Below are 144,179 nucleotides of genomic sequence, written 5' to 3' on the forward strand. Positions count from 1 at the left end.
TACCTCAATAAATCCATCTGGTCTAAGCTACCAAATATTTTGTAATGTAGAATATGAATGGTAAATCTTAATGGCACCAATTTTTCTATACACTCAACGACAGTAATCAGTACCACTGCCTGCTAATTTTTTAAAAATGTTACTTTCAATGAACAAGTTTTTCCTCTTTTTTCCTTGAGTTCATTGACCTCCCGAACCACAATTGTGGAAAGGTTTTTAAGAAATGATTACGTAGTTAGAGGTGAATAACATTAATAGCATAAAGAGTAACGATGCTTCAATTCAGCCAAGTTCCAAGTTAGACGGATCACCAACTTACAGAGTAATAAGAAATACTCGTGTTATAGAAGGATGCAGATTACATACGAATGAGGTCAAGTTATGCAGGTGGCTAATTCAACAGTTCTCATTCTATCTCCAAGTAGTATTTCTGATTATCCATATAACTAGGGAAACAAAAAGTTATGCATATTGAAAACGTAATAACAGTTCAACTCTCATAGTGACATAAATATTGCAAATGTTTGGATACAATCATATGCCGATTAGATTTGTCCCAAGAAGCATTAAATAAACAAATTTTAGTTGCTGAGGTTCTGTAACCTGCTGTTGTTCTTCGAAAATCCCTATACATGTGATCATTTTATTTTTTTCAATCTCATAATTCCAATGATACGCGGCCACATTACAGTGAACTAAGTAGGTTCTACTGTAACTGACACCACAGATACCAGAGAGTTTATAGATTACCAGATAATATAAATTCGTAACAATAGGACACGCAAAAAACACTTGCCTTCACACATTGCCTATAAGCCCTTCATGTCAAATATTCTAAACCAGGGACTCTCAATTTTTTGTAATGGCGTACCGCGGTAAGCCGTACGTACTACCCAGCAACGGATCGGACTTCACTAGCGGTACACGTACCACAGATTGAGACCCCCGCTCTAAAGATTTTTTTTGAAAAAGAGCCTAATGATTTTCACGGAATAAATTTCCTGTTTTGGAGAGGAGAGGGTCAATTTAGCCAAGTCTTGACTTCGGCAAAATTCATTTGGAAGACAGCTAACAACACGAAATGGGGTATCTCTTTTATTATATTATTACTATCGTTCTTACGTGTACGAAAGCGTTTTATCTGTCTTGACTTTGGAAAAACTCGTTTACGGGAGATTGTTTAGAACCATTCACGAAAATAATCCCATCCCCAAACGTCAGGATTTGAGAATGGAAACTTTTGATGATTTTCATAAAATAGTGTAAATCTATCCTTTTTTCAGGTGCGACTCAGTGATTCAGATTTACGAACGTCAGTTTCGTTGCTGAAGAAAGCCCAGTTCTCACATATTTTATCTATAATCTAAATCAATGCAATAAAAACAATATAACAAGTAAAACGATTTATTGATAATGCAAAAATAAAAAGAAATAAATCCTATAGCTTTTCGTGTACTATTCGCATATTTTGATATAATTATTATACAATATACACAAATATCTATAGTTTTGAACTATTAAGTATATATATATTTATATGTATCCATATATGTAATACAATTATATACTCTGGTTTATTTTGTACTCATATTTTTACTGAAAAATAATAAATATCTAGTTAGTGTAACAAAATTTCATAAGAAAGTAAATAAATCTTTTATTACTGTCAATTATGTCTAGTTTTCAACAAATTTATATTAATATAATATTTAATGTAAATACGTAACCAATAATAATACAAATATATGACAAGTCTACAGAAGGAAAGCGAAATGTCAATTTTTGATCGACTTTGGGTTGGAAAGAATATAAAATTTGACAAATAAATATGAAACATGTACTATCATGTTTAACAATACTTAAAACTAAATACGTACTGGAAGAAATTTGTGGGGTTAAACTTTAAAATGCTATTTCCTCAGATTTGAAAAATAAATATATAACAAAATAAAATAACTGACATTTCGTCTTTCTGCCTGAAGTCTCGACATAAAATAACGAACAATTTGAGGCATTTTCTGAGTGATTCATCTGTGTCTTTATATAAGTTTAAATCCATATACTGACTTCTCGTGAAACAATTACTGTTTTTATTGAACTGTTACAACTGTCTATCTGAAATGTCCGTTCCTCGTATGGGAAGAACATGTTTATGGAAAATATTTGAAAGAATATTTGAACCTATTTCTCCTTTTAGGATGCGTATTTGGATCGAAATGAAATTCTGAAAACCCACGTTGACACACATGCTATGTTCAAAAATTAATTTTAAATTGTGCAGCCGTTGATTTTTGCGAAAATTTTAAACCCTCCTCTTTTTCCCTGAGGATACACGTTTCAAACAACATGTAATAAAACCCAGGTCAAACCAAGCGCTAACTATGTAAAAAAAAAACCTCTTAAACGGCTCAACCGTTTCTCCATTTTCGCTAATTTATGAACACAAAATAGGACATTAAAATATTGTCGGAATTATCTCATACCACCTTAAAAGGGGAATTTTCGGGAACGTTGGAACACACGCCCGCTTATTTTTAATGAGAAGTTTATATGCAGAGTTCCATCTTCTTGACTTTGACGGTTCGTGAAGTGATATACTCTATTTTTGGCAGAAATTTTGAATCTCCCTCCCTTCCTCTTAGAATACGCAATTTAACCAAAGTGACATAATAAGAACCCAGTTAGAGGTAGGTTCTAACTATTTAAAAATTCTCCCCATGATTTCGCCGTTTGCCTGTGATCCGATCGCAAACAAGATCACTTTTATTTTTGTTTACAGAGAAAAATTGAAGTAATTGTTAGAACCAACAAAGATTTCTCAGAAAGTGTTAATATTCTACACTGTAATCTAACTGTATGGACTGCTCAGCGGAGCCCTTCCTGGAACATCAAAACAAGAGAGAGAGAGAGAGAGAGAGAGAGAAATGTAAAAATTAACAACTACAACGTAATTCTTAAAGCCGTACAGTTTTAACTTCTAAGACGATCTTCATTAGTGTCCACAATTGCAAAATTTAAATGTTTTAATCAGTTGTAACAGTTGAAATGTTGAAAACAGTCATTGTTTCTTGAGACACCAAAAAATATCTCTATTATTACACGTTTTCCTCCATGAAACTTTCAGAAAGTAAACACAAATTTACCTTCCCGTTTATGGTAGTTCATCATTATTGTACGAAGAAAACAGAATAAGTAAGAAAACAGAAAGTGATGAAAGAACTTTACCTGCAAGAAATATTGAATTTATCAAAAATTGGTTGTGTTGTTGACAGTTCATTATAGTTTTAAATGACATATTGCTATGAAAGAGTGAATCTGTTTTTATATACTCCCAATTTCTTACAGTTTTGTCTATATTATGGCGTATTTCATTACAATTACAGAATAAAGTCCACGAAAACAATTATTGCATAAAAGAACATTAGATAACAAGGACGTACGCAAGGGTGGATCTTGGGGATCCGAACACTCCCCGCAAATCCTAACTTTTCTGTAAATTTTTAGACTAATTTTAAGAATAATTTTACATTTTAGTATAATTTATCCTCATATGAAATTTGGACCCCCCATGAAATAAATTCCAGCGCACGTCCCTATTCGACAATAACCAAGATAAACAATTTTAATAAAAATCTGATCCTGTTACCAGCAAAAGTGTTACTAAATTTGTAACAAGCACAAACAGGAATACCTAAAAAGAAGAAATGTGATGTTCTCAAAATTGTTGCTGGGTTTATGAATTAATTACGACGAGACTGTTGATAACTGTATGACGTTGTTTGTAGATGAAAACCTGTAATCATAATTATATAGCAAAGTTTTAATTAAAATACTAATATGACTGAACTATACAGAATTCGTATCATTTGTAATAGGGTTGCAGTAGTATAGCTACGTTCAAGTTTAACACCTATAAATGTGTTACTTAAAGTCGCGGATATAAATCCCTGTTGATTGCACAAGTATATAATTGAATTAAAGTACATTGCAGGCACGTGCAAGTTGGGACACGTGGTGGACTAATCACAGAGGGCTTACTGACGTCGAGGGCCGTACGAGACAATGTTTAAAATTTTCACACAATGTTTAAAATTGAATAGCTATATTCAATGGAGACGCTTATTTCTCGTACAATAACATCACAGGAACGTAAAGCTGTCTTGTCGGTTACCAAAAATATTTACTTATTAAAGAAAGAAAAAAAAAATGAAAATCTTACTTATGACGAGTTTTGAAGCACAAAGTTGAGTGGGATGGGATGGTGCTGAAGAGAAACGCTAGCTTCTGGATTGTTTTCTCATCGTTGTAAGTCACACTGCGCGTTCAAGGATTGCAATTTCAATTCAGTTTAAAATATTAGTTAAGAAATAAAATTTAAACAATGGGTCAGATGGGCCGGATGAAAGGAATCAATGGGCTGGAGCCGACCCGAGGTTGCACATGGCTGTTATATTGTATTGCCTTCTTATGGCAGTAATATACTCTTAGTTGTTTTAGTTATCACTAATTATAATTATATAATGTCTCGTATATAGAGTTTGTTCAATTATTGTTTGCACAATGACCTATATCATATAAGGCTCATTCGCAAGCAAGATTTTTCTTTTTACATTGTTAAGTTTTGCTTATTATTAAAGATATATATGTATATACTTGTTAATAGTAGATCATGTAATTGTAATAATCAGATAATGTTGTTTTAGTTAGTAAGGTCTTAATAATTTTTACTTTTGTTTGCAGAAAACATGTTTCCTAGTCATCTCGACGCTTCATTTTCTTTCTTTCTTTTCTTTTCATTTTCTTTCTTTCTTTCTTTTTCTTTTTTTTGTTTGTTTTTCAGATATAAGTTTCTCTTGTTTTAAGTAATTCGTGATTATAAATGATAAAACCTCTCGATTATTACACTATCGTTACTTCATGATGCGATGCATTTTAATGAAATTAAACAAATAAATAATCTAAAAGCTAGGTAAAATTGTTAAAAAAAAATCACACAACACTAAACCCAAACAACCCCTGACGCCATCATGTCCACTGAGAATCATATATATAAACCCAATAAACTTGTTTAGAAGATGTTTGTGCTTGTTACTAATGTTGTTAACACTTTCCGCCCCTATTACTTCCATCCTTATTTTAATTTAAATTTCCTTCCTTCTCCCAAAGCCATAACATTATACAGTATATATATCATATGGCATTTCTTTCATGTATTCATTTATTGCTATTAAGCGACATCAATATTTTCCTTCTTTTTTTTATCCAAACCCATACTACCTATTTGTTTATACTAATTTTAAAAATAACAAGCTCGTCCAAAACACCTACAAAAACGTTATAAAATTTTTAAAAAAATATCTGTAAAAGAAAAATGAAAATAATACTCTTTATTATTTTAAGCAACATATAAGCTATACACGCTGGGGAGTTAGATTAACTTGATTTAACTGCCTCCTTTCAGCAATTTACACTGTACACTACACGCTCTACTTCACAGTTTATTTTTTTGTATTGTATAAAATTTATGGAGAATATATAATTTTTTTCGTTTTCGAATAGTCAGTGCACGAATCAACGAAATAGTGTGCCAAAAAGTAAGTTTCCTTAAAGTCTTCTTCTTGTATGCCATTCGTAGCAGCGTCTATCTTCAAGAATCTCATCATGTTTTGACTAGATAGTCCTTGTTATATTAAAAAAAAAAAAATACATATCCACTTACTTATATATAATTACTGAAATAAAATTACACGATAGAAACATCTTAAATAATCAAAGATGGAATACAGCATCCAGAATCCAGTGCTTATCATCTAGCTTGATTTTATATTATTTCCAATAATAATTACACAATATAGGTAACGGAGACTAAATGTTACTAAAAATCGAGCCCAGGGTCAGACTAATCTAAGACTTCCGTACTAGTCATTAATCTATTTGGAACCCAATACGAATTATATACTTTATAATTTACTTTGAATGGAGGTGAATGCAGATGTAGAAGACAAATGACAACCAATTACACGGTTAAGAATTTTCTCAACAGTAAATAAAAACTTTATGTCAACAAAACCGATGCTTTATTGTTGTTACGAGAGATGATTAACACTGTTACTAAACAAAATAATTTATCATGTCTACACCATAATCATCCTCCCCCCTCCAAAAAAAAAAAAAAAAAAGGTAGAATTAACTATAATATACTCTAGATCTCGAGAAACAATTACATATATTTTTAAAGAATAAGTCGTTCCATAAAACATATTAAAGCTACAAAAACAAATCTAAATTTCTTCCCATCTATAATCAAAAAACGAGTGCAGCCCTGTTATATATATATAAACACTGCAATTGCTCAAAAATAACTAACCTATGTGATTTATTTTATGGTCACGTAGAAGATACAAACTTAGGAACTACGAATCAGTCGTCAATTCATTCTTCAAACTTTCCATATTCTGAAATGAATGTTGTGTATACTTGGCATAACACAAAACAATCTTTCTGATATTGGTTAAATCATTATATAAATTAGAAATATTCTGTATACATAAACATTATGATTTGGTACAGAAATTCTGTTTATTTCAGTTATAAGAAGTCGCGAAAGAACCTAATAATTCCATTTTTTGCTTTTCATGTTTTTGATCTGAAATGTACTAGAATTACTGAAGTCTAGAAACCAGCAAAACACACACTTGAACAACAACCTGATGGCTTCCTGAATTTATTAATTAAAAAGTATAAAAAAAAAAAAAAAAAAATCTTGCGGCAGTAACCTGCAAGAGAGAATATCCCCTATAAAATTTCTGAAATAGCGATTACCAGATTTTCTTCCTCTGAACTTAATTTTATATACATTTAAAAATATTTAGTTATAAAAAAATTATACAAAAATGAAATGAAATAAATTTTCTCTTGAAAACTTTAATAAAAAAGTTTGTTATTTTGATTTAATCCGTAAAATCACAGAACTGGTATTTCATTCCAATTTAATAACAAAAAATAACAGTATTATTTATACAATTTACACACAAATCCACGAGGAAAATATGGATTAAAGTCATCACTGCCTCATTATATTACACAAACAATATTAATGATTGATTATATATTATGAATGATATTCTTTTATTTTTCCTTCATTGCACTTTAGTTTGCTATTTGTATTATAATTTTTGTTCCAGCTTATTTCTCTCCCTTTCTTATTAGTATTATATTTTCACCATTAATCATTGAATCTTATATTAGAACTGTGATCATAATCTTTATTAATGTTGAAATAATAACTAAAATAAATTTAAGAAATACAATTAGGGTAAAGTTATCCTTACTTATTCCATTTTGCAGTCAAAGGCATTTAAAGGGTTTTTTTAAAGGGAGAAGAAAGGATTGTTACGGAATTTCCATTTCTTTTTACAAATATGTATATGTAAATATCAATGTATAAACCATAGTTATGACAGAAAATTTTGAAAAACTGAAATACAACAGAGCGTACTATACACAGTACAATGTTGTCCAGCTTAATTATTCTAAATTTCCGTACGTATGAATATATACATATATCAGACAAACATTTGCTTTAATAACATAATATATTATATACATCTTGGGCTACATGTAATCAACAACGAATGTAACTACTTCTTCTAATGATCTGCGAGGAAAAAAAACTCCCCCATAGAGTTTTAAACATGCTTTGAGCACTGGAATGTCACTTGACGAGTCACACAAAACCACATAGTGGTGTAACAACTTTCCATTACAGATAGATATGGTTCATTAATACTACTATCTTCCTAATCTATCCATATCTTCTATCAAGCTAATAAGCCTCTGTCTTGTCTTTTTATTATTCTGACACGCACAGTTTACCAAAGCTGTCAGGTGTCGTGGCGAATACTCCTGAAAATAATAATAATAATAATAATAATAATAATAATAATAATAATAATAATAATAATAATAATAATAATAATAATAATAAAAATAAATAAATAAATAAATAAATAAAATAAGACTAAATTCACACTAATAAATCAAAACTTATCCCATAGCAAACTACTTATTCTTTATTAACAAAAATCTAATCTACATTAATAAAAATGAATGTAATCTTGTTTGTGATTGCCGAACGTCTGAACCGGCCGACATGAATTTTTAAACATAGTGAATACGAAGAGCATCCAGAAAGTAACTTTCCCACGCGTCCCATAGCTAGGAAACCGTATGTAGCACGAAGCGACTATGTGTACATGAGAGAGTAAGGTCCTAGCTAGGCGCATGCGCCAGTGGAATGACCCTAGTGCTCTCAGTAGCGTCGTGGCAGTAGTTGAAGATGGACGTTCCTATTCCAGCTCCCGCCTCGTGTGAAGTGCGAGCAGCGATAATGTTTTTGAATACACAGGGCATAGCGCCGATTGAAATCCATCGTCAGCTGTGCCAGGTTTATGGGCCTAACGTTATGAGCAAGCAGATGGTGCGTTGACCTCCCACGATATGTGATGACGGTTGGCCTCCCACTGCGCTCCTCATCATGCACATTTTGACGTCCTGCTGCAAATTGTCTACACCAGCAACGCACTATCTACTTTGCTCATGACGTTAAACCCATAGACCTGGCACAGCTGCCGATGGATTTCAATCGACGCTATGCCCTGTGTATTCAAAAACTTTATCACTGCTTGCACTTCACACGCGCTGGGAGTTGGAATAGGAACATCTATTTTCAACCACTGCCACGACGCTATTGAGAGCACTAGGGACATTTCGCTGGCGCATGCGCCATGCTAGAACCTTACTCTCTCATATGACGCAGTCGCTTCGCGCATACGGTTTCCTAGCTATGTGATGCTCGGGAAATTTACTTTCTGAATGCACCTCGTACCTACTTCGAACCGGATTCTTATCATGACACCTTCCTTAAAGTATGTGATTAGTGATATAATTAGTGATTCCGTGTATAATGAACTATTCCATGTATATATTATAGACAGTAGACTGCTGATTATAGCAACTAATATATTTTTTTGTATATTTTGATTAACAGGGAAACAAATTAAAGAGGGAAAATGCAATATATCAACATTTAAAAACTCCGAAATTATTGTAAATTACTAATATGTAAATTTTGTATCTTTATGTAAATAATTTGATTTGAGTACAAAACATCAACTATTTGGATTGAATCGATTAAGTCAGGGTTGTTTCCAGAATCTAATCCTGACTATTGAGACAAGTCCAAAACTTATTTTCTTCCATGAGACATACACGTGAAACTTCCAGAAAAGGAAATACGAAAGGCATGCGGATTGCATTCCGCCGTTTCATATAGAAGGATTCTCTACATTCAGTCAACGACACTTCAGTTCTAGAGTTGCCAATCGTTTATAATTATGCAAGTCAAGGAGAGGCTTATCCTTCGAGGTTGACTTAACTATTTCACGAACACAATGTAAGTGACTTCAAATATTAATCTTTTCTAAAAGTCTCAGCACAGTCTCAAGCACAGTCTTCGTATCTCAAGCACAGTCTTCATACACGTTATGACAACAGCTAATGCAATTAAAACCTCTTTGTCCCTTAATTATCAGTTTTCTGTTCTCTTTCAATTCATTTTGTTTCTATTCCTCGCAATATTCTGTGAAAAATCAGCCCAAGATTTAGATAGAACTAGAACCGATAATCAAGGCTTTGATTCTTAGTTGACACTGGTGTTTGGTATTCTTCACAGAATAACAATATATAAATTTGTATCATTGCATAGCGAAGCTGAAAAGTTGTAAAGATAAGATCTTATCTTGCTGTGTCTTGATTGTTAGCTTTCTTGTGTATGATTCTCATAATGTGGCTGAAGAGAGTATATCGTCGCTGTGCCTCGAAGAACCTCTGTGTGACAAAACCACAACTTTTCAGGGGAAGCAAAAAACATTCTACTCTTAAAATTAAAAGCAAAAAACATTCCACTCTTAAAATTCCGTGCCAAATATACACGGAAACACTTGAAAAATATAATAAAATTGGTTTTGCGTATATTATGCACTGGACATTGTTGTAGCTTGCTTCAACAGTATTATATTACACCTTTTGCGCCTTTATAAGCACATAGAGGATTTGCTACATTAATCAATGCATACGTGATGAGAACCAGAATCCTTTAATTTCAATTTATAATTTTCCATTGTTGTAGCGAAACAATTGAATATTAACTTATGACATTATAGGGGATGCTACCTGACAGCTTAGAGGTTTATTTGCACGGCATTACTCATTTTCGACAAAAATGTCACATAGCGATTCTTCGAGGTGCAGCGACGATATGACGTTTAATTCACATAATGAGCACTACTTCATAGTTTCTGCTTTCTTTCTCTCTTTATGACTCGCGCACAATTTAAAATGGAAAAATTAATAATGCATTGTGTGTATGTGTGCTTTTTTTTTTTAATCTGTAAGCTTAATCTTACAAATTTGAAGACGTTTGTGTTACTTTAAAGGTAACAAACATTAATATGTAAGATTTTCATTCTTTTACCTCACTTATTTGATATTTCGTCTTCAATCTGTTTGACAAAAATAAGAGGCATTGAAGATAATTTTGAATTACTTGTAAATCATTATTATCAGGATTTTCACTACTCTTTTAAATAAAAATAATTTTAAACCGGCTTAAAAAATTGAAATTTCGGTAATACTTACTGGGTGTTCCTTTAGCCATTTTTCTAAAGTGTCTTCTGGGTAATAATAGGCTTTTACATAGTTTTCCACATATTCTCTATTTGGAATTGGTCTTAGGTCCATTATTTTCTCTAATTTTGAAAGGAACTGGGTAAAATCCAACTGCATCAGCGCGCGTCCGCCATTTGAACATTTCTTGGCACTTGAAAATCTGAAAGAGAAAGGGAAATAATTTACATGGATCAGGAGACACAACAACTGGAATCATTAACAACAATGCAATAATAATTGGAATAAAAGTGGAAACAAGTCGGCCGGAATCTACAGGGTCAGCGTAAATGATTCATTCATTTTGAAAAGGAATATATTTTCAAAAGTATTACACGTGCACACATGAAAGATATATGAAAAGAAGTTTGCATTGTGTATTCCAGGTGGCAGCACGAGTCCATTACCTTCCGATCAAGTGCGGCAGTGTGGCAATACGAGGTCAGTACCCGTCGAAAATGGAGGGAAAGCATGGAAACAGACGTCGTCTGGACGTGTGTCTTGTCACCAAAGGGGCACATATTGAATATTTGTAGACGGTATATAAACTTGGTGAGTTCTGGTTCTTTTCATATACCTTTCATGTTTGTATGTATAATGCTTCTGAAAATATAACCTTTTCAAAATGAATAAATCATTTTTACTAACCCTGTATATTTAAAGTTATCAACCGACATCAATCTAGTGGAAATAAAAAATCAGTCTCAGTAGGATTCGGATTTGAAGCCGGCACCATCCGATTGGGAAGCAAGAACACTAATTGCAAGCCTACGCCAGCTCGATAATGTTACTCTGTAACAATACGAGGACGCCAATATAAGATTAGAAATATGCCTTAACAGGGTGTCTACTACAATTTCCAAATGAAATTTCGTGTCTTTTTCGTGACCCTTTCTTCCGTGACCCTTTTAAAATTTCGTAACATTCTCAAGAGAAAATTTAAGTGCGCATTAGGTCGAATTTACATGCATGCGGTAGTAGCGTGCTTAGCTTGCGATTTGGTAGCGTCTAAAGGCGACCATAGACATTTTTGGTGGTGAATTTTGACGTTTGATAGAACAAACTTTTCCAGTCTGTATTTATATTTGTACAGATAAAAAAATTTGTGACCCAAAAGCTAAATTTCTTGACTTTCATGACCGTTTTCTGATTTCGTTACTTTTTCATGACTTTCGTGATCGATAGACACCCTGTTACAGTTCTAGGCTCATTTCTTAGTCGTAATTTTTCTAAGTGTTCTATTCCAACGCAGGTTCTACACAATTTAGCTCATGTTACATGCCAAATTCACTGAGCTAATAGACTGGACGTGTGAATCCACTGAGTCAGTAAATTGGACGTGTGAATCCAGTGAGCTAATAAATTGGACGGGTGAATTCAGTGAGGTAGTAAATTGGACGGACGAATCCACTGAGCCAGTAGACTAGACAGGTGAATCCACTGCATAAATTGGGCGTAGAACAGGCGGTTCTATCGCCCTGTGATTTACAAGACAATAAAGAAAACACGAAATTATGAAGCTGGAGTAAAGGAATAGACTGAGAATTACAATTAGGGATACAATCTTCCAAGATCTGAAAAAATGTCGCTTCCTTATAGCAGATATGCGCTTTCATACATTAAATAATATTCCTCCTATTCTTCAGTTGACTTACTATTGATAAACCTTACTTGATTTTACTTCCTAGACTATGTCCTATAATTTATTGAAGACTAGATCCATCTGGAAATCAAATTCTAAATCATGCACATGAAAACTGGGCGTACTAACTAGCACTTTTCTATTCAGAGGCCCATCTTTACAACTAGCTGTCGTTAAGTATTCAATAAACTTGGTACGAATATATCCTATTTATAAATGGCGAACATCTCAGAGCAATACAGTAATTCCAAATAATAAAGTTACGCTAATAGATGTCGCTACCTGCACTAGTTTGTTGCCTGATGTTCATAGATATCGCTACTGTGCAAGCAATCTATCGAGTTAGACGGGTCAAATTGACAACCTCCTCCTTTTTTTGATATAGTATAAAAATACGACAAGTTTCGTTAATTTAGATTTGAGCATTAATATTCGTGTAACACATGTTGGTTGGTGGACAAACTCAAAGAAAGGGGAAATAAAAATCTGGCATATGTAAGCAATTAGAGCTTTTAATTAAATACGAATTTAACCAATAATGTACAGAGGGACGAAAGCTTCGGTGCAACAACTATTATGTAACGATAGCCACGCGCAAATAAAAATTAGGAAAAAAAGTTACAACTTTTACAAAACAATTTAGTGCATATTTCTTTGAGTCTTAGCGTATCCTTTATAGACTACTATCTATTTCTTATCACTCAACTTACATAGTATTATACTTACCCTTCAACAAAGGTTTGTGAAACAAGGTATATGACATGCTCCCACAATACATTGTGAACTTCTCGTGGTATTGGTACATGGCCGCTTACTTCCTCCATTCTCATACTAAATATCTGAAGCTCCTGTGCATTAAGAAGAAGAGAAGTATGAAATACAAAACTGAAATTTCACTTTAACTAAGTTAATAAACACATATAATAAAACTAAAACAACGTGGTACTTGGAAATCATGTTCTGGCAACACTGGCTAAATTGCCGATACAGTAGTGTGTGCCAATTTAGCATGGCTAGATACACACTTCAATAACAGAAATTATTCGAATTTACCACAATAAGTGTTCAGTTCGACAGACATTTCATGCATTGCGTAGAATGTACAGTCAACATAATCGACCTACAAAACGATCGATTTCCCGATTTGAGTAGATGAAAATCCACATGCAATTCACGAAATGTCCCTCCTTTTTTAGATGATCAATGTGTGGTGTAATTGTTTGGTCAATTGTGTTTAAGATTAACGTTGCAATTATATTGCTGTCAATAATAAGCGATACAGAAATATGGTGATATCTCAACTGGAAAATCGTGACACATATATTTTCAACAAGACAATGCAACTTGGCACACAGCTTATCAAATTCTTAATTTACTGCATAAAAACTTCCCCAGACGTAATCTGTCAAGAAATGGTAATGTGATCTGGTAGCCCAGATTATGTAATCTCTCCTCTTAGTTTGACGGAGTGCAAGCATATATTAAATAAATAAGTAAAAAGTTACGTTACTATGACTCAAGTAAACGATAGCCAATGTAGAACTGATTTCTTTTTAAACTGAGAGTAATCTACTTTATTTAACTATAATCAGAGATAGTCTAAACAGAAATTAGTGAGATATTAACTTGTAGAATAATCCAATCAGTTGTCACTTCAACTTATATAGCTATTTATTATTCCTTACTGAATGAGCTTCTTTGCTCCAAAACCTCCGATACCAGATACAGAACTAGAATCGCCGTATGTTGCCGATCTGATGCAGTTGTTAGTTTTTGTTCTGCTGGGACAGATTATTTATTTACTTGTGTACTGTTTAATAATATATATATATATATATATACACTGTTAATGTAGCAGAATGTATCTATTGTTGTTTAATTTCTCCTAATACTGACACACATCCTTCCAACAGTGACAGTCATACTACTTGAGAATAAGTAAACGAAATAAATGAAACTTTACCCTAAGAAGAATATCGACGTAGTGACTATGTTGGCTCATTACTTCACGCACTTCCCAATTCACCTTATTCACCATCAATGAATGGACATGCTTGTAATCCACAGCATGTGCTGCAACGCACATGTAGACAGGGCGGCGAAGTTCTACCGTTACCGACACAGTCTGCAATAAAAAAAAATTTAAAAAGTTTATTTCAAAATTTTGTTCGCATGAACGAAAAATTCAGCACTGTATATTTAATATTAAATAACTGTATGTTCAATTCATTAAGACTTCGTAGTATTATTATTCTTTTGTTTTTATTTTATTCGAATTCGAAATGACGCGTACACTAATGGTACTCATGATAAACCATTCAACTACTGAGAAACCTGATACGTATTCATGAAAACATATAACTGAAACCTGTCTATGCTCCAACATGGATTCCACTGAAAAGTGGTCAATTTAGACAAAATGCAAGGATTTCGAATCACAAACTATTACGAGTCGTAATGTAAGCACTTCTAATGCAACGACTAATTATTATGCACGTATTAGTTTGAATTTTATACTTACCAAGGTAAAACGTATTTCTGAAATATAAAAATATCGTGTCTTTTTAAAAATTATTTATATTATTATTTTCTACCTTCCATTTATGACGACACAGACAGATAAGAACTCAGTTCCGGGAAATACTAAAAACATCCATACTGTGTCACATCTCAAAGTAAAGATGTCTAAGTTGTGCATTTAAAAACAGCTATATATACATTCATCCTGTTGATGGATGATGACCAGCAGGCAGTAAAGCGAAATGAAAGACAAATGATGCTAGTCTTATTTAATTTTCTTTAACACAATATGAATTTCTATTTTCTTCTTTAAAGATTTCCTGCAAGCTCCCCAAAAGTAAAAAGATTCGAACACGTGACAAAAATAACGGGCATGTATGGCTTAATAAATCTGACTGGACTGGACTAACTCTTTATTCACTGCAATACAGAGATTAATGGTGCTGATCTGTTCATACATTCGCCGACAATATACATAAAAGCAATCCTCCTGTATTTCTGGAAAAATTACTTTCAATGGACAAGTTTTTCCGCAGAGTTTATTGACCTTCCGAAACACGAAGCACTAAAGGTTATCCCAGAAAAGGTTTCTAAGAAATGAAGATCACATAAGTGTTCAGTGTTCAACATACAGAGATAAATGTCATTAAAAGCACAGGAATAATGTCGTTTCAATAAAATCAACTTCTAAAATAAACAGGTGGTCAATTTTTTCGACATAAGTAGGAGTATCGTTTAAAGGAGTAATTTCCAAGTGGGCTATGAATTACGTAGGAACGCGGTCTTACGACCTGAGAAAAGCAGAGAAATGTAAAGAGGAAAGGAGGTAAGATAAGAGAGCGAGTATTGACAACATACTTTTGAGGATGTACGAGGTGTGTTCAAAAACTATCGAACCTTTGGTTGGCAAAAATACATTTACTGATTTGGGAAGCCGAAACACTAATTTCCTTCAAAGTAGTCTCCTTAATAATGCACCCACTTCTCCCAGTGCCCCCGGCATTGTTGGAAACACTTTTCGAGCACTGTTTTTGGAATGGTAAGCAACCGTGCCGTTGCACTGCGCAGCATGTCTTCTCTTGACTCAAATCGAGTCCCTTTTAGTGGCATTTTCAGCTTGAGAAATAACCAAAAGTCACACGGAGCCATGTCGGCTAAGTAGGAAGCCTGACGACACATAGGAATAATGAAAGCTTGAATCGAATTTCGCGGACACTCTCTTCATGCCCAAATTCTTGTTCAAAATTGAATGTACCGATTGACTGAATGGTTTCCGCTTGGGTATCGCATAGCTTTTGGAAAATTTGATGCAATATCGCTTTTTTTTTTTTTTTTTTTTTTTTTTTTTTGTCATTTTGCACACACACAAATCCGACGACTGCTCACTACACGTCTTCACTCGTTGGCCGACTGCTAGCGACTGACGCGCGGGAAAAAAATCACGACTGCGCATGAGTGGTGTCCTCTCTACATCTGCACTAAAGAAAGTCTCCCGTGCTTCATTGGTTTACACTGGAAAAAATAAGGTTCGATACTCTTTGAACACACCTCGTTCTACGAATAGTATGCCTGTAAAACCATAGACCACTTATGGTTGTTATTGTTTGCCTATCACCACTGGCTTTTATCAACGTCAGGTAGCTGCTTCCCTTCTAGGTGTGAAGGTAAGTAGCAAACTATGACGTCACAAAATATTCAGTTGGGAATGATAGTTTAAGATAGGTATTGTGAATTAAGTTTGATTCTTAGCGGTTAATAAACAACAGAAACATATGAAAATTGTAGAAGGTTGATAAGAAATTATTCCTTTAGTTTCGACATAGGCATGAAGCAACAGGGTATATCGCAATGCATAGTGAACACAGTGGATCTGTCATTATCATTATAATTTTCGAGGCCAGATTCACTACTTGTTACCTCAAGCAGCTCCCCAATCAAATCACACTGCTAATTGATCATTTTAAAATATATATGCTTTCTAGTGAAAAAAGAAACCCGAGATCACACAAAATGATAATGGACTTACGAAGCGTAATTCAATATATATATATATATATTTAAATGTTCATGGTTTGAGTGTTTTACGACCACGATACTCTTGTTCCCCTTCGTAAACAAATTTATCATTAAAAAGCTTTTGAGCATATGTTAATACCAGTACATTTATATTTTAAAAGCACAATGAATTAAAATTTCCTTAGTTTTATTTTCGTATTAACATAAGGAAATGCGTATTAAGGGTGTCTACTGAGTTTCATTTTCAAAATTCCAGTATATTTCCAGTATATCTGTCAGCAAAATTCATGTACCTAATACACTGATTTTTTTAAAGTTCTTTAGGAATAATTACACTCTTGATGATTTCAGATTTGTAATTGTTTTATCATAAAAAAAAGAATATTTTATTTTTATTATTATTTTATTTTAATAAATTTAGTTAGCTTTGATTTTTTGAAATAGAATGATTTTTTAACATTTTTGAAAGGGCTTCCCAACTTCCCTCACAGCCCTCCACTCCATTCATTCCTTTAAATGTCTAATTACAAAATGTATAAAACTCTTGATCTTGATCTTGATCACCTCCCAGGAGGTGTTTCATAGTGGCGCCTTTAGAAAAATTTACAATTTAAATGGATACAAAATTGTTTCTAAGACTATTAAAACAATTACAAAAAAGTATTGTTGACAAATTACCAGTTTCATGATTTTTCCAGTATGTGGATCAAAATTACAGTATATTTCCAGTATTAAAATTAAATTCCAGTATAATTCAAGTGTTTCCAGTATCAGAGACACCCTGGTATTAGTTTTAACAATTGAAGCCTACTAGGAATACTTTATAAAGTAGGTAAGATAATAAATTTCATAAAATGTAAGTCATGAGACAGAAAGAGAAAGACGATGGTTATTTGATTTTCAAACTCTGCTTGAAACTCTCAACTACTCCATGTGATAGGTAATTCGCTTGAATGTTATGTTTCTCTGTGTCATTTTAAGATTGATGTTCAAACTACGAGAACCACAGGAGGAAACCTCAAGGGTCACAGTTTATGAAGCACTGAATTAAACAGGAAATCAAAATGTAGTTTCCTAACAAGGAGAATACAGTTTTATCGCCAAGTATTAGACTCACGAAATCGTAATTTTATTTTAATCGTGAATATTTAATATTCCAATCTTGTACACTCAACTACCATTTATTTTTTTATTTTATTTATTTATTTATTTTTTTTTACTTACCTGAGTATAAAACTGTTGTAAGAATGGACGTTTTGCCTGAGGAATCAATTGTTCTAAATACGGATGTAAGAATTCGAACTGTTTCGATAGAAAAACGAGAGATTCAACAGCCACAATTCGTTCAGCGAGACCATGTAACGTCTCTTGTTGACTTAAATCTACGACGGGTGATATATGAGGTTGGGGTACCTGAAAAACAAAGCAAGTAAGCTATTACCAAGAATATAAAAGCAAAGTTCGAAAATTAAAAATATTAAAATCAAATGTCGAATTTAGTCAAATAAACAATTTATCCGGTTTCTTTTTGTTTATTTCCTCTTATCATTGCATTGGTGCATTATAGACACAAATAATATTAATTGACTGGTGCACAACGGTACAATGTATGCAATTTCACTGCAAACAAGGATAAAGAGTGTCTTCAGATCAACAATTAAAACATATGGAAGAAATTTTTGCATTACTTGTACAATAAAGACGGATTTTTAAAAATAAAATATCGAGAACTAATGATATTTTTTAGAGTGATAATCAATTTAGAAAGAATCCAATGACAACCAAGTTACAAGCTTATAAATTCTTTTAATTATAAGAACCAACACTTACTTACTACGTACGTACACTTTTTCACATTATTACGAGGCTAAATAAAAAGTTATCCGCAATGAATCCTAACTTTTTTTTTTTACATTGTTTATACTGACCTCTGTCCTCATTTATTTTATTGTTGTGCTGTTGTGGTCATGCTATGAAAGTTTGATCCTAATTCCTCCATTTGCCTTCCTTTTGTTGCAGATAGATCATGGCCGCTCCATTAGAAGTTTGCACTAAAGAGGGATAACGAGCAGTGATCCGGTTTTTGTGGTCGGAAGGTGTATCAGGGGCTCTAATCTATCAAAGACTTTCGGCATAATACGGAAACAGTATCTTGTTGCTACAGAGTGTTTACGAATGGATTGAAACAATTAAAAAGGGTCACACTAGTGTTACGCACAAGGAAGGATGGTCGTCCGGCTCCACATTTCTGCGGCAATTTTTGAACGTTTCAATCCATTCGTAGACACTCTGTTGTCGACCATAAAATTGAGATCACTGTTCGTTGTCTTTCTTTAGTACAAACTTCTAATGGAGCGGCCATGATCTATCTGCAACAAAAGGAAGATAAATGGAGGAATTTGGATCAAACTTTCATAGCATGACCACAAGAGCACAACAATAAAATACACGAAGACAGAGGTCAGTACGAACAATGTAAGAAAATTATAGCTACATTGTGAATTAAGTTTTGACTTACCCTCGTACTTACATTTTATGAACAATACGAAATGTGTGGTCTATGAAATATTATCGGTTACAGCTTTTGTCCACAGCAAAGAGAGGAAAAGAAATTAAATATTAACTGTTTCCAAATTTTAACAGACGTTTTCAGTTTCTTTGGCTGGCCCTATATTGACGAGTGGACGGGAGACCCGAACCGAGGTTCAGAACTGTAAGCAATGCAACAAAGCTTCGCACCGCATGCTCACTCGAGGGCTGAACGTCGTGACTGACAAGGAAATATTTGACATTGATAGCGGCATTTCCCCTATCAAACAGTTCATAATCGATACAGAGGTGGGAAAAAATAAGAAATCCGAATTTTTACGTGCTGATACGCAGAAAGACAGGAGATAAATACACGCTGTGATCGAAAACTATGGTGAATAATTTTATTAGGAACAAAGAAATAAGTTTACATGGAATTTGATTTAATTTCCTTCAAAGTGCTGTTCTTAGCTTACCCCAACGTTGAATTCATGACTGGAAGCATTTCTGGAATGCTTCTTTTGGAAGGATGTTCACCTGCTCTGTCGTGGTCTTCTCACTGTCAGGAATGGTGTCAAAACGTTTTCCTTTAAGCACGGTTTTAATTTTTGAGAAGAGCCAGAAGTATATCTGGAGAGCACAGCGAATGTAGACAGACAGGAATATTTTTTCGGTCAAAAACTCGAGAATCAAAAGAAAGGTGTGGTACGGTGCGTTTTCGTGGTGAAGAAGGAAGCCATTTGCCCATTTAATCCGCGGTTAAAATGCTTTTCACGGACTCACACGAGATGTTTAGTTCTTTGGAAAGCTCTCGAATAGTCATTCGCCTGTTTGAACAAGTCATTTGCGCTACTTTTTTCACCTTTTCACCTATTTTTGACGTCGAAAGACGTCTCGATCATTGCTTGTTTTCAACCGACTCCTTGCCGCTTTTGAATCGTTCATATCACTTGTAAACAGTCTTCAATGCCACCACTTCATGGCCATACACTGATTTTGACATTTCGTGAGCTAACATGATGTTGGCGCGCGACAGACACTCTTTAACACGCCCCCATTCTTCTAAATCTGGAAGCCAACTATCATGTCATAACTCGTTCAAACTCGACACTGACTGTTCTAAAGGGTTAGGCTACCGGGCTTGTTAGTTGAAATGGATACAACATAGATAGATGGCACTGAGAAACTACATTCACCGTATTTTTTTTTTATCACACTTGGTAGGAAAGAAGGATTAATAATCATGTGAAGAGAAAATAATGCAAAATATACATTTACACTGAAATATTTTCAAAATTCTTGAAGTAATTGAAAAGGAACTTTCAGAACAGTACAGTAAGCAAACACTGTATCTACAGACGTACTCAATGTCGTCATATATACAGCAATGTTGCCAGCTCAGCATAAAGAAAGTTGTGTTAAAGTGCATGAGGTACAAATTATACAGAAAATCTATTTTGCGATTACAAACTAATGCGTGAAATCCCGATGTACAGTGCTGCCAACTTTCAAAAATATATGAATTACAAAAGTGGTAATCTTCGGATTTATAAAAGTAACAACAGTACACTATTCTGATCCATTCACACCAAAATATGATGCACAAGCAAGAATATAATCACTGATAGGAGCACGACGAGAACAGACAAAGTACAGTTTCGATGTAGTGTTGCCAAAGTAGAAAATCAGAATAGTATCAAAACAAACTCATAAGCAGAAATTATCCATTCCCTTGGATGGCCAAGTGATTAGCAAGCTGCCTTGGTGCACATGATCCTCTGTTCAATTTCCGATTGAAACGTTTTGCAATGTAGTGGTTTGAATTCCACGTTAAGCTCCTTACATAGTTCGCTTAAGGCGTTAACAACGGTGGAAATGAGAAGAAACAATAAACAATATTGGGAAAAGATCAAAGAATGTATAACACTGCCAGGAACATTGCAGTATGAATACAATACTGATATCGAAAAAAAATGAAACCTTTGAGTTTTACGTCCCACGCTTATGCCGGTTAGGCTAAAGGAGACGGTGATGATGAGTAATGAATGAAATGGTGGAATGAAGAAAGTGGGAGGAAAACGGAAGAACCCCGAGGAAACCCACGCACACGGTGTTTGTCTACCACAAAGTTCATTTGGTGGGGGCTGGGATCGAACCCGGGACCCCAAGCACCAGAGGAGAACACAACCACTGAGCCACCGCGGTCCCAACAGTGATATCGAGACCCATCTGGTATGTAGTAATGGGTAAAGGTGAAAACGCTGTACGTAGCTGTCTTATACGATTTCTAAATGTATTATGTTGCTTGAGTACTTAAGTACTGAAACTATAAAATGTAAAATATATTGTTCATGCAAGTAGTCAGTTAAACATTGTGTGCAACATTGTATTGCCCGATACATGCGATTAGTATTTAACTTTTGTGATCTATTTCCATTTATTTGTGTGTTCCGCTGCTACATCAGCTGCGAGTTTAGAAAGGATCGAACTTACAGTTTAAGCTCTACAGAATACGCTACCCCTCCAATACCCTTATACAATTGTGGCGATTGAGTGTGAACACTGGAAGGGGAGGGGAATTTGTAATTGGTAAGGGAACATGTGATAAAATACCTGTAAGTGTAATTAATTACCGTAAATTATCTTGTATAAGGCGAAAAGTGGGGGAGGGAGCAATTGCCCTCTTATCGCCGTCACTGCGGTCCTAAATGTCATTACATACGTCCGTGGATAGAAAAGGAATATAATATTTTCCAAAATGCAAGTGTTGCAATCTGTAGCAATAAATATTAGTATTCTGTATCTCCCATTTCACTGTAAACATCTTATCCAATATACGTGCCTTTGGCGTAAGAGACCCGGGTTCGATTTCCGACGGGAGCTCATGTGGTTCGGATCCCACATTAAGCCGTAGGTCCACGACTCATATAGCCTTGCTGATGAAAGGGGCCTAAACTCAAAAATAAAAATAAAATAACATACGATCTTTCCATCCATGTCAAACATCCTGACGTATTCCAGTGAAAATAAGGACCTACCTATTCAAATGCGTTCAAACGTGGTCACACGGGATTGCATCCGAGAACACATGAAAAGAAGACATGAGTGATTGTAATCATTTATGGGGAAGGGAAGTCACTCGTGTAGTTGTTCCAGGATTGCTTGATGGTGGTCATTAAGTGGTTCAGTTGCACTCTAAAGGGCAAGATAAAATAGTGGAAAGAACAAACCGAGATCTAGCAAAGAAAAGAAGCAATATGAGGAAGACAAAGTGGCCATTGAGCAGTAAGCGGCAAGCAAGAAAGTTGTAACGTGGAAGTCGTGTGTGTTGGAGAATATCCTTGTGTGTTTAAAAATATAGGATATACTGCATCAAGCGACATTTGATAGACAAAACGTTCTGCGCTCCTATTTCTCTTCCCCGAGTGTTGAATATTTCATTAATGTGAATAAAAAGTGCGATACATTCGGTATGTAATGTTTGAGAAATAGAACTTTTGTTCAAATTTCTATGTTTGTATTATTTAGTGTGCATTGAATCTCTTGGGAATGACTTGGCAATAAGAAATCAATTGGGTTCTCATCTAATTGACCGTAAACTACACAGTTACAACCAGTGCACAGCAACACAATGGACTCAAGACGTGTTGTTGCTTATTTTAAAAAATGAATTTTGAATCAATGAAACGGCGCCTCTGCAGCTGATGATGTGTTTCGGCAAATTAAAAAGCAACTCAGAGGAACGACATCTATGTGGAAGAAATCAGCACACTTAACGTCCTTGATTTGTAATCTGATAATAGTGAAGTGAAAGATGTCGATAGACATAGAGAAGGCAGGAACAAGTTCGGAATCACAGAAGAAAACCCATACCTTACCACAATCACCGAAAAATACATTAGTTCCGATTATCATCCATTTGACAGAAAACGTACAGATCTGTCAAATGAACATATGGAGAAAGAGTACAAGTATTGGATAAGATAACCAATATATGAAAGTCACAAGGGCATTGATGGAACTTCCGACCGATTAAAATTCAAAACGGTTCAGAGAAGATTTAGACACCTGCACTATGAACACCGACTGTGCAGGTTCGGAAACAGCCTGAAAGGAATATCCACCGTTCAAAGTAAGTCTTGAAATTGTTCAAAGAAGTCCAAGCTAGGAACGCCATCGTCCATGATCGAACTATCCTTGTTAAGATTGCAAGTAAAACACCAATTTATATCCGAATCGACGTTCATTGGTCATACTGACATCTGCCATTTCACTGGTTTCGGACTTGGTTACACAATTTTAAGCAAAATTATAAATATAGAAATTCGAACAGCTACCCATTGAGTTGGAAGAGGTTATCACATGGATGAGAATAATATAAAGGAGAGTGCAGATCGTTTTATTTCTGATATAAGAACCTTAATAGAACTAAAGTACACTCCTGAACAGATGTTTAATATTGGGCAAAGTCAATTCGAAAAGGAGCTTTGTTTTACATGGATTAATATTAATTTTTGAGCTTTTCCATGGTTATCTTCGGTGCGGGAGACCCAGATTCGATTCCTGGCAGAGGTCATGTGGCTTGGATCCCACGTTATAACGAAAACGTGCTATCATTTGTGGCCGTAATGGCAACGTAAGAACTATGTACATAGTCGACCAATAGACGAGAAAATTTATTCGATTTTATAGTAGATAATTTACACGCACAAGTTTATCCATAAAATTAACACATCGTACATACCTTATCTTTAACTACATCGATCGGTACCTCATCCACTTGCGGGTCAACACGAAGTATTAGATTTTCAAATATTCTTTTTAAAGCTGCTTGAAGTTTGAAACTGTACAAGTAATCGTCACTCATCTCTGGCTGTAAGATAAAGAACAGTTGTATTTCTTAATGAATGTTTGTAATTTTTAACTTGAATACAATAATTATAACGATATTATATGCGTAAGGTCACTAAACCATACCCATAATTTGTTTCTGTATCCCCCTAAATTATCTTCCAAGACCAGAAAGATGGATTTCCTTCCATAAATAAAAATCATATTTCCCGTTCCAACAATCATACAACAGAATTCAATTTAATAATAATAAAGAAAAGCCTTGTTAGACTACATAAATATTCTCATAAAAATCTAACATTTTCATTTCAATAATCTGTAAAAACTTCATAGAAAGCATTAAAGCAGCAACAAATCGATTTCACTCACCAAATCTGCAGTGAAGAAAGTATATACTGCGTAGAGATAGTAATCAAACAACTGGCTCATACAATAGATCACATCAAATGCGATTGGCTTCAGTAGTCTCATCATTTGCAAATACTTTCCGCATAACCTTAACACAGTTAGAGTAGTATTAGTTAATATTGGAGCTGTTAGAAGATCTCTCTTCTTGTCTTTCTTTGAACTAACTTTGGAATGTCTGTAAAAGAAATTAAAGAAATATAAATCAAAATGCAATAGAATGTATCAATATAAGAACAATTATTAACGTGTTCCTTCGCTTGATTACTTACTAAAAAGATTTAACTGTAAAATGATTAAGGGATAGACGAACGATGTAAGTTCGCCTCTGTGTGAGAAGGAGACCTGATTCGATCCCGGACCACGTGCATCTATAGAGAAAAGTATCGTATTAGTAAATTTTCTGAGGTTCTTCCGTTTCTTCTGCTTTCTTTATTCCACCAGGTTTATATCTTTCCTTCTTGGAATTATAATCCAAATCCTTAAGACTAAAGCATGGTATGTAATGATTAAAGCTCTTCCTAGACTGAATTCTTCATTGACTTTCATTTTAAAATAACGATATTAGAACTAAACAGTCGATATATATATATATATTTTTTAAATCATATTCGTCTGGTACGTCCGATGAGAACTTCCAATAGAACTCGAATCCTATTCATAAAATTCAAGACTTTAACGATAACCATATTAGATTCTTAAAGTCAATCTCATTATCTTGTTGTAGAAAGGAAATTTATAACTTTTAATTGACAAGCACTGTAAATTCATTTAGAACAGTTAGTGTTACGAAATTGATATAGTGTTGCACCTACTAGATTCAGTAACAACGCAAGATTGACATAGCAGCAGGACCACCTGCTAAATAATCCTGATCGAATTTATAAGGCGTGGAGCAGGAAAGTTTAGTTTCTTCTTCACATCACAAGTGGGGACATTTTATCATACCTAGTCTAGAGATAGCCTGAAAATTTATATAAGTGTGGGATATCATTTTTATTTTGAGGCTAATTAAATTCACTAGTTCAAGTCCTGCAGGCTAAAGAAGACAGAGAAATGAAAATGAATTATGAAAAATAAAAGTTTATACAGTGGAGTTGCTCCGACAATATTTCGAGCACGCTCAGTCCATCTCGCACATGAGCTGGAATAATTGTAAACAGAAATCACAACCCTGCGCTTCAAACCTGAGCTCTCTATCACTCAACTCAAATCAAGTTGAAATCTATTTTCAAATATTGCAAATGTTTGCATACTTCCGTAAATGGACAAAATCTTTCAGTTTTATGTCCCATGGTTATGCCGGCTAAGCTAAAGGAGACGGTGATGATGAGAAATGAAGAAATGGTGGAATAAACAGAGTGTCTACTAAAATTCCAAAATGAAATTTCGTGACCTTTTCTTTACCAAATCATAAAATTTCCTAACATTTTCAAGAGCGAATTTGAGTGCGAATTAGGTCGAAATTTCATCCATGCGATAGAAACGTACTTTGCTTGAGATTTGTAGCATCTAAAACCGGCCATAGACATTTTTGATGGTGAATTTTGACGTTTTATAGAACAAAATTTTCCAATTTGTACTTACATTTGTACAGTTAAAAAAAAATCGTGACCCAAAAGCTAAATTTCGTGACTTTCATGACCGTTTTCTGATTTCGTGACTTTTTCGTGACTTTCGTGACCGATAGACACCCTGAATAAAGGAAGTGGGAGGAAATGGGAGAACCCCGAGAAAACCCACACATACGGTGTTTGTCCACTACAAGGCTCACTTGGTGCGAGCTGAGATCGAACCAAGGACTACATGCACCAGCAGTGAACGCTCTACCACTGAGCCGCCGCGGCCCCCTCGTGAATGGAGATGAAGAACAGAGAATGGATCAACATTCGCCATTTCGTCAGTAAAATTCCAGAAATCACCTGATGTGAATGAAGAAAAATACAGTATATCTATTTGTATCAAGATACGGACCTAGAACTTTCGCATTACTAGGTAAATATTGACACCTACTCAATTATCCATACGGAGTACTGCTTTATTGTTCACTGTAAAATCTTCATGACAAAAGTTTAAAATAAAATTCGTTCAAAACACATAGTACGTTCTATTCTGGATACTACCCAATTTCGCAACAATTAACATCCAAAGTGCCACAAATAAAATTTATTTCTAAGAAGTGCTACGTGTGCTACATGCTATGTAAACTGAATAATAATAAATATATTAATAAAACGTAATTCATGTATATTCTTATTTTTTAGCCGCTCAATCAAAGAATCATTGTACAGTTGGAGGAGAAGTGCACACCTACTCCCACAATAGATGTGGATCTGTTATATCCATGTCAACACTGTTTCCTTACTCAGCGCGTAATTCTTTGTGCGTTATCAAAATGATCGAAATTGGAAAATTCATTTTAAAATTATTGACAGAAAAGAAAAATCAAGGTGTTGAAAAGTATTTGGTCCCTGAGCAAAAGCTCGTAACTAATGCCATATATATTATTTTGTTAATAATGTCGGATTGATATAAACTAACTTGTTTCACTGATATAGGGGGAAAATTTCCCTGTAAGATATCGAAGACCGTACTCAAATTACTATTATCTTATCAAGTTCCAGACAAAGTTATATCTGGATTAAGTACGCGATGTCGTTATTCTGCTTTATGTGATTATATGAAATTCAATTTGACAATCAATAATTAGCGGCCCTTTACTCTACAAGTGAATAATATTCATGTTCCTTGTTAGAAGTAACACCATACACCGATTTTTGACTTCATATTGAACGACTTAAAAGAAACATGTAATAATACGGGAAAATCTTTTAACTCCCTTAAAGGTAAATTTCACAAATCTCGGTCTTTCTTACTTTTTAGTGTATACGGAAAAGATACCTAATTTCAGTCTTCTAATCTTAATGTTTCACGGAGATAGAGCGAGGGGCAAACTTGTAATATCCCATCCCCCACAGTCTTAAAGCTTGAATTACGCAAAACCTAATTTTATCCGAATTACTCAGCTCTACGAACATTTGAATAAATAAATAAATAAATAAAAAGTTTCAGAGACTTGGTGATATGATATTTAAATGATACCATCCATGTATTGTATTAACAAACAGAATTTTAGAAATGTGTACTAACTTGACAACAGTTTCTCCCGTGTTTTCATCCACGAAGTCACCTTTCAATTCTTCTGGAATGTCTTCATCACTCTCTTCACTGAAATATCCAGAAGGTTCATCCTTCAAATCAAAGAAAGGTATTTCTATATTATTTTTCAGATACAAAGTTTTATATCTACTTCATTCAAATACACTACTACAAAATCCTAGTTACAAATTTATAAGTCAACATTGGACTACATATTTTTGAGAAAATTACTTACACAGTAAATATTATATATATATATATATATATATATATATATATATATATATATATATATCGAAAGTGAAATTATTATGTAAAATGATAAAACATAGGAAAGAAAAATGGGAATAATTACTGTGCAAGGTGTAATAGTGAAAATGGGAATAGCATAAGCTTAACATGTCATACCAGCTTTCTAAGATTCTTCTTTTAGTAGTACAAATTTTCGATTTAGCACATGGATCATGCTATATTCAAACACAAAAAATTATAAATAAGGGTGATATTTAAAAATTATAGAAACAGAGAAATAATACAACTGGTATAAACCTCCATGTCCACAAATCAAATAAATGCAAAACAGCGTATATCTTCTATCTATCTTTCAGGAAATAAAGCACGTTATTTCAGAAAGATAGGCACCAGTTCTCTTAATAAAAAAATTTGAGTTTAAATTTTGTATTTATTTATTTTCTTTTATCCCAACGACTTTACCACCAATATACACAATATTAAGCACTTTACAACGCTAAAGCCTAAAAAATACACGAATCACTTGCCATGGGTTTGGATTATTGTACAAGTGTTGAAATGAGCTGACTAAACCTATAGAAGGTAATTTAGACAACCAGAAAAAGAAATACACATACAAGAGAGTAGCAAATGTTCAGTAGCTCATTTTACGAGGGAGGATCAAATGAAAACCTTAAAAGTGCAATCAAATGCCGTAAAGTTGGACGATTGTTTCGATACGTGGCAGTAATATGCCTTGCGCTGCACTTAATGACCGATACGTGGCAGAGTGTTGCTGGAAGAACGACGTACGCGGCAGCGGCAGTATCAAGATGGCCGCCCCACTGTCCACATGCACCGTGTTAGAACAGTGCAGTGATCCGGTTTTTGAGTAGTAAAGTACCAATTGAAATTCATTGCAGGATTGCAGCAAAGTATGGTGATTCGTATTTGTCCTTGCAGCATGTATACGAATAGCGTAGAACGTTTAAAAGTGGCACATCTGTGGAGGATGTTCCTTGACCGGGATAGGCTCACCGCGCAGTGACTGACGAAAACACTGCGTCAGCGGAACATCTTGTAAAGGAAAACAAGGTATTACGCTGAAAGAAATTGCCATAATCATGAATATTAGTTTTGGTTCAGCTCAACACATTGTGCATAATGTTCTGCATTTCAATAAGGTGACTGCAAAACTGACTTCACATCAGTTGACTGCTGTATTGAAAGATCGTCGCATCGATGTCTGTGAAGAACTTTTGCGTCGTTTCAACGCCAAGGATGATGTATTTCTGGACATGAATGTTACAGGCAATGAGACCTGTGTTCTCTATCATCAACCAGAAACCAAAAAATGGAGCAAGGAATGGCATCATAGCTCTTCGCTGAAACTAAAAAAATCCACACTCAACCATTAGCAGGAAAGGTTATGCTCACTCTCTTCTGGGATACAAAGGAAGTAATTTTGGAACAGTATATAGAAAAAGTATAACCAGTGCCTGGTATTCAAACCTGCAGAAAAATCAACTTCGCCTTGCAATCAGGCATAAACGACGAGAACTTCTGCCTCAGGTGTCCTTCCTCATGACAACGCCGACCGCATACTGTCCGTTTGATCGTTGAGACTATCAATGACATCAAATCTGAGTGTCTTATTCATCCACCCTATTCACCATACCTTACCTCCGATGACTTTCATGTGTTTGGATCACTCAAAGAAGCGATGTGAGGCAAGCATTTTAATAGTGATGAAGAGGTGAAAAATGCAGTGCACAAGTGGCTACAATCTCGGCCAAAAGAATTCTTCCAATGTGGTATTCATGCACTTCCGAAGCGGTGGAATACTTGCATTCAACGTCAGGGGGGACTACGTTGAAAAATAAGAGGAGAGGTTTCCTTTTCATTGTTACATTCTAAAATGTTTTGCACTTTTAAGGTTTGCATTTGATCCTACCCCGTATTTCAACATCATTGACACCTGAACAACAAGAGAGGTTCGTTTCACAGAGACTTCTAAGCTACATGAATTCAATACTGAAACTATCACTTTTAATTGCAATACAGGGATAAAATCAGATATAAAATATAATTTTGTGTACTGAATCCATATTAAAAAACTGCTTGTCACAATCTATTTCTTTTTGTTTTTCACTATGGTGATCAACATTGAAATCGAAAATAGTTAATTTCTACTACTTCGCTCTGCACAGAGGGCTAACGGTCAAAATGGAAACCTATTCTTTGGGCGCTGAACCGATTCCAAAACACTTTTTTTTTCACTCTCTCTTCTCGGTTTTTGTTCTATGGTGATCAATACTGAAACTTAAGAGTATGTAGTAAATCTCTAGTCATGTTACATCTGATTGTGCAATTGAGTTTCTTTTAAAATTAGCCTGTTATATATATTACATGAAGCTCCTTTCCATCTAAACTCTTTTGAGTGAGAATTAAAATGATGGACTGCAAGATGGCGCCCGTTCACCTCACACGCACCCACATTTTCTGTTATGTTTTAGTGGCATACGGGTGGAAACGAAGAAGGAATTTACTCTTAGGGCGCAGAATCCATTCCAAAACCCGCTCCCTGCTATCTATTATCGTTTATGTTTTATGAAGAATAACGCTGAAACCGGAAATGGTTGATTTTTACCTCTTCCTGTGTAAATAAAGGGTTAATGGAAAAGACGAAACCTTTTGCTGGGACGTTGAATCGATTCCGAAAGACTGCTTCTCGCAATCTCTTACTGTTTTGCTTTATTGCGATCAACGCTGAAACCGATCAACGCTCAAGCTACGGTAAACTTTCAAATTATGCCAATTCAATACTGACACTGAATGTATCTGGTATACTGGTATCACTGAATACTGGTTGCAAGAGACGAATAAGATCAAAAGATATTCAAACTGGAAGTGGTAGTTGATGTCTATCACTTTTGATTGTACTAAAGGAATAACGTCATGAAATAGATTTTTACGGTAATGAATCCATATCAAAAAAATGATTGTCCCTATTTTTTATTTTATTTTTTTTTATTTATTTATATTGCGATAAACGTTGAAACCACAATTAATTAATTTGTATTACTTCCGGTTTGCACAAAAGGTTAACAGAATAGAAGAAACCCATTGTAGGAACGCTGAATCGATTAAAAAAAGAAAAAAATTGCTTATCTGTATTTCTTACCGTTTTTGCTCTAAGAAAATCCATAGTAAAATCGGAAAATAGTAGTAAATTTCTACCACTTCCGGTTTCAGTACAAAGATGCAATTAAAGAAAGTATTTTTTTCTTGAGATGTTAAATCGACTCCAGATTCGAGCTTGTGTCTATCTGTTACTGTTTCTGTTCTATATGATAAATGTTGAAAACGGAAAAGGTTAATTTCTACCACTTCCTGTTTGAATAGAGGGTTAACGAATGAAATGGAACCTATTCTAGGAATCCTGAGTTGATTCCAGAAAATAGCTTCTCGTCCTCTTACCTTTCGCTCTGATGCTTCTTGACAGAGAGAGTCCTATAAGACTACCAATACTTATGCAGAGCGTACTTTGGAAGTTTAATACTATCAATGTATTTGCAATAAGAAAGTATACAAAAACAACTCACCCCATTGGTAGCAAGAATATCCTCGTCTTGTGATTCATCTAAGCTAATATCAAATGGCGTGGCAGTCTCACTATAATGACTAAAATAGCTGTTATTTCCTTCTTGCGATTGGTTACTAAAGCTATCAGGACTTTGTGTATAGGACGTAACAGATTGAGTTCTTGACTTTTCTCCTAGTTTAGAATTCTGTAGTACTGGCCGTAACGACTTAAATTCCTACGGAAGTTCAATAAAACAGCATTACTAATGTTAATTGTAAGAAAGAAAAGCTCACATATACAATCGAAAGCAAAAGTGATTTTCTACTGTTGGATTTTAATTTACAATAATTTTCGAACTGAACTGACAAGTCTGAATAAAGTTCATATATCAATAAATACAGAGAATGGAATTATATGCAACGTCCCCGAAAATCGCATTCAAATGTCACTTTACACCTAAGTTACTGGCAAAAGAACAAATGATGAAAAAAACACTTTTGCTTTTAACTGTACAACAGACGAAATTATCAAATAAGCAATTCACTCTTTAAATCATACTTAAAGAGTGCAAATGAGATGAGATGAGAGCTTTAATTCTCAGTGATTATTCCCTTATATCAACGTTTTTCAAACGTTTACCACTGAGGACCAATTTTACTTTATTTATTTTTATTAACGTTCCACGATTATGCACCGAATCTAAGGAAGACGGTGATAATGGTGGAATTAAAACACTGGGGAAAAATAGGGAGAACCCGGAGAAAATCCTCCAGAAATAAGCGCTCTACCACTGAGCCACTGCAGTCTACTCTACTCTTGTCCCCATCAAAAGCAATTTTTTCTTCTTTTGTTTGTTACTATCAACATACTTAAATTTTAATTATTAATTAAAATTACCTTAATTTTGTATTAATAGAAGCAAATACATATTACTTTTTTTTCTAATTGAAGACTATCAAGAATATTTTATCATAATATATCCGAGAGTAACACAAGGACACACATAGGAGACAACTTGTGGGTCACCGCGCACCAGTTTGAGAAACGGTGACTTAGACCAAATAATAGGCATAATAAATATAAATTAATGAAGATGATGTACTGAAAATGAAGAAAATGGAAGAGCCTGGCCAAAGGTATTTCCAGTACAAGCTCACATCGCCTGAGATTGGAAAAGAAAGATCTAACATTAAGCCAATACACCTCCCTTGATGGGTATATAGGGCAAAAACAACACCAGTTATGAAATTGTATGACATTCAAATGTATTTCCATATTCGTTAAGTCATATGGCATTCAAATGTATTTCCATATTCGTTAAGTCATATGGCATTCAAATGTATTTCCATATTCGTTAAGTCATATGGAATTCAAATGTATTTCCATATTCGTTAAGTCATATGGCATTCAAATGTATTTCCATATTCGTTAAGTCATAAAAATAATAACAGAATAAGTAACAAGGAACTAAAGAATCAAGCCACTTACAAATAAAAATAAATAAATAAACTTTATTTTACTGTAACATCCCATTAATATGCGCTTTAGGCAAATTAAGACAAATGAGTGCTGGGAATGAATGATTATGAAAGAATTGGTAGAATAAAAATGCTGGGGGGGGGGGGGGGACACAAGGCTTGGTACTTCTCACACCAATGAATGTTCTACCACTGAATCATCGTATATTCCTCAAGCAATTTTCAGTTAATAGCATAGTTCAAAAATTGTTGTTTTTCAATTTTTTCTTGTTTATTTATAGGCTATAAGGCGACTATTGCCAACGTTAATAAATTATTTTTTTTTATTTATTTATTGATTCTGTGAGATGAAACTACGAAAATGGCTTTGACTAATTACATTGGATGACAAGTGATTTTTTCCTTATTGAAACTAGGTGTTACTTATAGTTTTTAAGTTCCTAAAAACGAATTTGAATTCACTCCAATTCTCCCCCCTCCAACTTAAAAATAATGTCAGTAACAGTATTAACTAGTAACAGGAGGAAACAAAATAAGGGAATAAATTTTACTGGGGAAAGAAAATAGTACAAAGTGATATCAAGCTGGTAACAATGAAACAGGGAAAACACGAAACTTATTGGCAACAATAAAAATACTATGTAGCTCAAGTAACGATAAGTTGTTGCAGCAAGTCGGGTTGAATACCAGAGAAAGTTCCGTGATCAGAACTAAACATGACAGTAAATCAAGAATTCTCAATGGAGAAAAACGTAAAATTATAATTAGTAATAACAACAAATTAACATTTATGACACATACAAAATTAATGTGTTTTCAACTGTATTACTCGTAATGATACCTGTAATTGAAGAATGGTGAAGTTTGGTTTTACTGGACATATTTCCCATCCTTCATTCTCCAGAAATATTCGTAATTCATCCATCCGACTTCGATGATAATTTTTAAAATAATTTACACTTTGTTTCCTAATTGAATTCTGCAGCTCCTCTGATTTACTGCCACAGAACTCCATTCCTACTTCCATTAACCTATAAATAACAATAAACGTAAGTCGATTTGAAAATTATTATCCATTATGCTGTTATATTTTTTGCTTATTACTCAAATTATAGATTTATCTAAAATAATTAACGAGCTGAAATCATCTATATATATAAAATTGAAAATCACTATGTTTGTGACTCTAAATCTCCTGAACCGACTGACCGATCTCGATCAAATTTGTAACATGGATGAGGTTCAAGGCTGGGCTAGTTTTTAATATATTTTAAGTTTTTTGTTGACCTTTCTGTTATTTGTGTCAATCTGCGAAGCTTTCAACACTAACGAGCATTTTCTTCAGGTGGATGTGAAGGTAAGGGAGAACCGTTTCTTACCAAAGGTACCTTTCAGAACAGATAACTGAATATACCTACTGGTAAGAAAAATAATATCTGAAGGAAAAGCACTTCCTTTTTCTTCTTCTTTCTCGTGTTTTTCCCAATTTGAAACGAAGTGAGTCAATATTGTTTTTTTCTACGAATAATTTTTGTCCTTAATTAATTATCAATTTTCGGCCTAAAGTAAGAATGTTTGCTTTTTGGGATCAAAAGATCCAATATATTTCAATCAAAAATTTTCTTGTACGACTTATATCTGGAGAACTACATAGTATAGTTAAACCCAAACTCTCAGTTAACTCAGTATGATGTGCTTATTCCGTAGAAAATATTAAATCTCGATTTACGGGTCATTCAAAAATTTTATGGCCCCTGATCCAAAAACTAATTCTTGGCCAAGATCACAATCTTTTGATCTATTTTTTGATTATTCTTAAAATTCTTGTTAGATAATAGTTTGATGATGTTTGTGTTGCATTCACTTTTTTTTTTTTTTAATTTGATAAAGATATTACGCTAACTTCTGTTTAGATTGTACTCTTCTCAATTTATTAGGTTTGTTTTAAGAATATAAAATTATTCAAAAAGATTTTTCAACTTGTATTTGTAAATCTTGTCTTTTTTCAACGACATGTTGGTTCCCAGATAAATGTTTTGCCAATCCTGAAATTGCTGTGTTTATATTGTATGATTCCCTGATATGCTCCTTAAATTTTAGTTCGTATATTCCTCTTTGTCAATTCTATGTAACTTTTTGTGCAATGACGAATTATTTCTTACACCTTTAAACCCAATTCTTCTCTGTGTAATAACTATTGTAATTTTTGAGTGACTCTAAGATTCTGGAGGGAACTAAAGTTGGTGTGGTTTTGTACTTTAAAAGAATTTACTGAAGTATTAGTACCGAACACTCATTCTTTTATTTTATGCTATCTACTGATATTTTTTTTTGGTTCTGGAACTTATTCTACATTACTAATGGTAACGCGAAGTGAGTGTAATACATCAATGGTCTAACCTTAGTATCTTTTAAAATTTTATTTTCATTACGATTTCATTACTTGTTCCAGTGACTTCATGTAATTCCGTTATTTATTTACTTATTTATAAAGCATCTACGAAAGATATAATTTTAAAAATGGTAGATGACGTATAGAACAAATAAGAAGTAATCTGTAGCCTGAACATGTTTGCTTCGAGAACAGCAGTATGATTTGTTGTGAAATGGATTATACCTACAATTTCTTCGATTTCTGTAAGTACTCTTTCTCAGCCGTATCCCAAAGAGTACTGAGCATGATAACAGTGAGTTTGAAAACGCACACGTACTGTACATGGCACGAAATAAACTTCAAAAACTACGTAATTCTGACTCGCCCTGTATAGAATTTATTTCTATTTTGGAAATATGAATGTGAAGAAAAAAAAAAAAAAAACAGGCTACCATTTAAAATATCATACAATAATATACTTAAGGTTGAAAAATCGTCGTAAAAGTTGTTATTTAGGGTACTGAGAAAAAGGAATTTAACCACGGAGTAGTAGGACAGTAGGAGCTATTACTTTACAACACAGTTACACTACACAAATACTATACTGTACTTCATTCCTTTCAAAAATGTTATTATTAAACAACAATCAACAATGAATTATATTTTGACCTTGCACTGAAAAGTAATAGCACGCTAAATTGGAAGTGCCCTATTAGATTTCGAAGACAAAATAAGTAAATATATTTCATGTAACCTTGGCTTACCCTAAGGAAAGGAAGACTATAATGAACACTGGTAAAATAGTATTACATACTGTATACACAAAAGGAATTGCCATACTTTGCACAAATTATAAACCATGGTAGCTTTTACTTGTCTTCAGAGCAAGTAAATATTTGTTACCCTATGTATTGGAGTGCTTTTGCTTTATTCTATCTGCAAGGTAAGCATATAATTTTGGCTCTTAAGCTTTCTTGTGCTCAATTAAATACAATACGCTACTACCTACAATAAAGTATACTACTCACCTATGTACAATATCCAACACTTGAAGAAACTCTTCAAATTTGTACCACGCTAAGTCCGATCCTAAGAGATACATACATATTTTTGTTTGAACATCATGCCATATTCTTGAAAGGCCGTTTTCCAACTTTTGTTTCACGTATTGCTTATTGAAATTAGCTTCGAAGTCAATTGGTTCGCTCATGCCATCTGCAAAATACGGTCAATTCATTATCTACATTCAACATATCCAGTATATTAATTTACTGCAACAAATGATATATGTGAAAAGATAATAATTACACATATATAAAGGTGAGCATTAATATATACTCAAGACAAATTTTATTTCTAAATTTCCTGATCTTTCACTAAACTTCATATCTCAATGTTCTTTCCAAGTTACTTTTACAAGTGTCGAAGTTTTTCTCTTTTTGCTCTGATTGATGTTTTCTGAAAGAAAGAAATTAAACTGACATCTTTCAATGTCCAACGTTTATGTGCTGAAGGCTCAAGGAAACAGATGATGAATATACATGAATGACGATGAAAGAATGCTAGAAGTCAAGCTTGAAAAACTATAGGAATGAATACTATATATTCCGGGTGTAGACGAAGTTCCGGCTGAGTTAATTTTAGCTGGAGGCGAAAAATTGTGGAACAAAATACACAATCTTATTCTCCTTATCTGGAACAAGGAAGAGTTGCCACAAGAGTGGAAAGAATCAATTATTGTTCCAATTCACAAGAAAGGAGACAAAACTCACCGTAATAATTATCGGGGTATTTCTCTTCTGTCGACGTCCTATAAAATCCTCTCATGCAATCTATTAGCAAGATTGACTCCATACGCAGATGAAATTATTGGAGATTATCAATGCGGTTATGGATGAAATCGATCAACTATCGACCAAATATTTAGCATTCGACAAATACTCGAAAAGAAGTGGGAATACAATGCCCCGGTACATCAACTGTTTATTGATTTTAGAAAGGTTTAAGACTCGGTTAGGAGGGAAGCATTATACAACATTCTTACAGAATTTTGAATATCGAAAAAGCTAATTAGATTAAGATATGTTTAAATGAATCACAAAGCAAAGTCCGGGTAGGAAAATTTTTGTCCACGAGTTTTCACGTCGAGAATGGCTTGAAACAAGGACATGCGTTGTCGCCATTATTATTCAACTTTGTCCTGGAATACGCTATAAGGAAAATCAAAGATAGCAACCAGGACCAAGAGTTGAACGGCGTTCACCAGGTTATGGTGTATGCTGATGATGTAAATTTAATAGGGGATGATAGGAGAACAATAGAAAGAAATGCGGAGGTCTTATTAAAAGTTTGCAGGGACATGGGTTTAGAAATAAATGGAGAGAAAATTAAATACATGGAAGTTCGTTGGGATCGTAATACGGCAAATTATGGATGCGTTAAAATATCGAATAATACTTTTGATAAAATTGATACTTTCAAATATCTAGGATCAATATTAACAGACGAAAACCATATTCACGAAGAAATTAAATGTCGACTAAAAGCAGGGAATTCGTGTTATTATTCAGTTTAAAATCTCTTTCGTCGCGAATTCTGTCGAACAATTTGAAGCTTAAAATATATAAAACGATAATCATGCCTGTTGTTCTATATGGTTGCGAAACATGATCGCTTACTCGGAAGGAAGAAAATAGATTGAAAGTATTTGAGAAGAAGATCGTATGACGAATATTCGGACCCAAAAGAAACGGGAATGAGGAATGGTGGAAACTTCGTAACTAGGAACTACATACTTTATACGGTTTATCCAACATAGTTAGGCTCATCAAGTCTGGGAGGCTCAAGTGGGCAGGTCATGTAGCCAGGATGGAAAAAAGTAGGTACGCTTTCAAAATCTTAACTGGAAGACCAACCGGAAAACGACCATTAGGAAGACCTAGGGGCAGATGGGAGGACAATATTAAGATGTATCTCACAGAAATAGGAATACAAAGTAGAAACTGGATCCAATTGGCTAACGATAGAAGTCAGTGGAGAGCTTTTGTGAACGAGGCAATGAACCTCCGGGTTCCATAGGCCATAGAGTTAATTAGTTTTAGTTATACGAATGAATACGATGTTGTTAACCACGAACTCGGTCTCATTTAAGTCTCGGTAATCGAAAGGAACGTTAAAACTCCAACCAATCACAAACTCACATAGGATCGATCTTTCACAACAGGAGAAGCGTATTCTATCACTGAGTCGCCGTGATTCCCTTAAATGCACACAAACCACGAAGAAATGATTGTAACGAATAACTAAGAGATCAAACGTTGGTCCAAGAAAAAGTTCTGAAATATTTTTTTTTGTTAACTGTGCTTAAGAATCGTATCTGACCAATTAAGAATATTATATAACGTAAGACGCTTGAAAAGCAATTTTATTAATAAACTCAACAGATACTAAGCTTATTAAAATTATATTTACTTAAAAGCCTTTTACTTATTCAATAGTATATGTTTCGGCAAATGGTTATTGTCATCCTCAACACAGATCTTTCAGAAAATTACTATTGCTTGTCGAACTATATCATCGCTGACTATATCCAACGAGATGAGTTCATTTTTGCAACGTAATTTCCCAAATTTTTGAAAAGTTGCTTTTGTTTGAAAGGTTTGCTACTTGGTTCAATAAGACGCATATTAAATATTTATTAAAATTGTAATTAAAAATACACTTTCTTGTCTGTATCTTCCTGTAGTTAAGTTCAACCAAACGTGTTAAGCGTCGAATTTTCGCTGGAGTTGTCAGCATTGTCAAAACATAAGGAAAAATAGGAGTACGGGAGTTATTTATTTATGAAACAATCAATTCTGGAATTATATACACTAGTAATTAAAAGCTAATATTTATTTGTAATCATTAGTGTAAATTATTATTTATTTATTTTCTAGCTGAAATGGCCCTTATTCGCAAGAAAAGAATACATTTGTGGAAAATATTTGAATTCCTTCCCCCTTAAAGACACGTAATTCAACGAAAGTACAATGATACAAATCCATTGATATTCTGTTTTTAAAATAAATTTTGAATCACATTATGCTCTTTAATCAAACCGAAATTATGAAAAAGAAGAAGAAGAAGAAGAAGCTTGAAGTGGGTACTATGTTTCTAAAGTCATTCCAAATCGGTCAGCCGTTTTTCCGACCTCGAAAACTACGAATTCGACAGTAAGCTCAGTCATTTTGGACATTTTATTTTCCACCTCTTTTCACTTCCCATGTCGATGAGGCTGAACTTGGATTTTTTAAAAGGCAATGGGAGCATCATTATTCATTTCAGCGTTCCCAAAAACTATGGACTGCACATTAACCTATTTATTCTCGCTATTCCAAAAATGGAACATTATAATTTTTGTTTATTTTTACAATATAGAAATAAATACGTAGATGAAGTGTATTTTATAAAACTTGTCTGGTACCACTTCGTCACTAGCGATGCCTGGTATCACTGTATACCAAACAGTGCGCGCAGTATTGCCAACCACTTTTTGAGGTCAGCGTGCATGATGACTTTCAAATCAAAGTAGGAACTTTTGTTTAACATGGAAATGTTTTCTGTAATATTTTCTTAACTGATATTTTTCTAACACCCGCAATGTTACTGTAATATAAATGGTTTTCAAGAACACTCATTATTTTACCGCTGGCAACGTTTTAAACTAGCATGTTCTAATATTGGAACAACGGGAGTGAATGGGTATACGTGACAATAGTAATGAATGTTCCATTTTTGGAACAACTGGAACGAATGGGGGCTGTAATCCATTAGCAATTTCTGAATGATCATGTAAAACATAGACCACATTATGATAGCTAGGTAGTTATGTGTTGCGCACATTGTCATATGAATATATGAGCACAGGTATATTTTTGTTATTCTAGAGTAGACAAATCTGCACACGTACAAAACTGGGGAGTAAATTTCATTAGAAGAAGTAACGAGTATGCACATAAAACATTTTGTATTTGTCTACGTCTGAAGTGTTACTCCTATACTATATTTTATTGCGAAATAAATTTTTTTTAGCCTTAATAGGAAACGAAAATATCTTAATAAATTTCCTTTACATTATTTATTACATGTATTATACATGGATACAATGAAGTTACAAGATTGTAAAGATGGAAGAATATATTGAGAAAATTATGACATATCCGAGGTGTTACGAGAAAATTAAGCAGTCATGACAAGAATAGATTAAGGTGGGGTTGTAGAGGTTTCTATAACCACCAAAAATTCAGAAACTTAAAATGCAATTCTACAATTCTCCAAAAATGAAAAAGACCATAATTCTCAGTTCAGAAAGAAGACCAAGATTACTCCACCTCCTGTCCGGAAGTGGCCAAAAAGAGACTTGGCGGTTAAATAAGAAAAAGAATGGACACTACCAGAGCTTTTTCAAAGGAATTTCACTCCTATTGAGGTCTTTGAACGTTTCTTTGACGATGACGTGATAAATATGATACTTTCGCATTATAATTTGTATGCATCTAAAAGGGCGAAATGAAACATAATGTTACTTTTGAGGAAATTCATGTGTTTCTTGCTGTACTTCTTCTAAACGGATATATTCAAGTGATGAGGTATCGTATGTATTGGGAAGAAAGCGAGGATACGCATAACGAAACAATAGCGTCAGACATATCACGAAATAGATTTGAACAAATTTTAAGATACATACACACATATGACAACACGAACATCAACAATAACGGTAGATTTGCAAAAGTGAGAAAGTTGTGGGATATATTGAACGAAGATGTTTAAATAATTATGAGAAGGTAAATCTTTGTGTAGATGAAGCAATGATACCGTACTATGGACGACACAGTGCAAAACAGCACATGCAAGGCATCCGATTAGATTCGACTATAATGTTTGGTGTTTCTGCACCCGGTTGGGTTATCTTATGAGAGGAGGATCTTATCAAGGGGCAACAACTGGAAATGCACGATCGGAGTTGAACGTTGATGTAAGAGGAAGTGTTGTTTTTGATTTGATCTCGGCATTGCCATGAAGATCCAGCTACAGTTTTTACTTTGACAATTATTTCACCACAAGTCGTCTATTGGAAGAAATAAAAAAAACAAGGACATGACGCAACAGCAACGATTAGGGCAAATAGAGTTGAAAACGCACCGCTTGTTGATCTAAAAAAAAGCAAGAAACAGGAGCATTTGATCAAGTAACAGATGGAAACAGTGGTATAACCCTAGTTCGATACAGTAACAACAATACTGCTACCGTTGCATCAACTCAAGCAGGAGTACATCCCATGGCCAAAGTTAAAAGGTGGGAAAGGACATTAAAAAAGGACAAAGTAAATGCCAGCTGCGTTTAGTAATTACAATCTCTTCATGGGTGGTGTTGATTGCTTAGATGAGAATTCTCAAATTTGAGAATCAACATACGAATGAAGAAATAGTACTGGCAGTTGATTTCTTTTCCTACAAATGCGTCTGTCGTCAACGCTTGGTTACTGTATCGCATGAGTTGTAAGAGTAAAGGCGATAAACTGGTTCTATTGGAATTCACGCAAGAGATTGTCCGGGTTTATTTGCGAAAGTACGCAGCTCGCAAGAGTATTGGAAAAGCACCACCAAGAGTGAAAAGCGTTGAAAAAAAAAAAAAAAAAAAGAGTGCCCGAAAAAAATTGATTTTACAGGGAAAATCATTTGATTGTTAGTGCCGATAAACAAACAAGATGTGGACTATGTAAGAAGAATACCATAAAAATGTGCCAAAAGGGTAATACTCTTAGAATTTCGTAGGATTTCATAAAATCACATGTTATAGAGACACTTTATCATTCTCAGATTTGGGGACTCCAATGTGTAGTAGATAAGGGTGACAAAACTCATTGGCATAATTTTCTATGTGAGTGTATGATTTGGATGATTTACATTTTACAAGTAATAATAATATGTTGTGCGTATCTCAATTAAGCATAATATTATACGCTCTATATAAAGACTAGAAATTAGTTGGTTTTAAAAATACCTTAATAATAAATATCAATGCAGCAACTGAAACTCAAAATCGGTATTAGTTTTTACCTAAATGTATACCTGCCCTGTCTTGCCCGTTGTTCCATCATTGGAACATAGTTAATCAGGTGATTAATGGAGGTTAAGAAAAAAAGTTAATCACTGCGTTGGACTAAGAGTACCCAAATATGGAAAATATCAAAAAATTAATAAATTTGCGAACAAAAAATCAATTTGGGAATAAATGGGTTAATATAGGTTATTTTGGTTTACTGTCACGTCAATCCTTCTAAAACCCACACTTTAAGATGACTTATTCCCACGGTATTTTATCCAGATTCTACGTCATATATGTATTAAGTTTGGTTGAAATTGCTCCAAGCGTTCTAAAGTTATGCTTAAAAACATAATATATATATATATATATATATATATATACGAGAGTCGGCTGATAACTTCTCGGCCCGACCCCCTTCCGAATCTACTACCCCGATGTAATTGATGTCATGTGAAATGTTGATCTTTTATATGTTTAAGTACCAAATTTCACAATTCTACCATGAACGGTTTTTATTTTACAGGTAATTGAATGAACCATGGCGGAGCCAGATGTCAAATTCACCAAAGAGAAGTGGCGAGATGTAATGAAGTTCTTCTTCCTGCAACAGAAGTCGCCCAAGGAAATCCATGGTTGCATGCTAAACACATTGGGTGGACAGTGCCCTTCATACTCCACTGTGAAGAAATGCTGTGCAAACTTCAAGCGTGGTGAATTTTCAACAGAAGATGGTGACAGGTGTGGCAGGCCAGTGTCAGTGTCAACTCCGGAAAAAGTGGACCAGATTCATGACCTGATTTTGAGCAACAGACGGATTTCGCTTCAGGAGATAGCTGACAAAGTGCACATATCCAAAGAACTTGTTGGGTCAATAATCCATGATCAGTTGGATATGCGCAAGCTTTCTGCGAAATGGATTCCGAAATGTTTGAACGCGGATTAGAAACGAGAATATGTGAGATCATCGCAGGTGATTTTACGGCATTTTGCGAACTCCAAGGACGATTTTTTGAATCGGCTTGTTACCCAGGATGAAACGTGGTTGCATTACTTTGATCCGGAAACCAAACAGCAGTCATGCGAGTGGCGCCACTCAGGATCTCCAAGGTCCAAAAAAATTCAAAGCACAAAAGTCCACAGGGAAGGTGCTAACCTCAATATTCTGGGATAAGGATGGTGTTTTGCTCTCAGACTACCTTCCAAAGGGCCAAACCATAACTGCAGAGTATTACTGCAGTCTGCTGCTAAGGTAAAGGACGCTATTAAAGAAAAGCGCCGGGGAAAGTTGACACGAGGTGTCTTGTTCTTGCAGGACAATGCTCCCGTTTACAAGGCTGACAGAATAATGGATTTTCTGAGGGACCTAAGGTTTCAGTGCATTGAACACCCACCTTACTCGCCAGATCTTGCCCCTTCTGATTATTATCTGTTTCCAAAACTCAAAGCAGCACTGAAAGGACAGAAATTTCACAGTGATGAAGAGGTGATAATAGCTGCGGAACAGTTTTTTTGCAGACCTTGAGATTTTTTTAAGGGGTTGGAGAAGTTGCAGCATCGAAGTGCCAAATGTGTTGACCTTCGAGGGGACTATGTTGAATAGCCTCACACTTTCATGCCTGCAGCTCAAGTCCTTCTGGGTCGGGCCGAGAACTTGAGAAAGAACTTATATATATATGCATGCGTGTGTGTGTACGAACAACGCCTAACTCCTTGGGCTTAAACGTCATTGGAATTGATACCTAATAATTTACTGATCCCAGAAACTAAGGGTTCGACAATAATCTCGGTCGTTTTAGACATTTTATTTTTCACCCCTTTTGATGGGGGGCTGAATCTGATGTTAATGATATCGGAAATAAGATTTCAACGACCCTGAATCTATGGATTTGACACTACCATCGGTCGTTTTCAATTATTTTTACATACTACTTTCTTCGCATCCATGATTGAATGTGAACCTAAACGAAATCGAGACTGTCGCAAATTAACTTAGCGACCCAGAAAACTATTGATTCGACACTAATATCGGTCATTTTCTATCATTTCTATGTCACTCCTTCCCACTTTCCCCTACGCGTGCTAGTGAGTCTTACCCCCACAGTATTCTTTTCCACATTGTAAATAGTAACTATACAAGTATGGTTGAAATTGCTCCAGGTAATCCAGTTACAGTGAAATTATATGCACACATATATACATTTTTACACAAATTTCATATCTAAATAGTTCCGTATATCCTACTTCCATTAAAAGATTTTCTTAACTACAGTTCTCAGCGAAAATTCGACGTTTAGCATATCTTCTTAAATTTAACTTTAGGACAGTACAGAAAAACAAGGTAAGTACCTTTCGAGTTTATTGATAAAATAAATATTACGGGTTCTATACGTAAATTTGTGTAGGTAGCAAGACTGAACTAATTTCACTGTTTACAAGTGACGTCATGCAGGTATATTGGAAGTATTATACAAGGTACTGTTTTAACTTTTCTTTTATGTGCAGAAGTTTTTCAAGAGAGAAGTTTATCTTAATTAAATTTGTGTGAGAGCAGTCGCATACATACTTTAAGTCGTTTTGTGTTGAATATGCAAAACTATTTAACATAGAATCATACATTAAATCATAGATAGCTGCAAACCTAATTGTTCTATATGAAGAAAGAGCATTACCGATTAAAGAATATTTTCTTTATAAATGTATAAAAATGAATACATGAACTTTGTAGAATTTTTCTTCTCTATAGAATTTCAATAATTTATATTTTTCTAGTATCGGGCTGAATTACTTTGTGTGGTATTTTTTTTTCTGGCATTTCCACTTTTCTTCTTCAAATCACAACGATAGTACACAAGAACAAAACAAAATGAGAAATGGGCTATGTCTACTGATTTTCATTCCTCTAATATTCCGGCAACCAGTAAAGTAATGAAGAAAACTACTGATGTCTCTCCTGCCCAATACTCCCTTCAACCAACAATACCACGTAAATATAACAGCAGCTACTTACTGTTCAGAACAAATACAGAAACTGACTGCAACTACAACTTCTGTTCCAAAATTTATTCTAGGTAGTAAGTGTATCAACCAAAAACATAAAAATACATTTCAATACTTTTCAACACCAATCTATAATAATAACGAGCAGGAATGCAAAATCTGTCCTTTGTAAATCGCATAACACTATTAGGTAACTTATTATGTCAGAAGCTAAACTGTGACAGCACATAACTTAAGTTACAACAGTTAGGTAAGTTCATGAAACAGCTTCGATGGTCTACAGAACAAATTATCTTTTTTGTTAGTTGTTTAATTACTATGCATCCAAACTATTTGTAAGTTATTCAGGAATTACAGTTTGATCTAGGCTCTTAACTACGTTTCTATCTTGTATAAGCATAACATTGTAAACATAACATGATAACATAAACTTCTTGACTAATAATTCACGGCATGCTGCTGGCATCCTGTTAAACACATTTTATCTAACGACAGACACTGTCCCCTACATTTCTGACACAAAGAGTACTTACATCTACGGACGCAACATTTCACGTCACTTAGAAAATAAATAAAACCAAATAAAACTTCGAATCTACGTCAAGATAATCTCTCTAAAACTGATGTAAAACGTATAATATAGAAAGCACGTACCAGTCGCCAACTTCTCTGTATCGTTCCTCTCATGCCAGTTAATTATTTCATGATAGCTTCTCATGATGCCCCACAATGCCTTGCACAAGTCAATCAAACACGGGATGAAACTATCACGAGTTACGCACTGTTTTAGGGAAAAAAAAACAACTTTAATAAACAACATGAAATCACACAAATACAAGCAATCTGTTTCTAGTCTACCAGATAAGAAAGAAATGATTCTTTGTGCAGGTTAAATACCGCAAAAGCCCTCCACTGACTTATGTCTTAGATAATTATACTGAACATTACTTGATGTTAACGGCTCCAAATGTAAGTAAAATTAATGATATAATGGACTAATATTAACATATATATGTACATACAGACACACACAAATAGATGAACCGACAAACCGGACGAAAAGTAGAGAGGACACCTAACCATGGAACTTTTTAAGAAAATATCACTGTGCAACGAATTTATGGAAATGGTAGTTTCATCCCATCCCGTTTTTCTAAACTTGTTAAAATCCAACACTTATGGTCTTAAATCCCATATATATATATATATATATATATATATATATATATATATATACATTCCACGATTCATGTCACTCAGATAGCCTAAACTGCCGTTTTTAACCGTTTTTTGACGGTATAAATAACAAGTGGTGAGTAAATGACTAGAGATTCGCACTGTAGATAGAGGTTTTTTTTTTTTTTTTTTTTTTTTTTTTTTTTTTTTTTTTTTTTTTTTGCGACCCTTAGAAATGATGGGTCGGGGCTAAAGCCCAATATTACCTTAAAATGTGTAATGAGGGCAACGTGTGTGTTCACTTACCACAAAGCCCATTTTACCACGAGCTGGAATCGAACTAGCGGACCTCAACGACCAACGCTCTACTATTAAGTTTTTGTTGCCTCTTTAGCGATCGATAAGGTGAAGAGTGTTTGGCCTTTTAAACATCAATAACTGCATATAATTCAGTCAATATATTTTTTTGTTTTTAGTTTCTGTTCAAGTTGTTTAGCTAGCATATATATAAAATTCACAATTGTTATTTATGGCCTGCAGTCCATTGTTTAGCTAGCAGATATAAAGATCTATATATATATAGATACGAGGGAGGATCAAATGAAAATCTTAAAAGTTTATTATAAATTTCAAATGTTGTGCTATTGCTTTGAAAGTTGGCAATATTGTTTCTAACAGCTTTCTCTTTCTTCAGTAGGTGGCAGAAGAGTCTAGTCAAACAAGCGCCAGCACAGGAGCAGTTTCAAGATGACCCCACTGTCCACATGCACCGCATTAGAACAGCGTTCGGTGATCCGTCTTTTGAGTAGTGAAGGTGTGAAACCAATTGAAATTCATCTCAGGATGGCAGCAAAGTATGGTGATTCGTGTTTGTCCCTGCAGCAAGTATACGAGAAGTGTAAGAAGTTTAAAAGTGGCGTAACATCTGTGGAGGATGCTCCTCGACCGGGACAGGCTCACCGCGTAGTGACCGACGACAACATTGCGCTAGTGGAACAGCTTGTAAAGGACAACAGGCGTATTACCCTGAAAGAAATCGCAACAATAATGAAGATTAGCTTTGGTTCAGCTCAACACATTGTGCATAATGTTCTGCATTTCAATAAGGTGTCAGCAAGATGGGTCCAACGTCAGTTGACTGCTGAATTGAAATATCGTCGCGTCGACGCCTGTGAAGAACTTTTGCGTCATTTCAACGCCCAGGGTGATGCATTTCTGGACAGGATTGTTACAGGTGATGAGACCTGGGTTCACTATCATCAACCAGAAACCAAGAAAGCGAGCAAGGAATGGCGGCATAGCTCTTCGCCAAAACCAAAAGAATTCCGCACTCAACCATCAGCAGGAAAGGTCATGCTCACTCTCTTCTGGGATTCTAATGGAATAATTTTGGAACAGTACATGGAAAAAGGAGTGACAGTAACCAGTGCCTCGTATTCAAACATGTTGGAAAATCAACTTCGCCCTGCAATCAGACGTAAACGGCGAGGACTTTTGTCCTCAGGAGTACTCCTACAGCATGACAACGCCCGACCGCATACTGCCCGTTTGACCGTTGAGACTATCGATCATCAAATTTAAGTGTTTCATTCATCCATCCTATTCACCAGACCTTGCCCCCAGTGACTCATTTGTTTGGATCACTCAAAGAAGCGATGGGCGGCAAACATTTCAATAGTGATGAAGAGGTAAAAAATGCGGTGCACGAGTGGCTACAATCTCGATCAAAACAATTCTTCCACCGAGGTATCCATGCACTTCCGAAACGGTGGAATACTTGCATTGAACGTCAAGGGGACTACGTTGAAAAATAAGAGGTGAGATTTCCTTTTCATTGTTACATTCTAACTTTTATTGCAGTTTAAAGGTTTTAATTTGATCCTCCCTCGTATGTACATAATTCACAATTGTTATTCATGGCCTGCAGTCCAACATCAACAGCTACTCATTCACACATACGGAAATTATACTGCTTTAGACCTCCTTTCTAATTCTGAGAAACTCCCGATATGTCCCTGTTAAATAGTCGCCATCTGAGGATTATACATCGAGACGTGTATATATATAAAACATTCATTCATACACATGATAATTACCTTGCTTTAGACTACATTTCTCTTTTTTTTTCTTTTTTTTCGACAGTCAGTATTAATTGTCTTCAGAGTAAAAATCAAATCGAGAATTTCCCGAGATAGTTCTCCTCACGATAAGATAAAAAGTACGATTGTAACAGCAATCGCTATCAAACTGCTTTAGATTTCGTTTCTCAAATCAGGGATTTCCCGATAGTTTTGCCAGGCATCAGCATCTCAGGCGTGGAAAAAAGTTATACCTTAAAAAGTTGTCCCGTAAAGAAGTCATACTTATATATGTGTGTGTATATAATAAATACTCATACTCTCATATATGCAAGGAATATATTGTTTTAGTGTCTCTTGTATCAATATCAATCCATGACCTATGATTATGCCCTTTAGGCTAAGGAAGACGATGATTAAGGCAAATGAATAATGATTCAAGAATTGGTGGAATGAGAAAGTGAGAGGAAACAGGAGTATTCCGAGAAAACCTACATATACGATTTAAATTAACAAAAAATTGGCTACTTACCAATGAATCATCCCTTGGAAAGCCTAATATTTTTCAAACGTTTCCGAACTTAAAGCTGGTTCCATCCTTAGTGGCAAGGTGAAACAGTTTAAAACGGATAGGAGATAAAAGGTGTAAAACAAGGAATACATACCATTGAGTAAATAAATGTAACATAAAGAGTAGATCCTGAAATGTGACGAGCAGAGCGAAGTGCAAAAGCAATGAACTGAATGGAAGATAGCGCGATGTCTATGTTACTCACTATTGCCAGACTCAAAATACGCATCAAAGGTAGGTAACCAAATCCTATCAGTGTTGCCAGTACCCAGATTCAAAGCAGGTTTGTTTGTATGTTTTAAATGAAGCACCAATCCCGACATGCCCTCTTCTTGTGACTTTTTCGATTGTCTAATATGTTCCTTAATTTGAGTGTTAATATTGCGTTTCGTTTGGCCTATATATGAGGAGTCACATTTGCATTGAACACGGTAAATGCCTGACTTATTTAGTGGATCAGCAAAATAACTTTTAAATCTAGTGAGATGTTTTTGCAGACTTTTTGGGGGGATACTTGAAACAGATATGTTATGCTTTGCAAGAATAAGTTGATTTTTTGTCGATAATTGTGGAAAATAAGGAATTCCTATCCAAGTTTCTGCCTCTTTGGAAGTAACTGTTTTTGGGGCTTGCACCGATCTACATGTTCGATTAAACCACTTTTATGAAGTACATAACTTGTAATTTTTTATATTTACTTTTTTATGAAAACTGTATTTCGTCATTGAGATCTTTTGGCGATCACAAATTAATAACGCCCTGACTCCTCATATATAGGCTAAACGAAATGCAATATTAACATCCGAAGAAGAAGACATGTCACGATTGGTTCTTCATTTAAAACAACATACACATAATAGGTTCAGCAAAAACAAAGAAACAACGGAAGATTAAAGAATCATTCTTTATTCATAAATACAAACCTGCTTGGAGTCTGGATACTGGCAACATTGATAGAATTTGGTTACCTACTTTTGATGCATATTTTGAGTCTAGCAATAGAGACGTTAACACAGACACCGCGCTATCTTCCATTCAGTTCACTCCTTTTGCACTTCCTCTGCTCGTCACATTTCAGAATCTACTCTTTACATTACATTTATTCATTCAGTGGTATGTATTCCTTGTTTTACACCTTTTATCTCCTATCCATTTTAATCCTTGTCACGGAACCAGCTTTGAGTTCGGAAACGTTTGAAAAATATTTAGGTTTTCCAAGGGATGATTCATTGGTAAGTAGACAATTATTTGTTATTTTGAATCATCCTCTCATGCGCCCATACAACTGCTACATATACGATGTAAACCACAAACTCTCATAGCCTGGACCGAACCAGGAACATCTAGCACTAGAGGTGAGCAGTTTTCCACTGAGCCACCATGCCCCTCCGTTGTAAAAATGAACTGAAATCTTTCAGTTTTACGTCCCACGATAATGCCGGTTAGGCTAAAGGAGACTGTGATTATGAGAAATGAATGAAATGGTGGAATGAAGAAAGTGGGAAGAAACGGAACAACACCGAGAAAATCCACGAGCATGATGTTTGTCCATAAAGTCCACAGTGCGCGAGCTGGGATCGAACCAGGGACCCCAAGCACCGGCCCACCGTTGTAATTTCAAGCAAAACGAATAAGCAAAATTGAGAGGGAAAAAAAAAAAACTGTAACTGAAAAAAGGAAGAAAATGAGAGCATTTCTCATTTAAGTGACGTCTACGTTAATTACAGTTTGTACTTGAATTAAATTAACCGACAAAACAAACGAACGAACGAACTTTATTATTTGAACAGAAAATGCACAAAACTAGAAACTAGTACCTAATACTTCAAAATAGTTCGTAATACATTAAATAATCTAATCTAACCCTAGAATATCTGTACTTTTCTCTAGGCTTCTAAATAAATAAGCTTAAATCAACTGAATCTTAACGCCATTCTTGTACGTTGAAACCTTCTCATACATGAGATTTTTTTCACTTTACTTTCCGAGTAAAAATTCTACATAACCATGAATATTTACCTTGCAAAGTTCTTGGTATTGCTTTTTCTGGTAGTTAGCTTCTGCACTACCCGGTCCAGCGCAAAGTTCGACATATCCATGCACAACAGTAAACGCTGTGTTATGAATAGCTGAAGTAAAATGCATATGTAATTGATCCATAGCAATCTGTGTTTTACCTAACAATCTATAAGCTGCCTGCAGCTTACTATAATGTTCGGCATCAAAGTGGCTACACACCTAGAAATAAACAGGAAATACTTCAAGTAAGCTTAGGTTATTTTCCAAAAAGATAAGAAAAAAAAAAAAAACACTTGATTACATTAGAGTGGCATTAGTTTAACAATATCAGGATATTACTTTAAAATAGGAGAGAAAAACTGCATTTTAGCATATTGCTGTAATCGAATAAGAAATGAAATGTATTATTACTATCATTTCATTCTCACAGGAAAGAAAATGGCAATAAAAAAAAGTGACACTCAAAATAGGTATATGAATTCACAAAAAACTCTACAGTAGTCAGTGGTTTCTAGGACACTTCGCACCGAAATTACATAAAGGACTTTTTACCTCCAACTTATTCACTTTAAAAACCAGTGCAGAGAATATGGAGTGTTAGTTTTAACAAGTGAGACCTGTATGTAGAAACGTGTCAATAATAAATTTCAATTTTCAGTTTTTTATAAAGCACATCGTTACATAAGTATCAATATTTCGTATTCTAAAGGATTTTTAAGTAAAAAGGGAATAAAAGTTTACAGTGGGAGGTAATATGTTAAAATGTAGGATGCCGTAATAACTACAAGTACGAAGAATTATAGATCTGAAAAAAAGAGGTCAGAAGTCGTTAAAAAGGATATCAAAATTACATTCAAAGAAAGAACATCAGGTAAGCATTTTCACAGTAATTACAATATGCGTCAATCTTGAAAGTCATTTTCAAAACATATTCCCCACCCGCCACCCCTGGGGAAAACGACGGAATGTCTTACCACAACTTATTACGCAGCAACGCTCCAGCTTTGAAGCTAATTATTTTGTTTCTTTAATTAATCTGCCAAAAGAAACAGTAAAATTTAAATATTCACTCATAACTTTGTACTGTGAGAAGAACTTGTAACACGCGCTATGTTTTCTTAAAATGCACAAGGCAGGTTTGGCAATGGCCTCCACAATTATAAATCCTGTCTTATTAATGACATATACATTTTAAAATAGAAGTAGGATGATTATATTGTAGGAAAACCAGTATAGATGAAGGATTATTCAACAGCTTGCTCTGAATTTGTTGCTGTATGGTAAGTAATATCTAGATTAAGAGTTGTATGGGAAGTAATATAGTTTGAATCATTGTTGATAATAAACAAAGAATAGTACACAAGATTTAAATTAGGATGCGAAAATAATAGTTCTAGGAGAAGGATTCAACATTCCAACACCAAATTAAGTAAAAAGTTATAACAACATCAGCACCTGGGTCGCTGATAAAAGCGACTCTGGTGGTTTCTAGTCAATTACAATACATTCAGGAAAAAAAAAGTATCCAAAGACAGATCGCGAACTGCCAAGGACGGAAAATCCTGGCGTAAGGAGATCCAGCCAAGTTCACATCTCAATAATAATATTACTTATCTCGCAAAGAGAAAGAATATTGTGGAATTGGGCAACAACTATCACAGTACGTAATATATAAAATACCATAAGTTTAGGAAAGAAAAAAAAAAAAAAAAGGATATAAAAATAGCTTATGTTCACCGATTATTGTTGATCACAATTTAACAGTTTTCATATTCAATAATTTGATTCATGGTAGCAGGTCTTTTTAATTGATGAAATATACACTCTGACAATATTTGGTTGATGCACATCTGCACATGTTTCTCAAATAATTAGTAATTGGGTCCATCACACTACAAATAAATATTTAAAGGAATTGTTCCATATTCTTTATTGTGTTAACGTATGGCGGAAAACATTTGCAACATTGCAAACCCTGGCAACAGTGGACCATGGCACACGATATGAAGTATACAGGAAGGTTAGTGTATCAGGCGTGCATTAGCAAGTTCAGGAGAAGAATGACGTACAACGAAATGAGTTTGGCGTTAAATGAGGAACAGCCTCGTAAAATAATCGTGCAATATTGGAAAGACAATCAGAATGTTAAAAAGTCAGACCTTGTGAAACACTTCCACAGTGTGAGAGATTCAAGACGAACGATGTATAAGAATGTGTCGAAAGTAGAGAAGGGTATGAATGTGGAAAGGAAGGTCGGCAGTGGACGGAAATCGACATTAAGTGATCCCAAGTTGTAGAGACAACTTTGACGAGCTACTGCAGCTAAGGTGGCAAAATCGTACCGAGAACTTGGTAGGAAATTTCACTGTGATAAAAATACAGTGAAGGATGCTTTACAGAAAATGGGAATTGCCAGATGTAAACGGAAAACTATGCCGAAAATTACGGAACAACACATTGTGATTCAGAAACAACATTTAAGAACTCTGGTCACCAAAATGTTCACTGCTACAAATGATGTACTGTGCATCATGGACGATGACACCCATTTTACATTAGATGGCCTCAGTGGCAGCCTAAATTGTACTACGATCTAGGAACTGGTGATGTGCCTGATTCAGTGCGTTGTTCTCTGAAATCAAAATATCCACAAAAGGTGTTCCTATGGCTTGCGATGAGTGAAAAGTAACTCTCCAAACCGCAGTTTTTCAGCATCGGTCTTGCGCTAAACAATGAACGGTCTTGTGGAGTTCTGTCTGCCGAAAGTTAAACAGTTTGTCAACGCGTATCATCGTGGAGACAATGTGGTGTTTTCGCCATATTTAGCCAACTGCCACTACGCTACAACAAGTCTTGCAGCCATGGCACACTATGATATGCACTACATACCCAAAGATCAAAATCCTCCTAATGTTCCTCAACTTTGGCCTACAGAGGACTTTTGGGCAAATTTAAAGAGACACGTGTATGCCAATAATTATCAGCCAACATCCGTTGCAGGTCTTACCCGACGGATCCGTAGATGCTTGAATGAAATTGATGCATCGTGTTTCGCGTCATCCATGCAAGAAGTTCCCTGCAATTGTCGCAAGGCCAGCAGATATGGCGTAAATGTGTCTGTATATTAAAGTTTACATGTCACTCTTGTTTAACAATCAGAGAACACAATAAAATTGCGGGCGTTCAGTGTGGCGAACGAATTATAAATTTGTGCAAATTTTTTCCACCATACGTTATTTGTAGTATGTTATACATTTATCATACTATTTTTTGTTTATTGCAGTTTATGTCCCTTCTCAGCAGCAAGGCTATATGAGACGTGGACTTACAATATAACGTAGAATCCGAACCACTGTAATGCCTTCAAGTTTTTTAAATACTCTCCCACCGGGACTCGAACACGTGACCGTGTGCACCAAAGCCACCTGTGAGGAGGGCTACCATTTACTATGCGAAAAAAATAATGATTTTTTTAACGTCCCTTTAGGCAAAGGAGACGAATGCTTAATGAAAATAAATTATTGGAAAATTAATTTTTTGTGCTCTCTCACCGGGAATCGACCCCGGAATTCCGTGCACAAAAGGCACATGCGCTAGTCACGAGACCAGCGGTGATTTCTGTGTTTACTACGAATTTTACCTAATAATCTATAAGCAGATTTCTTCACTTACTATAATGTTTGACATCAATATGACTGCACATCTAAAAATAAACAGGAAACATATCAAGTAAAACTTAAATCTTTTATAGTTGTTATTTTTATAGGCAATTTGACGATTACAGACTAGACAGACTTACAGACTATTAGAATACAACTTTAAATGGGAATTTTTAGAGGGTTTGTCATTATTTTTTTACCCTATTATGAAGTAAGAATTAGGGAAAGGAAGCAGCCCCGGACTTCGTTAGAAAGGGCAAAGGCAGCAATCAAGATCACTAAATGTATAAATCAGGATAGTAAGTTTGCAAACATAAGCTTAATCTCTGCTTTCTACTTCTGCAGGGGCCAAAAAGGTATAGCAGTATTTTGAACAAAAGAAAAGAATGCATGACTAAAAACATGTTTCGTTTTTGTTCTTACTAAAATACAATTTTAATTTTACGCAAAAGCAAAAAAACTGTATTTTATTACTTACTTTTGCAAGAGCAACATCAAGTTGTTCCTCTGCCATTTCTAAAGTATCCTGAAGTTTCCCACTCAAAGCAGCAACACAGGTGAAGTGACGATAGGTTGCAGCCGCACCCTGACATTCTAGAAGCAACTGAATAGCCCCTGCGTAATTTTCTTCACTTAACAGTTCTTGTAAACGTTCTTCCGTTCGTTGCTGCAAACGAAAGAAAGAAGAAAAACACCAATTCAGCAGTGTATTCACCACGCCACTGTTAACCTCACATCAATATTCCTAAAGCTAAAAATACAGGAGGATACCTGAACTTCCGTGGGGTCACATTCTTCCCTTGCAGTGACCACTGGTTATTTTCATAGTTAACTTAGAAGCCAATTGGATCACCGTGTTGATAGAGGGAAAGGCAGAAGGAAAACAAGGAAGAGGAAAATGTAAAACAGCTCTCCCAAGGGAGAGAAAAGTTTTAAAATTTCCATGTTGCGCACCAACCTATGGTTGAGGTGAACAAGAACTTAGAAGCACAGTTCACCAAGAGTATATACGTACCATACATGCACTTTTGTTAATGACATCAGAGCGGACGGACTAATTTTTCATGAACACAGAAATAATTAATTTCACTCTACGTCAAAAGATAATGCGCTCAAATTGCTACAAGGAAGTAATGGCGAATTTGTAACATAACTAGGCTTAAAAGACAAGCAAATCATACACCATAAACTTTTTCGTTTTCATTCACGAGCCGCTATTTAACCCTTATTACTATAAGCTATATAGTAACTTTACAGACAACTGTGCCACAGAACGAGGCAAAAGTCACATTGCATATCCGAAGCGTGATATTTAAATGTTGGGTGGTAGGTTGGAAGTTCCTTTTAGCAATGAAGCTATACGAGACGTGAGTCTACATTTAAAATGGAATACGAACCACTGTAATGAGTTCTAATTTTTCAAGGCTCTCCCACCAGGACCCCATACACCAAAATCACGCGCGCTAGCCACTAAACAATAAGAGAAGGGTATTTTATAAATTTTATGAACGTTACGACCGAGGCATTCAATGCCGCCATGCATGCTTTTAATTGTGCAAGGCTCTTTTAATATGAGCTATTGCTTCTCAAAATTATGCCTATTGTAAATTTTCGTGGTGATTCCAAGATGGTTATAGAAGTTAAGAGAAAGAGTCCCCTGACTTTTCTCGGTATTTCGGAACTTTTTTTTTTTTGAAATTTTTCCTGATATGTAATTAGCCACACAGACTTTCCCACGTTGATGTAAAAACAAGACCAAGCAAACATGACAACGATGATAAATAATAAAATTTTCCCTAATCAAGTAGAATAATGAATAATATAAAATCAAATTAAAACCTGAAGCAAATTTCGATCTAAGTGTCATTTTCTGAAGTTTCGAGTTATAACCGGAATGATGATCTATGGACCAAGCCAGTTTAAATATATTCGGATCGAAGCGTCAAACCTGTGAGTAGTGGTCCAGTTCATTGCCAATAGAATGCGTGAGGCATATGTGCACGGCACGAATTCTCGAAGAAAAACATTATTATCTCAAAAACTGTTCAAATGGCACTTAGATCTTAATTTACTTCAGGTCTTCAAATATAGTAAACCCACGTTAACACGAATCCCAAGGGACCAAAAAATCAAGAGTTCATCTTAACTGGGAACTAAAATTTTATTTTTGGAATACAGTTTTCTCTACACATTACCATTTATAATAAATATTATTATTATTATTATTATTATTAAAAAAAAAAGGTACTACAGTATATTATGTACGTCGTCATAGAAAACACTACAGTACTACATTAATCATTGTACTGTAACTTGAAAAAATGTACTTACAGATCATTTTCTAGTGAAAAATTCCTGCATATAGCATTGTCGCAGACGGGACGAAAATGGCTGGTAACTTCACGACCAACTGTACTCATGACTTCCGTAAAATTAGCTGTCAATTCGGATGCTGTAGCAAAGTGTTCTAAAGTCTCCAAGGCTTGTAACACTTTCTGGTGGGTCTCCTCATTTTCTCCTGATGACATTTCTTGCACCTCACACACAACTGCTTGTACATCAAATTCTACTAGAGAACATACAACAACATCGTCATCCGCAACGAACTCCTCAAAACTAACTCCAGGGTTCGTAACGTCTTGTAGAATATTTCATTCGTCAGGTAAAGTGGTATTGTTGTCTGCATCTAACTCGTCAACCGGATTCGCGTCTTTATGTCCCCAGGCTCTGCTAAAACAGTTCTATATGTGTTGTAATGACACGGATTCCCAGGATGCGGCGATAGCTTTTATTGCATCAATTGGCGTTGTCTCCTTTTCAGCAGCGCTCGTAAGTCGCTTACGATAAAACCTCTTCGTAAGAGCAACATTGCTTTGGTCCAAAGGTTGAAGACAGCTGGGGAAGAAAGGTTGATGCATTGAGGAAGAGGGGGGAGGAGCTGAACCTTTACATTGGTTAAGTTCAGATCATGTATGTTATGGGCTGTACACCTATCCAATGTCATAAGAACACGCCTATTCTATCCCGCCGTTCGACTGTTAAAACGAAGAAGTCACTTACGAAATGATGAGCTAGCAAACCCAACTTTCTTATGGTGAGAGTAGATGCAAGATGAAGTATCAATGAAATACACGACCTAGCAGACATTTCAGTAAGTGTTGTACATCGCACATTGACTGAAAATTTGGGCACAAGAAGGCATGTGCGAGATGGGTGCCGTGTTTGCTCACAATGGAATAAAAAGAGCGTCGTGAGGATGTTTCAATCGCACGTTTGGTGGTGTTTCACAGCAATAAAGCCGATATTTTTGGTCAATTCATAACCATGGATGAAATGTGGGTCCATTACTTCACATCTTAGACAAAAGAATAGTCAAAACAATGGACTGAATGGGGAGAATCTGCTCCAAAGAAGACAAAGACAGTTCCATCTGCTGGCAAAGTCATGGCGTTAGTTTTTTTGGGATGCGCTTGGGTTAAGTTCCATTGATTATCTTCAAAATGCAAAAACAATCAATGGCGAGACCTATGCAAACTTACTGCAGCTTTCGAGAAATGCAATCACGATAAAATGGCCGAATTTGGCAAAAAAGAAAATATTGTGTCATGAAGACAATGCACCAGTTCACACATCCGTTATCACGATGGCCAAAATCAATGAGTTAAAAGTTCGAATTGCTTTCTCACTCTATTCGCCAGATTTAGCTCCTCGGATTATTTTCTCTTTCCAAATATAAAAAAATGGCTCGGTGCTAAAAGATTTGTCAATAATGAAGAGGTGGAGTCTGCAGTTAATGGTTATTTTGATGAGCTCATTGGTTTACACACCTGACACCAACACAAAAGGTACAGACCAACCTGGCTGGGTGCAGAAATCCGTCATTTCGGAGTTATAGGCTGCCGAATACTACAGGACCTACCGTAGCCGGGTCAAGACTTCACTTAGGAACTACATGTAGTATGTGCCCTATCCAAATATCTGTATTTCAGAATCCTGCAGTACTTCCGCAACAATTTTTATAGAGGTAATTAGTTGGTGAATACTTCAAATTACATGCCTGCAACCAAACTCCCTCTATAAAAATTGTTGCGTGAGTACCGCAGGATTCTGAAACATGTATTTCTGGACAGTGTACATATTAATACCTAAGTCAAGTCTTGACCTGACTACAGTCGGTCCCATAGTAAAAACTATGGACCTTTAAATTCATTTTTTCATGATTTGTAAGATTATGGTGAATGGGGGCATGTTTGAAATGAGGGTTGGCCGTTGACACGTTCGCGTAAAAGACAAGTCACTTCCTTCACTTATGGTGTGGGTCCAGGTAAATGGCTACGTTGCATTTTCATTTAACACTGGGCGTATAAAGAGCGTACAGCCCAAACGGCTCGTCCGATTTAAAAAAAAAAAAAAAAAAAAAAGTCACTTTAGATTGATTTTGAAACTATATATATATATATATATATATATATATATATATATATATATATATATATATGTGTGTGTGTGTGTGTGTGTTAATTTATCCAACAACCACACCAAGCTCTGTACCATATTAATCGAATTATTTAAGGGCTTCGTTACACAGGCAGGCGAAAGCGCCAGGTAGCTACATCTATTAGCGAGACCTTTTATTATTAGGTTTAGCATGACGCACGGAGTGAATTGTTTGCCGTTTATCATTAGGATTTAAATAGCTCACTCGTACGGTCTGTGACCTGACTTTTGTTTCATCCTGTAGCACAGAATCTACCTATAAGTTCGAATATTTTTCACAGTTCAAACAAGCTTCTTGAAAATTGAATTGGTTACATGTTATTTCAAACAATAAAGTTTATTAGCAAAACTATTGTAACTTGTATCTATATTTGTAGAATAAATGTAGCTATTTTTTTTTTCAGAAAAATAGAAAATAATAATAATAAAAAAATTTAAAGAAGAGACATAGTACACTTACAGTTTATGACAAATGTTGTAAATATAAACACCCACTTACCAAAGTTTTGATGGTATTTAGAGAATGTAGAAGGCTTTTCACCACTTGACGTTTACGGTAATTGGCTAAAATCCCAAGACTGGCTGTGGTAAATTGCCTTTTTGCCATATTTAGATGTGATCGACCTTCTCTACATACTTGTAAAGCTGTTAAAAGCTCTTGTTGCAGTTCAATTACCCTGAAATAAATCAATTTGAAATTATCTATTTGGTCTAGGAATTAATTCGTGCGGTTGGTACGCACACGTTGAAGCTGTAGTACAAACACAAAATACATAAATACCTTAAGAAAAATATTGTCCATCGCTAGCCACCACTTTCGCCCATCTGTCAGGCAATGTACGGATTCCGTGGCGAAAGAAGTCCTCATCCTTGGAAGCGATCCAGTCAGAGACCCATGTTTCGATATCTTCTGAAGAAGTAAACCGCTGTCCAATCAAATCGTTGTTTATGCAATCGAACAAGTAGTAGTCCGAAGGAGCAACGTCTGGTGAATACGGCGGGTGGGGTAAAACTTCCCATCCGACATTTTCTAAATAGGTTTTGACCGGTTTTGCGACATGTGGGCGAGCGTTATCATGTTGAACAATAAGTTTATCATGTCTGTTCTCCCATTCTGGTCGTGTTCTGGCCAGAGCTTGCTTCAAACGCATTAATTGTCGTCGATAACGTTCTTCATTCATAGTTTCACCCGGTTGCAGCAGCTCATAGTACACCTCACCTTTCATATCCCACCATATGCACAGCATAACCTTTGCACAGTGAATATCTCGTTTTGGTTGTGATGGACCTGGTTCACCTGGTTTCACCCAGGCCTTTTTTCGTTTAGGGTTCTCGTAATGGATCCACTTCTCATCACCCGTAATAATTCGATGCAGAAACCCCTTTCTGCTCTGTCGTTGAAGCAGCAATTCGCAAATGGTTTTTCGTCTTTCAGCGTCTCTGTCTTTCGATTCATGTGGAACCCAATGTGACATCTTTTGAATCATTCCCATGGCTTTCAAGCGTTTGGAGACTGTTTGATCAACGCCTAATGCTGCTGCAAGTTGTTCCTGCGTTTGACACGAATCCTGCTCGAGCAATGCTGTCAATTCTTCGTCTTGAAATTTGTTTGGCTGTCCAGCTCGCTCTTGGTCTGCCAAGCCGAAATCACCACTTCTAAACCGTGCAAACCACTTCTGACACGTTCGCTCAGCTAGAGCATGGTCACCATACACTTCCACCAAAATACGATGACTTTCAGTCGCACTTTTCTGCATGTTAAAGTAATGCAGCAGGACACCCCGCAAAAACACTTTATCAGGCACAAATTGCGCCATGTTCACTTAACTACAAACTGGTGTTGTTGACGCTTTAATCCACTGCCCTATACTACGAACGATACGCGATGACAGGGGTTTGCAACACATGTGTGGATACACGGAACTGTGGGACGCTCCGTTCGTTGCGCCATCTCTTGTCCACCCGCACGAATTAATTCCTAGACCAAATATTAATATTAATTTCTAAGATTTGATTCTACAGAAAAACCTGAATATTTCAATCAAAACTATCTCCAGTACTGCTTCAGTTGACTTTGGATAGAAAAAATGGACGTTACTCATTAACATATGTATTACCATTTCTTCTTATTATTATATATTCATGTTATTATTGACTAATGATCTACTGAAATGGAAATTATACATAGTTTCAGAAGGATTAATGATAATTTTGATAATTGATGGTAACCACTATATTGGGTAAATATGAACACTTGTCAATGCTCAACATATTTTCATGTACAATTATATGAAACTGACAGTAAAAGGATATTATAGAAGGTAACAAATAACTAAAAATGGATTATTGCTTGTATTAACTAGATCTTTGAACAATGCAAAATACAAACACAGGGTGGCCCAAAAGTAGGTATACACTTCTGCATTGGTCAAGTATAACATTCTAGTTTATGGGTTTATTTACCTCGGCTATTCCGAGCTTATGATGTAAGTAAAACACATTAAGAACAAATAATAAAGAAACTACGTCTACTTGAAGGATAACAATAAGAAATGCAATGAGCTCATCAGTACGGTGCTGTATACCTACTTTTGGGCTACTTTTCAAATAACTAAAATACAAATACCTAAATTTTGTAATGAAGTTTTAGGTACAACCGATAAAGTCTTCTTACAGTGGAAACAGCAAAAGATCCAGCGAAACTTTACCTTTTTATACAGTACGGATACCTAGCTTGCTGTGTTGCCATACTGACAGTGTTGCCAACTTTGGTACATATTTTCCTCTAATATCCAAATATGTTTGTATCCTTACTTTCCTATCAAGTCTCGTAGTTAATTTATTCATGCATGTTTCGACGACTGCTTGTAATCATCATCAATACCCGATTATTAAACTATGTTTGCAATGATGACCAGCATATGTCCAAATGTTCACGAATAAATTAATAAGTACAGGTACTTCACTGGGATTCAAGGGTAGTATTTCATTACAACAGTTGTTTACTTGAAATTTCACGGATTCTTTAGTTCAACGTCCAATAATTACGCTGCGAGACTAAGGGAGGCGGTGATGATGAGCTGGATGATAATGGTGGGATGTAGAAAGTGGAAGAAAACGAGAGAACCACGAGAAAGCCTACGCACCCGGTTTGTTCACCAAAAAGCTCACTTGGCGGAAGCTGGGATCGAACAACGAAAAAAAGGTGTTTTCTAAAAACTGACTTACCGTGGACCCAATTGCTCTTGTGTAACCAAATCATCGTAAATGACCACTTTATCTAAAATCTGTACAAAGCTTGTAATCTATAATTTCTGAAGATAATTTCTTGACCACAAAGACTGGCATGCTTTTCTCTGCTCGACTAAGTTACTTGTTATCACAATAACCATGTATTTGTATTATTTTTTAGTTGTCAGAGACATTTTTGAACAAAAGTAAATCATAATGGGCTGATTTAACTCCAGTTTCGACTACGCACTTCATTTATTCAGTTATATATTTTTAATCTATCTTTTACTCGCAATAATAATAATAATAATAAAAAGTAATTTGGTTACCAACGAACGAAACTAAATCAACATCACCAATAATTTTTACTAGACAACACTACTCTTCAGGTGTCATCTTTGTTGTAGCAAGACACGAATTTGAGGAATTTATCGGACGTTCCTAGTTTTTATTAGAAGCCTTTTACACGCTTTACCTCCATCTATAAATAGCTTCAGCTATTACCTCAGTTATTGCCATTACAAAATAGTATAGGTTTGAAATATCACTCTAATTGAAGAAACAAACCAGACCTGATACCTATGTACTCAAAAATTAATACATATTACTATAGATATACCACATTGGCTTGACACCTAGTCTTCCGTTCCAGGCGCTGCTGTCGGCAGAAGGAACTCCACTCCCTTTCGCTAAGGCTCTCTCGCTTAGCAACAGCTAAACCCGTATTGGCTCAACGCGTGTGTGTGTCGAGGGTGTGAGCTTTAGTGCGCATTTTGCGACGGCTCAAGACATTTTGGCAGCACTATACCTGTCAAATTATCTTATTAGTTGGTTGGATTCAATTTTAGCGTCCTTCAGCACCGAGCTTATATATGAGATGTGGACTTACAGTTTAAGGTAGAATCGACTGTCATGCTTTCGAATTTCAAGACTCTTACACTGAGAATCAAACCCCGGAATCTGTGCACTAGACGCGCACGTGCTCGCCATTAGACCAGTGGAGAGGGTCTTCTTCTTTCTCACCTCGACCATAGGTTGGTGAACAACATGGAAATTTGGTTGGGAGAGTTGGTTTATACTTTGATAAGGTCTCTTCTTCGTAACTGCGTCTAGATATTTTATCCTTGGTCTTCCTCTCCCTTGTTTTCTTTCTATCTTTCCCTCTATCAACACGGTGATCCAATCGGAATGCCGAATAAGATGTCCAAGCATGCTGTTTCTTCTTTTTCCTATTATCTTCATGATCTGTCGTTCTTCATTAGCTTCCCGTAGTACTTCTTCATTCCTTTCGGTCCATGATATGCGCAGCATTCTGCGCCAACACCACATTTCAAATGCTTCCAGCTTGGATATTTTAGCTTCTCGTACAAATAGAGTTTAGCGTTCACAATTAACTCTCCATATATATTAGAGGCAAATACGCTAGCGTGAAATAATGAACACACCTATGTTGTGTTTTACTGGTTATAATTCAGTAGACATAATTTACTCTGCCACTTTCCTCAGAACTTGGAAAGCACAGGTCAGGAAAATTGTAGTACTGTAGAAGGTAAATTTATATGAAAGGATAAAATGGCTCCTATCTGATAAATTGAACTACTTACGTAACAACCCTGAACTGATATATACTTGTGATAAAGTCTGGTCTGAGTAGTTGAGTACCGATATCAAGATTGATGGACTATGAGGCTGTTTAAGAAGTGGACTACTTAGTGTAGTGCTTAACGCATCGTCACGGTAAGCCGGAGACAGGTTCGAATCCGGATCTAGTCTAACATTCTTTTATTGCGTATGTAATGGAAACTGACTACTTTTATGTCACAATTATCACTTTCCTTCGCTCATTGTCAGAATGTGATCTATCTTAATTCTCAAAATGTGAAGTAGCCGTTGAAGATCAGTGGTAGATAATTCACTTCTAGTGCGTAGGGTTCCTGGTTCGAGTTCAGCCTACGCCAAGTGAACATCATGGCTGGCAAACACAGTGTGCGTGGGTTTTCTATGAGTTCTTCCACTTTCCTCATTCCACTATCCATCTCATCACCACCGTCTCCCTTAGCCACGCAGCATAATTAATAGACATTAAACTTAAAAACCCGTGAAATTTTAAGTAAACAACTGTTGTAATGAAATACTACCCTTGAATACCAGTTAAGCACCTGTACTTACTAATTTATTCGTGAACATTTGGACCTGTATACTTATCATCATTGTAAACGTTGCTTAATAATCTGGTATTGATGATGATTACAAGCAGTCGTCCGAATACACATGAATAAATTAATACGAGGATTGTTAGGGAAGTAAAAGATACAAATATATTTGCACATAAGGAGGAAATGTCTGTCAAAGCTGGCAACACTGTCAGTAACCTTATGATGACATACGACGAGGATTGGGAGTGATTTGTCAGTGATGTGATGAGTCTTGTGCGAGGAACAAACGTTGGAAATAGCAGCGGCAATACCGAATCCTGCCAGGTACTTCAAGTGCAGAGTTATCAATTTTTTGCAGACAAAGGAAAGTATCCATCGGAGATCATTGAGAAATAGTGTCAGTATATGAGAACGTAATGGAACGGCAAAATGAGTGTCATGCCTTCGCAAAAAGTCGGTGTGATATTCACGATGAATAGAGAAACGGGAGACTGTCCGTGATTACTGACGACCTTCGCAATCGCATTGAAATAGAGGTGTGTGCGAACAGGCGGTTGACAATTACAGAATTGGCTGTGACATTTCCCGGCGTTTCAAGAAGCTGTGATTATGTTAGGATGCAAAAAGTTGTGTAGACGCTGAGTCCCGAAACAGCTGACTGACGAACACAAAAACAAACGAATGGGATAAGCACTGGACTTTTTTTACGCGGTATGCAGAAGATGCACTTCTGGATAAATTGTGACAGGCGATAAGACTTGGGTATTCCACAATACCCTGAATCCAAACAGCAGTAACTGCAGTAGCGCCATACACATTCTCCAAAGCCTAAACGTTTAAAACTTCATCTCTAACCCATAAGCTGATGGCAACAGTTTTCTGAGATTGCCAGGCATCTTACAAGTGAAATTCATGCCTCCTGGAAGAATGATTAATGCTGAAATATAAACCAGACCTTTGAAACATGTTTACCATGTAATTTAAAACAAATGGAGCGGCATGGTGTCACGTGGAATCCCCTTTATTGATGACAACGCCCGGCCCCATTCAGCAAATGTCACCAAGGAGTTGCTTGCACATTTTCAGTGGGACATCCTTGAACATCCGTCATATAGCCCCGACCTCGCACTCAGTGATTACCATCTGTTCTTGTACCTAAAGAAATATCTTGGTGGAAAACATTTTTACGACGATGAGGTCTGGGAAGAAGTCACAAAATAGCTTCAGATGCAAATGCAGTATTTTTACGATTCTGGGATGGAAAAACTTTCCCGTTTGAACAAATATTTGGACAATAATGGCACTTATATGGAGAAATAGTCTCTGTACCATTGTGTCCAGTGTACCTTTCCTTTTGTCAAACACATTTTTTCTTTGTATCATTACTTTCCTGACATGCCTCATAAATACGGGTAGTTAAGAGGAGTTCAAAGTTTGTATTTCATTATTAAATATGCATTCTATTAGTTCAGTTAGCAACCAACTGTAGTGATAGAACACGCATTCTGCAATATTATTATTCCTTAACAAAACTGTTAAATACATGTTCTTTAAGTATTATAACTTAGTAAGGTGAAAATAAAGAGAAAGTGTGGCTTAACACTTTAAGCGTGAAGCCTGAAAATTAAATATTTTACTCTGAGGCTAGTCGCTTTAACTGACTTATTGAATAACACGTGAAGTGTGCACACGGTACTCAGTAATAAACTAATTTTCTAAAAAATCATTAAACAAAAACTACATACCTAATGAACTCCTTTGTGCATGGAGTCTGATTCTGGAGAATCAATTCCAACACTTTCTTCGAAACCACTTTTTGCTGTTGTCTCAATTTAAGATACACGCTTTCGATTACACTGCGATCAATAGTATTTGGAAGTTTCTGAAAAGAAAGATTTGTTTGTATTAGAATTCGGTTCTTATTCCACGTACAAACATAGCACAGAGTAATTTTAAATATCTACTCCATAGCAATGTTGGGTTCATTCTTGGGAAACTTATACTATCCCTTTATACAATGCTTAAATATCAAGATTGTGACAACCTAAACACGAAAAGTTCATTAGATCGGAAGCCTAACCTGTTTAAGAACACTCTTAGCAACGGCATTTCAATACTAACATATGAGGGTCCCGCAATTGCTCAGTGGTAGAGAGCTCCCCTGTGGCATGTGGGGTCCCTGGTTCGACCCCCAGCTCCCGCCAAACGCTAATATAACTAATTATATAGTTAACCTAACGTCCATTAGCAAAAAGACAATGGGTTCAGTTTATTTATTTGAACTGTATTGCAACCTGTTTTCTTTTGATACACATTTAAAGATTATTTCAATAATTTTAACGACACTGATTATATTATATAACAGATAGGAATTACGATTCCTTTGTATACCCAACTACAAGATTATTTAACTAAAAAAATAATAATAGTTGGGACTGCGGACGAGTTCGAGTAGAAAATGTTGTAAAAATGGTAAATTCATTTTGAGTTTGACGATATGAAGATAGCCAATGAAAACACTTCAAAAATAAATAGAAATCACTTTATGTAGCTCACTGACACTCGGCGGGAGAACAACTGGATTAGCATCACTACACTTTTATTGAAATGTAGATACTAGAGGTGAAAAAATCCTAATACTTTCCACAAATCTATCCTCCTGGTGCGAAGAATGGGCATTCCAGTTAGTAAATAAATGAACTTTTACTTTAGACCACGTTCAAAGAACTTGAAGACCATTACGAATACGTAAGCGCAGCTGGAAAGACAATATTAAGAAGAATCTCGTAGAAATGGGAATACAAAATAGAAATTGAATTCAGTTAGCTGACAGTAGGGGCATTCCATATATAATAATCACATATTAAATATAATGTTTACTTGACCATATGGATTTTTTCCTTTAATTTTGCCAAAGGCTAACTTAGACAATTTTTTCATCTGCCGCCATCTTGGATTTAGACTTATTTTTCTTTAGTGCCACACATAAAAATAAAGATTCGCAATGGTGTAGAGAACAGGCTGCTGCACGGATTGGATTTGGTTTCATTTTGGCGTTCCGTTCAGTAGCAAAGCTATATAAGACGTGAACCTACAATTTAATGTGGAATCCGAACCATGAGATCCGGCCGGGAATCGAACTCGGACCTTCCAAGCCAAAGGTTCGTACGTTATCCACACAGCTACGAGGAATCTCAGGATGCTACACGGTTACTACGAAAGATAGAACGTTTCGTTTGTACTACCTTAAAGCAGATATATTGGTCTTTCATGTCTGCACTCGATATCTTGAAAATTCCTTTTTGTCAAAATATTAACGTGGCTTTATATATGTTTTATGAAAGATCAAGACCTGTGCTTTAACGAGTAAAAACCGCAACTTATTATCTTTCGCAGTAACTGTTCTACACTACCTACCGCAAACCCTGATTTTTACTAGTAGCAGTGGTGAGGTTAAATCCAAAGAGGCGCAAGATTAAAAACTGATAATCTTTCTCAACACATCATTAATCAGGCAACCTTTGGGGTATATATATGTGTGCGAGGTATTCTCCAAAGGAACATAGGGATCACTTGCCAGGTTATAGAGAATTCCTAAGTTCCTTTGGGGAACACCTCACATACATCTTGTGGAGGTTTGAAACACATTTTTCAATCGAGTAGGTATGACTTCGAGTGTCATGTTCTAAACCGCACTCCCTACGTTGCGTTGTTTTTGAATTACAGCCCTCTGAAGTTCATTTCTGCACGCTTTCGGCACCTTGTATCGCCGAAACTATCCCTCACTTGCCAAAGTTCCAGAGGACTTTTTTGCTGATTTTAGCATCGGGAATCAGCTCCCGAAGTTTGTTCAAATAGTTTCTTACCACCCTGTATATACATATGCCTGATAATCAAGCAACACCCCGTTGATGATTTGACATGGAGTGGTCCAGAAGTCAATGGAGAGCTTTTGTGAATACGAGATTGAACCTCCGGGTTGTTTCATAGGCCATATAGTTAGTTAGTTAACTTTACCTGAAGTTCGTATCCACTGGGATCAAAACTTCCACTACTAAAATACACATCCTCAATTTCTTCTAGGATATCTTGATCTGCTAGAGATTCTTCAACAGATTTTGGTGGTTTCTGCTGTTTCGTCACGTTTTCCTCGTGAGGAGTTTGCTGAGATTCAAAATCATTGAAAATATACGGCTCTGAGGTCGGTGACGGGGAGGATTTCAATTGAATACCCTGCAAATGAAACAAAAAAACAAATTTAAATACACTGCCCAATATTGTACAGACACTTGCTATTAGTATTAGGTTAAGTTACGAACAGAAAGTCCAATGAATAACATGTAAATTGAACTAAAATATAAGCAACTAAAGCTAGCTTAATTTAACCTAACCGCAGGTGTAAGAGCAAACGGCAAAAATAACCCGCAACTTAATATATACATATATAACCCTACAGTAGTGATCCATTGCATATTGATACGAAATGTGTCTCTGTTTGTAACAACTTGTCTTCACGATCAGCAAGGAGCAGAAATATAGTGTGCCAAGTACCAAATTTCTAAAATAGTAGGTGTCGTACGGTGTCTGAATTAATATAGATATACTGTACCCATAAGGTTGCAACACTGTTCATCACATTGTTATATGTGCATATGTTTTATTGAGTACCTCATATATCTATCTATTTTAGCAGCGATAATAATTTGTGTTGAATATGTAAAACTTGTTTTTCAAAATAAACATCTGTTTACTTGGGCCCCTCCTGTCCTGTTTTCAGCGCAATCTTCGTAATACTTCACCCACACCACAGCTCAAGCATATACGTTATAATTTGCAATTTAAAAATTCACAAATTTACAGCATGTATTAATAATACCAACATATACCCAAAATCCCACTGACTTCATAGAGTTTAGAGCAGAGCTTTACGTTTAGTTGAGACAATAATTACCACCAAAACACCTGTACCTTTCGTGATAATTTTTGTTTAGTTATGCAGTGTTTTCGCTCCATAAAAATGTCAGTTATATTGTTCGTTTACTACAGCTTGGCGTTGTGTTTTGACACAAAACCTGGCTAGCGAATCTTAGCAGTCCTTCCCCTTCTTTCCCCTTGACGCAATGGTAACAGTGGCACTAACTCATCAACTTTAGCATTAGTCGAGTTTAGTATTTGCAAGCTGCATAAATTTCGAAACAGTTTACTTATTCTCTAATGTGAATTTATTGATACAGTTTTGCTAATAGTTAAATATATCAGGTTGGTCTCTTTAAACCTTGCGCCGTGGAGAGAAACGCAGTCTTACAGGTGGATAGTATTCGCATTTTAAGAAGGTAGGGAAAAGAGAGCGAGAATGGGCAAGATGAGAAAAAAGAAAGAAGGAGAATGAAAGAAACACTTCTACATTTACTTCATAACGAATTTAAACAGTCATAAAACGAAAAATGGGTATTGGAACCCACCACCGCAATATGCAAAAGTGTTGGCAATATAATTTCTGGCGGAATATATCTCCCGTCAATTCTGGAGCCTAAGTGTTCGGCCCAATTCTGGCCTTACAGAAGCTACCATCTAGGCATTCACCTCGTGGGACTGAGGAAAACCATAATAAGGAAGACCGACCGTAGCCGGGTTCATGTCCACGCTCGATCTATCTATTTTAATGACTTTTTTGTGTTGGACAGTGTCTGGTAAGGGCACCCAGTCAGTGACGGCAAATCTGTACAGTTTAAAAATGTTTACATGTTAAAATTCGCTTCACACTGTACTTTGAACACGTAATTCAATGTGTATTCTATTCTTCTTACAGCAGCATGCTTTATTTCCTAGTACTTTACGTCTATGGCTGTTAGTCATTATAATTATTGCATCATAATCCTCCTTCTCAAAGCTCATTCAATTACTATCAAATTTTAGACTTGGCAGTTTGCAACATTGCAAAGCTTCATCAACAGGCAATATGTGGCGAAAATATTTCCACCTACACTCGTATCGAAATTCTCAGCCCTTGTTTACAATCAGTACAATACGCTTCTGTCGCCTTATCATGAAAACAACGCTTTCCAGCGAACCTAACGGTCTTTGCTCTCTCTGTTTATTGTTTACAACACAAACTGTAACTTCCCAATATTGCCAGGCGCACATTTTCGAACAAGAACACTTGTACAAAATTGAAAGGGCATAATATGTAAGATTGTATTACATAATAACTAACTCGATTTGTCATAATGTTATTGTCTTAGTTATCTCAAAAGTAGCAATTTATGTAGTAAAAGTAATTGGTCCATGACGGTTCGACGCTTCATGGCAACCATGCATTAACCATGTAGGTTTGAGAAGCAAGGTTTTGACGCTCGCACTACAGTTGTTGTTAGTTAAAAAAAAAAAAAAAAAAAAAAAAAATCAATCGTAGAGTGAACGGACAATAACATTTGTTATTCTTTAAACAAAGACAGGAACTGACTATCTTGATGAGTTTTTCCTGATATCTACAAACCTTTGTGCTTCTTTGAGAAAATCTTCACGCAACTATGTTTGTTAAATCTTGGGCTAAAAAATTTTCAATTTAGAGTGCAGTCTTCAAGCAGAATCTTGGAAGGTGTTTACATGTGCTATCCTCCCAAACTCTGATAACCTCTAACCCCACACCTATTTGGCCTAAGAAGGAAAAACTTCACTCAGGTTATGACCTTGTATTACTAACAAGTGACAGAATCTTCATGAAAATCTGAGATGGAGGATTAAATGGCTTGGATGAACTGACATGGAATGACTGCTATTGATGTATTGAAATTCAGCAGCCCTTCTCAGCACCACGGCTATATGAAACGCGGACATACAATTGAAAGTGGAATCCGAACCATTGTAAACACTTCGATGCTCTCCCACTAGAAATCAAACCCAGGACTTCGTACATCAAAGACAAGCGGGGTTAGCCACAGGAACAGCGGGAAGGGCGTTTAAGAATATTCAATTTACTGATAAACAGTTACTTAAAATTGCTTTTCCACCTTTAACTGCGTACTTACAAAGACAAATTTCGACATTTTTAGGGTGCCGATTTACTACAGGAATCCAAATATTTGCAAAATTTACAGAACAAAACTGTAATATTTTAACAGGTCAGTGCGTAAATAATCGAGCTAAATTGTGTTCTTACCTTTAACACATATATCTATTTAAAAATACATTAATGGAAGGCTAACCTATTAAACAGATCCATCCACAACGTAACCAGGGTTAACTGCCACAGATGGCGGCCCGGAAATACAAAATTTACAGAAAAAATGAAATGAAATCTTTGAGTTTTACGTCCCACGGTTATGCCGGTTAGGCTAAAGGAGACGGTGATGATGAGTAATGAATGAAATGGTGGAATGAAGAAAGTGGGAGGAAACGGGAGAACCCCGAGAAAACCCACGCACACGGTGTTTGTCCACCACAAAGATCACTTGGCGGGGGCTGGGATCGAATCCGGGACTCCAAGCACCAGAGGTGAACACGCTACCACTGAGACACCGCGGCCCCTTACAAAATTTACGGAGAAATGAACAGAATCAGACGAAATTCAGCATGAGAGTAACATAAAAAGGTAATAAAGGTTGTAACTGTAGGGTGATTCAATGTGGTGAAACGGGACAAAATTTTGGGTACTATCTCATTTTATGGGGACAAATTTCTACATCATGGAAGAAATTTGTTACTTAATTTAACGATAGGATTGTACAAGTAATGAAAATATATCGGTATCTTACCTTTTATATGTATAATATGAAATGCAAAGTGTGCACTTTACCACGTTATACTACATAAGAAAGACACGAAATGAAATGCTATGCCAAGGTAGTATACAAAGTGATCATAGAAATATCAGAAAGCTGTGCCACATCCAGGGCACGTATTTTTGAGACACATAAAGTGCTTTCCCACTATCCTTGTTTATGCATATACCCACCGTCGCTTACGCGCCTGCTTCCTACAACCACTCCCTCGCTTCCGCGCTTTTTAGTGGCCTCTTAGCACAAGCTTTTAAGTTAATTCGTGTTTTATGTATTAAAGTTTTAAGTTAATTCGTCCTTTACTCACTACAGTTTTATGCTATATAGGCACATGCTGTAGTTATACTCAATCCGCCTTAAGAGTCTTCATCCCGGCGAAATTAAAATAACGCTAATTTTATAATAATTATGTAATATCTTCAAATAGATGAAAGATAATTGAAATATGGAACAAGAGCACCCTAGACAATATTATTTTGCGTGAGGTACCGTTATCACAAGTCACCTAGTGGCTTTCCGTTTTCACCTGTTTAGAAACGCGAAAATAAATGTCGATATTCAAAATGGCTCGAAGTCGAAAGCAGATAAGTGAGTCGTGAAAACGGTTTCTTATGTAAAATAATGTTGTCTAGGGCGCTCTTGTTCCACATTTCGATTATCTTTTATCTATTTGAAGATATCACATAATTACTGTAAAATTAGCGGTATTTTAATTTCGCCGGGATGAAGACTCTTAAGGCAATCTGCACTTACTAATGCAACTTCTCTCTTAAGCAGGGTTTGAAAAAACCCGGGTATTTTTAAAAAAACCCAACCCACCTGGGCCCATGTGGGTTTTTCGGGTATTTTCGGGTTTTATTGGGTTTTTTCGGGTTTAATTGGGTTTTATCGAAATATTTCAATCTCTTTGGGGTAAAAATGTTAAAATATGATTTACATTTCATGAGTATCATTGTCACAACTTGCAACAACTTTCTATTCACTGCTGTTTTGAAAAAATTGCCGCCATTTTGAAATTTTATATTGGATCGCCAAGAAAATCTACACATCGAATTTAGAATGTGTTGTGCTTCTACTCTCAAAATATCAACTTAAAAAGTCCGAAAATTGCACCTTGTAGCATGGATAACCGCTATTTTGAAAAATGGACGCCATTTTGAAATTTTATGCCGCCAAAATATATACAGCTAATTTAGTCTCTCGTGCTTCTACTTTGAAATTTTCAACTTGAAAGACCTAAAATTGCGCTTTGTAGCGTGGATATCAGCAGCGGCGCAAATTTGTCTTCAACATTGGGGGGACGGGTAAGATATATATATATATGCACGCGATGTACAAAATATTTATGAAGACGAAAAACAATGCTGAGGAGGATTACCAATGTCGGTCCCGGCGTCCTCTACATGGGACATAAAATATGACGACATTATTATTGCTTTATAACTTTAAAATCCGACCGGCAACATTGAAAACTATTCACAAGGGATGATCCAAATATGATCATTCCCTGTAAACAATTCTCAATGTTGCCAGTCTGATTTTAGAGTTGTAAAGCAATAATAATGTCGTCATATTTTATGTCCCCTGTGTGGGACTCCGGGACAACATGGGTAGGGCAGGCACGTAGCCAAGGGGTGGGTCCGGGGGGTCCGGACCCCCCCCTTCGGATCCAGAAATTAAAAAATAATTAAGGAAAAATGAAACAAAAAGAAACGAGAAAAAGATGAATCATCGTCAAAAATATAACGTCACCCAGCGTTTGGTTACTCTTTCTTATGAGGAGCTTTGTGTGGAAGAAACGGAGGAGTCAAGTTAAAAATGAATATTATTGTAATGGAACATTCCGAATTCCATCATCTCCATGCTAATCCTATGAACTACAAATGACGATCGACAAACCGGTAGGATAAGATAGACTCTCAGGTAGAACTTAAGAAATGCTCAGAATCACCAATAATATGAGCCATTTTGAATTTCGCGGCAACACTAATCCATTTTATAGGTTGTCTTTATTCTCAAAAGAGATTTCGTTCCTATCCTTGACGGGATTAAACGAACATAAGAAAAAGAAGAAGAAAGAAGACAACTAGAACCGAGTTCGAATGACCTCGGTAGACTAAATCTTTTTCAACTTTTTTTTTTTTTTTTTTTGTATTTTCTTACTCAAGATTTCTTCATAGTTTCTTATTAAAATAATTACTAACATATCCTCATTTTATTATCCTAACAAACCAATATGGATATGTTGCCAGTAAAATAGTTTAGATTCATTGATCTTCTGGTGTGTAACCACAATATTTCATGTCATCCCCCCCCCCCTCATTACGAAATCTTGCTAAACAAACAAATACGCGTTGCCAGTAAAATAGTTTAAAATGATCGAGCCCCTTTCGTCCGGACCCCCCCTATTGCGAAATCCTGGCTACGTGCCTGGGTAGGGGAGCAGAGCTGTCTTCAACATTGGGAGGCGGTCAAATTTGAGGCTTATTCTGGGAGGTATCAATTTCATCTCACTTTCCTTTGTGACAGTTGGACACAAATCATCACATTTCTTCCTAAAAGACACATATCCAATTGGATTATTGAGGGGGACATTCCAAGATTGTACGGGATATGTCCCTATCCTCCCCCCGGGATTTTCGCCAGTGGATATCTGCTACTTTTTTTTAAAAAGCGCGCCATTTTGTAATTTTACGTTGGTATGCTGCCAAAATCTAAACAGAAAATTTAGAGTGTCTCTGGTTTGTATCCTGAAAATTTAAAAGACCGAAAGTTGAACATTGTGTGGTAAAGGCAGACAAACTAACAAATGTAGATCGAGTCATCCTAGGAGCCTCAGTGACGTTCGCCAAATATGAATACCAAATAGAAATATTAATTTAAAACAAAGCCATAATTCATCAAAATGTTTTAAATATTTTTCAACGTAAAATAAATGGTCTTTCGATGCTTTGTGCATTCAATTACGGGAATCACCCGAGCACTTGTTGCAAGACCGTTCTTTTCCGAAAATTAATTTAAAACAATTAACAAAGTTAGGCCTAAAATTCATATTTTATAAAGTAAATGTTTCAAAATGTCTAAAATGAAATGAAATATCCTCCAGTGTAAAATAAATAAATTTATTGTTGAAGTATTCACTTTCGATGCTTTGTGGGTTCAATTGCGGGCATTTCCCGAACACTTCCTTCACGACGGGTTTTCCCTGAAAATGCAGCTTGCTTTAATGTACATCAAAACTTCCATTAATACTGAAGTTTGAATGCAGCACTTGAAATAGTAAGCATTACGTAGTCTTTGGAGCTCCGAGCATTAAGCTTCTTAATTCTGACAAGAATTTTTACAATATTGCTGGTGTTGATTCTACAGAATGCTTATTTGAAGGCTAGCAACAAATGACTGAACTGTTGTTGGAAAACCAAATTTTACTGTATACTTTTGTTACCATCCAAAGGTAAGAAATAATACTAATAGTTTTACTAATGTATTTACATATTTACTGTTAGTACCGGCACCTATGACCATAAACCCGTCAACGTATGAGGGTTAACGTCCCTCGGCGGCGCCGAGTCAGAAAACACACTATTCACGGAAAGTATTTTCTAAAATATACAATCGCTTACTTTACTTCAAATAGGCTATAAGCATAATCCGCACATTAATTTGTTCCATAATTATCGCAAGCTAAGGTGAGGTTATTTATTTATTTATTCAGTGCATTTAGAGCTTTATAAAGGCCTTATGTTGAATATTGTTGTCTATCTTAACATGAAAGCATATAATTCGCCCAAAGAAAGTTTAAAATCTGATAAAAATAACTTTCAATGTGATCACCTCAGTTGTACGAATAATACAATAACAAAAAATCAAAAACCCAGGTGGGTTTTAAGATGGGTTTTTTCAGGTGGGTCCAACCCGAAAAAACCCGGTGGGTTTTTTCGGGCTGGGCCCACTTGGGCAAACCCTGCTCTTAAGAAACACTTTCTAAGGCAGTAAGATTGTATTTCCTGATACGTGTAGTTCATATTTTATGAATATAAGTATCCCTTTGTGTGGCAATCTTGTACAGGAAAGAAGTATTTTCGTATGCGTTTTGGATTTTTTTTTTATGTTCCAGGAACATATATTTGATAGGAGCACCGCCCCCAAGCCCACCTTTGAAAGTTCGTTTTACAACAATAGTAGGAAAAGTTTTTTTTTTTTTTTTTTTTAAAGCAGTGTGTCGTCTGCAACACTTAACAGTTGGAAAGCCTAATTTTGCGCAGTGATGTAACATAGATGAATATGTATCTTGTGGAGAGCAAAAGAAGCATGAAAATTAGAAATATTTGTGATTAACAGTTAAGAGTAAATGATGGAATTGTAAAAGGAGTAATTCTAGATACGGTATGTTAAATAACAAACAAATAAATAGTAATACAATGTTAAAACAGCTTCTTGTGAGTCTAATTCGGAGCACCTATCTCCGAGAGTTTAGCCGGTGACCATCAACTATAGTATAAGAAGCGCGGTGAAATATCTGACGCCAGTGTGCAAACTCACGATGCGCAAACATGGAAGTGTCCAAGAGTTAAGAGATCCACATGTGAGAAATTTACGTAAGTAATGTGTTATATTATTTTAGAACATGAACATGCAAGCAATAAAAACATATCGATACAGTATATAACCTCTAACGTCCATAATAATGTGCAAATAAATGGCCTACGTATAATAAAACACAAAGTACGTATTTTTACGCAATATACAGTGTTTTGCGCTATTCTCGTTAGTATGTATACCCACCGTCACTGATGTGCCTACTCCCTAGGGATGCACCTCACCCTACTGCGCTACTATCCAGACTCTATTAGAAAGTGTTCGTGCTTTTTAGTGGCATCTAACAGTTGGTTATGTTTTAAGCACAAAATTTTTACGGAAACTACATGAATTGCAAGAAGAAAATTATTTAGTCTGTCTCCCAAAATACTAGGTTGTGACACTGGTACACATGGTAGCAACTACTGTTCAAATACTGTGGAAGTATGGCACAAAAACCAGTGCATAAAACACGAACAAACTTGTGCTAGGTGGCCACTAAAAAGCACGAGAGCTACCCAACGTAGCAGTAGGGCTCGAGCAGTAGCGAGAGTGCATCCATAGGAAGCAGGCGCGTCAGCGGCGGTGGGTATATGCATAAAAGGGGATAGTGGAAAAACAGTTTTTGCGTCAGAAAATGCATGGCCTACGTATTGCACAGCTTTAAGATATACTAAATACCATCCAAGATAGTACCAAAATGTACTAAATTAGGTTAGATTAGATTAGGTTTCAAAAACTTACACTCTTTATTTTTGTACAACTCGATAAAACCTAAGCACGATATGTGACAATCTTGTCATTCACGCACCATTTCTATACTGCCTTTTCCATAAATCATAACAAGTATACCTCTCAGCCAAATAGTCCCTTACGTCTCTACATATACTGCCGCTTACAACATCAAAAACAACTAACAACAAGAACAAATATTTCCTTAACTTCAACTACTCTCTCACCCTTCCTCACAAACCAAATAAAATTCTCCAATTTATCTGGTACATTTTCCAAAATTGGTCCGGCGATACAGCAGTTAACCCTATTTCTGCACAGGGTACATCACTTTTATTTTATGTTTACAAGTAATAATAATAATAATAATTTTATTGTCCTTGTACCAATTATGGCAATAGCGTTACTAGTATGAAACAATGAGAAGTGCTATTGAAACTCGTATCATTGCCAAAACCTAGTTGTTTTCACTACCCTCACTTACGTGCATACACATCACCGCTGATGCGCCTGCTTCCTCCGGCTGTATCCCGTGCGGGCTTTGCCTTTTTCTAACTCGGTTAGATAGCATTTGGTCTTTTCAGTGGCCCTTAGCACAGTTTGGTTTGTTCTTTGCACTGTAGTTTTTATGCCACACATGCGATGCTGCATTTATACGCAAGTAATAAGAGAATTGTAAATTTCCAATCATTAGGCCTACTTTTGGTGGCCCTCTTGAATCTTATCTATGTCAAGTGACAGTTTCATATCGCCAAGTGGAAACCTTTTAAGGGACAATTAGAAGGAAATCAGTGACAGAATTGTAATATTTCAACAATTCCTTCTAGTGGTGCGCCAACGGTAAACCAGTAAGTTGTTTCTACATTTACTGTGTTGCAGAAAACACAATACTAATCGAAATACCAATGGCACTAGAAGCCTAAAGAATTGTAACGAATACACGAAGTGAATTCTATGAACATTGCTAACTACAGATAATAATTGATAAATAAATATATTCGAAAATCTTACACACGTAATATAAAATGTGGGTAAATTTTACAAGACACGCTCCAGCTGCGCATCGATAAGTAGGGTCTTTTTAAAAAGTATAGTAGAGTAGGAGGGTAGGATAGAGTAGAGTAAGATATAAATAAGTACAGTAGGGGTTAGGAACGGGTTAGCTTAAGGTTAAGTAAGGTTTGATCCATTTTCATAAAATTATTAGTGTGTAATTTCTCGTTTCTGACTGAGTATACCTGCTGGAGTGGGCGTTGTAAAGTTAACCCTAAAATATATTAGACATAACACCCCTTGCACTCTCACAGAAATAGTCAACAGTATTGATTTTCAGCATAATATTCATGCATTCATTCATTTCCGACTAATCTCTGTGGTATACCTTAAAATCTTTCCGAAGCCAAAGACGTAAGAAAAAAGCTTTAAATATATAAATATCAAAATAAACATCCTATAAAAATACCATAGAGCTATATAATATAAAACTTTCTACAATATCTAATATCTTTATCTAACTCACCTGTTTATTTATAAAGGACTTAAATTTTTGTTTCAGGTCCATTTTGCTGTTGCATCACTGCATTAATATCTTAAAATGTATCTTTACCCAACCCAAAGAAACAAGTTACGAATATTCCCATCGCCTCCTCAGAACCGACAACAAATCATACGCACGCAGCCATATTGATTACGTAAATTTCCCCACTACTTAGTACAGTGTTTTATAGTATGTTCACTTCAAAAATAGATCCCTGCTTAGCTACAATAAAACAAGGGTATCAAATTTTATAGTTTTTTTTTTTTTTTTTTGCACAGGAAAATCCCGTCATTAATTTTTATTCGTGAAAGATTTATAAATTTCTTCATCCATTCCTCTTTTCTTCATTCTTTTCCTATTTTTATTGTAATACCAGAATTTCCTAAGCATTTTCTGGGATCTCTGATTAAAATCTACAAAAATTTTTTGATCCTAGCGTGAAATATACTTTCACATAGAAATAGAATACGTAGAGGGTGTTGTGATGTCAACCGGCTCGGCTCGAGCCCTGAGCCACCGGCTCAGCTCGAGCTCCTGCTTGGTTCAACTGAATCAACCGCTCGAGCCGCCTCGATTTGGATTGAGCCCCCGGCTCGGCTCAGCTCAGGTGAGCCATCGGCTCGGCTCGGTTCGGCTCAACTGAGCCAAGGGCTCGAGCCGGCTCGGTTGAGTAAACTGTTGGTTCGGCTTGTTGGTGACTGAGCCGTGGGCCGAGCCATTGACAACATTAAAGGGTGATCAGTGTATTTTTAAGAATTGTGGTGGTGCATATGTGAAAAAAGTTGTAAAGGATAGGTTATTGAAACCAGTGGCGGATCTAGAATTCTACAACAGGGTAGTAACATCAGCAATGGCGGTGAAGCTCGCTTTGCATTCACGCGCCGCGAAATCAACATGTGGCTTTGAGCCGTCCAATAATCTTTAACTTGAAGTTATTCTTTAAATTCTTACATTAGGTACAAATATTGCAGGAAAATTTTCCAATTGTATAATCATATTCTAATTGTATAAGCCTTTGAGGTGCGAATAATTAGAAATAATTTTACAGTGAGCAGAGTGTTGTTGTAATTCAGGTAAGCATCAAGACGTTCGTCTTCCTTGTTGCGAATAATAATAATAATAATAATAATAATAATAATAATAATAATAATAATAATAATAATAATAATAATAATAATAATAATAATAATAATAATAATAAATGGAACTGCATCAGAGGCCCCTATTTGTATGGGAACTACCGAAGTGTTTATCACATCGAATTCCAAAATGTAAAAACAATAGATTCGTTCTTTCAGAGTCAGCCTAAAGAGAAACGAAAACTTGAAGCTGGAAGAACAAAAGACAGTTTGTCATTGAAGGTAACCACACGAATTTTTTATTTAACCAAGGCCATCGATCCTGGAGGGGCCGAGGGGACCCGGACCTCCCCAAATCTCATGTGGACGCCTTCACAATGTATTTATGAATATACAATATTTGGTATAATTTGTAGGGATGGCCAGAACCGGTTCTTGGTGGAAGCGGTTTTCGGGTCTGAACGGATCCAGTTCTAGAAGATCCAGGTCTGGAACCGGTTCTTCGGATCCAGATCTAGAACCGGTTCTTCGGATCCAGGTCTGGAACCGGTTCTGAAAACAGAACCGGTTCCTCGCGGAACCGGTTGCGTTGGAACCGAAACTTTGTTACCATCCCTACCTAAACGCGAGCTGCTGGCAAGCTGTGAACAGTATGTTAGATGAAATGGTGGAAGCGACAGGCAGGCCCCCAGGCGGCGGCAGCTTGTCTCATTTGGCTAAATAAACTGGGTAACTGGCAAACTCATTGGCTAAACAGGCAAACTGGCCAACTCATTTGGCTAAACACCCACTGGTGGACCAAAATTTTTTTTCTGGGGGCACAAGCGGGTCTGGGCGGGGAAGGCACAAGCGCATGGTCCTCTTTGCATTATTTTTGAAGGTGAACTTTGTGCCTCCTTTACGGGTCTTTGGAGGCTTTCGGATCCAGGTCTGGAACCGGTCCCTAAGATCCGGTTCTGGAACCGGGTTTTCAGATCCAGATCTGGAACCGGTTCTTAAGATCCGGTTCTGGAACCGGGTTTTCGGATCCAGGTCTGGAACCGGTTCCTAAGATCCGGTTCTGGAACCGGGATTTCGGATCCAGGTCTGGAACCGGTTCCTAAGATCCGGTTCTGGAACCGGGTTTTCGGATCCACTGAAAACCGGATCTCCGAGAACCGGTTTCTTACGGAACCGGTTCCGCCGGAACCGGAACTTTGTGGCCATCCCTAATAATTTGAAAGCAACTTGTCTTAAAAACCTCATATATCCCTCCTGATCTGGATGCCCCCCCCCCAAATTTACAGAGAAACCGGCGCCCTTGGATTTAACCTAGTTTTGTTTCATCGTGCAGGACAAATAGCATTATCTGAACAACTTGAATTTTTACGCATATCCCTTACCTACTTACCTCTGATAGAGCATGCGTATGTTCAGTGTTTCTTTCAGGGGATGAGCCGGAGGGATAATACTCATGGAACATAAATATTACTCCCCCCGGCGAATTCTCAAGCAACGTAAAAATACTAAGAAAATATTATTTTTCTTGATTTAAAACAAGAAAATACACAAATTTGAGCTTGAGTGCATTTGAGAAGGGAGAGAGAACGAAATTTATAGTAACAATTCCATATACATAGCAAATGAAATACACTATGTATATTTGTATAATTATAGTATCAATTGTATAATCATAGTAGCAATCATCTATTTGGTTTCGAAAGTAACCCCCCACTTTTAAAATACTCCCTCGGGGATTTTTCTAGGAGAAACGCTGCGTGTGTTCCGGTTTAGTTGCACATTTCAAATGACGGTAGGAAGGTAAACATACAATGTGCATAAATATGGCAAACAAACAAACACATATACAGAGGTTGTTCAGTCTACATTTGGCCAATTTCAACTTACCTAAAAGTTTAGAAGAATCCATGGCGCCAGGTCCGTAAGTACTCGATGTGTTTCCCTTGGTTCCTAACAATAGCCCGACTGCGTAATTCCCACTGTAATAGGCTTCTCTAAAGAACTGGGAGGGGAATCTTGTCCCATTCCCTTTGCACAGCTTTCCAAAGTCCTTCCACAGTTGTCACATGCCATTTTCCCAAAGCCCGCTTCAGCAATCCAAATCCACAATAGTCCATAGAACTTGCATCTAGAGATTTAACAGGTACCTCATTGAAAGATATCACCTGTATACCACTTGCCTCCTCCATCTCCCTGTAGAATGCGAGGGACGATCGTGAGGTATGTGATGAAGTCTTGCCCATGTGAATGCCCACCAGATTGGCGTCATTTCCGTACATTGTTGGAATCTCATGTTCGTAGATCGGCCGCATGATATCTGCTCCTGAAAATACTGCGAATTTATTTTGCAGTTCTTCGCCACCCTACGAATCTTCAGTTTACCTCGGCAACAGTAGCCAGTAACGACCAAGAACCCTTTTGGGAAGGATTCTTTACAGACACGGTCCCATCTTCTGAAGTTCTTGGCGCCTTTCTCTCGGTACATGATGGCTCTCGGTTTGCCGCAGTCGGAAAGGTAAATCCATGCTTCATAGAGCGTTACGATGTACACCTTGTCTCAAAAAGGTTGAGCGCATTCTTTATTGGTGTTTTGAGGCAAAAATTTTCTAAGTCCAGCTTCGGGTATCTTCGGGAAAAAGTAAGCCAGGTTCGAACCTCCAAGCCAGCCTTTGCAAAAGGGTAAAAGTTTGCAGATGTGTTTTTCTTCTTTTAAATATAATAAGACTTGTTACCAAGTGTTTAAAAAAGCAACATTGATTGAAATACTAAATGATACAATATTTCGAAACGTTTTTATTAATGTGAGCACATGCTTGTTTGTCATTTAGCTCTCTATACGTAATGGAACATTTAAATACGTTAAAGAATCTTTCCATATGTAAAAGAATGCTCAAAATTAAGAAATAGAACATAATTATCGCCTGAGTACTAAAATAAAAGTCAAAGTAGAACAGAAACTGCGTTTGTAATGGATATGAATGTCATAATTATCATGATATCCATTATACATCGCTAGAAGCTTAGTTCTAGAAGTCCTTGTGTTAGCTCATTGGTAAGCTGTCGGATTTCAAATCATATGGTTGAGAGTTCGATTCTCGTCTGGGCCAATACTTTTTTTTAAAATTATATTTTCCGCAATGCATGAAAAATTATATAAAATAATTACATTAAAATACATAAGTTGTTTATATATAACATAATAATTGCAGAACATAGTAATTATTATGTTTAAAATATAACATCTGAGATAATTTTCACAGTAGGTCGGTATTATATATGAGAATGTTAAATACAAGTTAGGAAAATCGTTTAATAGCAATAAATAAGTTATGTAGTGTATTTATTTGCAGCTATTTGTCATACAGATTTAACTTCTCAATATTCTCATTACAGTATGTTATTTATATTCGTGAAATACAGTATATTCCTACGGATATAGAAAGTGTATAAACAGAGTATCCAAAGTCGTATCCTGCTTCAAGACACATAACTTTTCCCGATCCCCTTAACGTCACGGGAAGAAACACAAATTCTCTTTAGAACGGAATGTCGTTACTTAGAGTCTCATTCGAATACGTTGAATATACTTTTGTGTATTCATCTCTCTCTCTCTCTCTCTCTCTCTCTCTTTCGCTTTGTTTATGTGTGTGTGTGTGTTGCGGAATATCCCAAGTTGAATACAACATTTGCAAAGTATATGAGCATCATTGTCATCGAATACCAGAAATTGAAAGTCGTGTTTCTTCAGGTTGGGTTTGCGTGTTCATGTTAGTTCACTGGTAGAGTACGGACTTGCCACTGAAGAGGTCTTGAGTTCAAAGCCTACAGCTAATTATCATTCTTTTGTTAGTAGGATTGCACAGAAATCGGATACAAGGAGTGGTTTACTTCTAGAAATATTTTCAGAGGCGTTTAGGTAGCCCTGAAAAGGGCTTTTTTCGGGAGTTAAGGCGGGGACATTAATATTGTGTCCAAGACCCTTCTGAATTTATTACACGCCCCATTCTTCTGGGCATGGAATCTATTACATGGGTGACAAATCTATCTCCTTCCCCTACCTCCAGCCATGCTTCGGAAACAAGATGCCACAGGTCATCCTGAGTTCTTGGTGGATCTGCCTCAGGCCAACTTTCCCTTAGAGTACGCTTCACTTCTGCCCACATATTTTCCATGAGATTGAGGTCTGCTCCACGAGGCGGCCAGTCGATTAAATCAATCTCAGGGTGCCCTGCGAACCATTCATGAACCACACGGGAAGTATGTATTGGCGACTGGTATTGCTGGAACTGAATTACACCATCAGGCTGAAATACTCGTACAGATGGCACCATGATATTATTGATAATGTCTAAGTACTGAGCATTGTCCAGATGTCCTTCAATTCTATGAAGCTGTCCTGCTCCGCGACTGGAAATCCAACCCCAACATAAAATAGATACATGGCCACTGCGATTGCAAGCAGCCACATATCCATGGTCATATCGGGTGCCTCTCGGACGATACACAAAACGGCGTCCCTCCTTTGATGTTGTGTATATGGATTCATCTGAGAAAACTACGTTTTCCCAATTGAGACCCACATTCGCCTGTGCAAACGCGAGACGGTAAATTTTGTGGTCGTCTGAGAGTTTTTCCTTCACGGCAGCAACACGGCCACGTAACCCAGCATGACGAAGCCTTCGCAGAGCTGTATGCTTACTACCAGGAAAGAGAGAAGCTTCCCTTAGCTGTCCAGACGTCCTTAGTGGGTCTAACCGGGCTTCGTTTACTAATCTCGCATCTTGGGCTTCGGTTGACACATGCGGACGACCAGGAGATCGTAAATTACCAGTCTGACCTGTAGCACCATATTTCCGAATCCATCGCCTTCCTGTAGAGGCCGGGACACCTACTCGCCTGCTAGCTGCAGTTGCAGAATAACCTTCCAACTCCCATAAAGTAATTACTGCTGTACGTCTATCCATAGTTACCAATGTTCTGAGCTGTGAGAAGGAAGCAATAGGTAAAAGCTAGTACCTGACGTGTGATTGGTTACTTGCACGACACGCCTATTGTGGGGAACAGCGTTGCCAGATCTAGCATAATGATGCTAGATCTAGCATAATTTGCATGTCTCTAGCATCTAGCATCTTGCTTTTAGCATCCTGCCCAAATCTAGCACAATTTCAGCAAGTTATCAAAAAGCCGTAAAACCTGGAGATGAGAAAGAAGTTGGTCGTGGGAAGAAAAAGAACGGCAGAAATGTATCCTGTTCCATTGATTCATACACTCGGTAAACCATACAGGCAGTCTTATTTTCCGAAGTAAGTTCGGAACGGCTTTGGGCTTTTTTTTTTGTGGCTCCACCCAGGGTTTTCTAATCCTTTAACTCCGAGACATGGGCGGAGCTATGGGGGCCATTCTCCCCCCAACTTTTTGGCAACTTCACCATCTTTATTTCTGACTTCATGATCATATTTATTCCTGAAATGACAGCTCCGAGACCGACCAAAAATCTGCCCCCCCCCCCCCCAGCAGACGATTCCCAACTCCGCTTAAGCTGCGAAGTAATTTTCTTTCAAAATATGTAAACAAAAACTTTGCATTCATTTATACGATATATACGCCATTGAGTCTGACAACGACTGCAGTAATTTAGTTGAGTTAAAATTTTGGTGCGTAAAGTATTGAGTTCTATCCATGCATTCTTCCTCTGTGTGTATTTTAAGTTACGTTATCGTATCTCAACTTCCTTTTTTTAAAACTCCTGAATTAGTAGGATCTAGCATAATTTGACCGAATCTAGCATAAGTTCGATCAGGTTTTGGAATAATTCCGAGCTGTGAGTCTGGCAACGCTGGTGGCGAACGACTTGGTCAACGACTCGCGAAAGAAATCTGAAAATGATGAGCCGTAATAATAATATTAAAAACAGTTTTTATAAAGAAATATTAATACATACGAAAAGCTGTTTAAAGAATGAATTGTTATACTGACTTTACACGTATAAAAACATATACCATATACCAAACAGATTGAGCGATATGATGATAGCTGTTCTGAGACGAACACTTTCGAAGTCCAACTTCGGGTATCTTCGGAAAACAGTAAACTAAAGCTGCTGGTTCGAACCTCCAAAGCCAACCTTAGTAATCGGGAAAAGATGTACAGATATGTTTTTCCTTCTGTTAAATATAATAAGACATGTTGAAATGGTATTAAGTGTAGAAAAAAGTAACATTGATTGAAATACTTAATGATACAATATTTCGAGACTATGTATTCACACTCTCGTTTCGTCATTGTGATTTCCATACGGAAAAGAGCATTTACGTATGAGCTCAGTTATATTTCAGAAGCAGATTCCGAAAAGCGGTCATGTTAGCTCAGTGGTACACCACCGAGTGTTTAAATCGTGAGTTCGATACCCGTTCAGGTGAGATTCTTTTATGATATTCTACTTTCCTCAATGCATGAAAATTATGTAAAATAGTTACATTACAATTCATCAGTTGTTTATATATTTTCATACCATCAGTTGTATATATGAGTTGAATATATATATTCATATCATTTCACGACATAAGTAATTCTTATCTTTAAAATATATTAATAACATCTGAGGTATTCACAGAACGTCGGTGTGTTATGTGTGAATATTGAATACAAATTTAAAAAATCGTGTAATAGCAATAAATAAGTTATGTAATGTATTTATTTGCAGCTACTTTCATCGCAGATAACTTCTCAATATTCGCATTACAGCATTTAGGTCGAGCATATCGAAAATCGGATCGTGGTTCAAGACAAAAAAACTAGCTAGCCCCAAACTGTCACGTAAGAAATTTACGAATCGCAAAAGTAAAGTGAAGAGATTGAGAGCGGTAATTCCTTAATCGCTCTCTCTCAACTCTCTTATATCTGCATTTATACATGTAAAAGTGTATGTATGTATGTTCCATCATAACTCATGTGTGCCTAGAACAGGGTTTCTCAACCTGGGAATCGCGGCCCCTAGGGGATCGCGAAGATAGGCGGAAGAGATAAATATAGTTAGAATCTAATACCAGAAATTATTTTTAAATATTATTTTTAATTTTGTTCTGATAGGCATACTTTTATTTTTTATACACACTGTAAAGAACAATAAAAAATAAGTCTACTGAACATTTTCAAAGGGTGTAGAATTCGTGTTACTATTCGGTTCAAACTCTTGTCGTCGCGAATTCTGTCGAGAAATTTGAAGCTTAAAATATACAAAACGATAATCATGCCTGTTGTTCTGTATGGTTGCGAAACATGGTCACTTACTCTGAGGGAAGAACATAGACTGAAAGTATTTGAGAACAAGATCCTTAGACGAATATTCGGACCCAAGAGGAACGGGAATGGGGAATGGCAAAAACTTCATAACGAGGAACTACATAATTTATACGGTTACCCAACATTGTTAGGGTCGTCAAGTCTAGGAGGTTTAGGTGGGTGGGTCATGTAGCTAGAATGAAAGAAAGTAGAAACGCTTTCAAAGTCTCGACTGGTAGACCCGTAGGAAAACGACCATTAAGAAGACCTAGGCGCAGATGGGAGGATAATATTAAGATGGATCTCGCAGAGATAGGAATACAAAGTAGAAACTGGATGCAATTAGCTAAGAATAGAAGTCAGTGGAGAGCTCTTGTGAACGCGGCATTGAACCTCCGGGGTCCATAGGCCATAGAGTTAGTTAGTTAGTAGAGTTGTTTAAAAATGAATTTAAATCAAAGAGGTATGATATAAAACTAATGAGAACTGTATATAGAAATACTAGAAAAATACACATGAAACAAAACCTGCACATTGAAATACAATTAAAATTAAAACCTAATGAGATACCTAAGCATGGTGTAATTTCACTAGTGCAGCAATGCCCGGTTCAATCTTCATGACGAACATTATCAAGCCATTTTCAACTGATAAGCGATTTCTTATCTTTGTTTTAATGTTTACCATAAAAAAAACACACTTTCGCACAAGTACGATATAGCAAATGGAATTATTACTTTTAAAGCAGCAATCACCAGACCGGGATATTCTTCTCTCCTCATCAGGCAGAACTTGTCCAAGTCTTCGTTACAGAAAACAAGTTGCAAAGACTTGTCGCATGATCATTCTATTATTTGGTCAAGAAGTTGTGGGCTTAGATCGGATACGTTAATGGCCTCTTCAATGAAGGAGTTTAACATCCATCTTGAACCAGCACCTTCGTCGTTGGGAATATAGATATTACAGTTACTGTATCCACTGTCAGTGCCGGACGCCTAAAAAAGGGGCCACACATTTCGGAGGAAGTGTGTTACTCATGTTAGGAAAGTGCATGTGCACATGTGTAAAATAGAAGGAAAACGTAATAAAATGTGCTCAAAATTAAGGAAAGGTAGGGTTTATTTTGAAAATGTTATTGAGCTTCGTGCCAACCATGGTGGCGCTTCGTAGCTAGTCTGTCGACGTCACTCATATATACGGTGACATCGTACTATACTCTCGCCCCGGGCAATGATTTTCCATGGCACTGTTCACTATAAACAAAAAAATGGATTCTACTATTATAGAAATAGGTATGTTAAAAATCCCACACAAGCTTATTATAAAACAAATTATAAAAGGGTCGCTGGCAAGAGCGTGTGATAAAAGGGGATCGTGATAGGAATTAGATTGAGAACCACTGGCCTAGAGTAATTTTAACCACATTTCTTATAGTTTCAAAAAGAGTGCTGTCGGGTTACCTATGGTGAATGGGAGGGGGATACATATAAAAGATTGCTAGAAAATGATCGATGTTAGATTCATAGTTTTCGGGGTCGCTTAGATAAATAGTGAGACTTTCAATTTCGCTTAACTCCGATTAAGCTCTCATTAGTAGGGATGGGCACGAACGACTTTTCTTTGAAACTCGACTCGACTCGAAACAGACATCTTTGAGGTCTACTCTTGGACTCGGCGCGAAAAATATCTTCCAACTCGACTCGGATTAGAGTCAAGTCGAACCAAAACGAGCCAAATCCTGTGTGTAGTCCTACCTAGACAATACATAGACAATAATTATTCTATCATCAATTATACTACTGTTACTACAAATAATAATAATAATAATAATAATAATAATAATAATAATAATAATAATAATAATAATAATAATAATAATAATAATAATTATTATTATTATTATTATTATTATTATTATTATTATTATTATTATTATTATTATTATTATTATTATTATTATTATTATTATGACAACACCGTGTACAAACATGAACGATAGATGGTTAATAAAGGAATACTAAAAGCTAGTTGACTGCCGACGTCGGTAGTCATGAAGTCTACAAGGCAAGGACATCGTTCATTACCCTAAGCTGTGAACGTCGGTGGAGTACAGATGGTCAACTATTAACCTCTCGCCAGAAATTGGTGGCCCCGCAGCGACGATCCGTGATGGCCCAAGTTCAATTTTGAAAACTTTACTACCAGCGGCAGAGACGCGATGAAACGCCAACGAACCACAAAAATTACTCTCCTAAAATATGTTAAAATGCCTATATGTGTGATTTGTTTATATTTAGGTGAATCAAAAAACACAAAACAAATACGCCGGGGTGGACGCGAACTATCAATATTACGATTACTAGGCACGTGTTCTTCTGACTTCCCCACGGAAACGATCATAAAAAGCTTGGTTGTTGAAGGATAAATCATTGACGTCTTAATTTAGCCAATCAGACAAACCCCTACATCTTGAGTTCTAGGAGGTGATACCGTGAACCGTTTCAGATTTATTGCTTTCTGGTGGAGTACTATCCATGCGCAAAATTTGAGCATAATAGCCGACATGCATCTTCGGTGCCTCTTATCTTTAGTACAATTTTAACCAGAGATGGTGTGGGTCAATGAAAATTTGATCCACGACCCACCATGACCCACTATCACCCACCACCCAAATGACCCATTGGCCCACTCTGACCCATCAACCATCGTGATCCACTCTGACCCACCACCAACTATGAACCACTTTGAACCATTGCGACCAACTCCGACCCACCAAAACCCATCGACATCAACTCTGACCGATGACCCACGTCCTCCTCTCCATTGACTAAAGAGATTACACTTGTAATAAAACAAGACTGTGAAATTATCACTTATCGGAGTTTGAATTTCTACCGTCATTGGCTCAAGCACCTCTTTGTTACAATACTGGTGGATCTGACCTTTACGATATATAATGGCAAAGTGTTTCTCATTTTCCGAATTAAAATGAATTTAAATTTATCATATGTAATTATTTCTTTGTTGCCTTACAGACACATTTTGTAGAAAATAAGGTGAAATTTAAAAGTTTCGAATCAAGGAAAAGTAGACCAACGTAAAAAAAAAAAAAAAAAAAAATGAAAATGCCCATGTAATTACGTTTAGAATACAAATTTTATGGCCATTTTCTCTAACTTTATGGCTTGATTGCCTTATGCTCGGAACGCTCCATATATTAAACACCAGCTTCAGCAATTATAAATAGAAAGCAGTGGGTATAAAATTCAAAAATAACTTTAGTTTGCATTACTCAATTGTTTTCTCAACTAATATCAATCGTTTTCGATTATTTTTACAAATCAACCCACTATTAATTTCCACTATATAGAAAAGGCACCCCCGTCCCCCCGCTCATAAAAGACAGTTTTAAAAAATGCCAGGGCATATTCTCTTTATTTTTAATACAGAGTTGTATGCTGAATTTCAGCTCTCAGTTGAGCGGCTTGTGAGATACTAAATTTTTCGCAAAAATTCGGACTTCTACTCCCCCTAAGGATATGTATTATAATGAAAGTGACACGCGTATGATAACTTCCCAGTTGGGATTGGAGCCTGATTATATACCAAACGTCAATTCATTTGACTTTGCAATTTGACCGTGATGATTACGCAGACATAGTTACTTTCAATTTTTTATGATACATATCCTTATTTCATATGTTACAGATGATTCAAAAATATTTTTTCAAGCAGTTAGCTCCTCTAGAATCTCACAGGCTGCATCCCAAAATCCAACTCCTACTATCCTATGACAATCCAAAAGTGACTGAACTTTTTTTATTAGGAACAAATGACAAAAGAAAAATGGAGATCTTGAAAGTAAAATGTAGAAAAGCTCGGTGCCCCCAATAACTACATATTTCTCCGCCCCTTCATTCCGAACTTAAAAATAAAACTTAATTCGAATATGGTTAATTACTGAATTTATTACAGTTAAATTCCACTCACTACATGCTATAGCTACAACTATGTAACAAAAAATAACAACTGTGAAACATGTTCTGAATTACTATTACATTTCTTACGCAATTATTAAACATATTAGAATAGTAAAAGAGGATTGTTCGTGAAATAGTATATTTGCTCATGATTTTTAACTTTTTCATACGGAAAAAATTAAAATATTATTCAAGTTTTAAAATTTGCACTCTGCAAATATGTTGCCCTCTAGGCAATGGGACTAATGTGGACTAATGGGAAATGCTACACTGTTAGCGGCGCTGAAAACTTACGATTCGATTCTAATATCGGTTGATTTCGATATCTTTATGTCGCTACGTAACCACCCTGGGTGCTAATGGGAGCTTAATTGGACTTGAATTGAAAGTAGAGCTATTCACCTAAGCGACCACGAAACTATGGATTCGATACTAATATCGACCCGTTTCTAGCATTTTTGATATGTATCCCGACAGTACTCTTTTTCCAGACTGTAAGAAATATAGTTAAAATTGCTCTAGATATATTAGAATTATGTTGAAACACACACATAAATCCACTTTTATATTCTGTATAAATAGAGAGTGAGCGAGCGAGCGAGCGAGAGAGGGCGACTTAAGGCATCACCACTTCCACATTGCAAAAGCATATATCAGGAATTGAATTGAAAATCTATGTAAAGACTTTCTGCTGTGGCATGCTTCATAAGCACAATTCCAGTCTGCTCACGTGACCATTGGGGTTCATGAATTTTTTTGCGAGCGTTCCGACTTTGGATTCTCTGTTTATACCCTCTGTTTATGCATCGAATACCTTTTCAAGAACATAAATGACATTCTGTATTATGAATGTTGAGAATTACTCTCTATATGACAAATAGCTGCAAATAAATACACTACATGATTTATTTATTGCTATTGAACGAGTTTCTTAACTTGTATTTACATCCTCATATATAATACCGACCTACTATGAAAATTATCTCAGATGTTATATTTTAAACATAATAATTACTATGTTCTGCAATTATTATGTTATATATAAACAACTTATGTATTTTAATGTAATTATTTTATATAATTTTTCATGCATTGCGGAAAATATAATTTTAAAAAAAGTATTGGCCCAGACGAGAATCGAACTCTCAACCATATGATTTGAAATCCGACAGCTTACCAATGAGCTAACACAAGGACTTCTAGAACTAAGCTTCTAGCAACGTATAACGGATCTCAAGATGATTATGACATTCATATCCATTACAAACGCAGTTTCTGTTCTACTTTGAGTTTTATTTTAGTACTCAGGCGATAATTATGTTCTATTTCTTAATTTTGAGCATTCTTTTACATATGGAAAGATTCTTTAACGTATTTAAATGTTCCATTACGTATAGAGAGCTAAATGACAAACAAGCATGTGCTCACATTAATAAAAACGTTTCGAAATATTGTATCATTTAGTATTTCAATCAATGTTGCTTTTTTAAACACTTGGTAACAAGTCTTATTATATTTAAAAGAAGAAAAACACATCTGCAAACTTTTACCCTTTTGCAAAGGCTGGCTTGGAGGTTCGAACCTGGCTTACTTTTTCCCGAAGATACCCGAAGCTGGACTTTGAAAATTTTTGCCTCAAAACACCAATAAAGAATGCGCTCAACCTTTTTGAGACAAGGTGTACATCCACCTTTGTTTTGCCAGATGCCGTTCGTACAGCTTCCGGGCGTTACACTTTCGTTCCTTTTGGTGGGCATCCGTGAAAAATGGCCGCGAGCTTTCATGACTTTTTCCAGCTTGAGTTGATGGTGTAACGTCCGGCTCAAGTCTCCAAAGACAAGTCAAGACGATTTGCCATACACCTTTGTGTTGGCGGATTTTCTTGCATTCCCATTTTGCGAAGTTTCCTCTGCATGATAGAGGTGGCCTTGGTATATTCCCGCTTCCTAAGCAACTTCGTTGGTGATCCAAATGGTGGAGCTTCGTTGCCCTTGTACTTTTTAATAATATTTTTTATTCCACTTAAACTGGTGTTGCAACCATTCTTGTTGCACTGTTTTCTAATAAATGAAACACTAAAGTGGGCGTCATAAAGAGCCGCAACATATCCTTCCCAAAACCGGCTTAGTTTGGGCGGCATTTTGGTCACAGAGCGGAAACCCACACAATTGAAAACAAATTTAACACAACACTCACAACAATGGTCCTGTTTCGTGCGTTATTGTCGTCCGCGCGAAAAAACAACTTCGTTCCCAGGAATCCACTGCACAACACTACAGGACGCCAGGAGCCAGGTCGGGTGAGTCCATTCTGCCCGGGAGGAGGAAGGAACGAAATCGGTCAAACGTAGGCTGAACAACCTCTGTAGTGTGTAATTTTATCTTGACAAAGATAATTTGCAAGCCGTAGATTTACATGTTCATAAAGAAGTATAAGAAACCGGAAGGGACTGATAATGATAACCTACAAAATGCAACAAATAAATAAATAAATAAATGAGAAGGAGAATTAATTAAAAACAAGGTGACCAAAAAGTTCTTGCCATTCTAGAGCAGTGATAAAGAAAGAGTACGAACCTTTAGGTTTCGGAGTAATCTCCATCAGCACCCAATATCTTTTACCAATGTTTCTGCAGCTGTACAATACCCTGCTGATAAATCTTGGCAGTCTTGGATGCAAGGAAGCCCGTGATACATTCCACAGGTTTTCTCTTATTTGCGAATTATCTCTTACGTAAGTAGTTGTCGAGGCGGTAATCTCTTGGTGCATGAACCGGTAAATATGGTGCATGACACAGTACATCCTAACTAAGGTACTGAAGGATCTCCAGAGACCTCTTTCCCATATGTGGCTTGACACGGTCGTGCAAAAACAGCACACCGTTGCGATTCAACGATGCTGGCTCCTGCCGCAATGCACAGTGCACCCTTCACAATTACTGAGAATAGAGAGGTCAGCAATGATAATCTTACCAAGCAGAAAGAGCTCGTAATGCACCACTTGGCGATAATTCCACCATACTGACAACAGAACCTTTCATGGGTGTAAAGGTGGTCTTGTAGTGTGATGAACATGGTCACGGACGACAACCAATGTATGGTACGATTGCAAGTGTCATGAAAGGCCCGCTTTCCGTTCTCCTCAATTGCTGCTTTCAAGGCCTTGTCATCCAATACATGGGATTGTCCAATGCGAGATTCATCAGAAAGACTCACATCTCCCGAACGAAAGGTCTGGAACCAATGTTTGGCGGTGTGTTCGTTCACGAATTATCCCCAAATATCTGGCATATGCGGCAGCTGACAAATCTACTTTTACGTCATACAACGGACACACGCGAACAAGCTACTTCGATATTTCTATTTCTCTTCAATACTGGACGAGCTATGACTGTTCTGTATGAGCAACGTACAGGCATTACTGAAGTTCGATGGTCAGACTAACTTCCGATTACTTGGCATGCACGCGTCATTTCGTTTCCTCTCTGTGAGCACATGATTAATAGCACGTGAAAAATGGCAAGAAGTTTTTGCTTACTTTGTAGCTACATTGTTTCTTTCATGAGTACAAAGGTATCAAATAACGTAGTTTCATTAATGATTGTCTCGCCTCGTAGTATATACTCATGCAAAATTATCTTGTATAATGTCATGTAATCAAATATTTATTTTTTAAAAGAATATGAAGTATTTTATTTGTAATCCTATGTAGAAGATAAAATAATTGTGTTTTAAAGAATCGAAAAGTCTCAGAGATAAATTTTCACTTACGAACAATCTTCAATTTGGATATACAACTTGAGTTTTTCTCTGCTTTTCTCTTAGGAATCTGAAGTTACGGGTCCTTTTAATCATACTAAAAATGTACAATAAAAATACGGGTTCAGCTGCTCCTTATTGTTAATATGAACTCGATAGTCACAAGGAATCAGATATACATTCGGATTGTCAAAGAGAAGACTGGTCAGGTTATGCAGAAGAAAATCAAACACATGAATAAGGAAAAGTTAAAGGACAACATCCTGGCCCAAGTGACATTTCATCTTTCCCAAGGGGTGACTACTATGCGTGTTCTTCTCTAACTCCTAATTCATTTTACAATAGCAAGAACAGTATTTACAGAATGTGGCATAGACATGAATAATTACATAACCCAAACTTATGACAGGGCTTCAGTTACATGTGGGCATCTTGCTATGTACAAGCACTGTTGAAGAAATTATCCTTAAGTGTATTTCCGTGCATTGTTACAACCATAGATTGAATTTGGTGATTGTACGGTAGATGTGGAATTGCGGAATCCACATATTCTTTTCCTTGCTGCAACAACTATGTTTTCATGTCACTTTTTACCGTACATTCTTTGTTTTTGAAACTGCAGGCAGAAAATAAGTTTTCACGAAGTGAATTGAAGTTCATTTGTGAAACCAGGTGGATGTGCTAATTGCATCACGCCAAGCAATCAAAGCCACATTTCCCATCATACTTTTGACTTTGAATCAAATCATAATGACGGAAAAACTTTCAGAAAAGATATGTGAAGCAAAGGGTTTCTATCGTTGATCATATTGACTTAAATTTTATATTCTTCTACAAGGTCTCAAACTGACTTCCGACACTTGCAGAAAAGTGACTGTGACCTGGCAGTTGCATGTGAACTAGTAGATGCTTTACTAGAAAGAATAAATGAGCTGCAAACAAACCAGTGCAACTTCGAGATGCTTTTGAAAGAAGTGAAAAATGTTTTCAGAAAAAAATATTTCAGCAGTTATGTGAATACTGTAAAAAATGAGGTGTTGAAACAACACAAAATGACTACCACTTTAGCGTGTCACTTGCGTGTTAATTCAGCACCAAGACATCGCTTTCCGAGTATATCATTAATAACTAGCTACTACCTGAGAGAATTTGCATTGGTATTTATCGTTTAATATGAGCAAAGCTTTGCAAAATATTTTTGGCACTTATGCCAAGTAACAAATAATGTTCTATGTTTTCTGTAATCGGTCACAATAATATTGTTGTAAACCTGTGAATCATCTGACAACAGTTACACAGATAGCTGTGCTTTCATCTGTTTTCTTTATTTGTTATTCATGGGCCTTATGCAGAGTCGTTCTGACGCGTGATTAGCACCATACTAAAGAGTCCGACTAACATATGTTTCCTGCGGAAGTCAGGCCTTTAGTATGATGTTAATCATACTTCAAAACGAGTCTGCATAAGGCGGCTTGTGTCTTAGCATATATGAACATAAGATGGCAGAACTATTGCCTATGTAACTGTTGTCAGACGATTCACAGGTTTACAACAATATTATTGTGACCGATTACAGAAAACATAAAACATTATTCGTTACTTGGCATAAGTGCCAATATAATTTGCAAACCTTTGCTCATATTAAACGATAAATACCAATGCAAATTCTCTCAGGTAGTAACTAGTTATTTCTGATATGCTCGGAAAGCGATGTCTTGGCACTGAATTAACACACAAATGAAATGAAATGAAATCTTGGAGTTTTACGTCCCACGGTTATGCCGGTTAGGCTAAAGGAGACGGTGATTATGAGAAATGAATGAAATGGTGGAATGAAGAAAGTGGGAGGAAACGGGAGAACCCCGAGAAAACCCACGCACACGGTGTTTGTCCACCACAAAGTTCACTTGGCGGGGGCTGGGATCGAACCCGGGACCCCAAGCACCAGAGGTGAACGCTCTACCACTGAGCCACCGCGGTCCCAATTAACACACAAGTAACACGCTAAAGTGGTAGTCATTTTGTGTTATTTCAAACATTTTATGCTGTGAAAGAACACGTTCGTAAACTTCCGAATAAAATTCAGCATTATGCTGTAGAAAGTCATACATCTGAAAGTAATAGGGCAAATGATTTAACGGATATGAAAATTAAAATCTATTTCCCAGTGCTCGACAGATTAATACCTGAACTGAAAGAAAGATTCTCAAACGATAGTGAAATTTTTAATGGTGTGAGCTATCTGAATCCAAAACATGCGGATTTTCTTAATTATGTGAAGATTAAACACTTTGCCAGTCCTTATTCCTGCTATTTAGAGTGTTAGTAGTCTGAACTGAAATTAGCTCCAAAAGTTATCATTAGATATGAAACTGAGAGGAATGTGAAAGTATTGGAGTCTTCAAGATCTGCTTTTTATGCTAGAATCTTTCAAGATGGCTTTCCATGAATTGTATAAACTGTGTTATTGTAATGTGCATTCCCCATGAACAGCTGGATGTGAGAGAACATTTTCTTGTCTGCGACAAATTAAAGGTTATTTTCGCAGTCGAATGCACAGTAACCGGTTAAATGCTCTGTTTTGTCAATAGAGAAGAAACTTGCCTTCAATAAAGTAGTTGATAACTTTACAACTGCGCACAAGAACAGGTAAATTCAACTTTAGTTTCCTCCTGTGGATGATTTTATTCTTGAAGTTTGTAGAAATATTTGTGCTTATTTACTTTAGTATGTTTTGTCCATTTAGTGTAAAGGTTACTCATTTTTTTTTATGTTACCTAAGAAAATTATTCATGTGGCAAAGGAAATACTTTAAAGCTTAGAAATCCAGTTTATAATAACATGTGATCAAATGCCATGAACCAATGTTCTATTAACAGACCTAAAACAAAGATAGTGTAACATCGAAATTGATTAAAACAGTAAAACAGCTCTCTGCTCATTATTGGTTTAGTCAGAGTTTAAAACATACAGATACGAGGCAGTTCTCCCTGCAATGTTTTTATAGATTTTTATATTTTAAAAAAATCAAATTTATTCAAAAAAATATTCAGCAATGGATCACATTTAATTGTACAGTATGCGGCAAAACAAACAGTACTGAAATCACATTGTTGGCATTTATTTATTTATTTATTGTACAACATAGTGAGACACAATAAATGTTATCAAATTGATGTCAAATGTTAGTCAACACATTGAAAATTGAAGAGAAATCCCGCCTGTACATCATGTGTTCGAAATGTGACTATTACTTTTGCACACATTCTTCATAGCGGACCTGTAGATTGATGAACATGTTAAAATAATAAACACGGGTTGCTAGAACGTCAAAACAAATGACCGAATCTTCTCTCAAATCTTACCCCTTATGGTGATAGGGGCAGGGCCGTGCTGGGATACTAATGAGGGCGGTGGACAAGTCTACCAAAAGGGCGCCCTTACAAACGGGAATATATATATATATTGAAAGAAATTATGGATGCCTTTCTATATCAAAATCACCACCAAATTTGTTTTAGTATTAACGTAAATAGCTAATTTGTGCCTCCTAGACTTGATGACCCTAACAATGTTTTGTAAACGGTAAAGGGTCTGCGATTTTCCCTCAGAGTCAGTGACAATGTTTCGCAACGATACAGCACAACAGGCATGATTATCGTTTTATATTTTAAGCTACAAATTCCTCAACAGAATTCGCGACAACGAAAGATTTTTAACTGAATAATAACACGAAATCCCTGCTTTTAGTTGCCATCAATTTTTTTTGTGATTATGGTTTTGGTCTGTTAATAATGATTCTAGATATTTGAAAGTATCCACTTTGTCGAAAGAAAATATTATTTGGTATTTTAACGCATCCATAAAATGCAGTATTACGATCCCGACAAACTTCCATTTATTTAGTTTTCTCTGCATTTACTTTTAAGCCCATATCTCTGCAAGCGTTAAGTAAGTTTCTGCATTCCTTTATATTATTCTATCATACCCTATTAAATTTACATCATAAGCATATGTCATAACCTGGTAAATACAATTCAGCTCTAGGATCTGATTCCTGTCTTTGATTTTCCTTATAGTGTTCTCCAGAACAAAGTTAAATAATAATGGCGACAGCGCATCTCCTTCTTTCAGGCTATTCTCAACGTGAAAGCTCGTGAGCAAGAGTTTCTCTACTCGAATCTTACTTTGGGATTCATTTAAACATATCTTAATTAATCTACCTTTTTCGGTATTGAAAATTCTGCAAGCATGTTGTTCAATGTTTCCCTCCTACCCGAGTCTAAAGTCAATAATTGATGTGCCAGAATATTGTATTCCAATTTCTTTTCAAGTATTAGTTGAATAGAAAATATCTGGTCGATAGTTGATCGATTTTACCTACATCCGCTCTGATAATCTCCAATAATTTCATCTGTGTATGGAGTCAATCTTGCTAATAGAATGTGTAAGAAAATTTATTGGATGTTGATAGAACAGAAATGCCTCAATAATTATTAAATTTGTTTTGTTGCTTTTCTTCTGAACTGGAACAATGGTTGATTCTTTTCACTCTTATGGTAATTTCTCCTTGTTCTAGATAAGGAGAATGAGTTTGTGTATCTTGCTCTACAACCCCCCCCCCCCAAGGTAAAATTAAGTCAATCAGAATTTCGTCTACACCCCGAGATGTGTGTTTCGTTAATTTTTTAATAGCGATTTCTATTTTTCTCTGGTTAGGTTCTGGAATATACGGTTATATTGTATGCATTTCACTTTCTCCACGCACATTAATTTTTGGCTATGTGCTAAGCAAATCGTCAAAGAAATCTTTCCATCTATTTAAGATGCTATTCTGATCAGTGAGAACTGTACCTTTAGCTTTCTTTAATAAATAAACACGAAATTGATAGTCTTTCTTAAGTCCGTTGATGTATTTATACATGTCCGGAATGTTTTTAGTTTTTACTATTATCTTCAAGTTTTATCTTTCGAAAATCGCGTTTCTTTGTTCTAAAAGTTTCGGAAGTTTTCCGTCAGATGACAGTGAAATTTTATGTAGTTATTTCGTTCGGATTTTGTAGCCAACGCTGTTTCTTCTGTTTTCTCTTCTCCGCTACTTTAGTGCATTGCTGGTTGAACCATGCTTTGTTCCTACGTATTTCTGCGTGTCCCAATATTTCTTTTGCTGGAATCTTAATGTTTTCTCTAATTTCAACCAAGTATCCTGAACACTAGTGCACTCCGAACCTTCTAAAACCTTCTATTAGACACTTCAATCTGGCTCCCATCTCACCTGACTCTTCCTCTAATTTCTTTAAATTAAACCGCTCCGTTTTCAGATATTGAATGTTTCCTTTATTCAGCGATATTCTCTCTCTTATTATCATAATAAACTCTTCTGAACGACCGAAAATCAGTTGTGCTAGACTGTTGTCTTCTATCTACTAAAACGTGATCGATTTGATTATGTGTTTTTCCGTCTGGTGAGGTCCAAGTATATTTATGAACGTCGCGATTTGGGAATTGTGTAATCATCGCGATAAGGTTTCTGGATGTTGCGAAGTTCAAGAGTCTAACGCCGTTGTTACGACCTTCCTTATGCAGACAATTATTCCCTATAATCGGTTTGAAAATACCCTCTCGTCCTAGCTTCGCATTGAAACCGCCTAACAGAATTTTCATATGGTATTGCAGGAGATGATCAAATACCCGTTCTATTCTTTCGTAAAACCTTTTTTTATTGTCATCCTTCTTTTCTGTTGGGCATGTACGGTACATTTAAAACAATAATATTACACCACCACCCCTTAAGAGAAGTAAAAGAAAATCTATCATTAACAAATTCAACCCATGTAATTGCTGATATTACGTATTCGTTTGTGAACGAAAAACCCTGATCCTAGTTGGTAATTTTTAATTCATTCCCCGTAAAAGGACATAAAATTTCCCGACTTGACTCCACCATTTGTTTCTCATCTAACTTCCTGATATCTCACTAGGTCCATCTTCTATTTCTAAACTCATTCGTTACACATTTTAACGCCTACCCCATAGAGACTTCTTATCTTCCATGTTCCAATTCTCATGTCGATTTTACTTTGCTGAGTCCGTGTCAAGTTATCAGTTCTGATCCGAGGATTCTGCGAATATACCTGAACAAGTCTTTTTCTTTAGTTGTTAGCCCCACACCAAATCCCCAATCTGGAGGATCACGCCTTGTCTGTCCGCGACTGCTTATTCAGTATATTCTCAGCTAACCTCTATATCCCAGAGGCCTTCTCCTCGATCACCTGAGGACGCGCCGTGCCGTGGTGACAGGAGGACCATATTTTACGGAAATTAATATATAAGTAGCTATATTTAAGAATTACAATAGGTACTGATTATTCGAACACTGATTTAAAACACACAGAAACAATCAATATGCTCTGATATATGGATGCATATTAGTCTAAGATTGTGAAACCTTCGATGCCATAAAAATCGTAAATTAGCAACTAGTATCAGTGTAGTATTTCATGAAGGCATCGTACGTTTGACTACCCGAACTAATTCTTGATGTATCGCGTTGTTTCGTTTTACAGCTACATAACTTTATAATATGTTTGTACTCTTTACCTGTTCTCTGCCAATAGCAACTGTATGACTTTATAATACAAAACTGAAATACAGAAGAATAAAATTTTTAAAAATATGGTATTTCGCAAGGAATCTCATGTAAAGGGCGCCTTGTATTCTTCACAGCTCTTTATTAACAATCCCTATTTGAATTTATTATATAAAGCTGTTACACAGGATAACTAAAACCACTTATCTATAATGTGATGTTTCGTAGGGCGTCTTATGTAAAAGGCGCACTGTACATTTCGCGGGTTCTTTACCAATGGTAACTGTATGTATTTATTGTACAGAACTGTGGTATACAGAAGAGTAAATAAAGTCGTTCATCTTTGATGTGAACTCGCAAGGGCGCCTAATGTAAAGGGCGCACTGCACCTTTCACGGGTTCTTTACCAATAAAACTGTAAGAATTTATTACTAAAAACTTGTACCTTTATTTATACTGTGATGTTTCGGAGGGCGCACCGGGACACGTCCCGGTGTCCCGGTGGGCCAGCACGGGCCTGGATAGGGGGTTATCTGTTTGGACAATTACTTCCTTCAACATACTCCAAATCTAGGCATCTGGAGCCGTGAGATCAGGGGAGTGGGAAGAATATGGAAAATCTGTTTCACGGGAAATCAAGCGATGTCCAAACTCTCGTGGGCAGAACCAGGGGACTCTCGGGATAGTTTTTCTGCTCTCATTTTTCCCAGGATACTTTGCGGTCTGTGACGTCACGTGGAGGTATCGCGGTATTTTTCAAAATAAGTGAAATACTGCATAAACAATTACACTACTGTTTCAAGGTGGGCAAAAGTCATCTTACTTGTGCAGTAGCTCATTCTAATAACACAGCAAGCATTACAAATGAAATAATGTTCCATCGATTCCCTAAAAATGATGAACTTCGAAGAAGATTGATTTCCCGCTGTAAGCGAAAGAACACTTTTAATGTGGATAACGCACGAATATGTTCTGCTCACTTTTCCCCAGAGGATTATCAAAAAGTTTGAAAAAACGAGCTTCTAAGTTTCCTGCAAAAGTAGTGTTTAAGATCTGACGCTGTTCCTGCATTATTGATACCAAACTGGCATGGGGAAAAATAAACTAGACACTAGTCAAGTTAAAAAACAGGTGTGTAACAACAATAATTAATTTTACTTTTATGACATTTGTTTCTGAGGGCCTGAAGCTTAAGAAGTTTATGTACGTAACGCGAAGTGGAAGGGGGTACCAACGGGAATATAAATGTATACTCTCATATATTTCTTAGTTTAAATTATATTCGTAAGTTTTGTTAAGTATCTGAAACATTATTCGGTAATAGTATACATGAGAACGCCGTGATCTGCGTTTCTTCTGTGTTCTATTACCACTTCTACATGAAATACCATAAATTTTCTACATAGTGCAATAGTAAGATGTATCCATGTGCACAAGACATGCGATATGCGCTAAACTCCCCCCCCCCACACACACATAGTCCTAGATAAAGTACAAGGGCATTACACATGCAGATATAAAGTACAGGTACGTTCTTTTTTATTTTCGTATCAGTCGATAACTAAATCAAAGTCGCTTTGTTACCCCCTTGGTAAGTTCGTAGATACTCAATGAATAATCCCTAAAAGTATGAGCGTCCAGCTCCTTCGGGAACTGACGCGGCTTCACATATACTATAACCCATTATTCTGGCAAAGTGCTCAAAGAGCACTTTGAGCAGAACATTCATAGGAACCTATTACGAACCGAACCTAACCTAACTTTACCTAATCTAATCTTGTTTAACCGAACCGTATCTGTTACGTACAAATCACATTGATTTTAATCCTTCTCGAATGCCACATCGTGTGACAAAATCATTTGCTCTGATCAAAGTGTACTCTTACCATATTCTTATAATTGAAGGGCTGGCTGAGAGAGGGGGCTAAGCCACAAGAATTAAATTCCGATAAATCGAAGGGCAAAGTGTAGGACAACTGCAGATTTTCCCCTGTGAAGGTGGTTCTTTTATGTATGTATACCACTCTATAGATATCTGTGCAACTTATAACCTGTAATACATAATGTAAAATGTGTTATATTGAGTAATAAACGAATATTAGTAATGTAAATGAAATATTTTGCAGTCACGACTTCTGATAATTTGGTTAGTACACACTAAATACAACGGGTTAGGTTAGATTTCTAACATGACCTAACTTAACCTAATCTAACCAAATTAGATTAGATTATTTTCGATTATATTGGGTTAGGGTAGATTAGATTTCTAACGGAACCTAACCTATCCTAATACAACCTGACATAATTTATTACATACCCGGAATCTCTGAAATTTTGAATAATGTTTGCTTTATGTATTTTACTACCTGAAATGTTCTTATTGAGAGGATTGGTTTATGGAAAGTATTTGAACTCCTTCCACCCTTAGAATTTACGTTTCAATGAAAGTTGTATTGCTCCATATTGCAATAGTATTTTCTTAAAACACTTGTTCATATATATACTGTAAAATTTACTGGTTTCCTTCCAATTTATTTCCTGCATTGGCATAATCGAGATGTTTTGTATCAATCTCTTATAACGATGTTGAAATTATTCGGTGCAGTTCTCCTGAAAACCACGAAGAACTGAACCTGTGGCCCAGTCAAACGTCGCCATCTCGACTTGCGGAATCGAGAAGAAAATAGGTTAGTTTGGTTCGTGGCAAAACATGCAAGATCACACGAAACAGAATATTTACAATGCCATGTAAAAAAAAAAAAAAAAAAAAAAAAAAATGCTGAAAAGAAGACATGACATAATGGATTTATGAACAAAGTCAATAATAAAATCAACAGAATTTCATACAAACACTGCTTTTACCAAGAGAATATATTATTCATTCGATTACAAACATGCAGCTGAAGAATTATTTTACAAGACCCTGCACAGTAACACTTCAATATTCCAAACAAAACTTTCAAATTTGTATATTTTGCATCTCAGTAAATGAATTTTGCCGCTTATGCTGACAGAATTTATATTTGAAGTTTCAGGTGAGTATTAATATTTACTAATAGTAGTAATATTGTTTTGTTAAGTTACGTTACAGTTTATGATGGTAGATATAAACAGAAGGTAATTGTTTTTCCAGACGGATTACAGGTAAGGTTCATTTCCAAAAGGTAAGTATTTGGTAAGGATCCAGATAAGTAAATTCCAATAGGTAAGTAGCCATTAGGTTTGCCAGTGGATACAGATATTTTGAAAAACGTATGTGTATTTAATTGTTTGAGAAACTGCTGTAGTCATTCTTATTAGTCTTTGATCAGGCACGTTGTAGAGCTAGCTTTTTATTTATTCATTTTATATAATAATTAATGTAGCAGATGCAGCAGAAAACATCAACATGGACAGAATAATCACGATAATTATTATGTTAATTGTCCTTCCCCATATCCAACGTATATTTCATTAATATCAATTATTTATAATTATGTAGGCTTACACCACCTTACTATTATATATTTTTATTTATTCTCATTATTTTACTATCTTTCCATACGTATTTTCTTATTTTCATTTTATTTTCATCTACAGTATTTCTTTACAGGGAAACGAAATCATCAATTACGTACAATTAATTATCTGCCCAAATTAATTGTCGTTTACAGGCGACTGAAGATGTTGCTGCATAGTTCTACATAAATACCATACCAGATAAATATACTATCTTTGAGGTGTTAGAAACAATGAGAATATATAGAGCCAAACAATTAATACATTAACAAACACACCACTTTATTATATGAATGTACTCCTATCGGAATTAGTTATCAGGGGCGTCGTTAAGGGGGGTAAAGGGGGGGGAGCCTCCCCCCCCAAAGTTACCAATCTCTTGACAAGTTGGCAAATTAAAATACATAGTTGGCAATTTGAAGAATGCCGTTTTGTTCAATTGACTTATTCTGTTTAGCATTTTCTTAGGTACCCAGTTGCTGCAAATTACTATCTGTTCTCCTATAGACTTGGCATAAGTTTTGTGTAGTTTCCAATCTTGAAGTAAATTGATATATTCGTTTAAAGTTTCTTTACTTGTTGCAAGAATGTTTAATGAAAATCGGGAATTGTACCACTGACAAAAGCAGAATAGAGTTGGCATGCAGAGACAGACAGAAGAGGCGTTTCGGTGGCAAGTAGAGAATTGACGCAAAAGCATTTGATACAAGAGCTTATACAAGGCAACAGGTAGTGACTGGAAGAATTGATATTAATAAAACAAGAACAAGGCAGTGACTGGTTAGTATTAAGCCTGCCATATGTCCCGTAAAAAACGGGACAGTCCCGATTTTGGGCCCGAGAATCCCGCGTCCCAACAAATTTAGTCGGGACAGGCAAATACTTTAATTCCATCCCATTTCTGTTATCAATATAAGCTTATTCGAAAAGTAATGAAGTGGCTGGGATAATGTGAATGAACAACAAAGTGTAGCATGTAACAGTTTTGATCAAGTTATCACAATACCCTGTCCGACTTGATAGCGAGGGAAATTTACAACACTGCTTTTAACATTGTATTTGGTGGAAACTCGGACACTCTCCAACATAAAAAAAGAAATAAAAGGTAAGATGGCTTTGAGTGTTTCTACATGTACAAGCACAGGAAAGATGAGTGACTTTTTCTTCAGAGAGACATTAAATAAAGTACCGTAACAAGAATTATAATATTTTGAGAGGTTATGCGCACATAATTGTGCTTGGTCCAGGGCTTAGAAATATGTAAATCTGGTCCTAACAATTATACACGACAAAAGGAGAAAAATCAACTTTTCATCAGATTAAACTGACAAACGTAATTTTGGCAAATATTACCATGTAAATAAATATTGTTAAACGCGCGAAGAATATTGAATATAGATTGTATCACTGATTTGAACCGTTTGCATATTGTTTTTCTGTAAAGCATTTTTATAAGACATTATCTTAAGTTTTAAGACATTTTTTTTTATTGTAGTTGGATTGTAAACATCTTCAGTCCGTAAAGTTAATTGCAGGGAACGACGAGAGAAAAGTAGCTGCAGCTTAGGGAACTTGCGCCTATTATATTGTTGAAAAAAATATAAATGTCGGCTAGGCTAAAGGAGATGGTGATGATGAGAAATGAATGAAATTGTGGAATGAAGAAAGTGGGAGGAAACGAGAGAACCCCGAGAAACCCACGCACACAGTATTTTTCCACTACAAAGCTCACTGGAAGTGAGTAGGGATCGAACCAAGGACCCCATGCACCAGAAGTGAATGCTATATCACTGAGCCACCGCGGCCTATTATACTGTTATTCATAACCAGAGGTACAGTTTATTGGATTTTGTTGGAAAGTTTGGGCGGGAAGGGGATTTAAGATGTCCCGTATTCCCATGAAGAAAACATGGCAGGTTTATTAGTATAAATTTTTACTATGTATAGTATGTAATTTTTTTCTAATAGTAAAATGTCAAAGAGAAGTAGATTTTGATACCAGACTGAATATACTTTGTAATGTGTAACCGTGTATGCTTTGTGTGTGAATAAACCTTTCGCTTTAAAACAAAAGATGATCACATTAATATAGAGGACAAGAATAGCTTATTTCAGTTCTGTTTTGCAGTAGGACTTTCTATTTACAGGGCTTTTCGAGTAGGGAGAACTGAACAAAAGTGTTTTGGGAATGGTATCATCAGTGCCTTGCATAAGAGGGGGCGATAGCTCCGGGCGCCGAAGTAAGGGGCGCAAAATTGGGGAGAAAAATGAAAAAAGAGAATGAAAGAAAAAGAGAGAAAGGAAAAATTACTTGGAATATTACTAGTATGTACTTAAATCCTCTTTCTGTTTTAGGAAGCGGTTCTATAATGTTACTCATGTTAGGAAAATATATGTACACATATATAAAATGGAAGGAAAAAAGTAATAAAAGGTGTTCAAAATCAAGGAAAAGCAGGGTTTATTTTTGAAAATTTTATTACGCTTCGCGCCAACCATGGTGGCGCTTCGCGGATGATCTGTCGCCCTAACTCATATGTAAGAGGACGCCGTCGTATACTTTCGCCCCGGGTGCTGATTTTCCATGGCACGGCACAGGGGGGCACAGTAGGTTTCTGGAAATGTTGTTCGATGGACGAAAGCTACAATGGATGAGTCAAGTCGTTCTATCGCTTCTGCTATGAATCTAAGTGCATTATTCCGAAAGTCACATTTTGGGGGGCCAAACAATACGTCTGCTGGATGAAAGCATAGACCGGTGTGTGTTTCACTTCATTTACACACAAATGTGTTGCCATTCCTACTTTATTTTTAATCAGGTAGTTGGTTCTTTCGGAAAGTAAAACAAAAATTGCAAGTCTTCCTTTCTTTGTAGTAATTATAAGTCAAAGTATTACGTAACTATTGTATGTTACTTATGTAGCTCATGGGGGAGCAAGCGAGGTACGTGCCCCGGGCTTGTGGTTGGAGGGGCACCTAAAAGGGAGGTTATATATTAGTATTTTTCTTGCCGGTATTTAATAATTTTCATCAGAGTGCGAAATTATGAAATCGAAGTGGGAGGAGACTCGAGGACAGCAGAGAAAAAAAATCTGCGCATTTCTGATGAGGATTGACTGGAGCAGATTACCTAAACTAGCCATAAGTTGTCAAATTAACAGTTGTGCATCGTGGGAGATGATAATGATTCTGAGTTGAAGTGTGAAATTTTACTCGAAACCGGGGACTGTTCGTATTCGTATCTCAGATGGGGCACGGAATGGGACGAATATGAAAATAAGATTGCTGTAAAGTTTTCCGCAGGGTTGGTAAAAGTGAGACTAAGATTTTCGAAACACTTTTTTTTTTTTTTTTTTTTTTTTTTTTACCAAGACTTGGCATTTTTAAAATCAATACTTGGCAATTTCAAGTTTCATCCCCCCCCCAATCTTGTAATGCTCGCTACGCCGCTGACTATTGTAGATATTTGATCAACACCTGGACGCAGAATAAAGCCATCCGAATAAGAGAGGAAAAAAAGAAATTGTATGACGAAGAGAAACATTGACTCTAGAATGTAACATATTCATATTAAAGACTCTAAGATAAGAATCAGGCGGTTTCAGAACTATCACAACACCTAAGTGAATCTTAGTATTCCATGAAACAAACCAACATTTTGCACAAAATTTCTTTGTTTATAGAGAGACGTAAACGTTTATAGAAAAGAAAATTCATCGGAACCAAGGATCCGAATTAAATTTAGATAAAGATAGTACAGACAAGCAATGGGATGAACAAAAAGAAATGGATTCGGTATATATTAATATGCAGTATAGAATGCAAGTCGGAAGCAAAGCTTATTATGCAAGTCTTAGTCTTCCGAGAAGTAAATTAGTTTGTAAAAGAGTCAAAGTATTGTACACTCGTACGTTCGCACAGTCATGAGACCCATGGTGACCTATGGGGCAGAGATATGGGTTTACACAAGGAAATACGAAATGAGCTTGAAAACATTCTAATGAAAATATATAAATATGTACGGCAAGATGGAATCTGGCGCATAAGATACAATGAGGAGTTAGATATATTAATAAAAAGAGGGGATATTGTAAGGCAAATAAAGATTCAAAGAGTTGAGTCACTGGGTGACCTGCAAAGACACGTCAATGCCAAAAAGAATATACAGTGTGCGGAAAAAGTCCCGAAACGGTATAATATCTCGCGAAATACACAGATCAGCAAATCAAACAAAAACACATGTTAATAGTTTTGAAAAAAACTATCCAATGATACCAAACGCAACCTCCTGTCCCCACCCCTTTCGGAGGTACCGGGGGGTAACTTTAAAATTTTAAGTGGGAACGCCCATTTCTTATTGCACATTTGGATTCTTCAGAAAAAGAGACAGTGATTTGACCCAGAATTGAAAACAGTGCCTTCACAGATAGCGCTTAAATCAACACACAAAACAGGGAGGTAGCAAAACGTTATGGAAATGAGAATTGTCAGACCTGTACTCTGTGGCCATGCTGTTAGCGTACTGAACTGCGGAGTCAGAGGTCCTGAGTTCGATTACCGCTCACAGTAACATTTTTATGTGTATTTTTTGTACCCAAATAATGAATTCGTTTATTTTAACTGCGATAAAAATAATGTATTTGTTCATAATTTATTAATTTGCAAGGTTTGTTTTTGTTGTAAATAACTCTATGAACTCTAATGCTAATAACACTATTACTAGGAACTACCTCATAAAGCTAGTTTGCAAAACATTTATCGAAATTTGTATTGTATGTAACTTGAATAAAGTTCTACTTGAAGTTAAAACATATGGACTTATTATTTGGTGAAATAACAAAAGAAAAAAAGGTTACCTTGAGCTGGTATTCAACTGACGATCTCTGACTCCGCAGTCCAGGACGCTAACCGTATGACCACAGAGAACAGGACTAACAATTGGCATTTTCATAACGTTTTGGTACCCCCTTTTTAGTGTGTCGATTCAATCGCCATCCATGAAGGCACTGTTTTCAATTCTGGGTCAAATCCCTATCCTTTTTTTCTGGAGAATCCAAGTGTGCAATAAGAAATAAGGGTTCCCATTTAAAATTTTGAAGTTACCCTCCGTATCCCCGAAAGGAGTGGGAATAGGGGTTGCGTTTGGTATCATTGGATAGTTTTTCAAAACTATTTAACACGTGTTTTTGTTTGTTTTGTTGATGTATATTTCGCGAGATAATGGACCGTTCCGGGACTTTTTCCGCATCCTGTATATAGTTGTATCGAGTTTTGAGTTAATTGTCTACTTTTATAACTGTTACTAAATTCCCTTTGGTGTAGTTGAACACTTGCTTTTAGCTAATATTAAATGAAACACCAGATACAGTACGAAAATTAACAGTGGACTGAAGAAACTACAAGAGAAAATAAACGCTTGACGCCTATCCCTCATACTAACAGATAAAACAGGATTCGCACAGTTCAGTAAGAGAATTACTTCTCTTATCTTTCAGAAATAAAAATAAAAATAGTTTTCTATTGAGCTGTTGTTCCTATACAGGGTGCGGCACGTAAAACCGGCCCGTCGTAATATCATGATATATTGCAATTTTGGCGACAATTAAATTACTTTCAGTTTCCTACCAAGAGATGGCGTGTCGAGCCGGGATCAAGACACGTGACCTGCAGGTGCACATGTAAAGCAGCTGCAGCCGCAGCCAGTGAAACGTGTCCAAACCAGCTGAGAAGTAAGCCTCGTTGTGTGAAGTCGGGTGAGTGTGTGATAATGCCGTACTCAATAACCGAGCGTCTTGCCATTGTTGAAGCGTTCATTCGTGCTGGACCTTTTGCGAAAACAAAGAATTTGTTTCACGAGAAATTTCCAGAACTGTGTGTACCAGCAAAAAGCACCATACAGGACTTGATTGAAAAATTGCGGCGTACAGGATTTGTTCAAAATACTTCCAGGAACAGACCACATCTACTAAATACGGAGGATACTTTCAGGGTGGAGAACACTTTCAGCGCCTACTGTGAAGGTGAGTAATCATATTCAAAATATTACATTTCATTTTATGTGTTGAATTTGTTTAATCATTGATTACTTTCATCTTATGAAGGTTTTACGTGCCACACCCTGTTAAACCATTCTGATACTGTAGGCACATAGTTTCATCTCTTGCAGTTTTTCCATGTGGAGTCTCAATGTTCCAGAGGCAAATCGACTTCATTCTTTTGCAGAAACTGAACAAATTGAATAAATTGATTGATTTGATTTGATTTTGAGTTTAACGTCCCTTTCAGCAGCAAGGCTATATGAGACAGAACCTACTGATTAACGTGGAATCCGAACCACATGAGCTCCCGGGTCTCCCACGCCAAAGGCGCGTAGAAACGAAGGAGCTCATGAGTGAACTGGTAATAGGATGAGAGTAGAGATACATTGTCGAACGGATTCTTTAGTTTGATTTGATGTGTTTCGAAGACGAATGGTAAGCTGGAAAACATATTTTTGAAGTGCTTGGTGAGATGCAGTGAATATTAAAATGAACGATGGCACAATTTCAATAATTTCGCGGTATTCAGTTCTCCTTTGCATTATATTAGAAAACGCTACTGCACATGCTATGGGAGCTATGATTACTTCTCTTAGGATCAATGATGCTGTTCAACTGTTAATAAAATAATAGTGATATGAATTGGTAGGAGGAATGAAATGTGGAGTATGAATGCTTCCTTCCTAGAGGTCAAAAAATGTTTTATCTGTAAAACTAAGTGCTGTCAAGTAAATGGTGCTTTTTCAAATTATATAAACAAAACGACAATTCATTTCGGTATATACACAATTTGCAAAATAGCTCAGATAAAGGGTGATGTTTACCAACAAACCCATTGAATTTTTAGAAGTTGTTTTTCGTATCTTGCCTCATTACTTATTTTCTGGAGTCAAAAGTGAATCTGAATCAGATCAAAAACTAGCATATGTTCAAATAATAATCGTTTATACTGTGAGTGTGATACTTGCTGGGGCCAATTGCTTTGGACACAAACCCGAGCAGTGGTTCGAATCCTGCTTTAAACAGTAAATAATGTCTCATATAGCCTCGATGTTGAAAACACATTCAACTCAAATTAACCAAACAATAATCATGTTAATAATAATAATACCAATCACAATAAAGTAATTTACTATTAACTGTACTGTTTCGGTGTTCCCTGACACCTTCCTCAGCAGCCTGGCAACTCACGTGTAATTCAGCTCATTTCTTAGAATTTTGTCTTGCACTATTTCGTATGACAGCAGACTGTAGGCAGGTTATACGAAATTTTCTAACAAAAACAGAGCATCAACATCATCAGTCAAAATTAAGAAAATTGAAATTTCAAAGTTTAAAAGATTGGTTGGACACAATGGAGTGCTGGTCATAAAATCAGATAAAGAAGTTACGTTTACTAATTTAGACAGATAGGATTACGCAAAAATTAAGAACTAACTAAAATTAAAAACAACTACATTCCTATTCTTTCAGTGAAGTTCACGGAAAGTCAATAACTTATTGGATGAATCGTAGTAGGTCATAGATGAAAAACTAGCTAAGTCTAAAAACACATCCCCCATTTCTGCTACTAATCTTTGGTTTACCGAAAGTGCATAAAGAAGGCGTCCCTATATGATTCATAGTTCCTGATAGGAACTTTATAACTTCCTCATTTATAGAAAAGCGAAGTGGTTATCCAATTATAGGCCTATTTTTAAACACGGAAGAAATCAAATATAAATAACATTGTTGAAGTTAAAATAGGAAGTTTCTCATTAGTCAATGTCAGCAGTTGAAAATCAACGACGTTGGACTTCGTGCACGTGTATAATTCCACTCCGGTCAATCTTGCTATCGAATGCACTCAGAAAAGGCTCAAAATCAATCCCATTCAACGATTTAGAAATAAGGGAAATTGTAAAAATTTTGGAGTCTTGCTTTACCATCAGCAATAACACTCACTGAAAAAAAAAAAAAAAAAAAAAAAAAAAGCCAGGAAGGAGTCGTCCAAGTCAACTGTGATTCAGTAAATTTTTAACGCTATGGAGGATGTGCAGCTGATTAGAGATTCAAAAATCAGGAACAACACGAACAACACAGTGCAAGAAAGTCGAGAAACACATAATACCTTGTCGCCGCATTAGACGGAATTACCAGCATTTGAAAGCGTTCGAAATGCGCCACCACGAGTTCGGCTGGGCGTTTCGTGCGATTGAAAGAAATGTGTATGAATGACTTTTTATCAGAACAAGGATTCGAAGTTTGAATCTGAACAAGGGGAGCTTTCAGTGGGATTTCAATATGAAAGTAATAATGTTTATTATTCAAATGAAGTTCAATATTCACATACAGATGAAGTGAAAGAGAAAATTATCTATATTAGGCATTTCGTAAGCCAAACATACTCCTCAGAATACAGAAATAGGTTTAGTAACACAAATCAAAATACCAAAACTTGAACAACATACAAGGAAACCTTGCAACACAAACAGTTGAAAGAAGTTTTTCACAGTAACAACACTTTTGAAAGGTGATTTTAGTGCAAGAAATTTACATGACCACACTAACAATTTTTTTTTTTTTTTTTTACTTTTTTAAATATTAATTTGATTTGATTTTTTTATACCGTGCACACGAAATATTGCAAAGTATAATTCTTAGTTTTACAAGTTAGAAAAGTTTTTTTTTTTTTTTTTTTTTTTTTAGGTTTTAAGTTTTTAATTTAAAACAAGTTAGAAAAGTGTACGTAAGTTGCAGAGATCTACTGAGAAAGGTGTCAAGGAGCGCCGATACAGTACAGTTAACACAATTCAGTCGGGGCGCTTTTTTGTAAAATTTTATCCCTCAGTTCGGTGGTTCCTATCATGCTTTTCTACAGGCTATTTTTTTTTAAACTCACTGATTTCATTTGGGTTTAAAATTTCTAATTGAAGTCCGATTTTCATGGGGTTTGTGGCAAAGTATCAAGGATGAATGGGAGATTTATGGTACTATGTTTATTGTTTTAAATTCATCCGGGGTAATATCGACCACCTCTCAAGAAAAACAGCAAATATTCGCAAGTGTAACTTAGAATGGAATGAGGTTTTGCATTTTTAGAGCAAAATTGCAGAATACAAATTAAGTTAGTGAGAATAGAAAGTAAATGTTAGTGGTGATACCCATAAATCACATGTTGAATAGCATAGCCGGTTTTTTGGGACAAATGACGAAGAGATTTCTTGGGCGACCTAATAAGTCGATAGCTTACATCTTCCACAGCCACCCCAAGCGGAGTCCAATGCTTCCCTGTCTCATTTCGAAGAGATTCTGTTTCTTCCTATTTATTCACTAGCGACCATATCATGTTCCTCTTTGGGGCCGGTATTAACAACAGATTCCGTTCTTCAAAAACTTTTAACGATAAACTCATGTTGTTCCAAAGAATACACTATTCTCACTGTATCCTGATCATACTCACACAGTAGCACAGAACTGTACAGCACAATTCCCAATACAACGACTCAGCTTCCTGTTTCTTATTGACCTTGGCCATGTTGCCATCTAACGAAGAAAACTCAAATCTCCACATCGCAATGCACCTCATTCAGACTAAGGTACACTGGCGAATATTTTCTGTTTTTTTTTTTTTTTTTTTTTTTTTTTTTTTTTTTTTTTTTTTTTTTTGAGGCGTGGCACATATTACCGCGGATGAATTTAAACTAGTAAATATAGTTCCATAAATCTCCCATCCATCTTTGATCATTTGTAACAAACCGCATGAAAATCGGACTTCAGTTAGAAATTCTAGATACAAATAAAAGCCGTAAGTTTAAAGAAAAAATCACCCTGTAGAAAAACATGATAGGAACCGTCGAACTGAAGGATAAAATTTACAACAAACTGTTTCGGCGTATCATGAGACCTTTCTCAGTAGATCTCTGCAACTCACATACACTTTTCTCACTTGTTAGAATTTTACTTTGTAATATTTCGTGTGTACGGTATAAAAATCACCCTTTATTTTTGTAATAAACTATTTAGAAAATTTTGGGTAATTTAATATTTATTTTATAAAAGATATACAACAGAATATACTATATGCAAGCCATTTATATACTTCAATCACTCCAACCCAATAATAGAGAGGAAAGGAAATGAATTAAGAAAATAGAATATCTTATGCGCGGTAATTGCATTACGTTGAAGGAATTTTATCATTTCTGAAAAGTAAAAGATTTCTGAAGTTCAACATTTGATTAAGAGTTTCAAGAAATTCTTTGATTTATTCAGATCGCATTTAGAAGACCCAAAGAATAGATGGCGAGAAGTGTAATAGAAGTTTTTAGTTTATGTTGCACTTATTAGCTAAATATGATCCCACAATCTTACAAACGAACAGTTTACCTGAGGATCATATTATATCAGTGCATCCCAGTTCCAAGTCATTCAATATCAGATCATCTGTTGCCTGCTTCAAACCTAGAAGGTAGTTGGTACACAATATTGATACTAAAACTTTTGCTTAGCTTAACATTTTTTTTTTTTTTTATTTTTTTTTTTTTTTTTTTTGAGAGATCCGGATTCGATTCGCAGTGGAAGCTCAATGAATTCTAATCTTAAAGTAAACTGTACGTTCAGCACTCTAAGGAAACAAACAAATAAAAAACTTGTGAAAGGAAGATAAAATAACTATTGTTATTCATTATAAATGTTTCAAAAGAGTAAGAGAAATTTTAAAAATGACTTAGTAGATTTGAGTTAAAAAAAATATACATTTTGGAAATTTATGTAAAAGATTTGCACATGTTCTATAGCAAGTGCGATTTTATTTAAAATCGCAATTGTAGTGTTATGATATTTTGAAAAGTTGCATTTGGACGTAAATATATCTTGAGACTAGTGATATAATAAAATTCCAATGATGAGTGGTGTGTAGAAATTAAGGAATTAGCTGCTGTCCACTGTATAGCGCATAATTAAATCTCATCATCAACGGTAGAGGAAGAAGTGAAAGAGAAATATTAAACAACTTTCCAAGCTTTGCACATGTTCTTCGGTCATAGTATCAAGAATTGTAATTCTTTCATCTTTGGCAAATAAAAAATAAAATGTAAGTTTGAAATGGCTCAACTGCTCCAGCTATTACTTTACTAACAAGCTATTACTTTTACAATGTGAAAGCGTAAGTATGAAATGAACTGCCGTATATTTTTTCTTGTACTTTTTTATATAAATTACAAACATTAATGAAAAATAAAAATAAACTAAAAATAAAAATGATAAAACCTTATCATTTTCATATTTCTCTTGACATTTTCATAATTTAATTTTATTTATTATTTTCGATACTTTCATTTGCTCTCTTGCACTCCTACTCGTCCCACTATCTTCCTTCACCAAAGTGTATCTACGATAACACTACCACATGGTCTTGCATTTCAATATGGCGTCCATCAGGATACCTCTCAGCTATTCATCTGTTCTTTATATCTTTCTTTTTTCCCCAACTTCTTCCCCGTATGGTGAAGTAATTTAGCGAAAGATCTCTAATTCAGATTTCAGTGTTGTGATCATGTTTCCACTATTTTCTGGTAAGTAATTCCTTATGCAAAGCGTGACTTACATAGAAGTAGTACTAAATTTATATTTCATAAACGAAAGCAGATGTACTAAATTGGGTAATGTTGTGTTGAAGCACCATCCTTTCTCTAATGCTTGAAGTTTAAACTCGCCCAATCTTGGTAGTTCCGAATAGGGTGTTACTCCGTCAACATGTATAATCACGCTGTGCCAGAAAATGGATCGTGTGAAAGTGAAACAAAGGATTGTTATTTTATTTTATTTTTTATTTATTTATTTATTTATTTATTTATTTATTTATTTATTTATTTATTTTTTGAAAGTTGAAAAGTTTTCAACTAAAACTTTCCAACTGATGATCGGAACGTGTGATAGCGTTTGTATGTCCATAGTACAAGTTTTTCAGTAGCGTAAACGTTTATCTGAAGGGAAAGAAAGTCTTCAAGGCAATGATTTTTTTTAGGTAAACCACGATCTTCAGTTACTGACACAAACATCAACAGATATGCAAGATGATCAAAAATTAAGGATGCAATGGCTGAACTAATTGAACTTGGACAGGGAATTTGTTCGGAGAATTATCACGAAAGAATTAAAGATGTGGAAAATCTGTTCCAAGGTTATGCCGAAAAATATCTGTCAGAAACAAAGACAGCGCTTCAAGAATTGTGTACGGCTATGTTACAATACATCGAAAAGGAACTAGGCTTGTTGGAATCTGTAATACCTTCGACTAAACATATAATTTGCCTATAGCATAGAGACTAAGCAGTAATCCATGGAGTAGAAATGCCTTACTTTCCCAAGATCGATAAAAACAAGCATTTACGCTCAAAACTTCAGGCAATGCTGCTTGTGTTGTTTGACGAACATGGAATTGTAATAGTTGATTGCCTCTGCTGGAGAAATAGTCAATCAGCACTTCAGCGTCGCAAAAAAGGTGAGGAGAAAGAGGCCTCAACTGTGGAAAAATGGATGAATTCTGCACCAGGACAAACGCACCAGCCAATAAGATCCTGTCTGTCTCCAATGTAATTACTCCTCATACTCGTTGGATCTCTCAATACATGGCTTTTTCTTTTTTTCCGTAGACTAGAGTCTAGGATCAAGGGAACTCTTTTTGCCTTAATCGAAGAGATCGGGTTTCCTCAGGATTCTCCCATTTCCTTCCACACTCAGACATTCAGTTTTATTAATCATTCATCTTTCTTAGCTTAAAGGGCATAAATAGGGGACGTAAAACTAGAAAATTATTTTATTTTATTTTTAGGAAGAGGCAGATCTCCTAATTCAACTCATAGAAAATGACTGCAAGTATTGTTTCCAACAGGGCAACAGCATATGTACCTAACTTTTTAATTTGTTCCTAAGAGTTCTCAGACCACCAATCGGGAAAAACTATTATATGTTTCAGTGAATTAGCAGAAGGCCCGTTCTTCCTACTGGAAGAATAAGATGTATTGAAAATATTTGAAAGATAAGTAGAAGCTTTTCCTTCTTTTTAAGATACTTGTTGAAGCAAGTTTGATTTTCTCTGAAGTTATGTAAAGTCTCACACAACTGTCAATAATAATACAACAGGAATAAGGCTAATCTTTTTCTCACAATCCAAACAGATGGATTTATCGAATTCATGCAAATCGTTAGGCAAGATCTTTATAAATTCAAAATAGGAAATTACGAGGGCTGGAAAGAAATAAGTGGTAACATATAAATCGTTCGTAAACCTTGTATTGTACAATCATGAGACTTCTACAGGCCTTCAACGTAATCCTTTGCAGCATGTTTTACCCGTTGCCAGATGTGGGAAAGTAACAGAATACCAGCAGCTTTTGCCCTCTTTGTGGATGTCTGCAAGAGAGCGCTCTATAGCTCTAAATATGGCATCTCTGGTGAGAAAACGCATCCCTCGCAGTGGTTCCTTCATTGTAGGAAACAGATGAAAGTCATGTGGACTCATGTCGGGTGAATAGGGTAGGTGCTCTAGAACCTCCCACCCACATCATGCAAACACGTTCCTCACAGCAACTGCGTTGTGACAACAGGTGTTTTAATGTAAAACAAGGAGTGGATCCCTTATGTAGTTGGGTCGTTCCTGCGCAGTGCAGGACGAAGATGTTGTTCCAGAAACCTGCGGTAGTACATTGCATTTACGGTCTGGTTCGGAGGAACTACATGTCGTAATATGACACCACGTATGTCGTATGCCACTATCAGCATCACCTTTACATTCCCCAGTTCCTGACGCAGCTTCTTGGGTTGGGGAAATGATGGGTGGCGCCATTTATTTCATTGGCGCTTAAGTTCTGGCTTATAAGAGCGCGCCCATGTTTCGTCAAGTGCGATGATTCTGTCCAGAAACACGCAACTTTCCCGTCTCTAACATGCCAAATTATCACCGGCGAGGGCGTATCTATGACATTTTTGAACATCTGTTAGGCGATGCGGTACCCACTGGGATGCAATTTTTCGGCAACCAAGGTAATTGAGCAACATATTCAACACTGTAGTGGGATGTTCCTACCTCGTTAGCCAATTCCCTGGCAGTCTACCTCCTGTCCATATACAGCAAAAATTGAATCAATTCAATAACTCGATTGTCGACCCCATGTCGACCTCCACCCGGTTCCTGTTGCACACTATCACGTTCTGCACGAAACGTTGTAACCCAATGCGCCACAGTCCGATACGGCAGTGCTTCATCACCGCATGCTTCACGTAGTCCTGAGTGAATTTCCCTGGCGTTTTTTCCACGAGTCACTTCAATCTTTATCAATGCACGTTGTTCTACCTTGGAAAACAGCCCTTTTAGAGAGGTGTGATTTGACAACCTACATTCAACACACTCCACTATTATCACTGCAGCACCTACACTAGCGCCGCCACCCGAGTTGTATTGCTCCACCCACCCTCTACATGTGTTGCTAACAGCAATTCAAACAAAAGTTTCTGCACGGGGATAAAACAGTGTTGCTTTTTTCTAGAATTAGTAGAATATTATAGAAATTCCCCTTTTTATCGTTTAGAAGAGGAATTTTCGGAAGCACTGAAGCAAGCGTTCGCTTACTTTTAATGACGAGTTTATATACCGAGTTTCATCTCTCTAGCTAAAAGGGTTTGTGAGATGCATATCCTTGACAAAATATTCTCTCCTTAGGATATTATTTCACTTAAAAGTTAAATTACAAAACTCCATGTCGATCCACATGCTATGTTCAAAAATTCACGTTTCAGGTTCCAAATAGTACAGTTGTTTGTCGTGACAAAAGAGATAATTACAATATCGATTTCACTTTTATATATTGACAGTGACTTTACAAGCACGCTTAAATATTCATTCTCATTATTCTCTGTGGAGGCACAGTTGCTCAGTGGTAGAGCGCCCCAGAGGTCCCTGGTTCAGTCTCTAGCCAAATAAGTTTGTGGTGGACAACATCGTGTCCGTGGATTTTCTCGGGGTATTCCTGTTTCCTCCCATTAGCTCATTCCACCAATTCTTCGATCATCGTTCACTTGCCCTAATTATCCATGTTCCTTTGCCCAAAGAATATAATCGTGGGATGTTAAACTGAAAGATTTCTGCACCACCTGACTCAAACTCATTACATTACAATCTAAAGCACTTCTTCTGCACTGGAATTGTAGGCAAGTCCTGCTAGGACATAAATATAAATAAAATCAAACGTTAAATTCAATGGATTTGATAAATTCTATAGCAACAAAAGCATAATCCTTTCTCTTTTTTTCAATGTATAAGGAGGGCACGGTCACACAATGGTAGAGCGTTTGCCTCTGGTGTGTGGAGTCCGTGGTTCGATCCCCGACCAAGTAAGCTTGTGATGGATAACATCGTGTCTCGAGTACCCCCGTCTCCTCTCACTTTCTCATTCTACTAATTATTTGGTCATCATTCATTTGCCTTAATTATTCGTCTTCCTTAGCCTTAAAGGAATAATCGTTGGATGTTAAACTAAAATATTTTACTATTTTTTTTTTAATATACAAGTTTAGCCTAAATGATTCATCGGGTTTCAAACCACTTTTTGTTTACAAGTATACGACGTACTGTACAAAGACGGGTTATACATGAAAAGATACGTACACTCACCAAGTTTCTGCTATATTTTACAAATGTTGAATGTGTGCGCCCTTGGTCACCCGGTACATATCCAAACTATAATTTAGTTCCTTCTTACGTTCACTAACATGTTTTCATTTATGTCCGTAACAGCAGAAGTTCTGTAGTTCATGCAGCGTTGTTGACTGGGGGTACCTAAACTTTGTCCTTAATATAACCCCACAGAAAGAAATCACATGGCATGAGATCTGGCGACGTGAGTTTCCTCGCAGGGCCGGCCCTAGGCAATTTGCCCCTTGCAATGACATCATTTGTCATCCTCTTTCTCCAGAAAGAACAAATCTTAAAAGACACGATTTTAAGTAAGCTACTCCATCATGAACAACGAAGGGAAGGGAAAGTGCACTCACGCTCAGAAAGGCCTAAACACTACAAATATAATCTCATTGTGTCTGTTTTTTCTCTAACCAATAATCGATTATGTTAGACATGAAGCAAACACACCTGCAGAGAAAAGATGGTAATCCTTTTTATAAAATTGAATATCGAGCTTCAATCTCAATATATCAATTTGCAATTCCAGTGTAACTAGCTCTTTTATCCTTATTTCTTGATTTTAGTTCTACATTTGTTAAAAAATTATATATATAAACTTGTTCCCACCTTCAATGATATGGAACTTATTTATGATGAAGGCAAAACTAGTTTTCATATCAAAATTGTGGTAACTAACTAAATGGAACGGTATTCGCTACTGATCGAGAATTGTGTTCTTGTATTTGATAACAATCAAGCAATTCTTTGCTGGGATTTGTTTGACCATTTGCTTTAGCACTGTCCATGTGACCTCAAGAGAATGTGACCCAAACATGATATATGAATGTAGTATTCAAATAGGTCAGCTTAGTAAATTTAACTACCATCATTATTAAGTTTGTTTCCAACAAGTAATATTTATTTTGAATAATATAGTTATGACAGGCTTTGCTGCTCCACATGCACGTAAGGTAGAGCCCTTCCCAAGCGCCTTGGTTGAACCTAATGAATCATTTAGGCTAACTCTGTATGATTTCCAAAAGAAATCTATGAAGTTATGGAAAAGAGTAACAACGTAAAATTTTCTTACCAAAGGCAAACCCTTTCTTCCTTCACTTTTCCTTTTTGGAGCTCCAAATACGCGGAGGTTTCTAGACAGTTACGTTCACTTTTCTAGGACGTCATTCGATTACCAGCGCTCTTGTCACCCAATGTGAAGAAATAAAATCGTTGGTTCGTTCATTTTGAGCTCTCTCGAGGTTTCTTCTTTCTTGGTGTAGACCTTTGACCTAGATCGCCAAAATCCTTTAATTGAAGCTTTAGTTGTTAATGTTAAAAAGGTTCTTCTTCATTTTTAGGATCTGAGGAAGTTTTAGGTTGTTACTTTTATCTACTATTGAAGGTTTATATATTAGTTTACATGATAAAATACGTTAGAATTTCCATTTCTTAGATCCATCCTTTATTGACACTTCGCACCAACACATATATGCATACTTCTTGTTTATAAGTTAAACAAATAAAATAAAAGTACCAATCTATCTCTTATACCAACAATCCTTATTTTAAGTATACATTTTACATTTATTGCCAAAGAAATTCATCATTGTTTTGTTACATATTATATAACCAGGGCCGTTCCTAGGCAACTTGTTGCCCCGTACAATTGCATCATTTTCCGCCCCTCCTTCTTCAGAAAGAACAAACCTTAAAAGTCACAATTTTAAGTATGCTACCCCATCATGATCAAGAAAGGAGAAAGAAATAGCACTCGCACTCAGGAAGGCCTAAACACTACAATCTCGTTGTATCTGTTTTTTCCTTTAAATAATAATCTACTATGTTAGGGATAGATAAAGCAAACACACTTGCAGCGGAAAGGTGGTAGTTCTTTTTATAGAATTGAATATCGAGCTTCAATCTCAATATGTCAGTTTGCAATTCGAGTGCAATTAGCTATTTTATCTTTATTTTACTATTTTCCTTCTACATGTTTTGATTTTTTAAAAAAAAACTTGTTTCCACCTTCAATGATAAAGAGCTTGTTTGTGATAGAGACAAATTAGTTTCCGTATCAAAACTGTGATAACTAACTAAATGGAACAGGTGTTCTGTACTGTTCGAGAATTAGGTTCTTGTATTTGACAACAAACAAGCATTTCATGCTGGGATTTGTTTGACCATTTACTTAAACACTGTCCATGTGACCTTAAACTAATGTGATATAAACATGATTTGTAGACTGACTATAAATCCGTGCTAAGTGCCAGAATGAAAATGTTGAGTAAAAAACTCATATTGTACTTAAGAACTGATGGGACATATACCCACACGCATTCTTCTGGCGATTATTTGAACTACTTCCACAGTGAATACTAGATAGCTCGACTTTAACTGAGCAGTGTTAGGCACTTAGCCCACATTCTGACATTAAACTCAACTTTTCCATTGTTGGCACTTAGCACGGAATTCATTTTCAATCTACATTTATGAATGTAGTATTAGAATAGAGACCAGCTTAATAAATTTAGCTACCATCATCATGAATTATTCTAATCCTATATTAAGCTACGAAGGAACTGGAGAATGTCTGGGGAAGTCAGGAAGTCAGTTGATGTAGTTTGAATATAGATGAATCCTGCTTGGCAGTTGGAGAAGCCAATAGAACGAAGAGTTGTGTGACCCTCATGAAGGTTTGGTCCGAATGTATCATCTTCTGTCATCTAGCCAAAATTTGACCAGATGTACCACTGCTTGACGGAGAATTTAGATAAAGTCGGATAAAATTTCCAGTAAAATAGTAATTTTACTGAAAGTGTCAGCCGCTTGATGGAGTTGTGGCATCTTCTTCGTGACATCTTGTAAAAAATCTGAAAATGGGAGGTCTCGGAAAATTTGAAGGAGTTCTTTGATTGAAGAACTGGAGTCGTCGGAGGAGTCCACTGTCAGCTGAGAAGGAGGTTGTCTTCTGGATGTAAAAATGAAATGAAATCTTTGAGTTTTACGTCAGACAGTTATGCCGGTTAGGCTAAAGGAGACGGTGATTATGATAAATGAATGAAATGGTGGAATGAAGAAAGTGGGAGGAAACGGGAGAACCCCGAGAAAACCCACGAGCTCGGTGTTTGTCCACCACAAAGTCCACACGGCGCGAGCTGGAATCGAACCAGGAACCCCAAGCACCGGAGGTGAACGCTCTACCACTGAACGACCGCGCCCTCCTCTTCTGGATGTAGTTGTACGTGCATAAGTAGGTGCAGAATCAGTGCGTGTCGGTTGAGAAGAAGTAGATTTCGACACCAGCGGTTGGAAGTCTTGCTCAGTAAGTTTGACGTCAGCTGGAGCACGGCGTGCTTGGAAGCGTTTGATAATAGGGCATCCTTTGAAATTGGCTTGATGGTCTTTACCACAGTTAGCAAATTTAGATGTGGTTTCGTTTTTAGTTTGGGTGCATTGATAACTAAAGTGGACATCTGCACATCACATGCATTTTGGTGTGGCATAACAGAATGACTGTGTATGCCCTAAACGTTGACATCTAAAGCACTGGATAAATTACTTGGGTCGGTATGGTTCTACAGAAATTTTGTGGAATTCCAAATAAGTGAGTTCAAAAATAGCCTTTGACGTCTTGGCTAAGGTAACGAGAAACAATGGGAGAGGATTTTTACTTCTCCTCGTAAGACATCGTAACCTCTGTCAATGAAAACTGTTTTAATATTATCCAGCTGGGTGTCGATAGGAAGTTCGCCGATTACTACCTTAAGGTAGCGGTCGGTAAGTGCAGTGTCCATGAAATAGGAAAATTTATATTCCTGGCAAAACTTTTCCAAGGTTTGGTAATCTTCTTAATTAGCGCATTGAAACTTCATACCGTTCTTGGTGACTGCACAGTAAGTATCTCTTTACAGCGGGCTAAAGCACCGTGGCTGATCTTGTATCCTTTATCGGTGGAGTAGTCATAAACATAAAAAGAGTTTATCTTTCGTCGGAGTGAGACTGAAGCCGCAGAAGCTGGGTCTTACGGATTTGGGAGTCCTCTGCAAGGGCCATTGCTTCCTCAGTGTCAGTGGTACTCGAAAGGGCCGCAAACTTATTTGAAGTTGGTGACTGTCTTCGGAGTGGGTGGGGTAGAAGGCCGACAAGGCTCTCTTGAATAACTGCATTAGGTCGGGAGGTTAAGTTCTCGCTAACTTGAGGTGTGGAAGCAACATTAGGGTAACCATAATGGATTTTTTCATCGTATGCCAAATGAGGTCCTTGACAGAATTTGCATTTACAATTTTCGTCCGTACGGAAGTCTTTGTGATTCGGAGTAACTAAAAGCATAGTTTCGACGTCTAATAACTGTCCGCCAGTGCACTTGGTTAACTTTTAAAGATTTTCTGCTAGCACTCACGTGAACGTTTTAATCCAATAGACGTCTTATTGGCTTTGTAGTGTAGGTGATGTTAATTACCACCCAGTCGATCAAATGAGGTCATTGCTATTTGGCGGGTAGTTGAAGTGCTTAGTTGCCACGCGCACTCAAGTGTCTTACAGTGATTTGTGAGTGGTATAGCGTTTTGCTGTTTCCTAGCGTATTGTAACTCACAACTCAACCATACGTATGTCAAGTTAGCATACACACATTTAGCCAACACGACCAAAACTATACAATAGTTAGTGCTGGTTAGTGCTAGCTTTCCAAGGTTAGTGCTGCTATACTTAAAAAAAAAAAAACAGAGCGACTTTTTTGCTGTATGCCAACTTGACGTCAAGTTAGCATACTCATATGCAAAAATTAAAGCACTAACGAAAGTAACTATACCAATCGTTAGTGCTGGTTAGTGCTAGCTTCCTAACGTTAGTGTTTCTATACTTAAAAAATAGAGCGACTCTTTTGTTGTATGCCAACTTGACGTCAAGTTAGCATACTCATATGCAAAAATTAAAGCACTAACAAAAGTAACTATACCAATCGTTAGTGCTGGTTAGCATAGGCGGCGCCACAGTGGGTGCAGGGGGTGCAGCTGCACTCACATTAACTTCAATTTTCATATTTTCCTACAATAATCCTTTCTCTTTTGTATATTTATGTTTCCTATGTTTAGATATGTTTGAGTGTTCCTTGAGCACCCTTTCAAAGTCGATAGTTTTAGCGTAAAATCAGTATTTTTAAAAATAAAAAAAAAAAATCCTTTTTTGGTTTCATTATTCATGGCGGACAAGATTTACCACACATCTAACACAAAGTTTGCATACTGGTTTCGTATTAGTGTCAACGGAACATTTTATGGAGATTGAAACAGCCTTATGCAATAATTTGGAGAACGATCATCACGATTCTAAACCGTATTTTTCTACGTTCGTGAACTTGGCCCTCACTTAAGACACTAACAATAAAATTACACTTGTTAGTGCTTCTTAGTGCACCAATCCCTAATATTAGTGCTTCATTAGTGTAGGTGATACAAGTAAAAATCTTTGGGAGGCTAAGTTCATGCTGATCCATACTTCAAGCACTAACGAAAAATTTAGTTAGTGCACCAACCCATAACGTTAGTGCTTCATTACTGTAAACTCTAGAGCCAAAGAAATGGTACACGCTGGCCCCACTTCAAGCACTAACGAATACATTAGTGCCAGTCGTTGTTAATGCTTCTAGAAAACACTAATAGTTTCGTTAGTGCTTCACTATTAGCACTAATGACCATATATAATAAAGTGGTTACTACTTCGTTTGTAGGTCTTATTGCAGAACTCCCATCATTATGCTTCAATACTATGGATGCTAGAAAATAAAACTTAGGGGAAGTTAACTACACGATTGCCCCTCCGCACAATAGCATTCACGATGAGAAGCAGTAATGTTCGGAGTTGATGCACTAGCAAGTACTAATGAAGAACTAACGATTGCACTAGAATAGTTCATTACTACTTTTGAATTTGGCGAGAATTTGACCCAATGAAAAATTTCCTGCTTTTCTTACGGGAGTTTCGTGATATATATAATTGGCAATATCTAAACTAATATTGAAACACTAACTGAGCTATTAGTGTTTTCTAGACGAAGCACTATCGATTGCACTAGGTTTCATCGTCAGTGCTTTCTTGGTGGCTAAAGCTTTTTGCTTCTAGCGTCTAACCTATTGAAACACCAATGTTGGGAGTTGGTGCTCTAAGAAGCACTAACAAAGCGCTAACGATTGCACTAGAAGAAATTATTAGTGCTTTTGAATTTGGCGGGGATTTGACCTAATGAAAAATTCCCTATGTATTTATTATAGGAGCTTCGTGACATAAATGGCTATATCTACACTGATAGTGAATATCTAACGAAACTATTAGTGTTTTCTAGAAGCACTAACGATGCACTAACGACTAGCACAAATTTATTCGTTAGTGCTTGAAGTTGGGGCCAGCACGTAAAATTGTTTTGGTTCTAGAGCCTACACTAATGAAGCAATAACGTTAGGGGTGGTGCACTAAGAAGCACTAACGATACACTAACGAATGGCATTAAATTTTTCGTTAGTGCTTGAAGTAGGGCGCCAGCGTAAACTTGGCCCCCCAAAGGTTTGTTACTTGTAGCACTTACACTAGTGAAGCACTAACGTTAGGGGTTGGTGCACTAAGAATAAATAGCGATCCACTAATGATTGAACTACAAGAGGTCATTAGTGCTTTTGAATTTGGCGGGATTTGACACAATGATAACTACCCCATGTATTTCTTATGGGTGTTTCGTGACGTGTAACTTGCCATAACTACACCAATACTGAAGCACTAATGAAACTATCAGTGTTTTCTAGAAGCACTGACAATGCATAATGAATAGCGATAATTTTTCGTTAGTGCTTAAAATGGAGGTTTAAGTTCACGCTGGCTTCCCAAAGCTATTTATCTTTTACCAGCTACACTAATGAAGCCAAACATTAGAGGCTGGTACACTAAGAAGCTCTAGCGATACACTAACGACTGGAACTAAATTTTTCGTTAGTGCATGAAGTGGGGGGGCAGCGTGAACGTGCCTTCACAAAGATGTTTACTTGTAGCAACTACACTAATGTAGCACTAACGTTAGGGATTGGTGCACTAAGAAGCACTAACGGTTGACACTAATTTTATCCTTAGTGTGTCATGTGGAGGCCAAGTTCACGGGCGTAGAGAAATAAGGTTTAGATTAGTGATGATCGTTCTCCAAATTATAGCATCAAACTGTTTCAATCTCCATAAAATGTTCCGTTCACACCAATACGAAACCATTATGCAAACTTTATGTTAGATGTGTGTGGTAAATCTGTCCACCAGGAATTAAAAAAAAAAGGATTTTTTATTTTTTTAAACTACTAATTTTACGCTAAAACTATCGCCTTTGTCTGGGCAACTTAATTTATTTACGTTATGATAGATACTATTACTGTCAGCTTTGATATAACTGTCATAATTAAAATATATTTAATTACCATTTGTTTATAATCACAAACAAAGCTATTTTTGTCTAATTACATTAAAAATTTAACAATCAAATATTGTTATAACCCTCGGCCTCATTCAAATTTCTAACACTCAAAATTAATTAACATTAGAAATTTGACAAAAATAAGATATTATAAAACCATTGTTTCAACAATTAGATTTAATAAATGAAATAATCATTTCTAAGAAAATGTTATTTTTTAAAAATTTTCACCTACGAAACAGTACTTTCTATTCAAGTTAGAGAATATCAGATTCGTATTCGCACTTATGGCTGGTATAGTTAATTTTGCTAAAAAGTCGCTTTATTTTTTTAAGTATAGTAGCACTAACGTTGAGAAGCTAGCACTAACCAGCACTAAGGTAGCACTAACGATTGGTATAGTTACTGTACCTAGTACTTTAATTTTTGTGTATGCGTATGCTAACTAGACGTCAAGTTGGCATACAACAAAAAAGTCGCTCTATATTTTTAAATATAGCAGCACTAACGTTGGGAAGCTAGCACTAACCAGCACTAACGTAGCACTAACGATTGGTATAGTTATTTTCGTTAGTGCTTTAATTTTTGTATATGTGTATGCTAACTTGACATCAAGTTGGCATACAACAAAAAAGTCGCTCTATATTTTTAAGTATAGCAGCACTAATGTTGGGAAGCTAGCACTAACCAGCACTAACGTAACACTAACGATTGGTATAGTTATTTTCATTAGTGCTTTAATTTTTGTATATGTGTATGCTAACTTGACATCAAGTTGGCATACAACAAAAAAGTCGCTCTATATTTTTAAGTATAGCAGCACTAACGTTGGGAAGCTAGCACTAACCAGCACTAACGTAACACTAACGATTGGTATAGTTATTTTCGTTAGTGCTTTAATTTTTGTATATGTGTATGCTAACTTGACATCAAGTTGGCATACAACAAAAAAGTCGCTCTATATTTTTTTAAGTATAGCAGCACTAACGTTGGGAAGCTAGCACTAACCAGCACTAACGTAGCACTAACGATTGGTATAGTTATTTTCGTTAGTGCTTTAATTTTTGTATATGTGTATGCTAACTTGACATCAAGTTGGCATACAACAAAAAAGTCGCTCTATATTTTTAAGTATAGCAACACTAACGTTGGGAAGCTAGCACTAACCAGCAGTAACGTAGCACTAACAATTGTATAGTTTTGGTCGTGTTGGCTAAACGTGCACTCTAAAAAATGGTATAGCTGAATTGACAATAAAAGCATTGTTGATGAGTATTGCTAATTGGTAAATTAATATTGACTATAGTATAGTTGATGTATAAATACTGATTTGTTATTTATACAACACCTATTTTTTTAGTATGGCTGTGGTAAGAAAAAAATATTGCTAATATTAGTATGGTTAATAATATCATGCATATTGTTTATATAACCAGATTATTTAGTATTGCTAAAATAGCGATAGCATTATGGTTAGAATGGCTATTACAATATAAAACTCTTGTTATGGCAACTATGCGAAATCCCGCCTTTTACGAGTTGTCATGTAGCCGCAGATATGTATTTCTAAATTTTTATTTGAATTGTATTGCGCACAAGCAACAAAAGTCCCTTGTACGAAATAGTGTATTATTAAGCATTTATGACACTTCCAAAATATTATTTTGGTAATAGTATACATGAGAACCCCCTTGTTTTCCGTGCGCGAGGATACTTCATATTATATATTTATACGTTACCAAATTAAATCATTGCGCTGTCTTCATTATATGTGCTTAACATTCTATTTTTACTTTCTAGAATATATTTTGTGGATTTCGATTCGAAAAATGTTAAATATTTTTAAATGTATATCGTGATGCAGACCAAAATCCTTATTGCATATAATGTAATGCGCTATAGCATATAAAGTACAAGGGCAAATAGGTACGTTCTTTTTTATTTTTGTATCAGTCGATAAGTAAATAAAAGTCGCTTTGTTACCCCCTTGGTAAGTTCGTAGATACTCAATGAATAATCCCTAAAAGTATGAGCGTCCAGCTCCTTCGGGAACAGACGCGGCTTTACGTGTACTATATCCATATGGTATTTTTATTATCACCAAATCAAAATACTTCAAAATAGAGACACGATGTGTTCACGCAATTGAGGGTAAGTTTAGAGTTTCTAGCCCGTTTTTACTTGGAATTACGATATTAGAACCTGTTTCAGTCACTGTTCTAGTCTAACCAGGTAACCTGAACTAACCTAACCTAACAATTTTTAATGTTTTAACTGCATTTTCGTAGGTTGGAAACTGGAGGGGCAAATCTAAACTTAAGCCCGAAAATGTACAGATGAAATTATATAAGGTATAATAATGATTTAAGACTTCTTGTAAGATGTTTGTGTGAAAAGTTGAGAGAAAGGTTATTATTAATGTGAGCGTTCGTACTATTTGGAAGAGGCTTAAGCTTTTGCAGAACGATTCGATGCTTGAGGATCATAGTGATCCTATGTTGATATTTCTACGTTGAATTTTACTTAATTGGGCATTTATTCCGAAGTTGGAGTCCGATACTTTTCTACCAAAATTGCGTAAAAGCTATTAAAATGTATAATTTTTCAATTTCGCGAGTTGGGAGAAAGTGTAGGTTAGGTTAGGTTACGTTAGGATCTATAATAAAAGTACCCTTCGACGGGAGCTTCACGAAATTCAACACTGTCAGTTCACATCCCGTACAGCGATTCGGTATATTACCCGCAATATTGATATTATGAATGCTCGTTACTTTCCCACAATGCAACTATTCGGTTACCTTGCGCGAGGTAGTTCTCTTCGCTCGCTTAGTAGTCCCATGTTTATAACCAATTATATATAACAAATATAGAGAGTGTTGTTGTATTATCTTTATATATTATCAAGCACACAAACGATCAAATTATACGTATCTTCCGTGCAAGTTTCAAAATTTTGCTGAAAACGGACGTCCAACTTTGGAATTTAAGCCCTTAATTGTTATACTTTGTGCCCTTATTACTTTCTACAAACAGTACAGATGGGATCAAGAATTTTAATAATAATTCACCCTTAATTTTTACTAATTAATGCTGAACAAGCGACAGCGAGCGAAAGTATGGTAGGATAGGCTAGTTTAGGTATGTGTAGCAAAAAGAAAACACGATAGGTTACGATTTAATGCTTTTTAAGTGTGCTTCTGTCGCTTTCAAATTATTACAGAAGGCCTTTCTCTTTGTGTTACACTAAGTGACACCACCTTTGCACTTTTAATTTAATTCATGATGGTGATGTCAAACTTCAAAGCACATAAATAAGAGGTTTTGCAGAAACCATTTTCTTTTTAAATCCGATATTTTGTTTGAACCAGTTCATTTTTTTTTTAATATATTTAGGTTAAATTAAAGTGGAGTAAACAAAGTCCCTATTTAAAACTAAGTAAAGATGGGGCGCTGATTGGATTGAGTGCTCGGTTTTGACCTCAAGAAGTGATCTAACCCGATCAGACTCGGTCAGAGGTCAACTAATTCCTCAAATGATGTACCAGTAGTTCACAAATTATTACCAGTCAGCCCATTCAGTAGTACTGAAGCTTGACCTAAGTTTAACCATTCAGTACCTTCGTACAAGGGACCATTATCTAATGAAACTAATATATAAGCTTAGTTGATCTCACAGTTTACTGAAATTAGTCAAGTATTCATACTGATTTTGTATGTGATTGTTCCCACGAAATGGAGCTTATTTAGCTTTGGGGTTAACTGGTGTATCACCGGAACAGTTTTAGAAAATTTGCCGGGTCAGTTGAATTTTTTTTTTTTTTTTTTTTTTTTTTTTATGAGCAAGAATGAGTGAAAGTCATGTAAGGGGAATAGTAAAAATGAAGAAATTGGTTATTTTTGATGTTGTAAGCGACACTGTATGTGGAGGCGGATGGACCATTTCGCGGAGAGATATAGTTGTTATGATGTAGTGGCGCGAAGAGGAGTATGAAAATAGCTCGTGTATGTCAAGGCTGTCACATGTCGTGTGTTACGTACATAGAACTGTTCAAAAATAACGAGCGACAGTTGTTGAAATTTTGTGAAAGACCAGTATACTGAAAAGGTTGACGGTGTGTGGAAAATGTGGAAATGAATTGAAAATACAGAAAGGAAAGGGAGCGTATTATTTTACAGCGTCAGGGAAGAAGGAAAACCATTTAGAGGGCTATTTAGCTGAGTACTTGTTTAAGGAAAGAAGACCCCAAGAAACTGTTGTTCACGATTTTGAAGGTAAGCGACTTCTGTTTTTGCAAGTAAAGCATTATTAGTATGGCAAGTGCTATTGAAATGTATATGATTGCGGAAACCAGATGTTTCGAGTACCCTCGCTTACGCGTGTGCACATCGTCGCTGACGCGCCTGCTCCCTCCGGGCACACTACCGCGCTGGTCCGCTATCTCCGCCCTACCTTGGCTCGGTTAGATAGCATTCGTGCACTTAGTGGCCACCTAGCACAAGTTGGTTTGTGTTTTTTGCACTGTAGTTTTTTATGCCCTTATCCTAATGTGAGGTAATCTAATGTAAGTTAATGTAGTCCAACAAAATATAACCGTATACAGTACATTTTGGTACTTTTTTTCGATTTTAATACTGGTCCGGCGATGCGGCAGTAATGCCTTAGCTTTGTAATAAGCGAGAAGAAAATATAAACGTCATAGAAATTACAAGGTTCTAGAACACATGTCCCACTTCCCATTTAGCTGTAATAAAAACAGAAAACAACGTATCCTGCGGTCTTCTAACCCGCTTTCACTTGCTGACGCTCGCTAGCAATATTCTGTGAAATAAAATTTAAATTTTGGTACAGAAAGGAACCAACCTTGCTAATCTATATGGGGAACCTGTATTCTAGAACTTCTTCTTAGCAATTATCTGGTTCACATGTTGCATTAGAGCGTACGTTAAGTTAGGATAAACGCCGGAAGTTTCAAACTTTTCATCGTGCCATTAACTGACAAAATAATGGAACTGGCGGTTGACGTGGAAAGTTGAAACTTGGCATACATATAGCCTTCAGAGAAAAATATACAGGATTTTTTTTCTTTTTAGTAGGTAAAAAGGAAGAATGAGTAAACATCCCATCTTATTTCGGTGTACTTTAAAAAAAAAGTCTTAGGAAATTGTATTTGAGTAAAAACTTTACATTCGGTATTCATGTAGGGTTTTCATAAAATTAACTAAGTAAATCACCAAAACTATACATTTCCTAGTTCAGTGAGGTTGTTTGGGAAAGTGAAAAATTTTCCTTTGTTATTTATATGGAGATACCTTCTACAGCCCAAAATTATTAAAAATTATTAAGTTAAATGATGTAGCCGGAAGGTTAGAGTGATGCAGTTTCGCATGTTTGTAGCCTTCTGGAAGTAACTCACAAAAAATATCAAAAGTAAATATTTTTAGTTTTTAGGGTAATTCTAAAATAAAAAGAAAGATTTCCGGTGCTATTTAAATGTATGTTTGTTTTGGGCATAAAATCTCATGTTTTAGGTAATTGAAATTGGAACAAAAGTTTGAAATTTGGTATGCTTGCAAGCTTTTGATAGCGATATGCAAGTTATTAACCAAACATAATATCTAGTTATAGAGGGATTTTTTAATTTTTTTATTTTTATTTATTTATATATTATTTATTTTAGAAAACTGAAAACTCACAGTTATTTAATATCATATCTTCTACATCTCAAAATGCTTAGACTTTTCCTGAACATCTGCGGATGACATTTGGCATACTTGTGGGTTTATAAGGTGCGAAACCTCCAGCTAGCCGAAGGCTAGTCTTCAGTAATACGCACAGCTGCTGCACATGTTGGAATTGGTAGTCATCGATTGCGAGGAAAACAGAGCTAGTTGACATTTGCCTTCGAGTTTGACCGGGTTACTGTTTTTTTCTAAAGCGTTCACCTCCGGTGCTTGGGGTCCCTGGTTCGATCCCAGCTCGCGCCGTGTGGACTTTGTGGTGGACAAACACCGTGCTCGTGGGTTTTCTCGGGGTTCTCCCGTTTCCTCCTACTCTTCATTCCACCATTTCACTCATCTCTCATCATCACCGTCTCCTTTAGCCTAACCGGCATAACCGTGGGACGTAAAACTTAGAGATTTCATTTTTGTTTTTTCTAAAGGGGTTGAAATCGAGCTCAATAGCACCAGTACCCTCAAATTACTTTATTCTTTTTTTAAAAAAAATAGTAGGGGTCATCGTTATTCCACTTTAAACTTTATTTGTTGAGATTACATATTAATGAAAATGTCTGGTCCATATATACTTATTCAACAGTGAGGTTATGAAGGACGGGAAATACAGTTTAAGGTTGGACCTGAATCACTACTCGGTTTACATCCAAGAGAAATTGTTCTTCACCTGGACTTGAACTCGGGATCCCTTGATTAGGAAGGGGATGAGTTTATAGACTAAACCTTAGGACACGTGATAGAAATATGTTTAACCGATTTGCATACTTGTGCATATTTTCCGTCACTTCAGGACAACTGCATAAGTGAAATCACTTTACAGACTTATAATTGAAATAAGGGGACACGGTGGCTCAGTGGTAGGGCGTTCACCTCTGGTGCGTGGGGTCCCTCGTTCGATCCCAGCTCGCGCCAGTGGGCCGTCTGTCGGACAACACCGTATGCGTAGGTTTTTCGGGGTTCTCCCATTTCCTCCTACTTTCTCCATTCCACCATTTCAGTCATTACTCATCATCACCGTCTCTCTTAGCTTCGGTGTATAAACGTGGCACGTTAAACTAAATATTTCATTTCATAATTGATATAAATGGACAATTTCAAAAGATTATACAGGTTACAGAAGATTACTTTAATTCAAGTAGTTCACTGCATCCGAAGTACAGCGTCCTAATTTAAATTGCTTAGAAGTGAATAAAGATACTAATAATTTGTGTTCACTCTGGCTGTGAACCATTTATTTTATATTTTTGGCTTAAACCAATTGGATTTTTTAAAAATTTAAACCATCTTGGTTTACACCAACCAACTCTGATAGATAATAATCAAAAATACACACAGCTAGTTTTGTGACTGCTTCCTTGAGTTAGTTACGTTTTAATTATATTCGTTTCGTGCCTATTCATTATTGAGGGACTTACATGTCCAGATAGTTTTGTGACCTCTGGCGTAGGGTAGTTACGGTTAGGTTATGCTCGTATTGGGCTGTTGCGTTTTGGTCTACCAGATAGAGATTTCACTTCCGAACCATAGTGCAGTCCAACTCTAAATGCAGTAAGATGTATTATTTCTACACTGCTTCTTACCGGGACACTAGCTCTTGTATACGGATCTTGAACAATCTTCCTGTACTTTACTGGAGTTCCATTTTCCTTTCATATACCTCCAAACTTCCTGACTTGGTACTCTGTCTTACGTCTTTGCCCATTCAGTAAATACTGCATCCTTATTGCTTTCCCTGACGCTTTTCCATTGTTTGCTTTAATAAGATTGCATCTACGGGCGTCGTTAGCGTGACGGGGACATGCCCCCCCGTAATTCTCTGTGTCGTGTATAAAGTTACCAGCTGGCCAGTATTTTATTTATTTATTTTTTTATTATTATTTGCACTGCATGAGTTACGGTATATCATTAATTTATTTCGATAAAATTAAACCAAATCATAATATGTAATTAGAAAATAACTTGCACATGTGAGATATATCATGTGTCCCCCCCCTAATATTTAAGAGCTAATGACGCCACTGATTGTATCAGTTGTACTCATCTGTAGCATGGATTCAACTGTTGTTTTTCTTTCTAAATCTTCATCGTCCAAGTGTTTATTGTATGTGGCATCAGCTTGATTCCTCGGTAATTTTCACAATTTTGTACATCTTCCTTCTCTTTGTATATAGATACAGTACTACTCTCTCTCTCTCTCTCTCTCTCTCTCTCTCTCTCTCCACTGACTTGGCATTTTTCTCTTGTCTGTAAACTGTTTTCATTAGATCCCATAGTATGCGGTAGGACAACTTCTGGTCCTAAGTACCCATGTTTTAGCTTGTAGTTGCTTTCCCTGTCTTCATTTTCTTTAAAGCATATTCTACCTCTTCTCAGCTTATTTCTGAGATCACAATAACTGTAACTCCCAAGATTTGGTGTTCCATTACAAAAGACCTGTCTTTGGTTTTCTTAATTTAGCAGCTGTTTCTTTGTTGATTCTTCTCCATCAACGTACAGGGCATAACTGCGGTACATGAAGCTAGATGTTTATACTTCATTCCTGTTTACTCAATTAAAGATATTTTTGCAATAGTAATTATGCTTTCCTCATTAGCATTGACAGATCCTTCATTCCATTCACATATTGAAGTCATCAAAAGTAAGATTTTCCGAAAGACCAAACAAATGAAGAAATAATATCAAGAGAAAAGGCACAGAACAGTACCTCCTTAGTTCTACTTTGCCTCTTCAGGACAGACCTTCAGTTATTTGTATCCCAACTTCCAAGTAGGATAAATACTTTTTGTACATGCAATCACTAAGCTGTATTTCCGAATAGTTTTTTTTTTTTTTTTTTTTTTTTTAAGAGCCATTTGGCTTAAAGAAGCTGACCCACAACTGAAAGATAGGAATATGGGAAAGATGTCGCTCAGGACCTATATTTTAAGATGCTAACCGGTTTGAATGACATTGAAGAAAATAGCTAAGACGTGACAAAAAGTTGAACATATTTGTATAATCTGCCTAATTTTATCATGTCGTTTTATAAAATTAAATTGAAAGAATGCAGAGTTGCAGGATTCAATTTTTTCTTATTTCAGGGAAGTTTTATTCATATTTCTTTATTTCCTTAGAGCTTCTTCACATCCAGTTTGTTTTGCCTAGCGCTTGTGGTGTGAGGAGTGACGGATTCGATTCCCGAAAGGAGCTCAAAATTTATGTTCACCCAGCATCGTGTACCTTAGATTCCGACATAATCTTTATATTGTTCGTTAAATAGGAGCTTTGTGCAATCTGTGTATTTCATTGAACAAACATTTGTTATTATTTCAGAGGAAGAAATCGATTATGAGGCATTCGAAAATTTAACTGTGGATGCAATAAAGGAATAAGGTATAGTTTCTGAACACCCATTGAAAATTAGACTTAATTGTATTAATATTTATTTTATCATTGTCTTCAGAACAAGGAGAAATTTACAATTTAACTTACAAGTGAACGTTTTCCATAACTTATCAGAATACATTTTTCAATGCTCATTTTATTGAAGTACTAAAGGAATCCAGAAAAAAAAAAAAAGAAATTCCAATATGTCTAATTTACAGCATATATATACAGTGAAACTTGTATAAGACGGAACGTCAAGGAACAAAATAATTTTCCGTTGTATGCAAATACGAAAAGTTAAGTTCTGTAACAATAACTGCTGGTAAAAATAATCTCGTAGTACTATACCTAGGTTAAAATGGTTGAGGTGAAAGATTAATTAACACAAAAATGTATTTACAACATAAACTCAATTTACAAAGTGAACTTATTTGAATAAGACAGACGCTTAAAGTAGAAACTACAAGTATGTATTATTTTATTATGTATTTCCTCTCACATTCCTCTTTACATTTTCACCGCCTTTTAAGGATTGTTTTCATTTTCTGGGTTTCAGTGTTGGAAATTTGCGTTTGCAACATTTGAAATGAACTTTATATTTTACAAACATTGTCTCTTTTTCTCTCTTCAATAATCGTATTGTGTCCTCCAAAGTAACAATAACATTTGTTTTTGCCGTATTTGTGCACAACACTGGGCACACAAACACGCCACACTGAAACCACATTTTCTGCAGCAGAAACAATGGAAATTTTCAACAACTGGTCTAAATTTCTACCATTTTTTTTTCAAAAATGACCGAATTCTTGGAAATGCATGTGTAATGACGGAGTAGCAAGCAGTAAGTCTTTAATTTATAAAGAAAGTTTTGACAGTAGAAAAGTGCTTATGTGTGTATCAACAAAAACAGGAAACAGGTAACTTAAATAACAGAAACATTATCTCCATTCTTGTTCACGGCCGAAAGATCTTAACTATTGAAAACAGAAGTTCAGTAGTAACGCCAACGCAGAGACAGACAGACTACAGTGCCCCTTCGTTTCGAGCTGGCAATCAGTTAAGAGAAAAATCTTTACCATATGGCAAATCAGAGTTACCGGGACTAAAAACTATTCATCTTCGGCAAATTTCCGGTTTATATAAGTTTCGTTTTAAACAGGTTTCCATGTATTTTGTTTCTCTGTGGAAATAATATAGTTTAATTGTAATTTTGTGTTGTGCAATAGGATATCAGGACTGTATATTATAACAGTAATTTGTTTTTCAAATAGCATACTTACTACGTCCCCTATAAAGCTGCTCAAGGGAAGAAGGTTTTGGCAAGAAGGAAACTTTGGGACAAATATTGCAACACAAGAAGGTATTTGCGGCAAAGTGGTGTTTTGCCTTTGAGAAACCCGTGTGCAGCTACAACTTCTACCGAAGTCGATTTAGATGGTGCGTTCATAGTTCTTTTTCATTTATTTACCTTCATGTTCATAAATTCTGTATTATAATTTTATCAGTAAATCACGATGCATAGTGTTTTATGCTATCTTATATTCAGACAAGGGTACAAAACTTCCTAAAAGAGATGCGTGCCGATTTTTTTACATGATTGCACATATTCACGTATTATGGTCAATCAACAGATTCACAGTTCAAGGGCACTACCTTCATTATAAATCAACAAATTTCCGTGAATTTGTGAAATCAGTATATCTGCTGTTCATCTGTGTGTAAAACTCTATCACTGCTTTCATATATTAACGGGACGTTTTGTAAATACATGTTCCGAACACCTCATATGACAATTGTGTTCAGAAGTATAATACTGTCTGTTTCACATGTTTATTGAAATATTATTTCTTGTACTTCTGTCCTAGAAATTAATACATATGTATTTACGTATACTGAGTATGTACGTTTCTTTCACACTGAATTATGTAGATGGTGTCCTTTATTTTCAGAGTCCACTGATAAATTTGCCGAGGAAGCTCTCACGTGGTTGAGAAATAATATAGAGCCATGGGAGAAAGTGTGTGATCTGTGGAAACAAACGACATTAAATCGGAGAGCAAATTACATTCAGTCAAAGAAGGATATCAGCTCCTACTTCAAGGAATTTCCTGCTTTAAAACAGCCTCTTGGATACACACTTGTAAGTGTAGTGACATTGCTAAGAAGTTTACATCTTTCTATTATTATTTTATGAATGTAACCGAAGAAAGAAAATACCTTTATATTATTTTATAGAAGTGTAATTCCGTATCACAGAACGAACTGTACTTAAAGGAAAATGAAAAAAAAAAAACGTGTAACAAAATTTAATGAGTTAAAAAAAAAATCATGAACATAGGGGTCTTATGTTGATGCTATATATAAATTGCGAACACGGCAGTTTTTCTTTGCAAAAAAAGCACCTAGCATGAGGCGAGAGAGTTTATAAATGTTTTTCGGTGTATGAAGTTGTACCCTGTCTTGCACTATGTTTCGGAATTTTTCGGTTCTAATTTTTTCCTGTGAGTAAGCTGATGGACGAGATGGTGCATCTTGTAGCAGGTAGAACGTTTAGTAATTCTGAGAAAATCAACCGGATTTTCAGTACACCAAATCCTGTATAGATTCAGAAATAATGAAAAATCAGAGTGAAAAAGTGCGAGTGGGCCGAAAATAGATCTTTTGTCTTCGACGTACAATGCCAATAAGTTAACCTCTACGCTACCCAGCCCGCTCCCCGATCAGCCCCACATCCTCACTCTTGTTGATAATGTTCCTATGAAAACATTTAATAGTTTATTTTAATTTGCAAATATACCAGCATCAGCGGCAGAAGGTTCAGAATTATGTAAGCTTACGTTAAAGACACGTTTTTGTGTAATTAAAAACCAACCAATGTATAAAACAATTACCAGAAATTAGATAAAATACACGTGCAGTGCATGCGCGCAAAGATTTAAGAAAGAAAAAAAAGCTTGTAAGAGCTTTCACCTTTTATGGCTTTGTTATTCAGGAAGAGAAAGACGAAAGTGGAAGAAGAAAGATACAGAGTAAGACGAGTTACGCCATATTTCTGGGGGGCGCGGTGGCTCAGTGGTAGAGCGTTCACCTCCGGTGCTTGGGGTCCCGGGTTCAAACCCTGCTCCCGCCGTGTGGACTTTGTGGTGGACAAACACCGTGCTCGTGGGTTTTCTCGGGTTCTCCCACTTTCTTCATTCCACCATTTCATTCATCTCTCATCATCACCGTCTCCTTTAGCCTAACCGGCATAACCGTGAGACGTAAAACTCAGAGATTTCATTTCATTTTGCCATATTTCTGCTAGGTGCTATGGTGGTCATGTGATCACGTGACTGCTGTCAAGTACTCATACGAGAAAGTAGAGAACCTTGTGGAGAAATCACTGTTGGTATAGGTGCGGTCCTTGTGTCTTTCTGTATTTCTTATTCCACTTTCGTCTTTGCGTCCTTGTATGACGACTCCATAAATGCGAAAGCGCTTGGAAGTTTGTTTTATATTTGCGTGTATTTTATCAGTTCCACTCTAAGTAATTGTTTTTTACATGCCTACTTTGGGATTTCTTTTTCAATGAGACATAGTATTTTCTGAAAATGGATACTATAGTGGGGTGAATGCCATTGATGTTCATAACTTGATTAAAAACGCTCAGTTGAAACAAAGATTATTTAATGAACTTCAAAGAAAACTATACTACCAAACTTTTGTATAAAGAGAAGAAAGCATAGAACATTATATCATCAAACAGCGTTAGGTATATGTGACAACAATTTCTTTTACTTTTCAGATCGACATTGATTTTGGCCAGTTATATCCTGGGAAAGATATAACATTTTTTTCAACGTGGAATGCAGACTTAAAGAAGATTCCGCATATACTTACCACGACCAAACAAACAACAAATGACGGAACCACATTAGTAGAACTTTTGCTGCAGGAGAACATCAGGGAAGGTAATTATTTTTCTTATTAAGGGGATCTTCTACCTCTTCGCTTATGTTTCTAACTTCCCATTTGAAAACATGTAAATTTTAATATGGTAATTTCTAACAAAGTATTGTAGGTAATGACTTGAAATTTTTAATACAAATAGACAAGACCCATATAAATCCAACCACGGTCTCCAATTTACGTTACATGCGTTAGATTAATTGCAATATATTCTTCAGTAAGTTTGGCAACAGAGAATAAAAAGTATGCTGCAGAGGGAAGAGGGCTGACCATCTGTTTGCTTGTTAGCTGCTTTAAAAAGGACGCTCTTACCAGAAAAATCACGTTGTGATTCTCACTTCTCAGTGGTTAGAATGGTCTGGACTGGAAGAGCCCAAAACCACTTCTTTCTTCCTTTCACGGTTTGTTTGTTTCTTCCACCCCCTGCTGTCACAAGAAGACAACTTGTTTCGGAAAGCATTTTGAATTAGTAGCGAAAAGTCAAACGAATGACACCACGGACGGATTAAAGGGAGGGGCGGTCACTCCCTCCGAGAACATTTGAATACTTTGAATAATCGGAGTAACAAACTAGAAATTGCGTAATCTAATAAGAAAAGTTTGTTGAAGTATACAAATCAAGACGCATTTTAATTGTCACAGCATTGTACTCTCATCCCCTCCCCTCCCAATTCCCTTCTGAAGAAGTTCTCTTTTGTTTCTCTGTTCCATATTAGCCTTTACACTTACACTTTCATTATCCAGTATTGATTTTTACCATACCATCTGCACAGAAGGCGAATAAGGTTTACGAGTCCTTCCTGCCCCCTTTTTTAAAAATTGCTAATTATAATAAAATTTATCGAAGTGCATAGAAGTAAGTTGTGACTGTGGAGAAATGGTGTACACATTGTTTATTATTTCATTAAGTATTGTTCACTATAATTATTAAAACGCAACACTGTTCAGCCTACTCCCGTAAGCAAAGAAAAGATCAATTACAGCTGCTCCGGCAATTTTCCCTTGTCTCCTTTTAGTCGTAAGTCCGAGCAGAATAAATCAAAATCTAGAAGAAAAATAAATGATAATTGTAAATCGACAACATATCGAGCACTTAAAAAAGCTCTGTTATTCTTTTGTTTCATTATTGAGCTCAGATCACGAGAAATATTTCAACTGCTGTGTAGTAATTGAACATTTTTCGTTTAATCTCCCAAAGAGTCTGAAATACTGACTTCAGTGACCAGTTTACATCCCTGAAATTAGTATTTACTTGAATAACAGTATATGAAGAAGATAGATTCAGTAGGGTTAATAAGCAGATATGAAATCCCTTTTGTAGCAATGAATGAAACTAATGTTTAGAATTTGTGACGAAAGAGCTTTTCCGCAGCGTATAGTCTTTAACTTGTTGTTAATTGTCTAGTTTGATTCATTAAGCTGTTCAATTTCTCTCTTTTTATCCGTATCTGTTGCAACTTCCCAAAGAGAAATACATACGTTGACTTTAACCTTTGGTTCTTGAAATAATATACTTCATGTACAGCTTTTATACACGTACTTATAGGCGATAGATAAGTATCGTATTAAGATTAGTTTTCACCATTATTTGGACCCAATATTTGCATATAAGAAACATCGCATTATCCCTTTGCCGAATCTGGGTGTAGTTACAAAAGATGATACTTTTTGTGTGTGTTTTTTTCAGACTGCTGTCCATTGCTTACAAAATGTAATTTCCTTTTTTCTTTGATTATTGACTTACAGTAATATACAGTATTCATTGCGTATCACAGAGCAAACCTCTGCAGGTATGAGAATGAATGCAGTAAGAAAGTTAGCACTTACATTCAAATAAATTAGTATAAAGTGGTCCAAAAGTGGGCGTACCCCCCTTTAGTTTCAACAGTATAGTGTTAGTTATGGTAGAATGTCTGTACACAGCTACCTTGAAGTCGTAAGAGTCGTAAACAAAGGTATGATCACCATCCATGTCATAACACAACTGAATTCTGCACAAAGTTCTGGCAGATGTTTTGCGGAGATACTCCGGAGTCAACGAGGGTGAAGGCGTGTTCCACAGCTGCTCGTAATTCCTGCGTTGTGTGATATCGAGTGTTTCTTACGTGTTGCTTCATGAAAGCCCAGGGAGCATTGTCTGATATCGTCAGATCGGGACTTCTTGGAGGCCTGGCAAAGAGCTGGATGCAC

General features: G+C 36.1%; 2 protein-coding genes across 2 annotated transcripts in view; one reads left to right on the plus strand and one right to left on the minus strand.

Annotated features, from left to right (window-relative positions):
- Window positions 1–5,497: 5,497 nt before the first annotated feature.
- On the minus strand, window positions 5,498–79,800 carry Vps50 (vacuolar protein sorting 50). The gene is made up of 18 exons (XM_081739834.1): window positions 79,600–79,800; window positions 69,010–69,225; window positions 66,738–66,874; window positions 60,105–60,282; window positions 55,587–55,775; window positions 51,450–51,668; window positions 46,260–46,386; window positions 36,545–36,731; window positions 33,984–34,173; window positions 31,684–31,899; window positions 27,839–27,939; window positions 24,653–24,866; window positions 24,177–24,305; window positions 18,128–18,316; window positions 14,331–14,492; window positions 13,094–13,215; window positions 10,699–10,888; window positions 5,498–7,905 (listed from the first exon to the last, which is right to left on the minus strand). The coding sequence occupies exons 1-18, from the start codon at window positions 79,639–79,641 to the stop codon at window positions 7,792–7,794; spliced, it is 2,922 nt and encodes a 973-aa protein (XP_081595960.1). The 5' UTR covers window positions 79,642–79,800; the 3' UTR covers window positions 5,498–7,791.
- Window positions 79,801–130,303: 50,503 nt separating this feature from the next.
- The window catches only part of LOC145671532 (uncharacterized), a 16,904-nt gene continuing 3,028 nt past the window's right edge, over window positions 130,304–144,179 (plus strand). The window contains exons 1-4 of the mRNA XM_081740722.1: window positions 130,304–130,312; window positions 133,031–133,214; window positions 139,991–140,181; window positions 141,826–141,991. Of these exons, the coding sequence (XP_081596848.1) occupies window positions 130,304–130,312; window positions 133,031–133,214; window positions 139,991–140,181; window positions 141,826–141,991 (550 nt within the window). The remainder of the gene's footprint in view (window positions 130,313–133,030; window positions 133,215–139,990; window positions 140,182–141,825; window positions 141,992–144,179) is intronic.

Source organism: Thermobia domestica, chromosome 15 (assembly GCF_964235325.1).
Source record: "Thermobia domestica chromosome 15, izTheDome1.hap1.1, whole genome shotgun sequence".
NCBI classification, from domain to species: domain Eukaryota; kingdom Metazoa; phylum Arthropoda; class Insecta; order Zygentoma; family Lepismatidae; genus Thermobia; species Thermobia domestica.

Bases quoted from the DNA above. Each gene is read 5' to 3' on its own strand.
- Vps50 (XM_081739834.1), bottom strand. From the start codon at position 79,641: ATGGACCTGAAACAAAAATTTAAGTCCTTTATAAATAAACAG. The intron at 46,387-51,449 runs GTAAATATTCAT...TCCCTAAAACAG, and splicing joins AATACCAAGAACTTTGCAAG to TGCGTAACTCGTGATAGTTT. The intron at 24,867-27,838 runs GTTAGTACACAT...TTTCTTTTACAG, and splicing joins ACGGGAGAAACTGTTGTCAA to ACATTCCAAAGTTAGTTCAA.